The sequence below is a fragment of the Dermacentor albipictus genome, chromosome 9 (genome assembly GCF_038994185.2).
Source record: "Dermacentor albipictus isolate Rhodes 1998 colony chromosome 9, USDA_Dalb.pri_finalv2, whole genome shotgun sequence".
NCBI lineage: Eukaryota > Metazoa > Arthropoda > Arachnida > Ixodida > Ixodidae > Dermacentor > Dermacentor albipictus.
In genome coordinates this window covers 99,352,467-99,496,645 of record NC_091829.1, presented here as the reverse complement: position 1 = coordinate 99,496,645, position 144,179 = coordinate 99,352,467, and the positions used below count along the sequence as shown (strand labels likewise).

The following is a 144,179-nucleotide window of genomic DNA, read 5'->3' as shown; positions in this document are numbered from 1 at the left end:
GAGAAGTCTTTGCCCTGCAGTGGGCGTAGCCAGGCTGATGATGATGATGAACAGGGATGAAATAGTGGCAATATTTTTAGATTTTGCCAGCGCTGTTGATTAAATGCTTGAACATAAAGCTCCATATAAGTTTATAAAGTCCGAATGGACACCAAATCTGTATTTAATCAGATCCTTTCTCGAAAACCATGTTGAGTACGTCAAAGTCGGCAGTCGTATTTGAGGCGTTTCTTTTCATATAAGGTTTACCACCCGGGTGATTCTTGCGACCTTTCCTGTTCCTAATTGTCAATGACAAAGTAAATATAGTTGATTCTCATTTGAAATAGAGCTTTATGTGGATCTATTGCATACAACAGTTAAATCATAAGCCGATGAAACTAAGTTCAGCAATAGCCATAAGATTTGACACTTGAACATTACTGAGCTGGAACATAAATAGCTGATGTGTTATGAAGATAAGCTGCAAGGAGACAACTTTCACTTTCGCTGTTTCATTGGGAACAATACCTAAGGATGTTTCTACCTATTAGAACCTCGGGGTAATTCTAACAGAATACATGAGGTGTGCCGATCATTTTGAAAGCATTTGCATGAGCGCTCTCAGAAATTTGTGGACCTTTGACGCAATTTCACAGGAGTCCAAATACAGGTAAATGTATAGGGTCGTTTACTACGTCGTCAGGCCTCGCCTTCAATGTGCATAAGCTTTGCGGGATCCAGATGCCAAAAAATATTGTTAAATTAAAATTAGAACACTAAATAGCAGTTAGGTTCATTTGGAATTTGTACGTTGTGTGTGTTGTTTGTACGTTATGTGTGTTGCTGATCCTGAGTATTCTCCGTCTTGAAAAGCTGCAGCGGAGATGCGCTAGACAGGCTACAACTCCTGCATTTAGTATACAACAAAGTCCAACATTAGGAAATAATTTTACCTGTGTGCTGCTTCTTGGGTTAACATTCGTCAGTACCACAGTAGAATGTTACAGGACCTACGTGCCGCGAATAATAATTATAGATAGTATTTTTTGTAAGACAAAGAATGGAATGAATTGCCTAAGACCATTGTTGAAAGTAGCGGGTTACGCCCACACGCAAACAGACACATATACTTGATACAGATTGTTTATAGCTAACGTTGTATACAGGTGCTTATGCATGCAATGAATGTCATGATATAATGAAACTGCCAAGGGCAACAATCACACACTCCACTTGCTGCCGAAACAGACCGCAGGCTGTGATGAGGTGTGTCTTCGGAACATTTGTCATTGCATCAACAGTAGCGCCCCTGAGAGTCTCAAGCGTATTGTGTAGGTGTCTATTGGACTCCCTTTTACCTACGCCTCATACGTAGTAGTCCATGGGGTTGAGATCTGGGGAGCGGGGAGGCCATATGTTTGGAGTAACGTGGTCGTGGAGGTTTTCGACCATCCATTCTTGTGTTGTATGGGCTGTGTGGCATGGTGCAGAGCCTAGCTGGAAAACATACTGCCTCTCACGGGCTGCAGCAGTAATCCAGGGCTTCACAACCATGTTCAATACATCAGTAAAAGCAAGAGCGTTAGCTCTGGCACCTTGGAGAAAAAAGATGTGGTGGCATCAAGTCTCCTTCACTGCTCAAGACATCTTCAAATCACTGATGATGTAAATTTTGTGCGCAGGACAGCTGAAAAATCCTCGAGGCCTTTGCACAGCCACCGATTATTTTTGAGGTTCGCTTTATGGTCCTAGATGAAGTTTTTCTCATCGGAGAAAAACCAGAACATTCCAGGCTCCTTTGGGTGTTTGAGTTTGATCAGGAGACGCTTAGGTCTGGTCAGGCAATCCTCCTAGGTTTTCACAGGCAAGAACTGTCCTCTCTGCATAGGATAAGGCTTTTAGTGAAAGTCAAGAAGAATCACACCTCCGACAGCGGTCTCGTCAACCTCCAGCTACTTTGCGTGCGCCCTTATCGTCTTTCCACGGTCTTCATCAGTGATACCTTGTACGTTACAAACGAATTACGGTGTCCTAAATGTGTCATAAGGCTGACAATTGCGTTTAGTTTGTGAGACAGCGCCACATCATCCTTGGCAGCTTCGAGTTCTTTTTGAACTTTGAACACGAATGATCGGGCAACCTTCAAGAATGTTGTGATCGCTCAAGTTCTGTCATGGTTACCTGCAGCAGAAAAGTATTTGCAGCTATTATGTACCTAGAGAATGGGGGTCTCGAGATTTGTGTTCTCAAGTACCTGGCGCACCCTGCAAATATATAGTCATATTTCTGATTTGTATTGTTGGGCTATAATAATATTTTTCAATGTTTGTATTTTTGTCCCTTTATTACATTTTCTGTATATTCATTCTTCCTTGGATTCGAGTGAGTGGCAGCATTTATGAATAAATTTCGGAAATGTATTTATCTACCACAACAGGTAATACCGTGAAACCTAGTTCCAGGCGAACTGCTGTTCCTAATTGGGTCATCATGCCCATGGTGGTATTACTGAATGTTCGGGCTGGTCCCACTTGGCTGCAACAATAGTTTGCACTGATACCATGCTCCTAGTCTTCTCACTATTTATTGCAGGTAAAAAATTTTTTAAGCAAGAATTTGTGCAAAGCCTTAAATGTGGTCATGAGCTATCATGACGATATATTTTCAATATCAAAATTGTTGACCTGCTGTGGTCTGACTTAATCAGAAATCACCGCCAACACACTGAAATAAGAAAAGGCTGATCCTTAGCGCTAGTATCTATGTAATCTAATTTCTTCGGCATTTTGTAATTACAGTTTATTTTTAAGGGAAAAACATTACTCGGGTAACTTGTCTTCTTTTCTTCGTGCAGAATTGAGGCATTACAGCTGTCCAGCAAATGCAGATGCACTTACATGGAAGATACCACCACCACCGCTGTAACTCTTGTACCTATCAGGTGAATAAATTGTGACCTACATTTCTCATCAGGATCCATGCAGGCCAGCGTGTGTACGAATTTAATTTGCGCCCTCGGAGCTTCTTGCGAACGTTGAAGCTGAAGCAACACCTGCACACACACGCAGGCGAAAAGCAATTTTAGTTCCCTTAATGCCCTCAGAAGTTCTCACAAGAACTTTATCTAAAGCAACACCTGTGCATCCAAAGAGGTGAGCTGCCACTTCATTGCCAGTTCTGTCCTATGCTCAGGTTCACGGTGATATCTACCCTGAAGAAGCACCTGCACATCCACACAGGTGAGAAGCCATTTCAGTGCCCTTCGTACCCTCAGAGAGTCTCACAAAAGAGTCATCTGAACCAGCACCTGCGGTACCACACAGGTGAGAGGCCGTTTCAGTGCGCTTCGTGCCTACAGAGCTTCCCACGAAAGTCATGAACGGACACCTGTTCACGCACGCACGCAAGAGACCACTTCACTGCCTTGATTTCCTTCAAAGCATCTCACGGAAGGTTTATCTCAACGTACACCTGCGTACCACACAGGCGAGAGCCATTTCAGTGCCCTTCGTGCCCTCAAAGCTTCTCACAAAAATGTACTCTGAACAAACACATGCGCACCCGCACAGGGGAGAGGCCATTTCAGTGCCCTTCGTGCCTTCAAAGCTTAAGTCTCACCCAAATGTACTCTGAACAAACACCTGCGCACGACACAGGTAAGAGGCCATTTCATTGCCTTTCGCGCCCTCAGAGCTTTTCACGAAGAAGTACTCTAAATCAACACTTGCGTACCCAGACAGGCAAGACGCCATTTCAGTGAACACTTGTGCCATCAAAGCTTCCCACAAAAGTCGGCATAAAAGGTTCACCTAAGCCTCCACTGAAGTGAGAAGCTGTTTCAGAGCCGTTCATGTCCTGAGAACTTCTTGCGGGAGTCTGCATTAAACGAACAGCCATGCATCCTGATAGGCGGGATGCCATTTCAGTGCACTGCATGCCCGAAGCAATCCTCAAAAGTCCTTATTGAAGGATCACCTGTGCATCCACTCAGTGAGAGGCCGTGTTAGTGCTCTTCATCTCCTCGAAGGTACTTGGGAGAGTTCACATTGATTTTCACTTCCACTAATGTGAGAGGCTGTTTTAGTGCCTTTCATGTCCTGAGAACTCGTCGTGGAAGTCTGCACTGAACCGACATCGGCTCGTCCACACAACGTCCGGAGTGAAGAACCACCTGTGCATTCAGTCGGCGAGAGGCCGTGTCAGTGCTCTTCATCTCGTCAGAGTAACTTGTGGAAGTACGCACTGAACTGAAGCATTCACAACCCACTTAAGCAAGAGGCTGTTTCAGTGCCACTTATAGTGTCAAACCGTGGGACGTAAAAGCGCTACATTAATTGAGGCCTTGCGACGACAAGTGCACCCGACACGTGTTGTGCATCAATACTCATTTGTTTTGCACTTCTCATTGTTCCTACTTGCTTTTCACGTTTTTCTTATTCTTTTTTTATGGAAGCTCAGCTGTTTGTACGCCTTTAGTTCTGTATGTATGAATCATAGGAAGTCGTTTCACTTTTCATTATTACGATATTTAAGCTGTTTCCCTTGCAGACAAGCACTTGTTTGTTGCGTTGAAGCGTTTAACTGATTATTACTAAATCAGTTGTGTGAGTTTGTTTCAGTGCGCTAAATAAAATTACAATTGGCGTTTGCTCTTTTTTGATGTTTCAATACTTGCAGTAATAGCATGTAACGTTTCAATTCATATGCATTTTATTATGCCCAATGCTTCAAAAGAGTTTAGTGGCTATTTACTACTGTCATGTAATGCAATTAAAACAACCTTTTTCCAGGAATTGAAATTATAAGGCAATTATGTGCTTTTTCGATTCCTACTATGTTTCAACTGGTTTCAATGAAACCAGTTGCACTAGTATGAAATTTTCTTGCAGGTAAAGGTCCCTGCAGACCTTTGAAAACCCTCACAATTGCTTCATAATAAAACATTGTTCTCATAAATTGAATAACCTTTAGTTTTTATACATCCTTAACCGCTTGAGTGTCGTATTTCCCCCAGAGAATATTGAAGAAACAGAATGACTAGTTCCGGTTATTTTTAGTGGAAGAAATGGCATTGGTAATGCACACGCGCTCTTAGTATGGTTCAAACACTCCTGTTTTGGTATTCTATAACCTACTTAAAATATTTGTTAATTGAGAAAGAGGGTCATTCTAGGTGCGCTGCTTGATCAAGTGATCACTGCAGTTGGGTGCATAACACTAAAAAAGGCAAGCAACATAGATAAACACAACCATGCAGTCCTTACCTTAAGTGAATGTGTGTGCATGAGAGTCGCCTTAGGTTTCGTCAGCTGGTCAGTTGGGCCATTCATTCTGCGTCAACTAGGTGCTTCAAAACCCAGCGATATGAGCATAGCTAACATTTCTACCGTGGGAAACTCAATGTGCAAAGTGCTGATAATGTCAATATAAATTGGACAACTGTGTGAATGCATTCACGAAGTGCCATGACGGTCCGCATGCCGCCTACTTTGGATCATGCGTAGTATTAAAATAAACGACAAGGTAAATAGGTGGAACTTAACGAAACACGTATTTCCTCACAGTGCATACGAACATGCATAGTTTTCAGGTTTAAACTAGGCCAATGCAATTCACTGGTGCTGATATGCGCTATCACGAGTCCATGGGAGATGTCAGTACGGCCTTGCTGACCTGACCGTGTCCTCCACCCCCTAGAGCCCTGCTGTAAATGCATGGCTTGGAACAAGGAATATTTCACGAAAACTGTGCTGGAAAGACAGCCACCTTCTTTTCTGGCTCCTGACTGCTCCAGTGCTCCACCCGAGCCCATGAAGTTAGCCCATGAAGTTAGACTTTCTTGACTGTGGAAGCAGTGCCCGCTTAATCACAAGGCATTTCCGATAGAGGTGAAGTGAGGATAAGCTAGCATAAGTTGAAACTGGTCTTGAAGGAATCATCCTCTTGTAAACCAATCTGCCAGCCCCTCCAGTTCTGCTTGACTTTATGGAGGTAGTGGCTAGCCGATCAGCCTTAGTGCCGAGATCGCAGCTTGCCGCTAGGCATGCGAAATAGTCGGTCTGTGTGTAACTGCCCCACACAAGCCTGCAGGTTCCTTAGACTTAACTTACACCCAGACTTAACAGCTTACCAGTCGCCACCCAGACTTAACAGTTGCTTTTTCCTTCTATTTCTCTAGGGCAAGCTAAAATAGCAAAATCTGATGCTTCATGCCACTTACAAAATTTGACACCATGCAGAAGGTTTGATTCCATTTTAAGCAAATGGTACTCTGTCTTCAAATGGCTCACCTCTTTCTGAAACATAAATTTCTCGAAGAAATATGTAATTTTTTGCAAATGATTGCATCAGGCCTGCCTATGCCTCAACTAGAGTGGAAGCTGCAGAAAGGTGCATTGCAAGTTAACATGTGAACCTCCATGTGCCACTTCAAGCTAGCGGTATTAGCCAGCAAGATAATAGTACTCTATGCATAGAACCAGACGAGTAACTTGGAGGGTTCTAATTTCAAAATATAGTCCGTCAGCTCTTTTCCAGGTAAATTTTATCGGTGACCCAAACTCTCACTATTCGTAGGGTGGTTCCAAATGCAATAGTGGAGGCTAACTTAATTAGAATCTTCTGATATCTTATAAAGCATGTCTGCCTAATAGAAAGGAGCGTACTTATTACAGCTAAGCACACTACACCTATTCCTAAATACATAGAACTTGTCGTAGGCTCTACGTTCTTACACCCATACCGGCACTGCCGAGTGACTAAGGATTCAAATGGAAGCCATCCTTTGCTACATAATGCTGAATGGTATATGTGCCCCATGTTCGATGTGAGGTTGACTATAAATTGCAAACTGGATTGAATTGAAGGGGCATTCCACGGTGACACCTGTGTCAATGCATCTCTACATAAACGAATTGACAGATATACCTAAGCGTTAAATATTTTATAATGGAATAAAAACTTTATGTATGAAGAGGCACACAAATCATCATCGGCTGGAATGCGTGTGGTGTGGCACATGGACACCAGAGCAGCAAATACACTTGAGCTCGACAGGAACACAGTCATGCTGGTGGTGTGGCATCATCTTATAGGGGCGCCGATAAACCTGCTCAGCATTGCTTCTTGCTTAATCAATTCAGGTTTTGTATATCTCAGAGCTTGTTCTATGCCTCACAGTCTGGGGTAGCACCACCATATGGTTGTCAGCGACGGAACTAGGCGCGACGATCGGTTGTCTGCGTTCATGGTGCCGATGTGCAGGCATAGAGTTTCTCACTATATTATCTAGAGGGAAATCTGGCGCTGCTGCACCGTGGTATGCATCGTCATGGCAGTATATTGCGACTTCAGATTGGCATCGTTCTGGGAGAGCCAGGACAAGTTGAAGACGTGCCTGGCAAGCACCGTTCCGTCTGTCACAAGGATTCATTTTAGCTTTATAATTTGTTTGTTTTAGCTTTGTTTTAGCTTTATTATTACACAAAAGCATGTTATGTTTAACTGTTCGAAATTTTTATTCCACCTACAATTATATTAAATGTAATAAGTGTCAGCAGGCCGCCAAAGTTGCCAAGATTCGCGCTCGCGTTAGAATAATTTGTCCTCTGTTCTTGCATTTCTTCACTTCGTTATGCATTGTACGTGAGTAAATTTTCCTGGGAAATGGAATATGCGTGGATGTAAACATTTCATGAACATGTTGCTTTAGGAACGCGTTATTTGTGTAGCCGTATTCACGTTTTAGATGATAGCCTCTTACAAAACCAGCCAGCACATGCCTCGCAGACACATATGCCGTCGTTCCCATGACGCCACAGCGCCGCTTAGGAAACTCCCACAGACGGTGGCGGCAGATTTCCCTCTAGGTGTTATTAGCGGAGAGAATTGGGAGCGGCGTCCTCTAGCGAGTTACGTCACGGCCAGGACGCCACTTGCTCCGGCTCGCTCGGCTGCCGGGCACGCTCGTTTCTTGGTGCGTGCTTGGGGTATTGGCGGCTTCAGCCATAGTTACAGAACTTTATTTCGGATAATTTCTGTTGCCATGCGTGGACCGCAGTTTCTCCTTTAAAAGCTTGTGAGTCATGAAAATTTGCGACTTGGATATCGCAAGCTATGCAGCGGTGATGGCGTCTACTGGTCTGGCAATGCGTATATGCACCCTGTCTATAAACAAATTTTTTAAAAATATAACGTCTGCAAGTTCAAAACGCGAACTTATTTATGATGCTCCTATAATGACTTAACATTCCTTTATACCTTAAGTATGAGATACATAGCATTTTGCATGGACGAAATACGTTGATATTTGGTGTCAAAATTATGAATACGTGTTAGAAGGACGCTGCCCAGCGAAGCTTTCATCGTAGTTCTTATCACTCTGCTGAGTGGTTTTAATCAAATGTTGTAACTGTATTAAGGCCTAAATGGAAGAGATAGGCGCGCATTTTGTGTGAGAATGTTTGGCACTACATTCACGATTCTCTGAAATAGGCACCCAGAAATCGACTGGCTGTTAACACGATGGCGCATCCTGTATAGTATATATATATATTTCACGAATACCATAACATCAATCACACGAAAGAAAATTTCGTATTTAAGAGACAGAAGAAACCAAATGCAAGCGATGAAGTGGGTCATAGGGACCCTCAGTAGCTTTTATCGACGATATGGCACACCCCTCCCGCAACGCAAGAACCGTCTGTCGTCATGGCGAGGCGCGAATTGTTCGCGAAACGAAGCAGTTCAGTACAACTTCGAATTGAAACCATGAAGCAGCTATTTGCAGCTCCAATTACAATGCCTATAGTATACTCGAGGCACTACAGCGCAGCTTAGGCTGCGTTGAAATGGAAAATGCAAACACATTTTGCCTCAACATGTCTCTATCCGGCGTTGTTTAATTACGAAGACAGAAAACTATTTGCTTCGTCAGTGCATAAAAGAAAACGTCGCGTACCCACCTCATAAAGAAGACACCACAAGTTTCACATGAACACTTTACCTCCACTGGGGAACAATGATATCTTAAATATTTGCAGCACTACTCATGAATGGGCCTTTGGCTTCTTGCTGGCTGCAGCGAACCGGTCCAAAAGGCATATTTCACTCAAACATTTGACCGGAGCAGCCTGCGTGAGTTCTCCAAACAGATTTCTCATGTCTGTTTCTCAAGCAAGAAGCACCAGTAAATTGCTCGAGTGTGTTGAACGTGTAGCAGGGAAAGGGGAATAAATATTGCTACATTCCTTTCTGTGTGCTGCAAAGAGTTGTAAACATCAATCAGCTTTGCTTCAAGTTAGCGCAACTTAAATTTAACCGGTGAAGAATGGCCGAATTTTGAGAACCAGTTAAAAACGCAAGTGGTGCTGGCCGAATCTAAACTGCAGGGGTAGTTAAGTGCTCGTCTTAGTGCCGAGGGTTTCTGTGAAGAAATAGAACAATTGGACGTTATACCTTGAACTATTTGTCCTGAGCAAACATTTTTTAGTGGGTTAAAATCAAGATAAATGTTGTAGAAATCATATATTGTCAGCGTTTATTTGTGACACGCATATTGCACCATGGTGGGTATGGAATCTTAATTAAATTCTTAAGTGCAAAGCATTTGCGTCTGTGCATTTATAATTCACGTGACATTCCACTGGAAAATGTAGATCCGCGCATGAAAACCCCGTAATGGGCTGGTGTGAGCTCCCTCGCGTGGCACTATAGCGTTGCCTTCGAGAAATGTACTGTCGTCAAGGAAATAATCTCCTTGATCACATTTTCTCGAAGGAAGTCATCGTAAAATATATATTTGCGAGGCCCGTCATAAGTATACAAGCATTGGGAACGAGAGCGAAAAAACGGAAACACTGCAGAAGGCGTCCGGACACTGCCCGAACCACAGCAGACGACAGGCACAAGTCCGTGCACTGACGTCAGGCGAGCGTAAAGCCCCTTAAACATCGTAAAGTACTGCCACGCTTTGGAGAATGCCGCTTCCTCTTTGCACGCTCTGGCCGAGGCCAACGGCACGTCACGTTTGGCCTAATAGCATCACGTGGGCCCTCGCGCCGTGCATCAGCGCCATTTTTGCTCGAGAAGCATCTACAGAGTGGCGAAGAGCTCATGTTAGCGCCGTTGCTACGCTCGAGCTGTGTAGGCGGTGCCACGGTCGAGGAGGGAGCGTGAAAAAGAGGAGAAAACGAGGAGGAGTGAAGGCGGAGGAGGAGAGTCACTGCAATACGAAATGTAAGGGGTTTAAACGCGAGCGGCGCTCACAGCACCCCTATAGGTGGTTCTCGGCGATAATAGTGAGAAACTCTATGTCGGCGGGTATAAATATATAGGAGGGTATGGCAGCAAAAACAGGCTGAATGAAGGGATGCTGTGAGCGTCCCCTTTTGAACAGGGTGGTGGGTGGCGCCACCAACAGGTCGCACGGTGCGAGCTTCATCTATGGACTCTTGTGGCTACTTTGGCCTCCATGATGGCTAAGGCATTAACCATAAATGAATAGATGTTTAATGGCGCAAGAACCAAATATTACCAAAGAGCGCCATGTCTGTGATAATGAGTTTGCAGTGTAATAATGATTTCTATGAAGTTGGTGTGACGTGGATGTAAAGTGGCCTTAAAGATACTTGCTCTAAAGCGCGTAAAATCTGTCTAATAATATAAGCGATGACGTTTGACGTACTATGAAGATTCAGATGTATTTCAAAAGAATGATACGATGTATAAAATATATATGATTCTAAAATATTTACTAGAGCACAACTGCCTCTTTAGAACCCTTGAAACACAAGGGCCTGGAGGTATGTGCTATAAGAAACAGCTATCACAGCGGCATCCTCTGAAGAGAGGAGCCGCTACGAACAGAGGAAGCGCTACGAATGCATGGGACTAATAATATGTAATACCACATCTCTGAGGAAACCTAGGAGTGTATATGTATTAAAAAGCGGTTCTGGACCAAGGAACATTACAGGATGAAGAGGAATGTGCTGCGTGTATGCTAAGAAAATATGTCTCATTCTCTCAGACTTAGCTTCACACTCCAGGAGAACGTGGAGCAAGGTCAGCCTCTCCCCACATGTACCACAGGTTGGAGGATCATTTCCGGTAAGTTAAAAGGTGCCAAATGTGTGTCCTATTCTGAGACGACAGAATAGGACATCTGTTCGGCGTGATTTTGTTGCAGAGGGCCAAAATCCTAACTGTGGCTTTATCAGGTGTTGCTTATTACTCGTTTCCGTGTCCCACATGTGTTTCCAGTGGGCTCGCAGCTTCCTTCGCAAGAAAGGCCTCAGATCTGTGACACGCACCTGAGCGGTAGGGTTAGCGGCTCGCGATGCGATCGACGTGGCCATCTCGTCCGCCAGAACGTTACCTTCGATTCCCCTATGGCCAAGTACCCAGCATATTATGATATGCTGATTAGATGAGTACGCTTTACACAAGACGGAATAGAGTTCATTAAATACGGGATTTTATGATTTTAGATCACTGCTTTTGGAAGTTTTGATTTTCTTATATACTATACAGAAGACAGTAATACGTACGCCTCGGACTTAAAGATACTTGTATCCAGATGCAGTACAGCGGATTCTGATAAGGATGGACCGACAGCAGCATGGGACACCCCCGGCATTTGACTTCTAAGCGTCTGTGTAGAACACTGGGCAGGAGTGCTTGTGCTGTAGTTCTAGAAAATACATTCGGATTTCGATCTCTGGTGCGTGTTTTGTTACTTCTAAAAAGGATATCTCACATTCTACGACCTGCCATTCCCAAGGTGGTAACGACTTGGTTGGATGCATTATGTGAAGCTCGAGGAGTGGGCCATGTATTTCATGACTAAGCTCCCTCACACGAAGCGAGAAAGGCTGTCTTATCGAGGGCCGAATATGGGAAAAGTGTAGTACACGTCATATCGGTAACAGTGTTAAAGCATGGATGTTAATGATTGGAGTGGATTTTCAGGAAATACGTAAGGCTGATGTAAGTTCTCTGTCGATGGAGAGACCATTCATTTGATTTCGCATTTAAGCTTTCAATGGGGCTTGATCTGAAAGCGCCAGTGCCTAACCGGATGCCTAGATGCTGAACAGGATCTAGCATCTTTAGCGTGCTCGGGGCAGCAGAGGTATATACTACAGCACTATAATCCAATCGAGACTGAATAAGGCTCTTGTATAGGTACATTAAACACTTCCTGTCACTACCCCATGTAGTCTGGGATAGAAGTTTCATTAAGTTCATTGTTTTTAGACATTTCTCTTTCAGATATTTTATGAGTGGAATGAAAGTGAGTCTGTAGTCAAGTATATTACCTAGGAATTTGTGCTCTTTGTTGATAGGTATTCGTTGTCCTCGCAGTTCTAAGGAAGGTTCGAGAACTCGGCCTCTCTTTCTTGTAAAAAGCACACAAGAGCTTTTGTGAGGGTTGATTTTTAATCCGTTTTTGTCTGCCCACTTGGAAATCTTGTTCAAGCCCTGCTGCACTTGTCTCTCGCATACTGCGAGGTTACAGGATTTGAAGCCGATTTGAATGTCGTCCACGCAGAGAGAACAAAGAACGGCAGGTGGTAGCGAAGCACGAAGCGTGTTCATCTTCACGATGAAGAGCGTACAGCTCAGTACGCCTCCCTGTAGTACACCTGTTTCTTGGCTGAAAGGTCGCGATAATACGTTGCCAATTTTCACGCGGAAGATGCGATTCAAAAATAGCTTTCTATTATTTTCAGCATATTGCCAGAGATGCCCATTTCCAACAAGTCTCGCAAGATGCCGTAGCGCCATGTTGTGTCATATGCCTTCTCCATGTAAAGGATTATTGATAAGAAAATCTGCTTATGTAGAAATGCGTCCCGAATATATCATTCAATGCGTACAAGGTGATCTGCTTTCGACCGGAATTCTCTGAAGCCACACTGATAGGGATCAAGTATATTGTTGAGTTCAAAGAAATGTATGAGTCTGCGATTATTAATTTTTTCAAAAAGCTTACACAGGCAGCTTGTAAGAGCTATCGGGCGATAGCTTGTCGCCATGGATGGGTCTGTCCCCTGCTTCAAAACAGGGACCACAATTGCTTTTTTCCATGCAGTTGGAAAGTATCCTGCAGCCCAAATGGTGTGGAAAATTGTGAGTAATGTACCTGTGGTGTCATTGTGTAGGTTTTTGATCATTTCATACATGATTCTGTCAGAACCTGGTGCGGAGCTCTTGCATGAGCTCAAGGCATCTCGGAGCTCGGCAATACTAAAAGGACAGTTGTATGGTTCATTCTGTCGACATTTTCTGATGAAAGGCTTACATTCTTCTATTTGTTTGTATTTGAGAAAGGATTGTCAATAATTTGTTGGACTTGACACCCTCTCAAAGTGCTCCCCATGTGAGTCTGCCTGATCTTGCAGTGTATCGCCCTGTGTATTTACCAGAGGGAGTGATTATGTTTGTCACCCTCTAATTCTATTTACCCTGTTCAAGACTTTCGTCTCATCTTTAAACGAGTTAATACTCAATAAAAACTGCTGCCAACTTTCTCTTCTGGCCTGTCGGCGGGTTCTCCTGCTTTGAGATTTTACTTTGTTATAGTTGACAAGATTCTCTGCAGTGGGCGAAGCGCAAATCAACCCCCACGCTTTGTTCTGATTCATACGTGCGATTCTACATTCATCGTTCCACCACGGGACTCGCCGTTTGCATGCCGAGCTACTTACTTCACGTATGCATTTAGATGCGGGATCTATTATGAAGGCTGTAAAATACTCCACAGCAGCATCAATTGTAAACGAGGACATGTCATCCCATGATATACTAGTAAGGGTTCGGAATTTCTCCCAGTCAGCTGTGCCGATCTTCCACCTAGAAGCCTGTGGTGGATATTCGTTCTCTTTAAGTGTTCTTAATAGTATGGGCAAGTGGTCGTTTCTGTTAGGATTGTTCGTAACTTTCCAGTCGAGTTCAGGAAGTATAGACGGGGAGCTATGCTGAGATCAATTGAAGAAAACGTTGTATTTGCAAGAGAGTAATATGTGGGTTTCTTCTTATTCAGAAGGCATGCATCAGAAGAAAAAAGGAACTGTTCAACAAGACGGCCTCGCGCATCTATACGAGAGTCGCCCCACAGGGAGCTGTGCGCATTGAAATCGCCAAGAACAACATAAGGTTCAGGCAATTCATCTATAAAGGACTAAAATTCAAGTTTGTTTTATTTGTAATGTGGGGGGCATGTAAAGCGAGCAAATGGTGACGGGTTTATTTAGAAGAACAGCTCGAACTGCCAGAGCTTCAAGGGGCGTTTGTAGCTGTAAGCGCTGACACTAAATGCTTTTATGGATAAAAATGGCAACACCGCGTGATGATACAACAGCATCTTCGCGATCTTTGCGAAACGTGACATGCGGTCGGACAAAGTTTGTATGTTGTGGTTTTAGGTGCGTTTCCTGTAAACGCAGCACTTTTGGATTGTGTTTTTGTGTGAGCTCCCGCACATCATCAAGGTTTCCAAGAAGACGTCTGACGTTCTATTGTATTTTTTGTGTATCCATATTGGAAGTCAATAGGTGCTGTGTGTACAGAAACAGGTGTGTTAATTAGAGATTTCAGAGATTAGCTTACAGAGCTCTTTCGAGGCCCTGTAATCGGGGTTTTGCCCTTTCTGGAGCGTTCGATGAAGCTTTGCCGCTCCTTAGGCGCTTGGCGTGCCATGGGGATAGGTGTAGTGTCAATTGCCTCTTGTGAGGCACTGGACGCGTGCTCTTGCGAGCGAGAAGTTACCAGGGAGAGCCTTGCCTTAGAGGGCAAGACCCCTGCACCATCAGCCCGGAGGTCGATGGGGCTACCTGGGGGATTTGGCTGCGCGGGCTGTTGCCAGCGCTGGAAGGGGCCGGGGAGGTTGGGGCAGCATCGGCTGCGCCCACCTTCGGGGTCGATGGCCCCATTTGTTGAGTTGGCGGAGCAGCGCTAGCTGCAACCACCGTGGGGGCAGACGGCGTAACTGCCGACTCACTGCTTTTGGGTCGGACAGCCACCGGAGGCCGTTGTGACGCTGCCCCCGGACAATGCGCCACTTCGGCAAAGCTTTCCTTTGGCAGGTATGGTACCCGCCTTTGTGCCTCTTTGAACGATATGTTTTCCGTAACTTTGATTGTGACTCTTTCTTTTTCTTTTTTCCAGGACGGGCACAACCGCGAGTATGCGACGTGGTCCCTTTCACAGTTTCCACAATGGAGAGTGTTCATGCAAGCTTCAGAAGTATGTTCGTGGGCACTACACGTCGCACAGGTTTGACGGCCTCGGCAGCTTTGCGAACTGTGGCCGAAAGGTTGACAGTTGAAACATCTGAGGGGATTTGGCACATATGGCCTAACACGGAGCTTGATGTATCCGTCCTATACAGACTCGGACAGAATACATGAGCCGAAAGTCAATATAAGGTGTTTGGTCTTGATTTTTTTGCTCTCACGCCTGATCTTAATTCTTTTAACATTGATAACATTTTGGTCACTGAAGCTCGGCAAGCGTTCATCCTCGGTGAGCTCCAGCAAGTCATCGTCCGAGACAACACCACGGCTTGTGTTCATCGTAGGGTGCGGGGTTACAATTACTTGGGTTTCCCCAAATGATACTAGTTTTGTTAACTTCTCATAATTTTTCTGATGGCAGAGTTCCTAGAGGAGATCGAGGATTGCCATCCTCGACGCCTTATAACCTGGACCGAAGACTTCAGTCAATGTCTTCGAAACAAGGAATGGTGAGATTCTTCGAACTGGTTTAGCTGGTTTTTCGGAGAGGATCACGTGAAAACAAGGGAAAGATTCTTTTTGCCGACCAAAAAAGTGGAATACGTCATCGGTGTGCCCTCTTTTCTCAAGGCGATCAGGACGCGGAGGGAAAGAGGTTGCCACAAATGGATTCAGTTTTCGGCAATAACGCCAGCCACCCACCGTGCAGTCCGACAAGGGGACGCTACACGGAGTGTAAGAACAGGTCCTGCAAACGCCAGCTGTATGTTATCACTATAACCAAATATGAGATAACCTAGGTTGGTTATTCACACAAGGTTAACCCTTGCTGCCTGGAAAATTTGAAGGGAGCGGAAGCTAGGAGAAGACGGGAAAGATGGAAAGTAAAGATGGAAAGTAAGACGAAGGCTGGAGGGAGAGCGAGAGAGAGGAAAAGGCAACTACCGATTTACCCCGAGTGGGTAAGTCCGGGGGTGCCGTCTACGTGAAGCAGAGGCCAAATAGGTGCGTTGCCTCCGCCTGGGAGCCTTAAAGGTCCAAACACCCGGCATCGGCTCAACCTCCAGTATCCCGATTTCCCCGGACACAACTGAGCCGCGCATGGCTACACGCGGGAGGGACCAACCCTCGTGTCCTCGGGTACGTGGTGTCGCAACACACCAAGCGCCTGCTTACGCAGATGCCCCTGCGGGGAAAGCGTTAACCAGTACTATCATTATTTGCCGTATTGCGCCACACTACGTATAAACGTTGCGACACAAAAAGAACCGCTGATCCACTAGCCGGGATTTCATGCAATGACCTCGTTCAGCAGCGTAACACCTTCGCTGCAAAGCCACCACAGCGGCTAAGTAATAAAATTGGTCAAACTTCATTAAAAATACAGGCTCAATGAGGAGTTGAAGCGACAATGTGCAGGTAGAACTCTGCTCCGTTCAAGACATCCTCAGCGTTTGAGATCTGTGCGTGTGTACGATGATACGGGCATGGGTGGACGTTCCGAATGCTGTGGCGGAGCGGTAGCGATGGCGAGCCGGGGAGAGCCTGCGTTCACTCCCCCACCCTGTGTTTGTGAGAGAACTTGCCACTTGGTTTGTCTGCCCATTCAGGGATGGCATGGACTTCAATGACAACATATGCCATATCATCAGCAATTTGACATCCATCATAGTGCTAATCGCAGGAACCTCACCATCATCTCAAAAAGGTGGATTCACCACCATTATACTTAAAGGTGTTTGAGGTAACAACGCAAGTCTATTGACTCGCGTTGCGTGACTAAGCTGCGGCTCTTTCGGGTCTCGCAGGAAACGCGTAGTCGAGATTACACGACTATGTAATTATATTCCAATGGGCAGCGGTGTGGAATACTCATGTGCCAAAGAGCAAACACATACACAACAACAAACATACATATAAACACATTACACAACAAACACACATACAAACACATACATAACAAACAAACACATACATATAAACATGTTACATAACAAACACACATACATAACACATACACATGCTCAATAGACACATAGATGCCAGAACATTATGCCACATAGACTCCTTCCTCTACCGCAGTTGATTGAGAACCAGCAGAAAATCAGCAAACTGCACTGGCTCCTAGGCTTACCACTACAGTTTAGCGAACTTCAACTACGCGTTAAAATCAAACTATACGTAGCTTTCAAGCAGCAGGTTTCAGCTGCAGATCGGTGCCAGCAACCACTGTCAAGATTGATGTGCCCCCTCCTGTCCGTCTGAAAACGGTACGCGTGCCCTGATTGGCCCAGTGTGTCTTGACATCTGAGCCAACTCGGGCCATAATGCCCATCGGCTGTGAGCTGGATCCCAAACGCACGCCCACCGCCTCCCACGACCGCAGCAAGAACATATCGTACATGCTTCGCCACGAGAATGGTGAATGCCTTGGGCGTCGAGGCGGTAATATACCGGGTGTTTCTTTTGATTTGGAACAATTCACAATACCCATTTTAGTGTAATTGCCAGTCTCTTATATTGTGACGCGCTGACGAAGATGATGTTGTCAGCTTAGTCGGAAGACGACTCCCTGGACTTCGCGCGCTGTCTACCATCTTGTCAGCCGCTATGATTATTATAAACATCAATTGAATATACATCTAATTGTTTTTAACCCGGTAACGGTTTTGGTGGAGGTTGCGGGATCATTATCAAGACAGATTTATGCAGAGGGCGCTCCCTGGCTACATTTACAATAAAGCACAAGGAGAGGATGCTAAGGGCCCGTCGGCACCCACGCCCACCGTCATTCTAGCACAACCCCGCGACCCAGGAACCTTTCCTGGCACCGACGACACTGATGTTGAAGACTGGCTTCAGCTATATGAGTGGGTGAACTCCAGCAACCACTCGGATCAGACCATCAGGCTCGCTCAGATCATCATGCTCGACCATCTCGCTCGCTAACGGCGCCTCCAGACTGACCCACCTGGAGGAAATCGGCAGTAGCCTTTTCCTCTCCTCCTCTCCAACCTTCGTCTTTCTCTCCCACTTTTCCCTTTGTCCTTTCTTTTGCTCATTTCTTTTAACTTCCTATTTCCTGGCGGCAAGGGTTAACCTTGTGTAATATATTGCCGCCAGCATTGCGAGAAGACAAAGACGACCGACATATCCCAACTGCGTAGCCGCCACACCGCGAGCGTCAAGCAAAGCACCGCAAGGCAACGCTCGGCCGGTGCTGACAGGCCGGCGGCTCGTGCGCGAGAATCGGACGATTGGCACGCGACAGCAGGCGAGAAAGAGAAGGACGACGTTCGAAGGAGCGAAGCTCGAGGGACGTTTTGCTTGTTGTTGAGTGCTCAGTCGGTTTTTGTTGACGGGCACAGGTTCGCCCAACATAAATCAGCTTTCGCAGAAACGGCTGTTGTAACTGTTGGTTACATATCTGGTGGAGGTGCTGGGTATGATTCCAAGCCCCACACACGCAAGGGAAGGTAGCCCGGATCCCCGAAGTTTGGAACCAACAGAATTAACGCCTGTCCACCAACGCACGAGTCGCCGCATACGAGGTGAGGCCCCCGAGTTTGGTCCTCTCACCGATTCACCAATGGCAGCGGCGGCAGCCAGCCGAGGTACTAGTGCGATGGCTACTCAAATAGCCCCTTCTCACGTCGTCGTTGACTCACCCCGGACGCCAGAATCCTTCCCCGGAGACACATTTGAGGATGCCGAGGACTGGCTCGAAAACTTCGAGCGTGTCGCCAGGTGTAACGGTTGGGACGAGTCAAAGAAACTCCGGTATGTGTACTGCGTGCTGGAGGAATCTGCACGCACGTGGTTTCAGAACCACGAAGCGTCGCTATCATCGTGGAACGACTTCCGACGAGAGCTGCTAGCTACATACCCGAGCACGGACCGCCGAGAGAGGGCAGAAGCCGCTCTTCAGGCGAGGAACCAGCGGAACAACGAAAGTGTGACCATGTACATTGAAGACATGACCCACCTCTTCCGCCGAGCCGACCCAAACATGGCTGAGGACAAGAAATTGCGGCACCTAATGCGCGGTGTGAAACAGGAACTCTTTGCCGGCCTGGTGCGTAATCCGCCCCGCTCTGTAGCCGAATTTCGATCAGAGGCGACGACGATGGAGAAGACGCTGCAGCAGCGCGCGTGGCAGTACAACAGAGATGTATGCGTCGCATCATTTGACGTTGGGTCAGGAGCCCTCCCCAACAACATGGACATCCTACGCGAAATGGTTAGGTCCGTCGTACGAGAAGAGCTGCAGAAACTGCAGCTGGCCCAAAGCCCTCCTACGGTGTCCTCACTTGCTGATGTTATACGTGAAGAAGTCCGGCAAGTAATTTGTGAGCCAGAGCCTCAGGTACGGCCCCACGCACAGCCAGAGCGTCAGCCGCGGATGTCGTACGCCCAAGCTTTACGTCAGGACCTAGGACGCGCCGACGTTGGACGAACGGCCACAATACCCCAGGTATTTCCTCGCAATGTGCAGCCCATGCCAGAAGGAAGCCCACGTAAAAGCGATGTGTGGCGCACTGCAGACCGGCGTCCCCTCTGCTATCACTGTGGATAGGCTGGTCACCTCTACCGGGAATGCCAGTATCGCCGAGTAGGACTGCGTGGCTTTTCTGTGAATGCACCTTGCCCCCGAAACGGTGAGTGCCCTTATGAGATTGAGGCATTTTTATCGACGCGCCAAACTGTTCGGAACACCCAGCAACATGAACCTCGATCAGCAGCGCCTATGCGTTATAGGTCGCCCAGTCCGCGTCCCGCTTCCATTTCACCGAGGCGACGCTCCCAAAGTCCGCGACGGGAAAACTAGAGCCAGCGACCTGTGGAGGCAAGGCCGCTGACGCCCGGAACACCGAAGGCCCACCATCGCCAATCCGACAAGACGACGGCAGTGACGAAACGACGGACAAGTGCAGTGATGACACCGTTACTTCCGAGTTGCGCGTCATCATCGACGACTTCGAAGTGACTGCATTGATAGACACTGGTGCGGACTATTCAGTTATTAATAGTGTACTCACCAGAAAATTGAAAAAGGTATTGACCCATTGGACCGGATCTCCAATACGTACAGCGGGGGGACACTTAGTCGACCCCGTAGGAATGTGCACAGCAAGAATCGGAATTAGAGGCTTTACATACGTCAGCAGCTTTATTGTTCTCCCTGAGTGTTCCCGTGATCTGATACTGGGCATGGACTTTTTGCTAACGAATGGCGCAATTATCGACTTGCAAGAATCACGCGTGTTGTTTTCCACAGAACATGCTGTTACCATTTCTGATACAGAAGAGCCACATATTTCCTCTCTCCGTATTGTGGATGAAGACGTGACGGTGCCGGCACGGTGCAGTATGACTGTCGTTGTAAGGAGTGACATATTTCGTGACTATGAGGGACTTGCCGACGGAAATATCGGGCTGCTACTGGAAAAGCAAATATGCGTGGCAAGAGGCCTAGTTCACCTGCGTAACAAATATGCGGACGTCCTTTTGACTAACTTTGGCAATGAGCCACAACAAGTGGCGAAGGGAACAGCCATAGCGTCTCTTCATGACTATGCACAATTTGCAGATGTGTCAATCCTCGATGCAGCATCACCAGCTTCTGCCACCTTAGACAGTGTCCTTACCTCTATCGACATTGACCGAGAGCTGTCATCACTACAAAGAGATGAGATTGTGAACTTGGTCACAGAGTTTGCGGAATGCTTTTCGACTTCATCGAAAGTCCGTCGTACTCCCGTCGCAAAACACCGGATTGTGGTCGAAGAACCTGCAAGACCAGTTCGCCAACACCCGTACCGAGTAGCTCCAAAGGAAAGAGAAGCGATAAGAAGTCAAGTACAGGAAATGCTCAAGGACGATGTAATACAACCGTCCAATAGTCCATGGGCATCTCCGGTAGTCCTAGTCAAAAAGAAGGATAACACCCTACGATTTTGTGTTGACTACAGGAAACTCAACCTCGTCACGAAGCGGGATGTTTATCCACTCCCCCGCATCGACGACACCTTGGACAAACTACGCAATGCTTACTTCTTCTCTTCTCTGGATCTCAAAAGCGGATACTGGCAGATAGAAGTGGACGAGCGAGATCGCGAAAAAACGGCATTTGTGACACCGGATGGTTTATGCGAGTTTAAGGTGCTTCCATTAGGTCTGTGTTCTGCGCCAGCCACATTCCAACGGATGATGGACACTGTTCTCTCCGGACTGAAATGGCAGTCATGACTCGTCTACCTTGATGATGTGGTGGTCTTCTCCACTACATTCGAGCAGCACGTGCAGCGACTGAGAGCAGTTCCGGATGCTATTCGCACGGCGGGATTGACCATAAAACCTGAAAAATGCCACTTCGGCTTTCGCGAGCTCCGCTTCCTCGGACACATTGTCAGTGCTGAAGGCGTCCGTCCCGATCCTGAGAAGATCACTGCAGTAGAAATGTTTCCGAAGCCAAGAGAAAAAAAAGCTATTAGACGTTTCCTGGGACTGTGTGCCTACTACAGGCGTTTCGTAGAAAATTTTTCTAAAATTGCCGAACCACTCACGCGACTGACAAAAGATGTCCCTTTTTCGTGGGAGAAAGAACAAGAAGACGCCTTCTCTGCACTACGACAGCGTTTGCAGAGTCCTCCTATACTTGCCCATTTTGATGAAAATGCCGAAACGGACATCCACACCGACGCGAGTAACGTTGGTCTCGGTGCCATACTTATTCAGTGGCAGAATGGAGAAGAAAAAGTCATTGCGTACGCAAGCCGTACCTTATCGAAAGCCGAGACAAATTACTCAGCTACAGAAAAGGAATGCCTGGTGGTTATATGGGCCATCAGTAAGTTCCGGCCTTACTTATATGGCAGACCGTTTCGAGCCATAAGCGACCATCACTCATTGTGCTGGCTGGCCAACCTCAAGGACCCTTTTGGAAGACTCGCTAGATGGAGTTTGCTTCTCCAGGAGTATGACATCACGGTCGTTTACAAGTCCGGTCTCAAGCACAATGATGCTGACTGCTTATCACGCGCACCAATCGAAACTACGTCACCTGAATACGAGCAAGATTTCCCATTTCTTGGGGCTGTGAACACGACGGACATGGCTCATCATCAGCGTATTGATCCGGAATTACTCCTGCTCATCGAGTACCTGGAGGGTCGACAAGTGAAAGTGCCTCGAGTTTTCGTTCGCGGATTGTGTTCGTATGTCCTCCGGAACAACGTCCTCTACAAACGAAACTTCGAGCACATTGGTGAGACGTTTCTACTTCTCGTACCATCATCGCTGCGAGCTGAAATCTTAGAAGCTTGCCATGATGACCCTGCAGCTGGCCACTTAGGCGTTAGTAGGACTCTGGCGAGAATCCGCCAGAAATATTACTGGCCGAAGTTGATGAATTCAGTGCAGCACTATGTCAAATCATGCCGAGATTGTCAAAGACGCAAAACACCGCCACTCAAACCAGCAGGTTTTCTGCAACCGATACAGCCACCAACAGCGCCATTTGAACAAATAGGAGTGGATTTACTTGGACCATTTCCAGTTTCAACCTCAGGAAAGCGGTGGATTGTGGTAGCAATCGATTATTTGACCCGGTATGCTGAGACCTGTTCTCTTACAAAAGGAACCGCCGTTGAAGTGGCTCAGTTTTTTGTCACACACATAGTATTACGACATGGCGCACCTAAGGTACTCATAACACACAAAGGAACAGCTTTTGTGGCCCGTTTGATGCAGTCTGTTATGCAACTAACACATACTGCTCATCGAAAAACCACAGCGTACCATCCACAAACAAACGGCCTGACTGAACGGTTCAATAGAACGCTCGCTGACATCCTCTCAATGTACGTGGACGTCGAGCATCGGACATGGGACAGTATTCTACCATATGCCACCTTTGCGTATAATACTGCAGTACAAGAAACGACACATTTCACGCCATTTGAACTTGTTTACGGCCGGACAGTAACAACGACACTGGACGCGATGTTACCTGTAGACAACAGCACCGAAGACGACCCTGACGTTAGCGAGTGTATAGAAAGGGCAGAAGAAGCACGGCAGTTGGCAAGGCACCGTATCATACAACAGCAACACGTGGACGCAAACCGGTACAACCTAGGGCGAAGAGAGGTACAGTACAACCCCGGAGACAAAGTGTGGGTATGGACGCCTATACGTACACCCGGTCTTTCGGAGAAGTTACTGCGCCGTTACTTTGGCCCCTACAAAGTACTTCGCCGGTTAAGTCCCTTAAACTACGAGGGAACTCCTGACGGCCAAGTCTGCTCCACACGCCGCAGGACTCGCCCAGAGGTCGTACACGTAGTACGAATGAAGCCATACTACGAAAGACATTGATTAACAGAAGTTGCGCATACGATCAAGCCTAGCACCGGCCATCCTCTGACCACTGTCCTTCCAAAGCAGCTGGCCTCTCTAGGCCTTTCCTACGCATCGGGACGATGCTTCTTCGGAGGGAGCTAATGCCGCCAGCATTGCGAGAAGACAAAGACGACCGACATATCCCAACTGCGTAGCCGCCACACCGCGAGCGTCAAGCAAAGCACCGCAAGGCAACGCTCGGCCGGTGCTGACAGGCCGGCGGCTCGTGCGCGAGAATCGGACGATTGGCACGTGACAGCAGGCGAGAAAGAGGAGGACGACGTTCGAAGGAGCGAAGCTCGAGGGACGTTTTGGTTGTTGTTGAGTGCTCAGTCGGTTTTTGTTGACGGGCACAGGTTCGCCCAACATAAATCAGCTTTCGCAGAAACGGCTGTTGTAACTGTTGGTTACAATATACAGTTTTGGGTATATGTAAGGTTATATTGGGAACGTACCGCTGGCGAACGCATACAAAAATTTTGCTTATCCTGTGACGTCCCCAGGCTGGGCTCCGAAGAGGGCGGCGGGCAGTCCTGCCGATACAGTAATCCTACATATGGCTTCAAATTCCCCCACACTCCCTGATGGCTCCCTGAGGAGGGGGCGCACCGATGAAACCTTCAACTTTCTGATGAAACGAAAAGAAATATTTCCCAAATACCACGTAATACATAGTCAACATGGAACCAATACAGTCCGTACAATATCCCTATTTGTGGTTGCAAAATGTCTGACAGAAGCAATCGGCTCTGGGTACAAAGCAACTAAGATGGGAATCGGCGACCTTCTTCTGGAAGTGTGTGACAAGCTTCTATGCAGTAAACTGACTAAACTTGTTGCGTTTGGTGAAATTCCTGTCTCTGTGGGCCCCCACCAGTCAATGGACACTGTGCGTGGTGCTATTTCTGATGACGACCTCCTTGAACTCATTGAAAGCGAACTGTTGGGTGGATGGCAAGACCAAAACGCTGTAAAGGTGCAACTAATTAAGTTAAGACGTGGGCGCATTATAGTCTGCACGGCTGCTGCGAAATGAAAATCCCAAATCCCCCCCCCCCCCGAATTGAAGACGTGATGACAAGAAAATGCCAGCAAAGCATGTAATAGTAACGTTCGGAACAAGTGAGCTGCCTGATTCGATAGAGACCGGATATTGTAAACTTCGCGTACGGCCATACATCCCCAATCCGCACCGATGTTTTAAGTGTCAGCGTTTTGGGCATGGATCTCAGAGCTGCCGAGAGCGTGCTACTTGTGCACAATGTGCATCTAATGACCACACATAAGATAACTGTTCTTCCGCAACCCACTGCACTAACTCTGAGGGAGACCACCCCGCCTATTCGCGATCGTGCCCGTCATGGAAGAAAAGAAAAATAATCGAACTGAAGGCCAAACTAAACATTTCTTTTCCAGAAGCGCGCAAGCGTTTTAGTGTCCACAACCAATGGAATCCGTCCTACAGTGATGCGACGCGCCGGTTGGCAGCGCCACATCTTCTGGCGGCCGCGCAAGTCACACGGAGTGTGATGGCGGTTACGCCATCAGCCCCCGTGGCGGGAGCAGCCACGCTCTTCCGCCATCTACCACGAAGGGCCAGCATAACTCCGAGCCTGCCGGCGCCAGGGCCACTGCTCGTGCAGACAGGCCCGAAAAACTCTCGAGAGTGCCCGCTGAACGGGCGTCATCCAGCGCCTCTGAAGAGGCGATGGCTGTAACAGACTACTCAGGCGTCTCAGACGCCGAAGGAACGGCGTTGCTCTCTGGAGCGCGCCAACAAAAAGGAAATACCCCACCTTAAGGGGCCTTCAAAGGTCTCTCGAACCAACCTAATTGATCTCTTGACACACACTAAAAAACACTTCCAATACGGACACACAGATAATGCATTGGAATGTGAGAGGTTTAATACACAATCTTGATGATATTAAGGAACTCCTTCGCTAGTTTAATCCAAGGGTGCTGTGTGTGCAAGAGACATACCTCAATCCTTCACATACTAACTTTCTCAAACAACATGCCATTTAACGAAAAGACTGCAGTGACACTCTCGCCTCGTCAGACGGTGTTGCTATTGTAGTTGATAAAGTTATCGCCTGCCAACATTCACATCTGCAAACAGCCCTTGAGGCAGTGGCAATCAGATCCTTGCTATTTGATATGTTAGTAACAGTTAGCTCTCTGTACATCCCTCCATGCCATCAACTTTCCACGACAGATCCCAGAGCTTTATCGCAGTACTCCCGGAACCTTACATTGTAGTAGGTGATTTAAACGGACATAGCAACCTCTGGAGAAATTCTCATCGTGATACGAGAGGGCACTTATACGAGAGGGCCCCACAAGCCCATTGTTGGCTTGGGCAGGCTCGTATTTGTATGTAATTTTCGAAATAAATAAATCATTTATATATATATATATATTAGAAAAGTTCCTTTTAGCCTCCAATGCATGCTTACTATACAAGAAAGAACCCACATTCTACAGCATGGTAAACGAAACGTTCTCATTCGTTGACTTAAGTATAACTTTAAGTACACTAGTTCCATACCTGGAGTGGGACGTGATCAAAAATCTATATGGGAGTGACCATTTCCCAATTGTCTTAAAATTAGCAAAAGGCAATAAGTGTTCCCCACAACTGCCACGTCGGATGGTCGACTGTGCTGACTGCAAACGATGCAGAGAGCTGACACATTGGACCTGGGAAGACATCTGTACTCTCTCAATCGATGATAGAGTATCATATTTGACGGCATTTATAACTGATGCTGCATCAATGTGCATCCCTCAAACGAATGGATCACCCTCTAAACGGCATATTCCTTGGTGAAATGAGCAGTGTAAGGAAGCCCACAAAAATCAACATAAGGCTTGGAGTCACCTTCGCGACTACCCAACTACCGAGAACTTGATCAGCTTCAAGAAAATAAAATCAGAAGGTAGAAGAACACGCCGCCTTGCCAACAGGGAAAGCTAGCAAAAATACATCTCTAGTATTAATTCTTATACAGGCGAAAGAAAAGCCTGGACCACGGTAAATAAAATAAAAGGCCGCGAAACTCATCCTCTACCATTAGTGAATACACAAGGAGACACACTCATTGACCAAGCCGACTCTCCAGGGGTACATTTTGAAAGGATTTCTAGCTCATCTCACTATTCAGGTACATTTCTGAGATACCGGTGGTGATGATGATATGTGGTTTTTAATGGTGCAAGGGCCAGTTACGAGCAAAGAGCGCCATGACTAATGGTAATTTAAAGGATTTGTTCTCAATGGCATGGACAGTGAATTTATTATGGTAGGTGTGACATGGCTGTATAAGGGCCTAAAAACTTTCGCTGTAAATGACGTAAATATATGGCTAGTAAAATAATGACACTGATTAGTTATGGACGTGAGCGATGGCAGTTGTGTTTTGATAAAAAAACATACGAAATGAGACAACTGTTACACAAAGCGTCAAGACGTCCCTCGAATACAAGGGCTGGTAATCACGTGTTAAAATTTCCTGGCCAAATTATTTTCAGAATGTCGGTTTCGGCTAAGAAATCTAAGACTACTTACAGTTTAAAAAGCGTTTCATCACTGAGAAAAAAATCCAGGTTGAAGTGGTATATGTTGTCGATATGCAGAAGGGAAATACTTTTTCCTCTCTTTTTCTATTGCAGAGCACTGGATAATAACATGAAGGACTGTCAGGCTATCGCTGCACCTACTACAAGTAGGAGGATCCCCGCCAGTCAAGAGGTAGGAGTGAGTACTGTAAGTGTGTCCCATTTTTAATCTGCAAAGAAGCACTTCCTTGTAGCGTGCTGTTTTCTCACTTATCCAATTCCGTAGTTTTGGTTTTATGATGTGTAACTTCTTCAATATTTGTGTATCCCACTCTGCTTGCCAATGTTTCCTCAATTTACGGCGCAGAAAGGGCTTTAGATCTGTGGCAGGAATAGGGATATTTCCATCTGTGTCACTAAAACTCACTGACGTAGCGTTTTCGTGAGCAGCTACGTTGCCTTTTATACCTTTATGGCCAGGTACCCAGCATAGGATAATCGTTTGGTTGGACATATATGCGGAGCACAACAATCTATACAGCTCATTCAAAACGGGATTCTTATGCTTTCGTAAGCTAATTAGGGCTCTCACGACACTTAATGAGTCTGCAATGACAACAGCCTTAGCGACATTTCTGCGCCTTATGTTTTTAATAGCCGAAAGTATAGCGTATGCTTCTGCCGTAAAGGTGCTGGTGCGTGGGTTTAGTGGCCCAGATGTTGAAAATGAGGGTCCGAGAGTTGCGTCAGCAACACCAGCAGGAGACTTCGAAGCATCTGTGTAATATTCGTAAAAGGAGTACTTCTCTTTAAGTTCAAGAAAATGTGATGGTATGAGAGCCTCAGGTGCTTGTTTGGATATTTCTAAGAATGAAATGTCACATTTGATAGTCTGCCACTCCCAAGGCGGTGGAAGCCACGTAGGAACATTAGGATATTGTGTAAAAGAGGGACCCCTGTATTTTCTGACAGTGCTTCCAGCCGGAGCGACAGAGGAGGCCTAGGGGCCGGGCGGTTACGAAACAGCCTAGCAGTGGACAAGTCGCATATAGTAGAATGACAAGGATGTTTAACATCTAAGCTAACTTTCAGGGCGTAGGAGAAAGTTAAATATGTCCTTCGGTAGTGCAATGACCATTCGTTTGATTCGACGGGGAGGCTTTGCACAGGGCTAGTCCTAAAGGCGCCTGTAGCAAGGCGGATAACTAAGTGGTGAATAGGACCTAACATTTTCAAAGCACTAGGTGCACTATTGCTCCGTAGTCAAGCCGTGTTAATATTGGACTTTTGTAAAGTTTTAAAAGGCACCGTCTGTCACTTCCCGAAGCTGTACGTGACAAGAGCTCCAGGAGATTCATAGTCTTGAGGCACTTTGATTTCAGATACTTCAGGTGTGGTACAAAAGTCAGCTTACTGTCTAAAAGGATTCCTAGAAATTTGTGTTCATGGCTCACAGACAGCCGTTCTCCATTTAGATCTATTGCGGGGTCCGCAAGTATACCTCTCTTGTTAGAAAATAGGACGCATGTACTTTTTGTAGGTTTAGTTTGAAACCGTTTTGGTCCGTCCACTTAAATAATTTATTCATGCAAAGCTGTACTTGTCGCTCGCACATACTTAGGTTAAATGATTTGAAAGCTATCTGGATGTCATCCACATATACGGAATAAAACATGGTATGTGGTATGGCAGTCTGGATCGCGTTCATTTTGACAATAAAAAGAGTGCAGCTCAGCACACCACCTTGTGGAACACCCGCCTCTTGCGTAAATGGACGAGACAGAACGTTACCAACTCTAACACGGAACGTCCGATTGCAGAAGTAACTCTGAATGACTTTCAGTAAGTTGCTTCGAACTCCCATATCAGACAGGTCACGGAGGATTCCGAAGCGCCAGGTTGTGTCGTATGCCTTTTCCATATCTAAAAATACTGACAGGAAAAACTGTTTGTGGACAAAGGCATCACGTATATTTGTCTCGATGCGGACAAGGTGACCTGTTGTGGATCTACCCTCCCTAAATCCGCACTGAAAGGGATCGACTATCTCGTTGCTTTCAAGAAAATGGATGAGGTGACGGTTAATCATCTTCTCAAATAATTTGCATCAACTTGTCAGCGCTATAGGCCTATAACTGTCGCGTGAGGAAGGGGCCTTGCCCTCTTTGAGAATGGGGATTACGATTGCTTCTTTCCGGGCAAACGGAATGTAGACTGCGGAGAACATAGAATTGAAGAGTGACAGTAGTGTTTCTTCCGTTTCAGGGTGTAGGTATCTGATCATCTCATACATTATTCTGTCACTTGCTGGGGCGAACTTGTTGCAACAGTTCAGTGAGGTCTGGAACTCAGCCATTCCAAATGGACTACTGTATACTTCATTGGATGAGCTGTTACGGCCCAAATTCATCTCTTCTGCTAGTCGCTGGTATTTTAGAAATGTATCTGTGTAATGAGATGTACTGGAAATGTGCTCAAAATGTGATCCTATACAATCTGCCTGATCCTCAAGTACTTCTGTATTTAATAAAGGTAAGGGATGAGTTTCACGGCCTTTTGTTTTGTTCACCCCGTTCCAGGCTTTTTGGTCGTCTGTATATAAATTCATGCTTAGTATGCAGTTTTTCCAACTTTCGCGTTTAGCGCGGCGGCGCGTTCTTCTACCTTGCGACTCGATCGTCTTGAAATTCATCAGATTCTCCGCGGTTGGAGAGTTATGGAGGAGGTTCCAAGCCTTGTTTTGCTTTTTCCTGGCTTCCTTACACTCCTCATTCCACCATGGAATACGTCGTTTCGAGGGCGACCCATTTATTTGGGGAATGCATAGTTACGCAGCATCAATAATGAGCGCTCTTATATATGCTACTGCATCGTCTAAGCTCAGTTCAGAGATATCATTCTAGCGCAGCTGTGTTAGTTCGCGAAACTTTGTCCAGTCGGCTGAGTCAACTTTCCATCGAGGAAGATGTGCATGACACTCACTTTGTTTTTTAAGGTTTAGAACGATGGGGAAGTTATCACTTCCATAAGGGTTATTAATGACATCCCACTCCAGATATGGCACAATTGTACTAGACGCTATGCTTAGATCTATTGAAGAAAATATTTTGTGTGTAGAGATGTAAAATGTTGGCTTTTCCTTGTTCAGCGAGTAGGAACTTGAAGAGAATAGGATGTTTTCTACAAGCCGTCCTCTCGCATCACAGCGAGAGTCGCCCCAGAGTGGGCTATGCGCGTTTAGATCACCGACGACTATGTGAGGGTTAGGCAGCTCATCAATAAAGCTTTGAAATGTTGTGCTTGAGAGTTGATAACTTAGGGGGATGTATACGGACGTGATAGTAGCTTGCTTAGTGAATAGCACTGCTTGGATAGCAACTGACTCAAGAGGAGTTCGGAGTTGCAGTTGCCGACAAGCAATGCCTCTGTCTACTATTATTGCTACCCCGCCGGACGATGCAACAGCATCATCTTGGTCCTGCCGGAAAATAGCGTATTGCCTAAGAAAGTTTGTTTGCCTATATTTAAGATGTGTCTCCTGAACACACAGCACCTTTGGAGTGTATTTGTGTAAAAGTTCTTTGATATCTCCGAGTTTCTGGGTCAGACCTCTCACATTCCAGTGTAATATTTGTGTATCCATGTTGTTTGTGTTTATGTGCTGTGTGTCAAGAGGAGTCAAGTTAGAGAAATGAATTATGGAGCCATTTCAGGCCCCGTGATTATGGCACGGGTTTTGCCTTGTTTGGATCGGTCGCGAGACTCGCGCCGCTCCCGAGGCACTGGATGCGCCTTCTGGCTCGGGGTTGTGTCCATCGACTCTTGGGAGCCGCCGCACTTCCGCTCACACAAGCGGGGTGTTTTCACCTTAGGCCATGCCTCGAAAAGCAGGGCCTTGGAGGCCACCAACCCAGAGGTCGATGCACCCTCCTTCAGAAATAGAGAAGCAGAGCCGGCTGCTGTCGCCTGGGGGGCTGGTGGCTCGGCCGCGGCCACATTCTTTGTGGTCCGGGCCGAAGCCGGAGTCTGTTGCGTCGTTGCCCCCTCACGCGCCGCAGCAGCATACCCTGCGGTATGAAGAAAGGAAATGCGCTTTCGCGCTTCCAGGAAGGAAATGTTTTCTTTTACTTTGAGGGTACTTATTTCGTTTTCTTTTTGCCATGTAGGGCAAGCTCTAGAGAAAGCTGCATGTCCACTGCCACATTTGGGACAGTGGAGCGCGCCATTACAATTATCTGAAAGGTGATCTAGGACACCGCACGTTGCGCAGGTTTTTCGGCCGGGGCAACCTTGTGAGCCGTGGCCATACCTCTGGCACTTGAAACATCTCCGAGGTTTCGGGATGTATGGTCGGACTCGAACTTTAGTATAGCCTGTTTCTAATGTTTCTTGCAGCACACTGGACGCAAATGTAACGATCAGATATTTTGTTGGAATTTCTTTGTTTTCTCGTTTGATTAAAGTTATCTTTACTATGGTGACGTTCTATTCCTTCCGATCTTCTAGAAGTTCTTCCTCGCTGAGATATAGCAGGGCGTCGTCGGAAATTACTCCTTTGCTTGTAATTATGGATCCATGTGGTGTCACTGTTACGTTTATATTACCGAAGGAGACCAGATTTGGGAGCTTGTCATGCTGTTGTTTATCATGGACCTCAAGCAGGAGCTCACCGCTAGCCATTTTTGACTTTGTAGCCTGGGCCAACAGAGTCAGTGAGACATTTCGCAACCGTGAATGGCGAAATCATTCTAACTGTCTTTTCAGGATTTTCACTATGAATAACGTGAAATCGTGCGAGCGATTGCTTAGGTTGACATTAAAACAGCAACTTTTCTTCGGTGCGTCCTCTTTTATTAAGAGGCTGATCGGACAGACGGGGGAAGGATGATAAATCCATACATGTTTATTTAATTTCAGCAGCCATGCGAGCCGCCCACCATCGAGCCCAACAAGGGGATGGTGCAAGACCCGAAGGAAACGCAGACGCCAGCTGTACATAGCCGCTATAACCTAATATATAAGACCCAAGGTTGGATAAACTACACCAGGGTAACCCTTGCTACCAGGAAATACGGAAGTAATAAGAAGTGAAAAGAAGACAGAAAAGATAAAAAAGCTGAGAGAGAAAGACGAAGATGGAGAGAAGGACAGGAAAAGGCGACTGCAGATTTCCCCCGGGTGGGTAAGTCCGGGGGTGCCGTCTACGTGAAGCAGAGGCCAAAGAGGTGTGTCGCCTCCGCCGGGGTGCCTTAAATGTCTGAACACATGGCATCGGCTCCACCCCCAGGACACTCTTTTCCCCGGACACGGCTAAGCCGCGCGTGGCTACACGCGGGAGGGTCCAACACTCGTGTGCTCGGGTACGTGGTGTCGCAACACACCAAACGCCTGCTGATGCAGACGCCCCTGCGGGGTCTGAGATACCGGCAACATGCGGAACGACGGTCTCTGGGTCGGAAAGGAAATAGCAACCAACCTTACAACCGCCCATTCAGCGTGGCGGAATTTCAGGCTGCTCTCAATGGCTGTAACAAATCCGCTTCAGGAAGTGACAGAATATTGTATATAATGACCAAACACCTACACCCTGAAACCCACAAAACACTACTGTCACTCTTTAACTCTGTGTTCTCTGCCGGCTACATTCCATCCACCTGGTAGGAAGCAATAATTGTTCCAATACTAAAATACGGCAAGGACCCAACTTCAGTCAACAGCTATAGGCCTATAGCGTTGACAAGTTTCTTATGTAAACTCTTTGAAAAAATGGTTAACCGGCGTCTCCTTCATTTTCTTGAAAGTAACAAGCTATTAGATCCCCTAAAGTGTGTATTCAGGGAAGGTAGATCCACAACTGATCACCTTGTCCGCATCGTGGCGAATATTCGCGATGCTTTTGTGCATAAGCAGTTCTTTTTGTCAGTATTTGTTGACATGGAGAAGGCTTACGACATCACGTGGCGGTTCCGAATTCTCCGTGACCTGGCCGAAATGGTAGTCCGAAGTAATTTGCTGAATGTCATCCAAAGTTACCTGTCTAACCGCACGTTCCGCGTCAAAGTTGGTAATGTGCTATCGCGCCTATTTACACAGTAAAGAGGTGTAACACAAGGTGGCGTGCTTAGCTGCACTCTATTCGTTATAAAAATGAACTCACTTTATACTATAATACCACGTACAATGTTTTATTCTGTGTATGTAGAGGACGTACAAATAGGTTTTAAATCATGTAGTCTTTCCATCTGCGAGCGACATGTACAGCTTGGGCTAAACAAATTTTCAATGTGGGCTGACAAGAACGGGTTTAAATTAAACCCGCAAAAGAGCACGTGTGTTCTCTTCTCGAGCAAGACAGGTATATTACCTGAACCAGCTATTTACCTTAATCGACACCGGCTGCCTGTGAGCCATGAACATAAATTTTTGGGCCTCATATTAGACACTAAATTAACATTTATCCCCCACCTAAAATAGCTGAAGGCGAAGTGCATGAAGACAATGAAGCTTCTGAATCTCTTGTCCCGTACATCCTGGGGAAGTGATAGAAGATGCCTTTTGAGCCTGTATAAAAGTCTGATAAGGTCACGCCTTGACTATGGTGCTATAGTGTATAGCTCTGCTACGCCTACTGCCTTGAAGATGTTAGATTCGATTCACCACTTGGGTATCCGTCTTGCTACAGGTGCCTTCAGGACGAGTCCTGTAGAGGGCCTGTGCGTTGAATGCAACGAATGGTCTCTTCATCTACAAAGTGCATATCTATCTTTCTCTTACGCCTTGAAAGTTAAATCAGATATTCAGCATCCATGTCATTTTGCAATTAGGGACTTGTCCACTGCCAGGCTATTCCGTAACCGCCCAGCCATCAGGCCTCCTCTGTCCCTCCGAGTGGAAGCACTGTCAGAAGAAACAGACGTCCCTTTTCTAGAAAATATCCCAATCACTCCTACTCGGTTCCCACCGCCTTGGGAGTGGCAAACTATCCAATGTGACATATCTTTCTTAGAAATATCGAAACGAGTGGCTGAGGCTCACATACATTCACATTTTCGTGAACTAAAAGAGAAGTATTCTTGTGCTGAATTTTACACGGATGCTTTGAAGTCTGCTGATGGTGTTGCTTACGTAGCTCTTGGACCATCATTTTCAATATCTGGGACACTAAACGCATACACCAGCATATTTACAGCGGAAGCATACGCTATAGGCACGATGTGAGTGCTAGGCGGCGCCCTGTCTTTCCAACCCCTAGCGCCATCTGACGAATAGTTGCGCGAATGCGGTAGGATTACTCATGGCGTCAGCAGCTCGCGCTGCGTGTTTGACGCCCTGTCAAACGTTAGCAATAGCGCGAAACAGCGTGCCGATATTACTTTTAACGGGGTTTCGGGAATTACAAGATCTTGACAGGTTTTTTCGCGAAAAGAATTTAAAGAACGGAAGTCGTCTGTCTATTCGAAGTGGGGCACGTCTACGACGTGAGGAAAGTGTTGAACTCGCACTGATCGGAAGGGAGTGCTAGGTGTATTCCGCAAACGAAAAATAACGCACCAGCGAGATGCGTGAAGCTCAGCGTAAGTTACTTCGTTATCTACGGTGCGGACGCATGAAATTATAGGTGACATTGATTCTTGAAGATCGGCGACAGCAGAAAAATCCTAGCGGGGAGCTGCGATTGCCTAGCTGGCATCCCAGGGAAGTGCAAGGACGCCGCGGTAGTTTCCCTGTACATACAGGACGGCAAATGCTAATCCAAAACATCTCATCCAAGAACGTGGGGCGTACGAACGACTCGTAAGACCTACCCGAGGTATTCTAACGTTGCTCTCCCCAAACACAAACAAAGGTGAGGAACTTACCAGTTGTGTTAGGCTACGTTGGGAAAATATTTTCGCCCAATTTACTGAAAGTGCGGTACTTTTATGTTGCGATTTTTCAGTGCGTGCAAAGGAGGTTCTAATAAACCATGTCGTCAAAAATTTTGGTGATCTCAATTGCCTCTTAGTTGATATGCTGGGCGCAGAAGGGTGTACGCCAGCTGAGCCAGCTGCAGCACCTCCTCAAATCTCTCAGCAAGCCCTAGCGCTGTTTGAATGGGAGAGGATTCGGAAAGAGTTCCACAGCTTTACTGCGGTACAGTGTGGAAACAAACTACTTTGTTTGCTGCATATCCTGGTACGCATTGCAGGTGTTCCGTTGCTGCCATCATTGCTGTAAAAGCAAAGAATTCAGCGTTTACGCACTTGGCATAACGCCAGAACATAAAACAGCTTATGCCATTGGACGAGCGCTATCTAGTGTTGGCGCCGTTCTGCTTCATACGGTCGGCTTGGAAACCTGTAAAACTTTGTTCCTCGTGAGTTGGTGTACGTGCTGTTGCAGCCCACGACGCAACAGCTCGGGTTGCACTTCAGCATTGTTCAGAAAAGGCAACACATGCGCGCAAAACAGTCCACAGACAGGCTTTCGGAACGCACGTGGGCCGGTCGTATACTGCCGGTTCCGCGCTCGCCGCCGCGAGGGGCGCCCTAGGAGGCGCGGGAACTACGTTGGCAACCTGCCTATACTCTCGGCTATTAAACACATCAGGCTCACAAACACAAGGGCCTGGAGGCATGTGCTATATGAAACAGCTATCACAGTGGTATCCTCTGAAGAGAGGAGCCGCTACGAACAGAGGAAGCGCTACGAATGCATGGGACTAATAATATGTAAGACCACATCTCTGAGGAAACCTAGGACTATGTCTGTATTAAAAAGTTGTTCTGGACCGAGGAACATTACAGGATGAAGAGGAATTTGCTGCCTGTATGCTAAGAAAAAAATGTCTCATTCTCTCAGATTTAGCTTCCCGACACTCCAGGAGAACGTGGAGCAAGGTCAGCCTCTCCCCACATGTACCACAGATTGGAGGATCATTTCCGGTAAGTAAAAAGGTGCCAAATGAGTGTCCTACTCTGAGACGACAGAATAGGACATCTGCTCGGCGTGATTTTGTTGCAGAGGGCAACAATCCTAACTGTGGCTTTACCAGGTGGAGCTTATTATTCGTTTCCGTGTCCCACATGTGTTCCAGTGGGCTCGCAGCTTCCTTCGCAAGAAAGGCCTCAGATCTGTGACACGCACCTCAGCGGTAGGGTTAGCGGCTCGCGATGCGATCGACGTGGCCATCTCGTCCGCCAGAACGTTACCTTCGATTCCCCTATGGCCAGGTACCCGGCATATTATGATATGCTGGTTAGATGAGTACGCTTTACACAAGACGGAATAGAGTTCATTAAATACGGGATTTTATGATTTTAGATCACTGCTTTTGCAAGTTTTGATTTTCTTATATACTATACTATACAGAAGACAGTAATACGTACGCCTCGGCATTAAAGATACTTGTTTCCAGATGCAGTACACCGGATTCTGATAAGGATGGACCGACAGCAGCATGGGACACCCCCGGCATTTGACGTCTAAGCGTCTGTGTAGAACTCTGGGCAGGAGTACTTGTGCTGTAGTTCTAGAAAATGCATTCGGATTTGTTTTGTTACTTCTAAAAAGGATATGTCACACTCTACGACCTGCGATTCCCAAAGTGGTAACGACTTGGTTGGATGCATTATGTGAAGCTCGAGGAGTGGGACATGTATTTCATGACTAAGCTCCCTAACACGAAGCGAGAAAGGCTGTCTTATAGGGGGTCGATTATGGAAAAGTGTAGTACACGTCATATCGTTAACAGTGTTAAAGGTTGGATGTTGATGATTGGAGTGGATTTTCAGGAAATATGTAAGGCTGATGTAGGTTCTCTGTAGATGGAGAGACCATTCATTTGATTCCGCATATAAGCTTTCAATTGGGCTAGCTCTGAAAGCGCCAGTGGCTAACCGGATGCCTAGATGGTGAACAGGATCTAGCATCTTTAGCGCGCTCGGGGCGCCAGAGTTATATACTACAGGACCACAGTCCAATCGAGACTGAATTAGGCTCTTGCATAGGTTCATTAAACACTTCCTGTCCCTACCCCATGTAGTCTGGGATAGAAGTTTCATTAGGTTCATTGTTTTTAGACATTTCTCTTTCAGATGTCTTATGTGTGGAATGCAAGTGAGTCTGTAGTCAAGTATATTACCTAGGAATTTGTGCTCTTTGTTGATAGGTATTCGTTGTCCACACAGATCTAAGGAAGGATCGAGAACCAGGCCTCTCTTTCTTGTAAAAAGAACAGAAGAGCTTTTGTGGGGGTTGATTTTAAACTCAGTTTTGTCTGCCCACTTGGAAATCTTGTTCAAGCCCTGCTGCACCTGTCTCTCGCATACTGCGAGATTACAGGATTTGAAGCCAATTTGAATGTCGTCCACGCAGACAGAATAAAAAATGGCAGGTGGTAGCGAAGCACGAAGTGCGTTCATCTTCACGATGAAGAGCGTACAGCTCAGCACGCCTTCCTGTGGTACGCCTGTTTCGTGGGTGAACGGTCACGATAATACGTTGCCGATTTTCACGTGGAAGATGCGGTTCAAAAATAGCTTTCAAATATTTTCAGCATATTGCCAGAGATGCCCATTTCCAACAAGTCTCGCAAGATGCCGTAGCGCCATGTTGTGTCATATGCCTTCTCCATGTAAAGGAATATTGATAAGAAAAACTGCTTATGTACAAATGCGTCCCGAATATATCCTTCAATGCGTACAAGGTGATCTCTTGTCGACCGGACTTCTCTGAAGAAACAGTGATAGGGATCAAGTATATTGTTGAGTTCAAAGAAATGTATGAGTCTGCGATTAATCATTTTTTTCAAAAAGCTTACACAGGCAGCTTGTAAGAGCTATCAGGCGATAGCTTGCCGCCATGGATGGGTCTGTCCCCTGCTTCAAAACAGGGACCACAATTGCTTCTTTCCATGGAGTTGGAAAGTATCCTGCAGCCCAAACGATGTTGAAAAGTGTGAGTAGTGTAACTTGGGTGTCATTGTGTAGGTTTTTTATCATTTCATACATGATTCTGGCAGAACCCGGTGCGGAGCTCTTGGATGAGCTCAAGGCATCACTGAACTCGGCAATACTAAAAGGACAGTTGTATGGTTCATTCTGTCGACATATTCTGATGAAAGGCTTACATTATTCTATTTGTTTGTATTTGAGAAAGGATTGTGAATAATTTGTTGGACTTGACACGCTCTCAAAGGGCTCCCCATGTGAGTCTGCCTGATCTTGCAGTGTATCGCCCTGTGTATTTACCAGAGGGAGTGAATATGTTTGTCGCCCTCTAATTCTATTTACCCTGTTCCAGACTTTCGCCTCATCTTTAAACGAGTTAATACTCAATAAAAAACTCCTGCCAACTTTCTCTTCTCGCCTGCCGGCGGGTTCTCCTGCCTTGAGATTTTACTATGTTAAAGTTGACAAAATTCTCTGCAGTGGGCGAAGCGCGATGCAACCCCCACGCTTTGTTCTGATTCATACGTGCGATTCTACATTCTTCGTTCCACCACGGGACACGCCGTTTGCCTGCCGAGCTACTTCACGTATGCATTTGAGAGCGGCATCTATTATGAAGGCTGTAAAATACTCCACAGCAGCATCAGTTGTTAACGAGGACATGTCATCCCATGATATACTAGTTAGGGTTCGGAATTTCTCCAAGTCAGCTGTGTCGATCTTCCACCTAGAAGGCTTTGGTGAATATTCGTTTTCTTTAAGTGTTCTTAATAGTATGGGGTAGTGGTCGCTTCTGAAAGGATTCTTCGTAACTTCCCAGTCGAGTTCACGCAGTATAGACGGGGAAGCTATGCTGAGATCAATTGAAGAAAAGGTTTTGTTTGCAAGAGAGTAATATGTGGGTTTCTTCTTATTTAGAAGGCATGTAGCAGAAGAAAAAAGGAACTCTTCAACCAGACGGCTTCGCGCATCTATACAAGAGTCGCCCCACAGGGAGCTGTGCGCATTGAAATCGCCAAGAACAACATAAGGTTCAGGCAATTCATCTATAAAGGACTGAAATTCAAGTTTGTTTAATTTGTAATGTATGGGGTATGTAAAGCGAGCAAATGAGGATGAGTATATTTAGAAGAACAGCTCGAACTGCCACAGCTTCAAGGTGCGTTTGTAGCTGTAAGCGCTGACACGAAATGCTTTTATGGATAATAATGGCAACACCGCCTGATGATACAACAGCATCATGGTGATCTTTGCGAAACGTGACATACGGTCGGAGAAAGTTTGTATGTTGTGGTTTTAGGTGCGTTTACTGTAAACGCAGGACTTTTGGATTGTGTTTTTGGATGAGCTCCCGCACATCATCAAGGTTTCCAAGAAGACGTCTGACGTTCCATTGTATTATTTGTGTATCCATATTGGAAGTCAATAGGTGCTGTGTGTACAGAAACAGATGTGTTAATAGAGATTTCAGAGATTAGATTACAGAGCTCTTTCGAGGCCCTGTAATCGGGGTTTTGCCCTTTCTGGAGCGTTCGATGAAGTTTTGCCGCTCCTTAGGCGCTTGGCGCGCCATGGGGATAGGTGTAGTGTCCATTGCCTCTTGTGAGGCGCCGGACACGTGCTCTTGCGAGCGAGAAGTTACCAGGGAGAGTCCTGCCTTAGAGGGCAAGACCCCTGCACCATCAGCCCGGAGGTCGATGGGGCTACCTGGGGGATTTGGCTGCGCGGGCTGTTGCCAGCGCTGGAAGGGGCCGGGGAGGTTGGGGCAGCATCGGCTGCGCCCACCTTCGGGGTCGATGGCCCCATTTGTTGAGTTGGCGGAGCAGCGCTAGCTGCAACCACCGTGGGGGCAGACGGCGTAACTGCCGACTCACTGCTTTTGGGTCGGACAGCCACCGGAGGCCGTTGTGACGCTGCCCCCTAACAACGCGCCACTTCGGCAAAGCTTTTCTTTGGCAGGTATGGTACCCGCCTGCGTGCCTCCTTGAACGATATGTTTTCCTTAACTTTGATTCTGCCGATTTCTTTCTTTTTTTCCAGGACGGGCATGACCGCGAGTATACGACGTGTTCCCTTTCACAGTTTACACAATGGAGAGTGTTCACGCAGGCTTCAGAAGTATGTTCGTGGGCACTACACGTCGCACAGGTTTGACGGCGTCGGCAGCTTTGCGAACTGTGGCCGAAAGGTTGACATTACAGACATCTGAGGGGATTTGGCACATATAACCTAACACGGAGCTTGATGTGCGCGGCCTCTACAGACTGGGGCAGATTACATGAACCGAAAGTCAATATAAGGTCTTTGGTCTTGATTTCTTTGCTGTCACGTCTGATCTTAATTTTTTTAACATTGATAACATTCTGGTCACTGAAGCCCGGCAAGAGTTCATCCTCAGTGAGCTCCAGCAAGTCATCGTCCGAGACAACACCGCGGCTTGTGTTCATCGTATGGTGCGGGGTTACGATTACTTGGGTTTCCCCAAATGATACTAGTTTTCTTAATTTCTCATAATGTTTATGATCGCGGAGTTCTTAGAGGAGATCACCGCTTGCCATCCTCGACGCCTTATAACCTGGACCAAAGACTTCAGTCAATGTCTTAGAAACAAGGAATAGTCAGATTGTTCGAACTGGTTTAGCTGGTTTTTCGGAGAGGATCACGTGAAAACGAGGGAACGATTCTTTTTGCCGACCAAAAAAGTGGAATACGTCATCCGTTTGCCCTCTTTTCCCAGGGCTATCAGGAAGCGGAGGGAAAGAGGTTGCCACAAAGGGATTCAATTTTCGGCAATAACGCCAGCCACCCACCGTGCAGTCCTACAAGGGGACGCTATCACTATAACCAAATATGAGATAACCTAGGTTGGTTATTCACACAAGGTTAACCCTTGCTGCCTGGAAAACTTGAAGGGAGCGGGAGCTAGGAGAAGACAGGAAAGATGGAAAGTAAGAGAAAGGCGAAGGTTGGAGGGAGAGCGAGAGAGAGGAATAGGCAACTACCGATTTACCCCGGGTGGGTCAGTCCGGGGGCGCCGTCTACGTGATGCAGAGGCCAAATAGGTGTGTTGCCTCCGCCTGGGGGCTTAAAGGTCCGAACACCCGGCATCGGCTCAACCTCTAGGATCCCGGTTTCCCCGGACAAGACTGAGCCGCGCATGGCTACACGCGGGAGGGGCCAACCCTCGTGTGCTCGGGTACGTGGTGTCGCAACACACCAAACGCCTGCTTACGCAGATGCCCCTACGGGGAAAGCATTAACCAGTACTATCATTATTTGCCGTATTGAGCCACACTACGTATAAACGTTGCGGCACAAAAAGAACCACTGATCCACTAGCCGGAATTTCATGCAATGACCTCGCGTTCAGCAGCGTAACACCTTCGCTGCTAAGCCACCGCGGCGGCTAAGTAATAAAATTGGTCAAACTTCATTAAAAATACAGGCTCAATGAGGAGTTGAAGATAAAGAATTAGCGACAATGTGCAGGTAGAACTCTGCTCTGTTCAAGACATCCTCAGCATTTGAGATTTGTGTGTGTCTACGATGATACGGGCCTGGCTGGACGTTCCCAATGCTGTGGCGGAGCGGTAGCGATGGCGAGCCGGGGAGAGCCTGCGTTCACTCCCCTCGCCCTGTGTTTGTGAGCGAGCTTGCCACTTGGTTTGTCTGCCGATTCACGGATGGCATGGACTTCAATGACAACATATGACATATCATCAACAATTTGACATCCGTCATAATAAGGACTGCTAATCGCAGGAACCTCACCATCATCTCAAAAAGGTGGATGCACCCCAATTATACTTAAAGCTGTTTGAGGTAACAACGCAGGTCAGTAGCAATAAAACTAAGCTGCTGCTCTTTCGGGTCTCGCAGGAAACGCGTAGTCGAGATTACACGACTATGTAATTCTATTCCAATGGGCAGCGTTGTGGAATACTCATGTGCCAAAGAGCAAACACATACAAACACATACATAACAACAAACATACATATAAACACATTACATAACAAACACACATACAAACACATACATAACAAACAAACACATACATATAAACACATTACATAACAAACACACATACATAACAAACAAACAAACACATTAACCTACTCAACAGACACAGATGCCAGAACAATATGCCGCATAGATGCCACATATGCCACAACTGCCACCGCAGTTGGTTGAGAACCGGCTGAAAATCAGCAAACTGTACTGGCTCCTAGGCTTACCACTACAGTATAGCGAACTTCAACTACGCGTTAAAATCAAACTATACGTAGCTTTCAAGCAACAGGTTTCTACGTTGGGTGATCGGCGCCAGCAACCACTGTCAAGATTGATGTGCCCCCTCCTGTCCGTCTGAAAACGGTACGCGTACCCTGATTGGCCCAGTGTGTCGTGACAGCTGAGCCAACTCGGGCCATAATGCCCATCGGCTGTGAGCTGAATCGCAAGCGCACGCCCACCGCCTCCCACGACCGCAGCAAGAACATATTGTACATGCTTCGCCACGAGAATGGTGAATGCTGTGGGCGTCGAGGCGGTAATATACCGGGTGTTTCTTTTGATTTGGAACAATTCACAATACCCATTTTAGTGTAATTGCCAGTCTCTTATATTGTGACACGCTGACGAAGATGATGTTGTCAGCTTAGTCGGAAGACGACTCTGTGGACTTCGCGCGCTGTCTACCATCTTGTCAGCCACTATGATTATTATAAACATCAATTAAATATACGTCTAATTGTTTTTAACCCCGTAACGTTTTTGGTGGAGGTTGCGGGATCATTATCAAGAGAGATTTACGCAGAGGGCGCTGCTTGGCTGCATTTGCAATGAAGCACAAAGCGAGGATGCTAAGGGCCCGTCGGCACCCACGCCCACTGTCATTCTAGCACAACCCCACGACCCAGGAACCTTTTCTGGCGCCGACGACACTGATGTTGAAGACTGGCTTCAGCTATATGAGCGGGTGAACTCCAGCAGCCACTCGGATCAGACCATCATGATCGCAAATTTGATATTTGACCTCACGGGCACGGCACGCGTCTGGTTTCAGACCCACGAGGAGGAACTTACCAGCTGAGCCATTTGTAAACAGAAGCTGAAAGATTTGTTTGGCAAGCCTGTTGGCCGTCAGCGGGCCGCCCAAAAAGACCTCGCTTTGCATGTCCAGACGTGCACTGAATCTTACCTCACGTACATACAGGACGTGCTCGCTCTGTGCCGTCAAGTGGATCCGAAGATGTCGGAACCTGATAAAGTTGCGCACGTCATGAAGGGCATAGCAGATGATGCCTTCCACTTCCTTGTTTTCAAGAATTCTTCCGCTGTGCGAGCCATTATTACCGAATGCCGGCGGTTTGAAGAAGCCAAGAGTCGCCGCATTGCCCAACTATTTCCCCGCCTTCTCAACACGGCTGCTACGTCTACCTGCGAAGGCCTCCGCAGTCCGCCCACGCCCGATCGCTCTGATGACGTCCTACATATCATCCGCCGTGAAATAGAAGCCACATCTCCTAACACAACCCGCCGCAGGGGCGTCTGCGTAAGCAGGCGTTTGGTGCGTTGCGACACCACGTACCCGAGCACACGAGGGTTGGACCCTTCCGCGTGTAGCCGTGCGCAGCTTAGCCGTGTCTGGGGAAATGGGGATCCTGGGGGTTGAGCCGATAATGGGCGTTTGGACCATTAAGGGCCGCCGGCCGAGGCAACACCTCTTCGGCCCCAGCTTCACATAGACGGCACCATGCAGACTGACCCACCTGGAGGAAATCAGCAGTCGCCTTTTCCTTTCCTCCTCTCCAACATTCGTCTTTCTCTCCCACTTTTCCCTTTTGCTTTCTTTTGCTTATTTCTTTTACCTTCCTATTTCCTGGCGGCAAGGGTTAACCTTGTGTAATATATCCAGTTTTGGGTACATATATACTAGGCTATAGTGGAAACGTACCACTGGCGTACGCAGAATAGAATTTTTCTTATCCTGTGACGTCCCCAGGCTGGGCTCCGAGGGGGGCGGCGGGCAGTCCTGCCGAACACAGTAATCCTACATATGGCTTCAAATTTCCCCATACTCCCTGATCGCTCCCCGAGGAGGGGGTGCACCGATGAAGCCTTCATTTTTCTGATGAAACCACAAGAAATATTTCCCAGATACCACGTAATACATAGTCAACATGAAACCCAAGACAGTCCGTACAATATCCCCATTCGTGGTTGCAAAGTGTCTGACAGAAGCAACCGGCTCTGGTTACAAAGTAACTAGCATGGGAATTGGCGACCTTCTTCTGGAAGCGCGTGGCAAGCTTCAATACAGAACACTGACTAAACTTGTTGCGCTTGGTGAAATTTCTGTCTCTGTGGGCCCCCACCGGTCAATGAACACTGTGTGTGGTGTCATTTCTGATGCCGACCTCCTTGAACTCATTGAAAACGATCTGTTGGATGGATGGCAAGACCAAAACGCTGTAAAGGTGCAACGAATTAAGTTAAGACGTGATGACAAGGAAATCCCAACAAAGCATGTAATAATAACGTTCGGGACAAGTGAACTGCCTGATTCGATAGAGAGCGGATATTGTAAACTTCGCGTGCGACCATACATCCCCAATGCGCGCTGATGCTTCAAGTGTCAGCGTTTTGAGCATGGATCTCAGAGCTGCCGAGGGCGTGCTACTTGTGTACAATGTGCATCTAAAGACCACACATCAGATAACTGTTCTTCCGCAACCCACTGCACTAACTGTGATGGAGACCACCCCGCCTATTCGAGATCGTGCCCGTCAGGGAAGAAAGAAGAAGAAATAATCGAACTGAAGGCCAAACTAAACATTTCTTTTCCAGAAGCGCGCAAGCGTTTTTCTGTCCACCACCAGTCGAATCCGTCGTTCGGTGATGTGACGTGCCGTGGGGCAGTGCCACATCTTCTGGCGGCCGCGCACGTCATACGGAGTGCGACGGCGGTTACGCCGTCAGCCCCCTGGCGGGAGCAGCCACTGCTCTTCCGCCCACTACCACGATGGGCCAGCAGGCCTCCGAGCCTGCTGGTTCCAGGGCTACTGCTCGTGCAGACAGGTCCGAAAAACCCCTGCGCGTGCCCGCTGGGCGGGCGTCGTTCCAGCGCCTCTGACGAGGCGATGGATGTAACAATGGCTTCTCAGGCGTCAGACGCCGAAGGAACGGCGTTGCTCCCTGGAGCGCGCCAAGAAAAAATAAATACCCCGCATGCAGGGGCCTTCAAAGGTCTCTGGACTGCGTTAGTTCGCGAAACTTCGTCCAGTCGGCTGAATAAACTTTCCATCGAGGAACACGTGCTGGACACTCACTTTGTTTTTTAAGGTTTAGGACGATGGGGAAGTGATCACTGCCATGAGCGTTATCAATGACATCCCACTGGAGATATGGCACAATTGTACTAGACGCTATGCTTAGGTCTATCGAAGAAAATGTTTTATGTGTAGAGCTGTAAAATGTTGGCTTTTTCTTGATAAGCAAGCAGTAACTTGAAGTGAATAGGATGTTTTCTATAAGCCGTCCTCTCGCATCACAGCGTGGGTAGCCCCACATTGTGCTATGCCCGTTTAGATCACCGACGACTATGTAAGGGTGACGCAGCTCATCAATAAAGCTTTGAAATGTTGTGCTAGAGAGTTGATAACTTGGGGGGATGTATACGGACGTGATAGTAACTAGTTTATCGAATAGTACTGCTTGGATAGCAAGTGGCTCAAGGGCAGTTCGGAGTTGCAGTTGCCGACAAGCAACGCCTCTGTCTACAATTATTGCTACGCCGCCGGACGATGCAACAGCATCATCTCGGTCCTTCCGGAAAAGCTTGCGTTTATGTGCTGTGTGTCAAGAGATATGAATTAGGTTGGCTTAAGGGACCTTTCGAGGCCCCTTGATGCGGGGTATTTCTTTTTTCTTGGCGCGCTCCAAGGGGCAACGCCGTTCCTTCGGCGTCTGAGACGCCGGAGAGGTTTTTGTTACATCCATCGCCTCGTCAGAGGCGCTGGATGACGCCCGCTCAGCGGGCACGCGCGGGAGTTTTTCGGGCCTGTCTGCACGAGCAATGGCCCTGGGACCGGCAGGCTCGGAGGTCTGCTGGCCGTTCGTGGTAGGGGGTGGTAGAGCCGTGGCTGCTCCCGCCAGGGGAGCTGATGGCGTAACCGCCGTCACACTCCGTGTGACTTGCGCGGCCGCCTGAACATGTAGCGCTGCCCCCCGGCGCGCCACATCGGTGTAGGGAGGACTGGACTGATTTTGGAGTGAGAAACGCTTACGTGCCTCTGGAAATGTTAGGTTGAGTTTTACTTTCAGTTCTATGATTTGTTTTTCTTTTTTCCACGAGGGGCACGATCGCGAGTAGGCGGGGCGATCTCCTTCACAGTTGGCGCAGTGGTTTGGTGAAGTTCAGATGTCAGAAGCGTGTTGAGAAGAGCCACACTTAGCACAAGTAGCACGTCCTCTGCAGGTTTGCGACCCATGCCCAAAACGCTGACACTTAAAGTATCGACGCGGATTTGGGATGTAGGGTCTAACACGTAGCTTGCAATAGCCGGTTTCTATTGTTTCAGGCAGGTTGCTGCTTCCGAAAGTAATGATTATGTGTTTGGTTGGTATTTGTTTGTCATCTCGCCTTAATGTTATTCTTTGTACTTTTACTACGTTCTGGTCTTGCCATCCTTCTAGTAGTTCGCTTTCACTCAGTTCGAGAAGGTCATCTTCTGAGACGACCCCGCGCACTGTGTTCATGGATCTGTGTGGGCCCACTGAGACTGCAATTTCCCCAAATGCTACAAGTTTCGAGAGTTTGTCATATTGCGCTTTGTCGCGAAGTTCGAGAAGAAGATCACCACTTCCCATCTTCGTTACTTTATAGCCTGGGCCAATTGCTTCAATGGGAGATTTCGCTACAACAAATGGTGAGATCATTCTGACTGGTTTCTTATCGTGCTGACTATGTACAACGTGGTAATTTGGAAAAGATTGTTTTGGCTGCATGAAGAAAGTGAATGTTTCATCGGTGCGCGCCCTCTTCGGGGAGCGATCAGGTAGCGGAGGAAAGTTATTTGCCATATAGAGCAGGCAAATTTGGCGGCGATGGTGGGCACCCACCACCGAGCCCAACAAGGGGACACTACAAGGTTGGAAGAATACCTGCAGACGCCAGCCATGCATCGCCGCTATAACCTAATATATATATTGACACGTGTACTTGTCTTTATCGGGCGACAAGTTTTGCCACCGAACAAATGTTATCGCACAGCGCGGGACGCGCCTGCATGTATCCGAAGTTTCTGGAAAGTTATCGATGCTTCTACCCGCTGTCTGTTGTCGCCGAACGTTGTGTTATCTGATTTCATCGCTTGACACGAATGGTGTAGAACATTTTAGAAGGCATGCGGGTCCCAACGTTTAATCTGGAACATTCGATAATTGCTGTATAAAAGCCGACGCGCTTGACCCGCTGAGCAGATTTTCGACGATCGCCGACTGTGTTCGCCGCTTTCGTTGTGCTATAAGTGTAGCCTGTTTTGTGGGCACAGGTTCGCCCAATAAAAGCTAGTTTTGTATTCCACCGTACTGCTTCTTTCTTCGCCGTCACTACCCCGTGACATCTGGTGGAGGTGCTTTACGTCCATTTACCGGACGCCCCCGACAACCCGTAATACAAGCCCGGACCCCCAAGACAACACCAGCGCCGTCCCGGAACACCGAGCAAGCCGCCGTCTTCAACAGCTGCCCCCGGAGCACGGACTTCTACCTGAGAAGACCAAGAAGATTGTGGACAAGGCAACCCCAATGGCAGCCCCAGCATCCCCCATCGTGCTGCAGCAGCCCAGGGAACCTCCGACGTTCCGCGGATCAACATTCGAGGACCCGGAAACCTGGCTCGAAACGTATGAGAGGGTCGCTAAGTTTAACAGTTGGGACAGCGACGACAAGCTGCGGCATGTCTATTTCGCATTGGAAGACGCCGCCAGGACGTGGTTCGAGAATCGGGAAGCCACCGTAACGACGTGGGACCTTTTCCGAAGCGGCTTCTTGCACACGTTTACAAGCGTCGTGCGAAAAGAGCGAGCCCAAGCTCTACTAGAAACCAGAGTGCAGCTGCCAAACGAGACGATCGCAATCTTCACGGAGGAGATGGCCCGTCTTTTCCGGCACGCCGACCCGGAAATGTCGGAGGAGAAAAAAGTTCGCTTCCTGATGCGCGGCGTCAAGCAAGACCTTTTCGCCGGACTTATTCGTAACCCACCGAAGACTGTGGCTGAGTTTTCTGCAGAGGCATCGACGATCGAGAAAACTCTGGAGATGCGCACCCGGCAATATAACCGCCAGGGGCACACGCCGCAGTATGCCGTCCAAGGACTAGGTTCGGACGACCTTCAAGAGACCATCAGGGCCATTTTGCGCGAAGAACTGCGCAAGGTCCGGCCTTCATCGCAGCCTCAAGTGGCCTCTATCGCCGACATCGTGAAGGAAGAGGTGCACCGATCCCTTGGAGTTCCTGAGGTGCAACCAGAACCACCGCAGCCGGAAGCAATGACCTACGCCGCCGCCGTCGCCCGCCGTCAAGGCCCCCCTGCGCGACCGCGCCAAGGTCCTGCAACACCGCAATTCCGTCGTCCACCGCCGCCGCCACCAGCGCGCTCACCCGTCGCCCAGCGCACCTATACGAGGAAGACGGACATTTGGCGAGCCCCCGACCACCGCCCGCTCTGCTATCACTGCGGAGAAGCTAGACATGACAGAGAAAAGATGGACATGAACCCGTGATAGCTTACGCTAGTTGGTCGTTGTCAAAAGCGGAAGGCAATTATTCTACAACCGAAAAGGAATGCCTCGCCATCGTTTGGGCTACAGCGAAATTTCGCCCTTACCTATATGGCAGGTCATTCAAAGTCGTCAGCGACCATCACGCCTTGTGTTGGCTAGCGAATTTAAAGGATCCCTCAGGACGGCTGGCACGGTGGAGCCTCAGACTACAAGAATACGACATCACCGTAACATACAAGTCGGGACGAAAACACTCAGACGCCGATTGCCTATCCCGCGCCCCCATTGACCCGCCGCCGCAAGATGACGAGGATGACGACGCCTTCCTTGGAATAATAAGCGCGGAAGACTTCGCCGAACAACAACGAGCGGACCCGGAACTTAAAGGCCTCGTGGATTATTTGGAAGGGCACACCGACGTTGTCCCCAGGGCATTTAAGCGCGGATTGTCTTCCTTCACGCTTCAAGACGGTCTACTCGTGAAGAAGAACTTCTCGCCAGTACGCGCCAATTACCTTCTTTTGTCCCGTCAGGACTTCGTCCAGAAGTATTGCATGCCCTACATGACGATCCGACCGCTGGACACCTCGGATTTTCCCGGATACAAGAAAAGTATTATTGGCCGCGCCTGACAGCCGACGTCGCCCGTTATGTCAGAACATGCCGAGACTGTCAGCGACGCAAGACACCGCCGACAAGGCCAGCCGGATTACTACAGCCAATCGCGCCTCCTTGCCGACCATTCCAGCAGATCGGGATGGACTTGCTGGGACCCTTTCCGACGTCAATAACCGGAAATAAGTGGATCGTCGTGGCGACGGACTACCTCACCCGCTTCGCTGACACAAAAGCACTGCCGAAAGGTAGCGCAGCCGCAGTGGCGAAATTCTTTGTCGAAAACATCCTGCTTCGACATGGCGCCCCAGAAGTCCTCATCACCGACCGAGGAACGGCCTTTACAGCGGAGCTCACCCAAGCCATTCTGAAATACAGTCAGACAAGGCACAGGAGGACAACGGCTTACCACCCGCAGACGAATGGTCTTACGGAGCGACTGAATAAGACCCTCGCCGACATGCTAGCGATGTACGTCGACGTCGAACACAAGACCTGGGATGCCGTCCTGCCGTACGTAATATTCGCTTATAACATGGCGGTGCAAGAAACAACACAGATCACGCCGTTCAAGTTGGTTTACGGCAGGAACCCGACGACGACGCTCGACGCTATGCTGCCGCACGTAACGGACGAAGAGAATCTTGACGTCGCTACCTATTTCCAGCGCGCCGAAGAAGCCCGACAGCTCGCCCGCCTGCGAATCAAGAACCAGCAGAAGACCGACAGCCGACACTACAATCTCCGACGACGCTTCGTCGAGTACCAGCCCGGCGACCGTGTTTGGGTATGGACCCCGATACGCCGACGGGGACTGAGTGAGAAACTATTGCGACGCTATTTTGGACCCTACAAGGTCATCCGACGTATTGGCGCACTGGACTATGAGGTCGTGCCAGACGGCATTTCGCATTCACAGCGATGTCGCGCACGACCTGAAGTGGTCCACGTGGTGCGTCTGAAACCATTTTACAGACGCTAACGAACTTCCCTTATTTTGCTTTTTTCTTTGCTATGAGTGCTTACTTATTACTTTGATTTGTTTGCAGCATCGGGTCGATGCTTTTTAAGAGGGGGGTATTGACACGTGTACTTGTCTTTATCGGGCGACAAGTTTTGCCGCCGAACAAATGTTATCGCACAGCGCGGGACGCGCCTGCATGTATCCGAAGTTTCTGGAAAGTTATCGATGCTTCTACCCGCTGTCTGTTGTCGCCGAACGTTGTGTTATCTGATTTCATCGCTTGACACGAATGGTGTAGAACATTTTAGAAGGCATGCGGGTCCCAACTTTTAATCTGGAACATTCGATGATTGCTGTATAAAAGCCGACGCGCTTGACCCGCTGAGCAGATTTTCGACGATCGCCGACTGTGTTCGCCGCATTCGTTTTGCTATACGTGTAGCCTGTTTTGTGGGCACAGGTTCGCCCAATAAAAGCTAGTTTTGTATTCCACCGTACTGCTTCTTTCTTCGCCGTCACTACCACGTGACAATATACCCAAGGCAGGATATATAATACACGGTTAACCCTTGCCGCCAGGAAATACGGAAGTAATAAGAAGTGAACAGAAGACAGGAAAGATAGAAAAGTGCGAGAGAAAGACGAAGATCGGAGAGGAGGACAAGAAAAGGCGACTGCCGATTTCCTCCAGGTAGGTCAGGCTGAAGGTGCCGTCTATGTGAAGCCGAGGCCGCAGAGGTGTGTTGCCTCCGCCGGGGGGCCTTAAAGGTCCAAACACCCAGCATCGGCTCTACCCCCAGGATCCCCTTTTCCCCAGACACGGCTAACACGCGCACGGCTACACGCGGGAGGGTCCGGCCCTCGTGTGCTCGGGTACGTGGTGTCGCAACACACCAAACGCCTGTTTACGCAGACGCCCCTGCGGGGGTTACCTACATAGGTGTCTCCCCCTTTCCACCTATACCAGACGGTGACTACACCGTATCCCCCAATCCGGATGTCTTGCCCTCGCATAACGTCACTTTTACTCACAGCGTCATTACCATTTCGGACAACGTGTCCTGCCTTCCACTTGTGAACTTTGGACTTACTACACTACACTACTCCCACGCGGAATATCCCTTGCGCAAATAACGCCGGCCAGAGACCACAACATTTCGGCTTTAACTTGTAACAGCACCTCGTGTTCAACTCTTCCTTAACCCCCTGTCCCTTCAGACTTGAATGCCCTCACAAAAATGATTGCTCCCGACCTTCCGCCCCACCGTGCTAAGGAACTGCATTGCCTCCATGCCTCATACTGGGACATATTCGACCTTGGAGAGTGCCCTCTAGGACAAACATCTGTCGTAAAACATCGAACACCGGTGATGCGAGCCTGATCCATCGGCGACCCTACCGCGTCTCACCTACTGAGCGAGAAGTCATCCAACATGAAGTTGACAGGATGCTTTCTCGAGACATCATCGAACCTTCTTGCAGCCCATGGGCATCCACTGTTGTACTAGTTAAAAAGGACAACAGTTGGCGATATTGTGTGGATTATCGACACCTCAACAAGGTAACCAAAAGGGATGTCTGTCCGCTGCCACACATTCACGATGTCCTGGATTGTCTGCATAGAGCACAATATTTTTCGTACATCGACCTTCGCTCCGCCTACTGGCAAATTGCCGTCGACGACATGGATCGCGAGAAGACAGCATTTATTACTACCGATGGCCTGTATCACTTCAAAGTGATGCCTTTCGGTTTATGTAGGGCCCCGGCCACATTTGAACGAATGATGGACGCCCTCCTACATGGTTTCAAGTGGTCCATCTGCCTCTGTTACCTGGACGACATGATCGTTTTTTCTCCGACTTTAGCGACATACCTCGAACGCCTGTCGACGATCCTATCAGTTTTCCGTCAGGCGGGGCTACAATTAAATTCGTCCGAGTTCCACTTCGGTCGTCGGAAAATCTCTGTGCTCGGGCAGCTCGTCGATTCTTCTTGTGTACGCCCTGATCCCGATAAAATACGGGCAGTGAAAGACTTTCCCGAGCCAACATGGGCCAAGGATGTTCGCAGCTTCTTGGGCCTTTGCTCCTACTTCCGTTGGTTTGTCCGAAATTTTGCGAACGTTGCGCGCCCTCTCAGTCAGCTCCTCAAGAAAGACGCCGCATTGATTTGGGGCCCTGAGCTAGCTGGTGCTTTCACTGAGCTGATTGGGCTGCTTACGTCCCCGCCCATTCTCGCTCACTTTGATGCGTCAGCTCCAACAGAAGTCCGTCCCGACGCCAGTGGCCATGGTATTGGCGCTATCTTGGCACAGAAACAAGGGCGAGAACGTGTTATTGCCTACGCCAGCCGCCTTCTTTCCTCTGCTGAGCGCAATTATTCCATCACCGAACGCGAGTGTGTGGTTCTCGTTTGGACAGTGGGTAAATTCCGCCCCTATTTGTCCAGCCGCCAATTCACAGTCATCACTGATCACCACGCTCTGTGTTGGCTTTCGTCCTTCAAAGACCCTTCAGGGCGCCTTGGCCGCTGGGCTCTGCGCCTTCAAGAATACAACTATTCAGTAGTATACAAGACCGGCCGGTTACATCAAGATGCGGACTGCTTGTCGCGCCATCCTGTCGACCCTCCTGACGTTTCTGCGGCCGGCATACCTGTCACCGTTCTCTCTCTGGCTGCTCTTCGCGATATTGAAGCCGAACAACGTCGGGACGCCTCCTTACAGGACCTTATTCAACGGCTCACTTTAATGACGCCCGATCCTTCCCTTCGCTTGTTTGAACTCCAATATGGTATATTATACCGCTCTAACATGCGCCCGAACTGCCCTGCCCGACTCTTTGTTGTGCCTGAGCATCTGCGTCAGACTGTTCTCGCCCAGCTTCATGATGTCCCGACTGCCGGTCACCTTGGCGTGTCACGGACCTATGACCGCGTGCGTCGGCGCTTCTAATGGCCTGGTCTGTACTGTGACGTCTGCCGTTACGTCGCTGCGTGTGACCTTTGTCAACGACGCAAAAAGTCCACCACACTCTCTGCTGGTCGCCTTCAACCACTTGACGTACCATCAGAACCATTCTTCCGTGTAGGTGTTGATCTTGTAGGCCCTTTTCCTACGTCTGATTCGGGAAACAAGTTGATTGCTGGAGCAACAGACTACGCCACCCGATGTGCAATCACACGGGTTCTTCAGAGAAGCTGTGTAACCGATCTCGCCGACTTCCTCCTAGAGAACGTCATCCTTTACCACGGCGCCTCTCGACAGCTCCTCACTGACCGCAGCCGCTACTTTCTTTCTAAAGTTGTCAACGACATTCTGCACTCGTGAGCGACTAAACACAAACTTGCTACTGCCTGCCATCCACAAACGAACGGTCTAACCAAGCGCCTTAACCGCACCCTTACTGACATGCTGTCCATGTATGTCTCCGCTGACCACGACGACTGGGAAGTTGGGCTGCCGTTCGTTACTTTCGCCTATAATTCGTCTCGCCATGATGCAGCCGGCTTCTCTTTTTGGCCGCGAGCCTACGCTACCTTTCGACACCATTCTGCCTGCTAGTCTGAATTCCACGTCCGAGTACGCCCGTGAAGGCATACTCAAAGCTCAAGAAACACGCCATATTGCCCGACGTCGACTTGTGGAGTCACAGGACAATCAGCGGCGCTTATATGACACCCACCATCGCGACGTCCATTACACCCTAGTTCTCCTTTGGTCGCCGTCGCGACGCGTTGGAGTCTCGGAGAAGTTACTTTCACGCTACTCTGGCCCTTACCGTTTCTTGCGTAAAGTAGCTGACGTCACGTACGGAATCACCCCTCTTGAGCCAACCGTGGCTCAGCATCGCTCCAACGTGGTCCATGTCCCGCGTTAAGTTGTATCACGCGCCCACCTCCTAACCAGCGCCGAGCCGGTGCTTCCGCCGCCGGGGGTCGTGTAACACGCTGACGAAGATGTTGTCAGCTTGGTCGGACGAAGACAACGCTCTGGACTTCACGCGATGTCTACCACCTTGTCAGCCGCTGCGGTTATTGTAAATATCCTGTAAATATACATCTTACTGTGTTCAACCCCGTAACAATATAATTCACCTGCTTTGAGGACTATAAGAGGTGTGCTGCCAACATGAGTCTCTGTCCATGGTTTATTGGGCCGCTTTGTATGTGGCACAACATATGATGATACTCGTTTTCTGCGTTCTGGGCCAACACCCCGCAATATACGCCGATGATATATGTTCCAGATGTATGTGCTAGGATAACACAGGGATTATGCGGCTCTAAAAACATTGCCGGTGACGGCGCCACACCCGGAAGACACCTCCTCCTCGAGCACGATCATTTGATAGACAGACATGTCAACGAAGTTGCAGCCAGAGTGCTAGGGATATTACGGAGTTTGCACTGGCGTGCTGTGTTTGCAGCATGTTTACTGTGTCGTAGTTGGCAGCGAGATTGCCATTTCGTGCGTCTGCGGTGGCCAGCACGGTGTATCTCTAAATTGTTCGAATGCTAATCGCATCAACTTTGTGATTCATCTTGAGATTGTTTCTGCTGGCAGTTTCTCTACTCACCTCTAGTGGTATTTTGTCTTTGGCTAAATGCACGTCAGTTTTTTATAGCTGAACTTTTCGCTATTGTTTTGGGCTCGAATGAACTGTTTCCATAGCATATGTTAATGCATTCACTTTGACTGACTCCTTCACCGTTTGTTCATGCGTCAATTCGATAAGTTCTTCTACGCCTGAGCTCTTAGTCTTCACTTGTAATGAATAAGCTGCGTCAGGTGGGCTTCGGATGGGTTGTTATCTAAACAATACTCACTATAACAACCAAAGTGGTTATACCAATGTGACCAACGTCGATGACCTTGTCTTCTTTTGCCACCGTAACAATATTGACGTATAGACCGCGCACTAATATGCAAAGGATTTCTGAATATGACGTTTCCAAACTGTCCTAAAATTTAAAATATTCCACGTAAATCATCATCACATTTGTCCGCTTTATAGGTGTAAATTATCCAATATAGACAAATACGATGTCATTTGTTGGTATTCGGTTTGTAATCCTTCTATTAATTTTTTTACACATATTTCCCGCAAACTTGGTAAAAGAATTGGGGCGATAAATTGAACATCTGCTCCCAGCGGTCTATAGCATTATTATTTTTTAACTCTGGTTCAATTTTTCCATGCGTCTTTTTTGGTATTTTTCACAACTTGTGTTACATTTCGTCATCCATTACTTCCCTAGACCACTTCAAGCCGCGCAAGAGAGAGTCCATCATGCGCTCGAATGTAGCTGGCGCATTGCATAATCCAAAGGGCATGACTTTAAATTGGTACAGACCGTCCGGTGCGACAAAGGCGGTTTTCTCGCGGTCCATCTCATCGACGCTAATCTGCCAATAGCCGGAGCGGAGGTCAATTGATGAAAAGTATTGGGATCCGTGAAGGCAGTCAAGAGCGTCATCAATGCGAGGCAAGGGATAAACATCCTTCTTTGTTATCCGGTTGAGGTGACGGTAGTCAACGCAGAAGCGCCACGAGTTGTCTTTTTTCTTTACTAAGACAACCGGTGAAGCCCACGGGCTACTGGAGGGTTCAATGATGTCCTTGTCCATCATCCTGTCTACTTCCTTCTGTATGATGGCCCTTTCTGTTGCCGAGACACGATATGGCCGCCTATGAATGGGGCTGGCGTCACCGGTGTTGATGCGATGCGTGACAACAGATGTCTGGCCAAGTGGACGGTCGTCCAAATCAAAGATGTCCCGATAAGATGACAGGAGATGACGAAGAGCTGTTGTTTGCTCGGAAGGAAGGTCGGGGGCGATCATCTTAGAAACATCGTCCGCAGGCGTCGAGTACGAAGGAGTGGATGACAAAGGTCCGTTCGTACTGAGGAAGGATTCAGAGGTCAAAAAAGAAATCTGAAATTCTTCCAAAGGAGTGATATGCGCTATGGCGATACCGTGTGGCAAAACATGTGACGAGAACCCAAAATTGAGGATGGGCACGCGAGCGCAGTTTTCGCGGATCCGAATTAAGGTGCTCGGTAGGGCAATATTACGCGACAAAACCACGTCAGTAAGCGGCGACAGGACGTACTCGCCATCAGGTACGGGGGGACAGGGCGTCAGCAGGACATTTGTAGCAGCCTGTGGAGACAGCCTTGCATATTCAGCAGCACATAAGCGGTGTGGAGCACAAGTGGTTGCGTCGGCAGGAAGCGGCAGGTCCAACTGTACAACACCTGCAGAGCAGTCAATTTGGGCAGAGTGTTTCGAAAGGAAGTCGAGGCCGAGAATTAGGTCGTGTGGGCAGTGTTCAAGGACGATAAATAGAACAACGGTATAATGGCCCCCAATGGTCACACGTGCTGTGCACATTCCAAGGACAGGTGACGTACTCCCATCGGCGACTCGCACGGTGCACGGTACGGCGGGGGTCAGAACCTTTTTGAGCCTGCTGCGGAGAGCAGCGCTCATAACTGAAAGCTGCGCTCCTGTATCAACGAGAGATCTAACAGGAACGCCATCGACTTCAATGTCCAGCAGGTTTCCACATGTAGGCAGGGTCAATAGAGGATTTGTGGGCCGGGTCGGAGTTGCAGCTTCACCTCCGGGAGCTGCACCGCCTAGTTTCCCGAAGCGAAGCGACCGGTTGCAGAAGGGGACGAAGAGCGGTGAACGAGAGGCGAACGGGACCTACGACCTTGCGGAGACGGGGAGCGGCTGGATCTTGGTGGAGCACTGTCGGCGTTGATGTTCCTAGTCGGCGTATAGGGCGAGAAAGTGCGATTGTCGGGTACTTGGCTGTAGTGACTCGGAGACGACCACCGAGGAGGCGACGACCAGTGGTTGCGGCAATGACGGGCGATGTGTCCAATACCGGAACAATTAAAACAGATGGGTTTATCATCCGCTGTGCGCCATTCAGCTGGGTTGCGACGGAGTGGTGGAAAGCTTTGCGTCCGGGAGCGAGCGGTCGGAGAAATTTGGTAGGTGTTGGTATGGCGGACCGAGCAGAGAGATGGAATGCCCAAACTTGCTATTTCCTCCCGAACGACCGCTTGTATAAGGGAGATAGCGGGTACGCTTTCCCGACAGTCTGAACGAACAGGAGCCGGGGCCATGGCCTCAAGCTCACGGCGAACGATGCGCGTTATTTCTTCCGGTCCTGCGGGCTGAACGAACCGCGGCGGGTCTTCGCAAGAAGATGTCGCGGCAGTATTGGGCAACCGGTCGAATGTTTGAGTGACGCGGCGGCCCTTCGCTTGTTCGAAGCGCCGGCACTCCTTAATAATTGCATCCACAGTGGCACAATCCTTACACATCAAGAGATTGAAGGCATCGTCTGCAATACCTTTCAATATATGGCCAATCTTGTCTGCCTCGGTCATGTTGTCATCAGCCTTGCGACAGAGGGCCAGCACATCCTGTATGTACACGACATAGGATTCTGTGGACGTCTGAGCGCGGCACGCAAGTTCTTTTTTAGCTGCCAGCTGACGACCGACAGGTCTGCCAAACAGGTCTCGCATTTTTTCTTTGCAAACATCCCAGCTCGTTAGGTCAGCTTCATGTGTGTCATACCATTGCTTCGCAGTTCCCTTCAGATAAAATATTACGTTTGCAAGCATCATTGTAGGATCCCACCTGTTGTTGTCGCACACTCGCTCGTACATCGTAAGCCAGTCCTCAACGTCGACTTTGTCCGTGCCACAAAATGTTCCCGGGTCCCGTGGGTGAGTGAGGATGACCGTGGGCACGGACTGCCGAGGCGTTGTCGCTTGTGTCGGTTGATTTGCCATTGTGGCAGCAGGCAGATGACGTCCGCTGCGAAGTTCCGTGGTTGTACCCCGCACCTCCACCAAAATGTTGCGGGAAGAAAGCAGGCCCACGAGTGTAAAATAACTTATATTTACAAATGATGGATATGGCGTTCAGGCAACCGCCAGACTTCGTCTTTCTCTCGTCCAATTCAACGTCTTCCTTCACTTCACCGTAACAATATTTTTGTTCGAAATTTAGTTATTTACATCTACTCAGCTCTTTGTAGCTTGGGCGCCCAGGTTCGGCGTGGTCATGACCGCGTTATTGCGTACGCCTGCCGCCTTTGGTCTCCTCTGGAGCGAAACTATCCCATTACCCAGAGAGAGTGTCTTGCTCTTGTCTGGGTGGTTGCGAATTTCCGTCCCCTCTTATATGCCGGCCTTTTTCTGTTGTCACCGACCATTAAACTCTCTGTTGGCTTTCGTCCTAACTTTCGTCCTTTTTCATCTATCCACTCATTCTCACGGCCATTCTCATATTTCTCATCGAGTTAACTATCCAGTACTACGTGAGTGCCTTTGCTTTTAACTATAGATACGCAGAAAAATGGAAATCAGCAATTTGACAGTTTCAGCAAAGCGTTGTGTGATACATTAGCGTAATCGTCAAGCACCTTAATAAAAAGATATTTTCGCACTCATATCTGTCCTTGGATGGCGAAAGGACTGCTAAAATTATTGAAAGATAAAGACTTTTGGCACACTAAAGTAAAGTCACCTAGGGGTAACAAATATTATGAACAAAAATTTCGTATGGCTCGAAATATAGTAATTAGCGCTATACGTATTCGTAAAAAAGAGTATTACACAAACCTAATAGTCCGTAATTCTGGTAATTCAAAGGCTACAGGCTCATTATCAACTCGGTAATTAAGCCATCGGTTGGAGAACATACAACATGAGATTTGAAAACCTTAGGAATATTAATGGAATCCTTAGTATCGTCCTTTATCACGTACTCCTGTATGATTCGTCGCGCAGTATCTAATAATGTACTTCTTCTTTTGTCTATTACCTGGAAAGGACGACAAACTCATTAGGTTTTGTGGACACTACAGCGGAGGAGATATTGTCCGTACTTAACGGCATGCCATTCAAACATTCTACTGGTCACGATGGAATATCCACAATGGCCCCAAAGAATTGAATTGATATACTGTGCAAGTCATTAGAAAAAAATATTCAATCTGTTTCTATACTGCTACCTGTCCAGGTTTATTAAAGATCGCTAAGGTTATTCCAATTTGCAGAAGTGTGGACCATAATTCACTAGAACACTGCCATCCTATATTTTTCTTAAATTGCTTAAACACCGTCTTTGAAAAGCTTATCGTCCAACTTGTCACTTCATTTCTTGAACTTGAATCCATTTTGGCTTAATGCCAGCATGGTTTTCGAGCTAGAAGATTGAAAAACACAGCAGTATTAGCTTTGCCTGACTACAGAAATTCTCACATGAACAACAACAAAAGTATCCTAGGCAAATTTCTAGATGTGCGAAGAGCGTTTTACTCTGTAGATCATGACATACTGCTAAATAAGTTAGAATGCTATGGTTTTCGAGCTCTAACTGTTCAACTTTTTTCGCAGATATCTCAATAACAGAAAACAACTAGTTGCCATTGCAGATACGAAGTCCGACGTTCCTTACGTTTCTGAAATCACAAGGCTCAGCAGTGGGGGAGTCATCATCATCATCATCATCATCATCATCATCATCAGCCTGGTTACGCCCACTGCAGGACAAAGGCCTCTCCCATACTTCTCCAACAACCCCGGTCATGTACTCAATGTGGCCATGTCGTCCCTGCAAACATCTTAATCTCATCCGCCCACCTAACTTTCTGCCGCCCCCTGTTACTGGGGGAGTACGGTAGCGCGATTAGATGACGGGTCAAAAAAAGACACGTAGGGACACACACGGCGCTAACTTCCAACAATGTTTATTATGTAAAACCACGACGAACTTGCACACTCAGCCAAACTTGACGCACTGCCAACCGGTCAAACCGGGCGTACTATAAGTAAGCATACTAGAAGTAAAGCGTAAGTAGGTCCTGGTTTTCGATATAAAACATTGTTGGAAGTTAGCGCTGTGTGTGTCCCTACGTGCCTTCTTTTGTCCCGTCTTTTAATCGCGCTACCGTACTCCCCTTGGAGATGCATTACCAACAAGCCCACATTGCAACCCTCGTCAGTACTGGGGCCAATATTTTTTTTCTTGGTTTGTAAACAATCTTTCTGGTGCCATAGAAAACTGCTTTGCTGTAATGTATGCAGACGACACTGTTTTACTTTGTGCGCTAGACTCCCTGGGCAAAACATTTCAGGTCTGAGAGCAATTCTGAGAGCAACTCTGCGAGCAATTTAGCATATGCTATAGCCATCCATCCTGTTGTATTGCATCTTGGGGTAACACATACGTTTGATATGTAGAACCTATTGTACTTCTTCAGAAAAGGGACTTGCGATTTATGACTTTTTCGGATTACCAAGCTGAATTCGTGCCACTGTTTCAAAGTTTAAATATAACGCTTTTTAATTTATTACTGAATTTTAGCATTACATTGCATAATCATAATAGTGTATCCACTAACTCCCCTTCGAATTTATCAATTTTTTTACCTTCCAGAAGCAATACGCGCAGCGCACTTAAGGGAAATGTTCTCTTGCCAAAAATGCTTAATATATATGGAATGAGAAGGTTAAACAGCGCCGGAGCACTTCTATGAAACAGCTTACCATAGGGAGTAAAACAAGCAAAATTTTTTCACTATCACTGAAATCACTTTATCACTCACTACTATTATATGCATAGGGTTTCCATCTCGCTGGTGTACATATCTGTTTTTTTTCACTTGCAGTGTATAGTTACCACATACAAATTCCTTTCTTTAGGTTCGTCGTAGCTATTACACGTACCCTGCCTGTGTTCATAAACTAATATTTATGTACATAGGATTTATTTATACTTTGTTCTATTGCCGCTATGATTCTGAACAATAACTAGCATGGATCCCAACTACACTTGAGCTAGGGATTCAGATGCCCTGTACAATATTTCCTGTATACTTTCCCTATTTTTAATACACTTCACGCTCAACTTCAACACCACAGGGAAGCTTGGACAAAGGGCTTTGCAAATAGAGTTTTCCTATTCGATGGCCTACAAATCGGGGCACCAGCACACCAACGCCGACTGCTTGTCGCATTACCCCGCAGTCACGCCCAACGTCGACGACCCGGACGCCTTCACCTGCGGTCTCTCCGTCTCCCAACAATTGGACATGGTCAGTGAGAAACGCCGTGACCGCACTTTGGGGACCCTCATTGAGCGACATGAATCTGCGCCTAATGACCGATCCTTACTGCGCTTCGTCTTACAGAACGGCGTTTCGTACTGCCACAATTTTCGCGTCGACGATCCTTCCTTCTCTGTGTTGCCCCTCGACGCCTTCGCTCAGCCGTTCTCCATGAGCTTCTGACGCACGTACCACCGTGTCCGCCGTCGCTTCTACTGGCGTCGCTTTGCTCGCTCTGTACGGCGATACGTTGCGGCGCACGAGCCCTGTCAGCATCAAAAAAAAAAAAGACAAGCGACGCTTCCGGCCGGGTATCTTCAACCGCAACTGCTGGCACAAAAATCCACGAGGTACAAGACATAGGGATTGCCCACGAGCGGCAAGGAACAGGGAGGACACTGAAACTTGACGACCCAATGCCCAATTTGGAAGTAAGCATGGGTTAGGTGCACTGGAAGGTGGTGAGGTTCTTGTGAGCTGTTTCTGGAATTTAGTTCGTGATAAGGTTGGCATTTTCTTATATTTTAAACCGTGAACTCATGGCATTTCTGGTGCCTATGTTGCAGGTAAAGGCCATTTCACTTCAGAGACTATACGCAAATAATGAAAGCCAAGAAATGCACCTTCCGAGCGTCATCACTGCCAAAACGGCATGTAGGTTTTGTCAAGAGCAAAAACCGTGATCTTGTCTAAGAACGACAGTAAATTGAGCTCTTTGACAGAGGCTGATCGTAGAAGGAGTTAGGCATGCAGACACGAGCAAAAGAGAAGGGAAGAAGACACACACACTATCAATTACTTTACAGCAAACGTTTTTGTTTGCTTCCCCTTCCCCTTTCGTAGTGTCTGCATGCCTAACGTTTTCTCGGAAGGATCTGTTCTTGTTACTCATGCCACCAGGTCGTTATGATCCTCATCGTGAACCTTTATACATGTTTTATATCACTATCATGTCGTTTACAGATTATCTGTACAACTGGCTGTCCAGCCATTGATCTTATTCCTAGTCTCAGCCGTTTAGCCTGGCCCATTCGCTTGCATTCTCTTTGCTATGGACCAAACGCACTAGTACTTCTCATAATATAATAACTATTTTTTCTATAATTTCCCTGCATTCTCCATGCAATATAAATGGATTTTTTCGTTTGCGCCGTGCTTCAATTATTTGATTCAGAAGCGCTGTATATATATATATATATATATATATATATATATATATATATATATATATATATATATATTTATATATATATATATATATATATATATATATATATATATATATATATATATCTAGTCATATAATGAGAAGCCAACAAACACTGACACCAAGTACAACATAGGGGAAATTGCATGTGCTTAATAAATGAAATAAAGTAATGATAAATTAATGGAAATTAAAGTGGATGAAAAAACAACTTGCCGCAGGTGGGAACCGAACCCACAACCTTCGGATGTCGCGTGCGATGCTCTACCAATTGAGCTACCGCGGCGGCGTTTCCCCATCCACTTTCTTGGGTATTTATGTGTACTAGTAGAACCCTGGGAGTGTTAGGCAGCGCCCCCACTCACAGACCTTGGCGGCGGACGTGGAACGTCTTTTTTGCCGCAGGCGTCACGAGAACGGGATCTTTTCGGGTGAAGCCAACTGGTCAATAAACCCACATCCCATCCACTTTCTTGGGTATTTATGTGTACTAGTAGAACCCTGGGAGTGTTAGCCAGCGCCCCCACTCACAGACCTTGGCGGCGGACGTGGAACGTCTTTTTTGCCGCAGGCGTCACGAGAACGGGATCTTTTCGGGTGAAGGCAACTGGTCAATAAACCCACATATCCTACCTGAAGGCATCAATGTTGCCGGATTCAGACCCTCGTTATGTGATAAACGAGAAGAAAGGGGGTTAACCGAGGGACCCGATAATTATTAGTCATATAATGAGAAGCCAACGAACACTGACACCAAGTACAACATAGGGGAAATTGCATGTGCTTAATAAATGAAATAAAGTAATGATAAATTAATGGAAATTAAAGTGGATGAAAAAACAACTATGCTACCTGATGCCTTCAGGTAGCATATGTGGGTTTATTGACCAGTTGCCTTCACCCGAAAAGATCACGTTCTCGTGACGCCTGCGGCAAAAAAGACGTTCCACGTCCGCCGCCAAGGTCTGTGAGTGGGGGCGGTGGCTAACACTCCCAGGGTTCTACTAGTACACATAAATAGCCAAGAAAGTGGATGGGGAAACGCCGCCGCGGTAGCTCAATTGGTAGAGCATCGCACGCGACATGCGAAGGTTGTGGGTTCGGTTCCCACCTGCGGCAAGTTGTTTTTTCATCCACTTTAATTTCCATTAATTTATCATTACTTTATTTCATTTATTAAACACATGCAATTTCCCCTATGTTGTACTTGGTGTCAGTGTTTGTTGGCTTCTCATTATATGACTAATAATTATCGGGTCCCTCGGTTAACCCCCTTTCTATATATATATATATATATATATATATATATATGTAGTGCCAGCAGCGAAATGCATCCATCCTGTATTTATGAGCAATCATGCGCATCCGTCTAGTCTATTCATGAGCCATTGAACAGTTTACCATTGTGTAAACTGGAAACATTGTCAGAAACCGCTGTACCATTCTTTATTTTCTATGTTTATCTGTGGGAATGTACAGTTATTGCATTTACTTGCAAAAAGAAGAGAACTGACAGTGCTCTAGCACTGGAAATATTTTCTTTTGTATAAACTCTCTTAAAAGCTTTCAGCAACCTGGAATATACGAAGATGCAACTGGCAACACAGTCAGCATTTCGGATCAGAATAGACCACGTAATTAATAATGTTGTCACGCCTATTGACGAGCCCATCAAGCCGCCAGAGATGCCGATATATCTGGTTAAGACTAATGTTGCGGCTAGGGTTCGTTAGGGCACGTAATCCACGAAATCCAACGACCACTACATCAGGTTGGGAATATGAAGGAGAAAGGGTTTACTAGCCGAGGTACACGGCTCCAGTACGGAAGCCCACTTCATGCAGGTGGAAGGTAAACATCTCGGTTAACATCAGGACGCTCCTACCCACTCTATGAAAGTCACTTGTTTTAATACCATTGTCTTCCCTAGGCGAGTCGACTAGGGAATCTGACGACTGTCCAGTAGCAAATCACCATCGTCTGCTGTGTTGCGATACCACGCCCATGCTCGCAATAACCCGCTTTAATACCGCCTCCGAAGAAACCGGTTTGGAATGTGTGGAAAGAAATCATCCAGCGGCACCTAGTTTGTTTGTCGTCGCCCCCCCCCCCCCCCTATTTTATTCGCTCAGGCTGCCATGTAAACGGCAGGGTGAGGGCCTTTGGTGGAACCCTGCAACAGCCGATATACACGCTGTCTTGACAGCTGCATAAGTGCCGATGCATGGGTGGTGATTTGACTCGTCGCAAACGTCTGATTACTGCGTTTCACAATACGTTGTTGTGGTTCCTTCGTTTTCATCCTTTGCTCAGGTTTACAAGTAATGGTGGGGTGAGCGCCCTTCAAACGTCAGTGTGCACGCTGCGTTGTCGTCTCGATATGGGGTGCGGTAGTTTGACACGTGGCAGACGTTCGATTTACACCTTTGTGGTGTTGAGACGTAACACTAACGAAAAGCTTGAGAAACTGGAGGCAAGCCTCGGAACAACAGCATATTTGCAGCACTAGTAATGCTTTCTGTTCAGTGCAGGTGTTTTTTGCCGAAGTAGATATATACTCTGAATTATATTACTTATAATGAATGTCATCGCTCTGGGACATAAAAGCTCCTGTGTTAATCTGTTCTCAATATTGCCACGTAGTAGTGACAGTGAAAACTATGCCCAACAGAACTGTCACTAGCTTAACTAACTTGTTATTTGGCGAACCGGTGCCCGAAAAATCAAGTTACGCTCAAAGCGCAACGATAGCGGCGAACACAGTCGGTCATCATCGAAAATCTAATCTGCCGGTCAAGTACGTCTGCTTTTATACATTAGTCATCGAAGTTTCCAGAGTAATCGCTGCTGCGCGCTCGTCTTCCAGAAAATACTACACAATTCCTGTCACGAGTAGAATCAGATTACTAATTGTTCGGTGAAAGTAGACAACGGAAAGGACCATCGATAACATCCCAGTTACTTCCAATCATGCAGACGCATCTTGCGCTGAGCGATAACCAGAAAAGGGTAACTATTAAATACAAGTGTCTATGCCCCTCACTTAAAAGCACCATCCAGATGCTGCAAACACGAGCGCTACAGACTAAATTACACGCACGAAATGAAATAACAAACAACCAAAGTCGCAGAGTTGGCGTTGGTAAAAGGGCTTAAGGCGCACAATATGGACTACTTCAGGCCGTGGACGGCACCACTGTAATTCCGAAACGCCATCTGGCACAACCTCATAGTCCAAGGCGCCAATACATCAAACGATCCTGTGGCGTCCAAAATAGGGTCGCAAAAGCTCATCTTATTTTGTTATAGCGCAAGCTAAAGAAGGACAACAGAAAGGTACATCTGACACACACAGCTCTAACTTTCAACAACAAATTTATTGTCCGTTCTCGTCGGTATATATGCACCTTGAAAACGTCATATAGCACGTGTAAATGTGGTAAAAATCAACAACAAATAAAGTGGGAACCACATGCAAGCAGTTTTTTTCCTCACATGTCCACAAACATGTGCGCGTTCAGCGCTAACGGAGGCAATTGAGCTCTTTGAGGATAATGAAATGGAAGGTGTACTGACGCGTGCGTCGCCGAATGCTGATATGTGTCTAACTTCTATTATCAAGCGCTTCATCTCACACCTGCTTCTACTCATGATGACTGTTTCTTTAAATCCAGGCTTGCATTTGCATCTCTGGCAATCGATGGAAAGAAAGCGGTCAGCGGCCAAGTTGTTTACTTTGTTATTGTGTTCTCGTAGCCTGTTCTCGTAGCCAACGGAATAAGATATGCCGTACCAACAAGCCACTATAGCTATCATCATCGCAAAAGCGCCTCGCATAGTGTTCGTCGGCATATTGGTAGTGCCCGTAGACTCCAAACGCAGTCGCCGGGCTCGTACTGCACTTAACGTCGTTGAACATTGTAATGTCAGCTGCCTGTTTTCTGCTGGTTTGTGCGTGGCCGGACGAGCTGTCGGGCTTCTTCGGCGCCCTGGTAATGCTGACGACCGAAAGATTCTATCTGTCGGTGATGTGCGGCAGCAATGTGTCGAGAGTCGTCGTCGGGTTCCTGCTGTAAACCAGTTAGAACGGCGTGATCTGCGCTTTCTTGTAGCGCCATGTTGGAAGCGAAGTTTACGTACCGCAGGACAGCATCCAAAATCTTTTGTTGGACTTCGACGCACATCGCTAACACGCTCTCAAGCGTCTTATTCAGACGTCCCGTTAGGCCACTCGCATGTGGTTGGTAGGCAGTGCTCCTACGGTGGCTTCTCTCGGAATACTGCGGTGCGGCTTCAATAAGCTCAGCTGTGAAAGTCGTTCCTCTGTCAGTAATGAGGGCTTCTGTCGCACCATGCCGTGACAGGACGTTCTCAACGAAATATTTCGCTACTTCTGCTGCACTACCGTTGGGCAGAGCTTTCGTTTCAGTGTAGCAGGCAAGGTAGTCGGTGGCCACAACGGCCCACTCATCATTTTGTGGCCCTTAAATACCCCTGGAAGGGGCATTACATAAGGGGAGGCCGGAACATCGAACACAACAACGTAGGTCACTGTCAAACATTGTCACAATCAGTGATCAGCAGAATTTATACAAAAAAGTGCAAAGAACCCGTTTCCAAATATGTCGGAGACTGTCCGAGCAACTCTTTCATGATCTCATGAACCGATCGGCAAAGGTGGCTCTATCGGATACAGGAATTCCGCTGACCTTGCCGGAGTTGTGTTGTAACATTGGCAGTCACGGCATGTCTTGATGTAGCGGGCGACGTTGGCGGTCACGCGCTACCGATACACTCCTCTTGTATTCTTTTTAGCGTTCGGGAAAAGCCAAGTTGCCCGGCTGTCTGATCGTCATGCCGGACATGCAAGACTTCGAGCCCGAGTGCTGCTGGTACAACGAGAAGGTTGTTTTCACGGACAGGGGACAAGTTCTTTTTTACGAAGATGTCGTTGTGCAAGCAATACGAGAACAGTATCCACCGAAATACCCTAAGGTCAACGCCGGTCTTGCCTTCTAGGTGCTCCAAAAGCCTTCGTAATTCCGGGTGTACTCGTTGCTCTTCGCTGAAGTCGTCTGCAGTTATTGTTCCTAGGAAGGCGCATCGTCCACATTGTCTTCGGATGGCTGGTCAATAGGGAGGCGTGACAGGCAGCCGGCATCATATTGGTTTCACTTGGTATACACATTGGTGATGTCGAATTTCTGGAGTCTGAGACTCCACCGATCTAGGCGATCTCAAGGATCCTTGGAGTTTGCCTGCCAAAATAAGGCCTGGTCGTCGCTTACCACTTTGAAATGCCTGCCGTATATGTTTAAGGCGGCAAATTCGCCGCAGCCCAAATGATACCCAGGCAATGTTTTTCCATCGTAGAATAAATCACTTCAGTTTTGAGAGGTTCCAACTAGTCTAAGCTATTACGCTTTCAACTCCGTCTTTTCTCTGAACTAGCATTACACGGAAGCCAACGTTTCTCGCGTCGGTTTGGATGGCGGTCTCGACATCTTCGTAGAAATGTGAAAGCACCAGTGGTGACTGCAGCCATCGTTTCAGCTCCTCGAATGCATCGGCCTACCGTGTCTTCCATTTAAAGTCGACGTGAGCATTCGTAAGATGAGTTACCCGCCGTGGTTGCTCTGTGTATTGGGCTGCTGAGCATGAGGTCGCGGGATCGTATGCCGGCCACGGCGGCCGCATTTCGATGGGGGCGAAATGCGAAAACACCCGTGTACTTAGATTTAGGTGCACGGTAAAGAACTCCAGGAGGTCGAAATTTGCGGAGTCCACCACTACGGCGTGCCTCATAATCAGAAAGTGGTTTTGGCACGTAAAACCCCATAATTTTTTAAAGATGAGTTAAGGGTTCTGTAATTTTGAAAACCTCCATCACAAATCACCTGCAATAGGCACACATGTCAAGGAACCTGCGCACTACCTTGTCCAAACTTACTGGTGACGTCACCTAGGAAAAGAAGTCCTTCGTAAGCAAAACGGCACTTTTCCGACTTCAGGGCGAGCCCAGAGGACTTGATAGCCTCCAGTACTATCTAGCTTACATATGCCTATCTACCGTATAGGGGGAGGGGCAGTGGGGGCCTCGTCTCCCTCCACCACCATTAGTGGGTGGAGGGCAAAGCTGGCCATATGCCCCCCCCCCCCCCCCCCCCCACCCGCTGTTTCGAAAGCTGGCGCGGTTGGCTGCATTACTCATGTAAATATGTTTACAAGGTATCACCTGCTTAGGCAGCGAAGCTGGTCTTCTGGGCCTCCTCACCACGTGCTGTAGCAGATGACGCTGAAAAGGCAGCGCAGAGCAGAAAGGTACGGTTCTTCGTGGTGCAAGCCACCTGCAGGACGCCCCTCACTGGCCTGCATTGTCGACAACATTGTCGCCGTGCGATCCTAAACAAGTTTCACCTTCCACCCTTTGCGTCACCCTTCCACCCCTTGCGTTTGTTCGGGCCGTCTAAACGAAACATCTTTAATCGGCGACATTCTTGTCTGTTTAGCCACAATGTATTCTAATCAGCAACCGGTGTTTTAGCGGCAACTTGAGCAACATTTCAATCATATGGAAGTTAGGAACGTTGCTTAATAATAGCCTTCTAGAACGTCCTGTAATATCGAAATTTATTTGTATTGGCCAAAACTCACTTTACGACGCAACAACTCCGTGCTCATGATGAACAATGGTAGTCTGCAAATTCGTAGTCATCCCATTATATTTATGCTTCACAGCATACTGGTCAATATAGGTAGCACATTGTGCTAATAAATTTGGTATCTTCTTCGTCCGTTACAAAATCAGTTTGAATGCGTTTAAACGCTGCGCTTCCTTCAAGCTCACTAATTGCATTCGACTGGTGGATGTCCCCATGTGTAGCACTAAATTAATTTACCAGTAGCAATTGCAATTAATTTTTCTTCGGCCTTAGAAAACAGCAGGACAATAAAATAGATCGACTGTACAGACAAGGGTAATGTTCGGAGCGGCTGAGGTCGTTCACATGAATTGGAACAAATCACTTTACTGCAGTCAGACCAAGCAATCTGAGGGCGAATTTGAGGTAGAACAACGACAGAAAGCGTGCGCATTTATTCTGTAAGAAAGGTCGCGCAAGTGTTATCGTTATATTAAGAACATACGTCGAAGAATAGAATTTAGTCCTCGTGTAACGAAGGTCGACAAGAAAAAATGTGGTGCAATGTACACTGACCGTCATTTCGTTATAGGAAGAACTCGTGATTTGTTTTTTTTCTCTCTTTTGAATCGTGCCGCATATCTAATCTTACAGTGTGAAAACAAACGCAGCATTTCAGCTGTCATTAGCCGTCATGAAAATATATCACTAAGATACCAGCGCCGGTTTTAAGAAGGCTATTTTACGTATTTGAGCTAATGGAATCCGTCCGTAATTTCGCAGTAACAAGTTATGACAACCAATGTGACGCCATTTTTTATGGATTTCATCCAGGAATTCGACAATATTTCCCACAGAAGTTACTTTAGAAATTGAATGAATGCCTCAAATATCCATGATTGATAAAGTTCTTGTAAGCACACCTGAGGAAGCGGCAACAGCACGTCTAATACAGAGACCACTCTTTAGAATGACTCTCATTAGACTCCGGCCATGTGCGGCTGTTTTTATTTCCCGTAGTCATGATTGGCGTAGCAGGAAATATTTCAGTTGAAATTGTCGCTGATGATCGTGCTTCTGTCCAACACGAGGTGAATCGGGACGTTCAGAAGATTACTGAATGGTGTCATTTTTTTGCAAATGAAAATCAATATTTAAAATTATGTTTTTACATTTACGGTAATATTCGGCTTTTTGCTGAAACCATTCACTTGAAGTTTTTTGGACATTTCATCAATAATAGTGCTACGGCACAATATGTGCGATCACGAAAGGCCAGCAGTGTGAAGACGACGACGACGATTTAGAAGCTAGCGCGGGCTGTTGCCTCTTGGCCAAGCGCAGCGTATTTCCCTTGCAAATATATTTGTACATAGCTTGTCGTCTGCGTCTTCCTACGTAACATATTTGGTGGAGGTGGACGTTCCCTGTACCTCGTCACGGAGCTTCGCAGTGGACGGTACGTCGAGCCTACCTTCATGGCTCCCGGCGACGCCAACCCGACTCCACCGGCTCCGACACCTGCTGCCACTTCGACGACTTACATCACCCTCTCCGCTCCCCGTGATCCTGGCGTATTCTCGGCAAAAGATGGGGAAGACGTCGAGGACTGGATCAGCCTTTACGAACACGTCAGCCGCAATAACCGGTGGGACCGAACTATCATGCTCGCCAACGTCGTCTTTTACCTCGGTGGCACACCTCGAGTTTGGTATCGGACGCACGAAGATGAGCTGACCAGTTGGGTCCAGTTGATCAGTTGGACCAGTTGGACCAGTTGAGCTGACCAGTTGATCATTCAATTGTGAAAGTGTGTTGACCACATTGCAGTTGACCCAAACCGCAAACTGTTCTCTCTCAAAAGAGCTTCAAATTATGAACCCTTGTTGTTCAATTGCTAGTCTATGAAACTGTCGTCTCACTAGTAGTAAAGACCGCTTATACATAATCGGACCGTTTTACGAGGAAATGATATTCATAAAACAGAGAAAATATAAAAAAGGCCTTCAGATTTACATATAGTTTTGGACGACTTTCAACCATAGCTTTTTCGATCAAGGGCAACTTGACCACCTTGTCCCAGAGGAATTGCTGTTCCCGTTTTAATTTTACTGGGCAACTAATTATTGAGCATTACAACAGAGGTGCATGAAAAGTAATACCTTCGTCATCGGGCTATCCTACCAGGCAAAGCAATAGATGAACAGCACCTCTTCCGCACACGCGTTAACTGCTTCACGTACTCCGTCTTTTCGAGAGCTGCTAACAAATGGAAGAGTTTAAAATGAACCGCGAACCTGTGGTCGATGTGGTGAGAGGCTGACCGTCCTCCACACCCTCTTGGAGTGTCGCAAAGCCGAATCTGAAAGAAAGAAACATTTTCCTCTTGCATATCGTTATTGCATACCTCTTCACCCAGCTATGTTTCTTGGTTAGGAACCATTTTTAAACACCAAAGTAGTCCTCAATTTTTTAAATGAGGTTGTTCTACATGTTATGAGCCGAATAAATTCGTAGCGCAAGGGCTCTAACGAGGCCATGGTGCTCTAGTGAATTTTAGAAATTTATGCATTTTTTATATCGTATCATTATGTTGCAATGCACCTTAATGCTCATAGTACACGTCATTTGTCATCGCCATAATATTATTACACGTACATTTTACGCACTTTACAGTGACTATATTTTAGGCCCCTTTAGAGCCACGTCACATCAACTTCATAGAGCCCATCACTCCATTGCGAAATCACTAACACTTGCATGGCGCTATTTGGCCATACCTGGCCCTTGCGCCAATAAAAACCACACATTCATTCATCCACACGGGTGCTGCCGCCGGGCGATGAGTGCTTCTTCCTTCGAATATGGGAGGTGGTGGGTTCAAACACCTTGCGGTGTGCACTGTGAACCCACTACCGGTGAAGCTGTGATTACGTGCAGGTGTACGTGGCGTCCCTGCGTGGAGCGCGTAATTAGCCGCACGGCGAGCAAGCCCTGGAAGACCCCGGCGGTGCCATCCGGGGCGAGCGGCTGCAAAGCCGAACTTGTAGTCTGTCCCATCATGAGCAATAACTCCTTTCATGGCGCTTAGGCAATTTCATGATCCTTGAATCTCAGCGGCGCTTTGCCTTCACGGCAGTCAATGAGCAAGGCATCAGGAAACAGCGGCCCAAGAGTATCCATGCCTTTGTCATTAGGAAACCCTCGCACATACAGCAGGTGGTCCGACTTGTATGCTAAACTGCTCCGGGGTCTGCTAAGCTACACCTGCGCTGGCTGCCTTTTGAGCTACATGCTGCGCAGGAGCTCCAGCTGTGCAGTAGTCACCTTTGGGCTCTCAGACTAGGAATGCACTGCGCCTGTTTACAAAGCAAACACTGCGGATGGTATGTGACAGGGCACGAACTTCATCCTTGGTCACCTGGCTGGACATGTTCCCAATGTACAATCAACGCTTGCATATGTCGTCAGCCCAGACGTAACGATGTGACGAGGGGTTGCTTTCGTTGATATTCACACCTGGCGTTATGTCTAAACGGTCCCGAGGGACATGTGGCTGATAAAGACGGGGCCCACCCCGAGATGGAGTTCCTTCTTGCCTTTCAATGCCTTCGGGCTCACCTTGGCTGTAGCTCTCCCCCTCCTTTCTGGGCTTGCGCCACTTGGGACGGCGACCGAGACTGCCTTCACTCACACGCTCATTGGCCCGGTTGACACTCGTCTCCTGCCCTCCTGGCCTTCTCCAACTTTTTCAGCAGCACCTTCATCCTTTGCTTCAGTAGACGGTTCCGTCTCCTGCTTGGTTGCCTCAGTCAATGCAGATGGAGGGGTTGACGCAGCACTCAATGTAGCTCTTTTTTGGGACGCGCTTTGGTATCGAACAGGCTCCTCTGCAGGTGCCGATTCTTTGTGCAGTTTTGTAGCCATATTTGCAAGTCTGAAGTCCCTGAAAGCATGGTTATATTACCTCTAGCCAGTATGACTTCACTCTCAAGGTTCCCGCGTGAAGTCTATTGCGTAATACACGTTGTACGCTCTCTGGTACGCACTCGCACAATCACACAGACGTTGGCACCCGTAAGGTTACAGCGGCCATGACGCGTTTTTGGTAGTTACAGTGGTTTCTGACGCCAATAACCACAGCCTTCTAGTTTCACTATAAAGGGAGCTATCGCTGGGGCCACTACCGCTGGGACACCAATATTCCTTCCATCTTTCGAAGAATGCAAGAGCATTGCTTTTAAAATTGGTTATTTCCTGTTACACAGAGGGAGCTGCTTCGGTTTCTTCAGTTATCCATCCATGACAGTACCGTACTGCCAGAGGCGTTGATTTCAGCCTACGAGCGTTGTATTTGAAGCATCTCGAAAGTCCTGGACTGCCCTACATCACAAGTCTAAGAGGGCAACTGACCATGTGGTGGCTATGATATATTTTCAGCTCCTCAATTTGCTTCTGGAGCTTGCAAGAGAAAAGCGTGGCGTTGAAGATTTGTCTTTGGGCGCTGTTGCTTCGAGGGGGCTGTCGGGGTAGTGTGATTCGATCAATAACTATTGCAATTACCCTGCCAGAAGTAGCCAGAAAGTAGCGAAGTCGCCAAGCACAATTTTTGATCGCCAGGATCCTCTAATATACAAGTTTGGTGGGAAATCGCCAAATATGGCAACCCTGAATACTTTCTGTGCCCGCGCAACCACTCCGGGGGAGCCGTTCAACCACTTTGTTTGACCTCCTTGCGGGTCGCCCACTAGGGGCACCGGTGCCCGAGAATAGTTCGGTAGCCGCGGTGCACACTCAAAGGAGCGAAAAATACGAGACTTTCCCGTGAGGGATCGTCAGCCGTTTGTGCGCAGGCGCGAGTAAGGGCAGGCGTGAGAGATAAAATGTAGGGACTTTTGCTGCTTGAATACACCATTCTGCCGTGGTAGTACGGAGGTGGTTTCTTAGTGCGTGTTGGACTATCTAACTTCGTGGGGGTCGCAACAATAGCAGCAGGGGGCTGGGCATCAGGCTCTGTTAAGACGGAAACAAGACAGTCGGAGGCTGGAGCTAGGGTTGCAAGAGAGATACCCTGGGGTATCACTTAAGGGAATAGCCTAAATTTACAATAAGGGGACATGCGGCACTGCCCTTTATACTGATGACCAGTCAGGGAACATGATATTCTGCGAACAGAAGATGGTAGCGTGGGCGACACGGTGTAATCGCCGTCGTCCACAGGGGGATCAGGAGAGACGTCGACGTAAGTCACGAATAGATGTGGTAGATGAATGTAAACGACGGAATGCAGCCGAATCGGCTCGGGATCAGATGGCTCAGACGCATGAGGTAACGCCAGCTGGATTTCCCCTGCAGAGCAACATCGCCTGACCGCTGCCGCAGGCCGAGTCGAAGCCCAAGTCATAAGAACCAAATGCGCCGAAAGAAAGTGAAGTCCTAAAATTATGGCATGTGGGCACTGATCCCAGACGTAAAACAACACTGAAGTGTGGTGTCCGGCAACAGTAGCACGGGCGGTACACAACCCAGCAAAAGCCGGAGTCGCGCCATCGGCTACGCGGACTGCAGCAATCGCAGCAGTGGTAAAAAATTTCTTCACATGTATACGAAGGTTTGATGTTCATGACCGATATGCAGGTGCCGGTGTTAATGAGTGCAATGACAGGCATACCGTTCACGTGTAGGTTGATGAGGTTGTGATGTCCAGGTAATGTGAGGAAGGTAATTTTGGGTCGGGTCGTCGCGGCAAGCTCACATATGGGAGCTATGCCCGTAATTTTCCGTTAAGCGGCGGAAGTATGAGAGAGAGGGAGAGCGACGACACATAGGTCTGCTAGGCAGTTGTCGGGTCTGCCAAGGGGACCGGCTTGATCGTGCTGGTGATGATGGGGGAGCGCTGTCGTAGTCAATTTGTACTGGCACTCGGAAAATACCACCTGGACGTCGGTCGTATCGATTGCTCAGGCAAGGCTTTGAATTCCAAGCACTGCAAAAATGACGGAAAATATGTCCAACGCGTCCACAACAGAAGTAGACGGGCCTGTCTTCGGAAGTGCGCCACTCTACCGAATTATCATCACCAGGACGAACGTTTGCGCGTCTGTATAACGCACGTATGGTGGGCGGGCGTTAGTCGGATCCGTTGACTAGGCAAAGCGTCTGAAATCCTGCGTTTGCTAGTTCTTGACGCACAACAGTTAGGATAGGGAAAATGGTTGCATGACATTCGTGGGCGTGACACACCTGAAGGGAACTGGTGAAAAAGCTCAATCTCGCGGAGGATGATCCACACGATATCGTCGCATCAGCAGGAACGGGTAGAACGGGTGGGAGACTGAGGTCCTCGCAGGTAGACGTCGCATCCGTGTTCAGAAAACGTGTGAAGTTCGGAGTAACGCGGCGACATTTTACTTCTTCATAGCGTTGACATTCATTGAGGATGTCTTGCATAGTGCAGTAGTTCACGAAAACCAGAAGTGTAAACGCATCATCCGCGATACCTTTGAGGATATGCGCAACCTTTTCCGCTTCCGGCATCGCGTCATCGACTTTGCCAAATAGCTCGAGCACATCCTGTATGCACGTCACGTAGAACTCGGCGCAGTTCTCAGCTCGGCATGTAAGTACTTCCTGCGCAGCGTGACGGCGTCCGGTGGGCTTGCCGAACAGCTCGATGAGCTGTTGCCTACATACTTCTCAGCTGGTAAGTTCCTGTTCGTGGTTCAGAAACCACACTTACGTCACCCACCAGGTAAAATATGGTTTTCGCTAGCATCACAGTCCGGTCTCAGTCGTTGCTAGAGCTCACCCGTTCATACAGTTTAAGCCAATGTTCAATGTTGGTGTTGTCACAGCCGGAAAAGGTACGTTGGTTGAGGGTGAATGGTTCAGGCACGGTTGGCGACCTGCTGGAAGTATTCTCGACCCCGCCATGCGCTGGAATTGTAGATCTCGCCAAGGAGCGTCTGCTGCGTAGATTCACCTGGAGACTTGCAAAACCCGCACTCTGCACCAAAATGTTACGGGGAGAAAAGACGCTCGACAATATGTCTATAAGGTATATACTAGGGGCGATCGGCGATCGTCGTCTTCGTCAGTCCTCTCAGCACCGTTCCCGCCTGCAGCGCATACGAGCAATAGGTTGTACATTACAACGACATGACGTTTAGTCGATTCTGAGAAAGTCAGCTACACTTCGTAGTAATTTTTCACTTGTCCTAAATGTATTGATGCACCAAGGTCATTTTTGTCAGCCTTTCTGGAGGCTTCTAATAGTGCGCTGACGTTAGTATTCCTTCAGCACCTCAAGTACTTTTTTGTACTTTTTCCCAGGCTTTTTTATTCTGAGTATCCGCGATTTGAGGACACGTTCCCTTCGTCTGGATTCCTGACGCTCAGTGACTGAGCCTGATGTTCGTTAGGGCAATTGTGCTCGCAATGCTCGACGCACATTAATTTTGCATGTTGTGGCACTCACACACGAGCTGTTTTCGGAAAGATATTGCGCTTCAGCTGCTTACGCAATTCGCTCTTCATCGTTATTTGAAAGCGCATTGTCGGAATACAATTCTTCTGACACCTGCTAAAAATTTGCGCGTTTTCCTGCAGAGCACAATGCAAAGCATCGCCCTCGCGTCTTTTCAATGCTGCGTCACTCCTACTGGGTTTATTTACGCTGGGACACTGGCTGCCGACGCGGTAAAACAGGTGCTGTTGAACGCAAGTGGCTCAACGGCCGAAGGTGCTATTTTGACTAGTGTTGCAGAATTCGCTGTGCACGGTAGTGCTGAAGTTACCGTTGTTACGAACGGCCGGCTGAGGTTCAAGTTTTGCCAGCCAGTTGCGACAGCGGCGTCAACTGTTCTTGGACAGCAACCGCCACCTTTGAACAGCAACGCTGACGTGTTGCTCTTCAAAGGTGACTTTCGTCAAGCGCGTCGGCTTTTATAGATCAGTCATCGAATGTTCCAGAGTAATCGCTGGGACCCGCATGCCTTCCACAAAGTTCTACGCCATTCGCGTCGCGCATACATGCAATCAGATTGCACAAGGTTCGGCGACAACAGACAGCGGATGGAACTATCGATAACGTTCCAGAAACTTCCGACACATGCAAGCGCGTCCTGCGCTGTGTGATAACATTTTTAGGCGGTGAAACGGGTCGCCCGAAAAAGACAAGTACGCTTGTCAGTATGTATGTATGTATGTATGTATGTATGTATGTATGTATGTATGTATGTATGTATGTATGTATGTATGTATGTATGTATGTATGTATGTATGTATGTATGTGTTTATGCATGCATGCATGCATGTATGTATGTGTACGTCTGTCCGTACATATATTGAAATGCATAAATAGAATATGTAAAATGATCTGTAGTCGCATTTGAATAGAAGAGCACAGAAGCCCGATATTGTAACGAATCTGCCACAGACGCTTTTCCCTTCCTAACCGACAGAACGGCAACGGTAGGGCTGGGGGAGTTGAGGAGCGACACCTTCTCCACACCGTGTAAAGGCACACCCCAAGGCTCCGTGATATCGCCCGTGCTATTTAATGTGGCGATGATCGGCCTGGCAAAACGACTCGGCGAGATTCAGGGCATCCAACATGCGATGTACGCGGACGACGTCACGGTTTGGGTCACGCAAGGTTCACTGGGAGAAAAACAAGAGAAGCTACAAGAGGCTGCGCACTGTGTCGAAAAGTACACCAGAGAAAGGGGACTGGTATGCTCCACAGAAAAATCCGAATTACTGAGAGTAGGTAGACACCCCACCCAAGCAACGCTGGAAGTAACGCTTGATGGTCAAAACATCCCGGAAAAGAATATGATCAAAATCCTGGGCATGTGGCTACAGGGCAGCAGAAAATGCAGCCACACCATCAGCCTGCTGAGCAAAGTGACGGAGCAGGTGGGCCGGATGATCAACAGGGTCTCCCAAAAAAGATACGGCATGAAAGAGGAAGACACACTCAAACTCGTCGGCAGCCTGGTCGTCAGCCGAGTCATCTACTTGCTACCATACCACGCGATGACCAAAGGAGAGAGGGAACAGGCGGACACGATAATCAGGAAAGCATACAAGACGGCTCTCCATCTGCCAAAAAACACTTCAAACGAAAAACTGCTCCAACTGGGCATCAACAACACTTTCAGCGAACTGGCGGAAGCCCTGCTTGAAACGCAAAAAGCCAGACTCAAAAGCACCCCTGCAGGGAGAGCGCTCCTGACTAGGCTGGGACGGGACACGAGTGGACACGTAGATAGATACGCAGACATGCCCGACTGCTTAAGAAAAACAATAAGTGTTAGGCCAGTACCTAAGAACATGGACCCCAACCTCCACGAGAGCAGAAGGCAGGCGCGAGCCGAATACGTGGAAAAGACACTCGCGCTACTAGAGAACACGGTGTACACGGATGCTGCCACGTATCCGCGAGAAGGGAAGCGCGCGGCCACGGCGGTGGTGGTGGACGGCGACGGGAATCTGATCACATGTGCGACGGCAAAGGCAGTCGACACAGCGGAGGCCGAAGAAATTGCCGTGGCGCTGGCGGCAGTAGAAGGATATAGGACAGGCAGGCCTCTAAACATCTTAACAGACTCGAAGGAAGCGTGCAGAAATTACACGAGGGGCAGGATTAGCAAAGCCGCCCTCAGAATTCTTGGCGGAGCCAACTTCGCCGAGAGAAACGTTACGCACAAGTTAATCTGGATTCCGGCCCACGCAGGCATAGAGGGTAACGAAAGGGCAGACAGCCTAGCTCGAGAGACCACGTTCCGAGCAGAGCAGTCGCGCGCCCCGGAGTATCACCCACACGCTTGTGAGGGAGGATACACAGAAATCTTAAACTTATACAGAGGGACGAGAGCCAAATATCCCCCACCGCACAAAGCTCTAACGCAGGAGGAAGCAACGAGTTGGCGCAGATTGCAGACAAACTCCTTCCCAAATTTATACATCCTAAACAAAATGTACCCAACACAATACAGAGACACCTGCCCATGGTGCGGGGCCACACCCACACTATACCATGTCACATGGGAATGTAAACACAATAAATCATTCCACCAACACAATAACCCGAGTGCGGAGCAATGGGAGAGTCGGCTTACCAGCTGCGAGCTCACGGCCCAAGGGGCCTTAGTGCAGCACGCTAGTGAGGTAGCTAGGCTCAGTGGAGCCCTGGAATAGGGGCCCACCCTTGCTGGAAGAGGCTCCAAGTCGCCGGCGCCCAAGACGACCGAGACCTCGAGACGCTAAATCCTTGAAGGAACCAAAATAAAGTTTCTCTCTCTCTCTCTCTCCCCCACTAGAGCGTGCCCGATATGCAGCGCGCCGTTCTGTTATCTAAAAGCCCGAAAAATGCTTTAAATTTGTTTGCCACGTCATCATAGGTGAATATGTGGTCACTTGTGAAAAAGCGTAGTGAAAACAAATCGCTCGAACGATTCCCTTACGACGAATCGCTTTCCGATCCCTAATCACTCAGGAGGACATTGTCCCTAATTGACTTCCCTTGGTTCAATCACCTTCAAAACTTTTGTTTTCATAGGAAAACTAGGCTGAGCGATTGGGATACTTACAAAACATAGTGGGGAAATTTCGGGATGCATAGGGAAGTCTTCTTTCTTCTGTATTACGAACGCACCATTACTTTATCACGCCTGCTGCACACGGTCGTCGGCATGCGCTTTCCCTCCTCTCTACATTGACGCTGGTAGTGATGGCGGTGGTGGTGAATTGTAGAAGGAGGCAGGTTTAGCCTGGGAATTAAGGCCGGAAATCGCTCCGCCGGAGCGTTTTTTATAGCATCACTGCGGTGTTTCACCACATGTGCATCAGACTAGTCTCTCTTAAGAATGCAGTAAGGAAATGTGAAGTTTCTGTGCGGGCTATAACCTACCCTTCGGGAAACACAAGCTGTTGTGGGCACACATGCGAAAGGTCCTTGCAGGTTTTTCAAGAGAGTGCCCCTTTCATGTGGGAATTTCGAGCACTACCGCAGAAAATGTCCAATGTTTCCTGCCTCGTCGCATGTCGTACAGTTCACAGAAATAATATGACCCGTCCTAAATAACCATGCTGGTGTACTGGCAGATGCTGTCCTTATTCAATATGGAAGTGAAGCGTCCTCTCGACAACATATTTTGGTTACAAAGGGCATATGTGGTGGAATCCAAAGTGACCGAAAGTGATTTCGAATTTCGGGCTTTTTAACCTAATTACTCTTTGTGGCCTTGATTTTGGGAGAATGTTGGAGTGCTGTTTACGCAAGAGAATCAGCTTTTCAGTTGCCAGCAATACCAATGTGGGAGGAAATTCTACCGAAACTTTACTGTGAAGGCTTTGTTGCAGAGCTCTTTCACGCGGACTAGCGATTAGCACGGAGCGTCGATGTCGACTGTGTAGCTTCATCGACATCGACGCTCCAAACACTGCAAATCACCAACTTTAGGGACCTAACTGAGGATGACTCCCATTGATTCCTTTTCCCTGTCATAACCTCCGGCTGCATGACAGTATACTGCTTGACCGAAATGCAGGCCAGATAGTTCAAGTACTTTGAAAAGTGCGCCAAAGGTTCATGTGAATAATGACGATAATGAGCATATTTTTATTTTATTATGAGCATTCACTTGGTCAAGCTTGACCGAAAGTGTAGTTACTAAACAAGAGGGATTCTACTACGAGGAAGAATAAGGGCAAACTGCAGAACCTCTTGCGGTAATTGCCACAGAGGATTAAATATTAAATTCAATTCAATGTGTTTTTGATGAATACGTCTGCGCGGTTAGAAGGAAGTCACATCTTTAAGAAACTAGTACAACCAAAGAAGTTCAATGGAGGCGAGAAGAGCAAGCACCAGGCCATAATTCTTCTCTCACTGTGGGAATTTATATCAACTTTTTTAAAACCAGCAGCAATAGAAACAACATTTTACATTCGGGTAGACCTCATCCCGAGAAACATGAACCCGGAGTTTAACAAGGAGAGAAGAGCGGCGAGGGCCAAGGCCCTCATCGACTTTCACGCTAAGATCGAGCACGCAAGGTTCGTGGATGCAGCAGAATACCAGGAAGACTGCGCGGCGTTCGTAGCTACCGTCATCGAGGTATCGTCCGGCGCGACGAGGGCCGCGGCGAGCTTACGGGTCCGCGAGGCGCGTCAGGCGGAGGAGGTGGCCATTGCCCTGGCCATTGCCGACCCCGGGTGCCAGACGGTGTTGTGCGATTCGCGAAGTGCAGTGCGGAATTATGCAAAGGGTAAAGTGTGTGGTGAGACTGCGCGTTCTGTGCTCGGCTGACCTGCAACGAGAGAATCGGTATGTTAGAATAAAGTAGTTCCCGGCGCACGCGGGCGACAATGCGTCGGAGAAGCAGGATGACCACAACGAGACTGCACACGCAGTGTCGCGAGCGCTAACCAACCGCGCAGCTGCAACCGACCGTCCAACGTGGTGTAGTGCTAAGGAGCGCATGACGACGTTCAACGAGCTTACACAGTTCCACCACCTGGCTCGAAGGACTTTCCCACCCCCGCACTCGGGGCTGAGCCGATCGTAGGCGGTGCTGTTCAGACAATTGCAAACTGGTTCCTTACCCACCCCCGTGTTAATGACTCATCTATACCCGAAATTATATGTGAGTGATGTGTGCCGCGTGTGCCAGCGCGAGAGGGCCACCCTGACGCACATACTATGGGATTGCGCCAAGTCCTCCGACGAAGCTTCGACAAGTACAACGATTCCGCCGCGAATCATGGCTGCGGCGGAATGCTACGACCACGAAAGCCAAACCTGGGCCATCCAGCAGGTCTCGGCGGCTCTTGAAAAACAAAGGCCGAGAGCCGAGAAAACACGAGCGCCGACTATCAACTGAAGGGAGCACTAAGGCGAAAAAGGAAAGAAGGCACAAAACTCATCTGCGAAAGCTCAGGAATAGTATTACCACGTGTAAGACGGGTACATATGCCGGTCTACGTGAGAGATAACTGTTAAGGCACTTCATCTCTTCCTTATGTAAAGTAATCGAAGGCTGACTCACGCACGCACTTCCACCATTATAGACATGTCATGCCTCTAGCATGAGACGCGTATCTTCATTCTTATGCCTGTACAATATCGCGCATTCATTTAACTCTGGGGTGCAGTTACAATCTTGGCAATGTAGGGAAACATTAGAAGGCGATCCACCAGTTAAGGACCTTTTATGTTCCATTAGCCTCTGACTGATACACCGTGAAGTTCGCCCTACGTAGAACTGGCCACAGCTAAGGGGAATATTATAAACCACACCCATACGACAGTCAGTAAAGCTGTTGTTCTTATTGTGCTTCACTGGACAAATATCTGTACTTTTTTGCCTTTTACCTGCTCCTTTTTCCTCTGTACGGCAGCGCATATCTTACCTAGCCCATTGGGAGCAGTGAAAGCACAGCGTCCAGCATCACCTGAACTTGGCGGCAGTAAAGGAGACGAAATGGTGTAAAGTGCGTTGTTTCTTCTACGGCGCTATTATACGCGAAGGTCACGTAAGGCAGGATGTGATCCCATGTTTTGTGCTGGACGTTGATGTACGTAGAGATGATGTCGGCGATGGTCTTGTTTAATCTCTCCGTAAGTTTGTTGGACTGCGCATGGTAAGCAGTCGTCTTTCGATGCCTGGTGTTGCTAAATTGAAAAATGCCATTCATGAGCTGTGCTTCGAACGGCGTTTCTCTGTGTGTGATTACAGTGGGTGGGGCACCATGGCGCAATACAATGTGGCTCTTGAAGAACTGCGCTACCTCGGAAGCCGCGGCTCGTGGGAGCGCCTCTGTCTCGGCGTAGCGAGTGAAATAGCCGGTCGCGACAATAACCGACCTTCGGTTGACACAGGAAAAGGCTGAAGAATGTCCAAGCCGACTTGGTCGAATGGCTAATGAGGTGGTTCGATGGGTTGCAATAACCCGGCGGGCTTCATCGGCGATGATTTTCGCCACTGACATTCGCGGCAGCCTTAAACGTACTTTTTGACGATTGTCGAAAGACGTGCCAGTCATACATCTCACGCACTCTGGCAAGCGTTCGTGAGGAGCCTAAGTGACCAGATGTGGGCTCGTTGTGGCAAGCGAACAGAATATCGTGCCGCAAGTCTTTTGGAACCACCAGGAGGTAGGCGCGGTCATTCGAACAGGCATTTTTCTTGTAAAGCACGTTGTCGCACAGACAGAAGGACATCAACAAGTGACACAGAGGGCGTGGTATGGTTGTTGGGCGGCCCTCTAAGTGGTCGATCATAGATAGAACTTCAGCGTTGACATGCCATCGTCTGATCCAGTCCGATACAGTAATGGCGTCCATGAGGCGGTCATGGTTCTCTGACCCAACTGACAGATTCGGCGGGTGCAGTTGATGTCGAATCGCAGGTGCAGCTGCAGTTGATGTCGAACCGGCTCCCATCCTCGTTCGCGTTGATTCGAGGAGGTCTTCAGAGCGTCGACTGGCAGCGGCCTTGCCTCCAAAGGTCGCTGTAAGTTTCCCGGAGAGCACTTGGTGATCATGTTCCGTGTATCACTGGGAGGGTGGTGAAAATAGCTTTGTCGATGGCGACCGTGACTGCGCCCGGTAGGTGCTGCTATGTGTTGTTGAGCCAGATAATGTTAAATATCCCATGGTTGTTGGTCAGGTTTGGGTGGCGGCGAGTAGGCAGAAAAGCCTCGCAACCCGAGACATCGGTGTGGGCACTGGCTGTACAAGTGATCTGCCTCATCGCAGTGGAAGCGCAGAGGTCGGTGGTCCGGTGTTCACCAAGCATCCTACTTCCGAGGGGCATTGCGTCGAACGTCTGCGTAATGCAATGGCTGCTCCGGCTGAAGCACAATAGGGGGAAACGCTGGTGGCATGCGTCGTTCTTCGATGTATCGTACCGGTTGGGCTGGAGAAAGTGCAGCAGGATGAGCGGCGTGAGCAAACAGGGGGGGTGATGGAGCAGGGAGTCTGAGGGCTTCCGCGTAGGTCGTGTGGCGGTGTTCAATTGGTGCAGGCACGATGTTAATAAGAGGAAAGGTGCATGTAGCACTTGGCGAATTTCATCTTTTTACAACACTCGCAATCAAGCTCACCGTAGCTCGTGGCGCGCCGCAAACCTGCTGCCTTTCTTCGCGCTTGTTTTTCGGTGCGGATGAGTTCTCTGAGGTTGTCATCATTGCTTCTGGTGGCCGTGAAAATATGGGAAGGGGATGTCGCGTTCACTTGCCACTCGTAGAAGTTTGATCGCTGCGGAAGCACCTTCTACGTACTTGCAGCCTCAGCAAGCGCGATTCTCCCTTCTTGTCCTTCCTGCCTCTTCTCTTGGATTTTGCCAATACAGCAGGTGGTAAAATGATGAGAAACGGGATGTGCAAAACGCACTCGTCCAGTGGCACTGTGCCGTCGTTGGCTGCACCAACAACTAGTGAGAGGACGCAGTTCATGCAAAAACTCATGCAATGGAGAGACGACGAGAACATATTTCTGTAGTGTGCGTACGCCGCCCGAACTTTCCGTGGCGCCTGAAAAGCAACATTCGGTATTGGCTTTACACAGAAAAGAATTTGTGCCCACCATGTTCGCTTGGGTGGGTACACCTTTTGTTGACGCAAACTACAGGCTAACGGGGCGTCCTATCTTGCTACTTTGTGGTCTTGGAATAACAACGCCGTTTACGGCCTTTCGGCCTCTTTATTTTGGGTCTGCTCAGTTCAGTTTCTCCTTGGAAAGCCCACGGAGGCCATGTAGGTTTTGGATACGAAAGCAAAGTGTGCAGAAAGCTGTCGGGTGCCCCAGTTGACTTCGTAACGTGTGCACCGATAGTTATGTTACTGCAAATGTAACAAGACTCCAAGGAAGTAGACGTTTTTTTGTGTCCTGTGTTTTTTAGTGCACATCAATCAGCCACACTTCATTACTCATAACCGAGAACAGAAAAAGTAGCACATGACTAGGGCGCACAGAAATGGGATTGAACATGAGTCATTGCCCCACTTTATTTTGCACGCGAAGTGTTGGAGTGTTTGAACTGTTATAATTGCGTCATGATCACACTCCGCTACGGGCTCTCAGAATTGTCACAAAGAAAGAGATTAAGAACCATGTCATATACTGGTTCCCGGCACGCTTAGGACCAAAGATCGGCGACGTCCCCAACCTTAGCGAGGCGGCACACGAGGCTGCGCGCACGCTTACAGACCGCGGGGCTTCACCCGACTACTCGGAGAACAAGGACGCCCCCACTACATACAATGGAATCACTAAACACTACTACCTACAACGTAGAGCGTATAGCACGCCACACCGCACGCTCGCTAGAGCTCAAGCGGTTACACTCAGAATGGTACAAACAGGCACATACCCCGCGCAAAACAGACTGCACCATAACATGCCTGAGCTCTACAAGTCTTATTGCACCAATTGCAATACATCCCTTAACGTATATCATTTACTCCCGCCGTGCTCGCAAGCTCACATAAACGCCGAACCGGAAAAGCACAAGTATGAAAAATCAATCCGGAGCGATGAACTCGCTCCCCAACTCTGGGCCGTCCAGCAGGTGCACGACGCCGCCAGGAAACTCAACCTCCCGGTTCCGTCGTGGTGACGCCCACCCCATGAGAGCCCAAAACTCTCGTGGTCTGCAGGACCTCGAATAAAGTTGATTTCCTTCCTTCCTACGGAGGAAGCATGGTGAGTTGTTACCAAGAGCTGGTGCCCCAGTGCTCAGTGATATCGTACTTGGATAAGCAAATTCTTGTATGTACTCTATTGATTGCCAGGAAAAAAAATTGCCTTAGACTGGCAGTAAGCGGTCATATCAAATGCAAAGCTTCTATCCCGGACACGCTGCACTAGCCGACTGATTGGCTACAGTGCTGTATGTATGGGTTGTCAGTGTGAACACAGCCTTATACATCATGATTCTCAAACAAGTTTTGTGTCCTAAGTCTGGCCTAAATGCAGGCGATGGAGCCCTCCCTGCGAGAGCTCGCAGTGTGCAAAAGCATAGAAAATCGCCTGACTGTACCCATCCCACTTGTGGCATTCTTTTGGCATACAACGACCAAGATTAGAGAAACTGGGTAAAAGTGCAACGCAAGGTGCAGCGCTTAATGCACGTGACACACAATGTTATTGATCTTCTTTAAAAAAGGAATACAGGATACATTGCTTTTTTCCAATACTTTAGCATCTGTCTATACAGAACGTGTATTAATACGCAGATGTCGCAGAAAAACAGATTTGCCCCACTGCAAGACGTCGCAACTACCCCGAAGCAGGCAACGCCGCCGGGTGCTTTTGCAAAATTATCTCTGTCGTATAATTTTGCCATCTGCTGTGGAGGAAGACAACTTGCCGCAGGTGGGAACCGAACCAACAACCTTCGCATTTCGCTAACATTCGCAGGGTTCTACTAGGACACATAAATACCGAAGAAATTAAATGGGCAAGCGGAGCTGCGGTAGCTCAATTGGTATTGCTTCGCAGATAAAATGCGAAGGTTGTGGGTTCGGTTCCCACCTGTGGCAAGTTGTTTTTTCATACACTTTAATTTCCATTAATTTATCGTTTCTTTATCTCATTTATGCAGCACAAGTAATTTCCCGTATGTTGCCCTTGGTGTCAGTCTTTCTTGGCTTGTTTTGATATGACTAATACAAATCGGGCCCCTCAGTGAAGCCCCTTTCTTCTCGTTTCTCTCTCTCTCTCTCTCTCTCTCTCTCTCTCTATATATATATATATATATATATATATATATATATATATATATATATATATATATATATATATATATATATATAACGCTCAAGGTAAATCCATCAACTTTCTGAGACCAAAACGCAATATTAGGAGTCATGACGGCAGGAACGATCATGAATCTGCCGTCTGAAGAACTTGCAAAAAGATAACTATTGCCTCAAGTCAATCGGAAGAACACTGTTGAGAGTCAGTGTCCAGAATCAACGGCAGTCTCTGCTTGCTCATTTGAATGAAGTTGCTGAGCGTGGGCTTCTATTCTGTCGCCTTGGAAGACGTCAAATTCAGGACGTGCACGCCGGCGTTTTCCCCACGATGCGCAGCCTACGAAGCTGTACTCGGTCGCATAGAGAAGTCCTAAGGCCACCAGAGAGCAGCATCTGTGGAGGCTAGTAAAGGTGCAGCAGCTTAGCCAGGGTAGAGAGTATCATGGAGAAATTATGTATAAATCTAACAGCAATGAACGTTATGATTAGGGCCACCACTGCTGTTTGCGAAGCACTTGTATTTCGGTTTACTGACATCGTGCGCAGCTTTTTTCAGGAAAGACTGATTGGCGGACGTCAGAGTCCACGTAGCAAGTGTTGAGTGCGAACGACCTTATCAGTACATGTCATTGGTATGGTAGAGTTCTTATGCCGAAAATACGAAGGAATCGAACTGGAATGAACGTTATTAATAACGGGACCACTATTGGCGGCGAAGCGTTTGTGTTTTTATTTATGGACAGCGTGCGCGCCTTTATTCAGAAAAGATTGATGGGTGGTCGTCAGAACCGACGTAGCAAGTGTTGACTTCGAACGAAGATCGAATCTCTGCTACAGCGGCCACATTTCGGTGGTGGCGAAATGCGAAAACACCCGTGGTACTTAGATTTAGGTGCACGTCAAAGAACCCCAGGTGGTCGAAATTTCCCGAGTCCTGCACTACGGCGTGTCTTATAATAAGACACTGGTGTTGGCACGTAAAATCCCATAAATTGAGTGCGAACAAAAAAAAGGCTCTTATGCAGAAAATATGATTGAATAGAACTGCAATGAACGCTATGACTAGCTCCACCACTGCTGTCGGTAATGCGCTTGTATTTCAGTTTATTTACATCGTGCGCACCTTTCTTCAGGAAAGACTGATTGGCGGACGTCAGAGCCCACGTAAAAAGCGTTGAGTGCGAATGAAAAAAAAAGGTTCTTATGCAGAAAATACGAAGGAATCGAACTGGAATGAACGTCATGGATAGCGGCACCTCTATTGGCGGCGAAGCGCTCGTGTTTTTATTTATGGACAGCGTGCGCGCCTTTATTCAGAAAAGATTGATGGGTGGTCGTCAGAACCGACGTAGCAAGTGTTGACTTCGAACGAAGATCGAATCTCTGCTACAGCGGCCACATTTCGGTGGTGGCGAAATGCGAAAACACCCGTGGTACTTAGATTTAGGTGCACGTCAAAGAACCCCAGGTGGTCGAAATTTCCCGAGTCCTGCACTACGGCGTGTCTTATAATAAGACAGTGGTGTTGGCACGTAAAATCCCATAAATTGAGTGCGAACAAAAAAAAAGGCTCTTATGCAGAAAATATGATTGAATAGAACTGCAATGAACGCTATGACTAGCTCCACCACTGCTGTCGGTAATGCGCTTGTATTTCAGTTTATTTACATCGTGCGCACCTTTCTTCAGGAAAGACTGATTGGCGGACGTCAGAGCCCACGTAAAAAGCGTTGAGTGCGAATGAAAAAAAAAGGTTCTTATGCAGAAAATACGAAGGAATCGAACTGGAATGAACGTCATGGATAGCGGCACCTCTATTGGCGGCGAAGCGGTCGTGTTTTTATTTAGGGACAGCGTGCGCGCCTTTATTCAGAAAAGATTGATGGGTGGTCGTCAGAACCGACGTAGCAAGTGTTGACTTCGAACGAAGATCGAATCTCTGCTACAGCGGCCACATTTCGGTGGTGGCGAAATGCGAAAACACCCGTGGTACTTAGATTTAGGTGCACGTTAACGAACCCCAGGTGGTCGAAATTTCCCGAGTCCTCCACTACGGCGTGCCTTATTATTAGGCAGTGGTTTTGGCCCATAAAATCCCATAAATTTAGTGCTAACAAAAAAATGTTCTGATGCCGAAAATGTGAATCAACCGAACTGGAATGAACGCTACGACTAGCTTCACCACTGCTGTTGGTCATGCGCTTGTATTTCAGTGTATCGACATCGTGTGCACTTTTTCAGGAAAGATCGATTGGCGAACGTCAGATCCCACGTAAGAAGCGTTGAGCGCGAACGACTTTATCATTACTTGTCAGTGGTAAGGTGGAGCTTGAACTGTAAGCACCGTTGGTTTTTTAGCAAACTGTATTTGCATATTAAATTTGGAAAATAAAGGATAATAATAATCTAAATTCATATTTATGCATATATAGGCATCCAAAAAGGATGTAATTAAATAGGGAGGCTGTTCCCATTTACCGACCGTGGGCAAACAAGGAACGTTGCCGTGGCCGACGGTTGTCATCATCATCATCATCAGCCTGGTTACGCCCACTGCAGGGCAAAGGCCTCTCCCATACCTCTCCAACAACCCCGGTCATGTACTAATTGTGGTCATGCCGTCCCTGCAAACTTCTTAATCGCCTCTGCCCACCTAACTTTCTGCCGCCCCCTGCTACGCTTCCCTTCCTTTGGAATCCAGTCCGTAACCCTTAATGACCATCGGTTATCTTCCCTCCTCATTAGATATCCTGCCCATGCACATTTCTTTTTCTTGGTTTCAACTGAGATGTCATTAACACGCGTTTGTTCCCTCACCCAATCTGCTCTTTTCTTATCCCTTAACGTTACACCTACCATTCTTCTTTCCATAGATCGTTGCGTCGTCCTCAATTTAAGTAGAACCCTTTTCGTAAGCCTCCAGGTTTCTGCCCTGTAGGTGAGCACTGGTAAGACACAGCTATTATAAACTTTTCTCTTGAGGGATAATGGCAACATGCTGTTCATGATCTGAGAATGCCTGCCAAACGCACCCGAGCCCATTTTTATTCTTCTGATTATTTCCGTCTCATGATGCGGATCCGCCGTCAATACCTGTCCTATGTAGATGTATTCCCTTACGACTTGCAGTGCCTTGCTGCCTATTGTAAATTGCTGTTCTCTTCCGAGACTGTTAAACATTAGTTTAGCTTTCTGCAGATTAAGTTTTATACCCACTCTTCTGCTTTGCCTCTCCAGGTCAATGAGCATGCATATCAATTGGTCCCCTGAGTTACTAAGGAAGGCAATATCATCAGCAAATCGCAAGTTACTAAGGTATTCTCCATTACCTTTTATCCCCAATTCTTCCCAATCCAGGTCTCTGAATACCTCATGTAAACACGCTGTGAATAGCATTGGAGAGATCGTATCTCCCTGCCGGTCGCCTTTCTTTATTGGTATTTTGTTGCTTTCTTTATGGAGGACTACGGTGGCTGTGGAGCCGCTATAGATATCTTTGAGTAATTTTACATGCGGCTTGTCTACACCCTGATTCCGCAACGCCTCCATGACTGCTGAGGTTTCGACAGAATCAAACGCTTTCTCGTAATCAATGAAAGCTATATATAAGGGTTGGTTATATTCCGCACATTTCTCTATCACCTGATTGATAGTGTGAATACGTTCTATTCTTGAGTAGCCTTTACGGAATGCTGCCTGATCCTTTGCTTGACAGAAGTCTAAGGTGTTCTTGATTCTATTTGCGATTACCTCAGTAAATAGTTTGTAGGCAACGGAGAGTAAGCTGATCGGTCTATAATTTTTCAAGTGTTTGGCGTCCCCTTTCTTATGGATTAGGATTATGTTATCGTTCTTCCAAGATTCCGGTACGCTCGAGGTCATGAGGCATTGCGTATACAGGGTGGCCAGTTTCTCTAGAACAATCTGTCCCCCATCCTTCAATAAATCTGCTGTTACCTGATCCTCCCCCGCTACCTTCCCCCTTTGCATATCTCCCTAGGCTTTCTTTACTTCTTCCGGCGCTCCCTGTGGGATGTCGAATTCCTCTAGACTCATTTCTCATCCATTATCGTCGTGGGTGGCACTAGTACTGCATAAATCTCTACAGAACTCCTCAGCCACTTGAACTATCTTATCCATATTAGTAATGATATTGCCGGCTCTGTCTCTTACCGCATACATCTGATTCTTGCCAATTCATAGTTTCTTCTTCACTGTCTTTACGATTCATCCGTTCCTCAGAGCTTGTTTACTTCTATCTATACTATATTTCCTTATGTCAGGTGTCTTACGCTTGTTCATTAAATTCGAAAGTTTTGCCAGTTCTATTCTAGCTGTAGGGTTAGAGGCTTTCATGCATTGGAATTTTTTATCAGATCTTTCGTCTCCTGCGATAGTTTACTGGTATCCTGCCTAACGGAGTTGCCACCGACTTCCTTTGCACACTCCTTAATGATGCCCACAAGATTGTCGTTCATTGCTTCAACAGTAAGGCCCTCTTCCTGAGTTAAAGCCGGTTGTACTTGAACAAATTTTCTTCGTTGGTAGAGCAGTTTCATTCTTAGGTAGCGTTGATTTACGCCAAGGTCATTTTCCCCTGCTATGATTGGAGGAGGAGAATAAGGTGATGTTTAAACAATGGTGAACGAACTCGGAATGTTAAAAGTGGTGCGTTTCGTGAGTTGGGATAGCGAGGAGGTTGGTATCGGTACTGCTGTCACTTTTCTGAACGAACAGGACATAATTGCAAAAGAAATGTACATGTGTAATCAGGCGTTATAAATGTATTGAGCCATGCTTTTGCAGAAAGCAATAAAGAAACTATACTGCTTGAATTTCTAAGAGGAACAATAAGAAAAGACCAAGACATAGAAATAGAAAAAAGGAATGAGGTATATATATATATATATATATATATATATATATATATATATATATATATATATATATATTTACGCTGGGCTAGGGTAAGAGGCTTTATGGAAAACGATTATTATGGTCCTTCTTTATTGTATCGCCTAATTAGACCATTAATTCATTTTCTAACGTATTGGGGAAAGATATGTTTTGTGTTTTAGTTGTTTATTCAAGAATATATAGCAATATTTGTTCCCCAACCAGTGTGTCACCAACAGAAACTGAACGTACTGGTTTCATATGTAACACATCTCGAATCTGGTAGTATTTACTTGCTTTTTTTTCACTGGTAATTATAGGTTCAAGGAAATTACAAGGGTTCACAAGCGTCGAGCGTGAAACGCTAAAAAATGGGTATTTTGCAATTCCTTGCATCAGATCAGGGTTCGTATACCTTAAGATGCCAGACACACATCGCAACATCTGCAAAGATGGCTTGAGTCCCTGAAGACAAGCACATGGCGGCAAATAATGGCAATATAAAATGAAAACATTTTTCATGTTAAATACTGAAATAAATCTGTATAAATGTGCACGCTTATGCGCAATGGATCACACTGTGCCACCCGGGAACACCGAACGTTTCAAATTTAAGAAATGGGAAGCACCAGCTCGTCTCTCTTAATTTAAAAGTACTTTGCCGTCCTAGTAGATTAGACGTACAAAGTGCGAGAGAGGAGCAACAAAGGTAATTTAATGTTCATTGTTCTATCGTGCAGTGTATAATGAATCAGTTGAAAACACGAGTAATAATGAATAATATTCACTGCGGAGATTTTCGAATTGCTAACGTAAGGGCGTATGTTGCAAAATCAGAATTGGTCAGCAGCACTTTGACAGGGAACGTTGTGCGTACAAAGAATATAGAAAAATGGAGACTGATGCTCTATCATTAAATTCACTTTTGTTGAAATCACCTTTTAATTGCTACATTTTGCACAGTGTGGAAACATTTTTATACAAAATATATTGTCGCAGATATTGATTATGGATCCCTGGAATCTAAATAACTGCACGCACCCGCGTAATGGAACTCTAAGGGGGTGAGACGTGAAGCATGGTAATTCTACGCACAACATTGTAGACCCAAAATTAGGCATCACTGATTCTGTCTACAAGAACTTGGCTAGTTGGTGTATTGGCGAAAGAGGCTTCACCAGAGTATTTCTCGGGAAAAAAATAGGTGACGTAAGAGCTCTATAATGTTTTCGCGACGAAGCAAAAGTATGCTGAAGGTAAAGTTTTAAACTAAGTGTAAAACTAGGTGCACTGGGAAATCTTATGTCGGGACCCTCTACTGGCGTCGTTCTTTTACGTGACGTCATATGTGCGCACACTTATGCATTTCGCGCGTGTATTTGACTCAGTAAAAAGCAAAATATTGCGCGTTTCCAGAAGCTTTTTGCATACATATTTGTAAAGTTGGAGCAACATTATCTTTATAATATTTTTCTCGGTGCCTTAAGTTACGCCGAAACTATTGGTCGACTATGACATGAAGTAAATTTTCAGAAGATGGATTCCGAATTTGGCGAAAACTCGCGTTTTAAAAAATTTCATTCACAAATTCAGCATCAAGAAACTGCAGATAAAAGAATACGCGAAATAAGCATGTGTAGACACCAAGATTTTATAGTGTCTTGAAGAAATCTTAATTCGAGTGAGTTTTTGTTGGAGGCGAGAAAAAAGTTTTGAAGTCGACAAGTACTCTCAGAGTTTTTCACTCTGCTTGCACTGCAAAGCATGTTCTGGCGACAAATGAGTTCTCGTCCTGCTTATGAACTCATTAGGCATAAAATATGGGTGCATGCTTTTGGAACACAGTGAATGGCTCCAAAGTATAGGTGTACACAGTGGCGTAGCAACAGGGGGGGCCGGGGGGCCGTGGGCCCCGGGTGCAAGGGGCCAGTGAGGGGGGGGGGGGTTCATATACGTCTGAAGACACCCCTCTTTCCGCCGGCTACACCCGGGGAGGGGGGGTGACAGAAGACGTATGGGCCCCGGGTGCCAGACGACCTAGCTACGCCACTGGGTGTACACTGTCGAAATGTTGATGCACTCGTACCTACGTCTTACGATAACACATTGTGTGCTGAAAGTAAACCGTGACTGCTTCGTGGTTGTCTTCATGAGAAGATAGTGATCTCACATCATATATTGGGCACAGCGCTGATTCATTGTTTTGTAAGTAACACAGAGTAGCAGACTACCAGTTATTCAATAGCCCGAATCATCGACATTACACGCCAGCGGGGAATATGATGCTAACATGAAGAAATTTTAATTTCCCTGTGATTTTCCGTGTGCCCTATCAAGCGCCGTTTTCATTCTGGTGTTAAGCGACAGAGAAGAAAAGATCACCATGCGATTATTTTAGTTTTTATCCTGTTTATTGCATCAGAGAACACAATTAGGGGCCCTATAACGTAAAACTATTCCAATATGTTTCTATTCCAATTTCCTGACGTCAAATTTGCGTAACCACCGACGCAAGCACCGGGCAGTCACCCACAGGGTTGTCTGAACAGACCAATTAAACGCTCTCCTCGTTCGTTGGAGGTCACTTTTGTTTGCCCGAAAAACGAATAACATTGCCTACACTGAGCGGCTTGTCGTATCTATGTGGCTGCCAAGAGGCGAGGAGAACGCTCAAGTGGAGAGGAATTCCCTGGGGCAGAGCCAGTGCACTGAAAACCGATAATCAGATGAAGAGGGTGGTGCCGGCGTCTTCGATTGGTCGGCTTTCCCTTACTTAGCTTCTGGTGGCTGGTCGAAAATCGCGGCGGCATGCAACGGAAGCTTAAGAATAACGCTAAAACTGACCCTCAGCAAAGAAGAGTTGGCAGAATGAGGTAGTAAACGTGCCGAAAGTGCTCGAAAACGTTACACAATCACGCAAGAAGTTTTATTAATACGCAAATACACCCATGCTCTCCGGCAGGTGCGAGTAGCCAGCCTCTCAGCGATCGGCGGCAGCCATCTTTTATTCCTTTCGGAACGGGGCAGCCTGCGGCTATTCCGAAAAAAATTCAGTTTTGTTCGGCATATTAATGCATCTTTATCGCTTACACGTCACTTTGACGCGGTTAGTTCGTGCGGTTTTGTGACGTCGCGTGACAGGCAGGTGAAGTGGGTGCAGCCCGAAAACTTTTTACCAATAGCCGAGGGCTAATGGCGAAAAGGGGTCGAATCAGAAATAACCGTTTTTCTTTTTTCTGTCAAATCATGTATAATCAGTGTGTACACATCATATCAGATGGGGAGGTATTGCGGTTTTCGTAACGTCGCGTGACAGACAGGTGAAGTGGGGGGTGGTCGAAAAAAGTTTTTGACCAATCGCAGAGGGCTGATAGCAGAATTGGAATAGAAAAGTTTGGAATAGTTTTACGTTATAGCGCCCTAGGCTAAGTAAGTCACTATCAGCCACGGCGAAATTGATTCCATCTATGCAGCGTTCGCCTACCTGACCGGCCGAAGCCCACCAAATAAGAAGGGGTCAACTGAGAAACATGCGGCGTTTACGATGTACTTATGCGGCCATCAAGTGAAACCACCAGCGTTCACCTGGCATGAAGACAGGAAGCCATGTCATCGTAATGATTCTCATGTAACATTCATTGTTAACCGCCGTTCTTGCGCCCACCCCTCATGTAATGGCCCGCCAGGGACCCTTTAGGTTCAAATAAATAAATAAATAAATAAATAAATAGATAAATAAATAAATATACCCACAGGGGAAATGTGTGTCAGTAAGAAACTGGCGAGTAATGCGTGTTTTACATTGAAGACAGATTTCGGCAGTGCTCGCCGACAAGATTGGTTGCGGACTCCAATTTCTTTTGTCCCACGATCTACTCGAACTGAAGTTTCTTGATCACAAACTGAAAGGCTGGTGTGTATAATGAGTTGTCTCATGTATCCCTTTCCACAGGCCATTAAAGCTTAATTTATGCATGATCATCATCAAATGATGGCTACATGCGAAATTCGGAAGAGATTATCTTGAAAGTTGCGTGATTGCACAGTGTAAAATATATTGAGCTTAAACCATACGAAATGGAAAATGCACTATAGAAATGTTGTGGCTGATAACCTAAGGGAGTTTATCGGGAATGTCTGTCGTTGTTCTCTCGAGAGAGAGCACAGGAAAAGCCGCCTACACGTGGAGCAATAAATGGTGGAGCCAACTATCCATGATACTTATGAGTATATGCTTAACGTGCACAGTGTGTACACGCCACATGACAGGGTGCGAAAGCCAAAGTCACACACAGACAGACTCCACAATAGATAGTTGAGATGGGAAGTTAGGTTAGAAAGAAAATTTCATAGAACTGCATTGAACAGCACACAGTGAGATAAAAAAAAAAACAGAAGCACTATTATAATTCAAAGCGCTGATTACTCCTCTTCGAAGTCAGATCTGGGTTTCCGATTTTGAAAACTTGGTGTAACTGCATAAAAGTCTGATGGCAGACTATCTAAACGTAGCGTGTACAAAGTGCGCAAAGAACAGTATGAATGCTTTGTTCAAATGTCGAAGTGTGCATTCACTGAGGTAACTACTATGAAAAGGTGTTTGTCTTAAGGAAAGCAGAGTAAAGGGGATTGAACTTGGTGGTAGACAGAACAGAAAGGTGGCCTAAATGATCTAGATAATATAGAAACAGTGTTGCAAAGGAAGGCTCCACGTTCCCTTATAACACTCTCGCTCTGCTGCCTACTCGTGATGGCAGCCCTGTTGGTTAGGCTTATGACAACCATTTCATTCCAGAAGGTAAACTGCTGGACAAAGTTAGTGTGTTTGTGATGAGCTATTTTGACCCGAAGTTTCTTTTAGGCAACGTGAATTTACACAGGATGCAATGCACACGGATTTAGAGAGCGCTGATGATCGCTGTACATCATGTAACGTATGGCTGATCGACGTAGCCTGCTCCACTACGCCATTTCTCATGTTTTATGCCCGTATGGGTGAAAAGTGAGTGTAGTTTTGCTCCAACCTTTATGTTTATTCGGGCGCAAATGAGGCTCTGAGATATTCCAAAAGTATTCGAAAAATATTGGCAGTTATGGATCGTGGCAATGGGATTCGAAGACCAAATCGAATAGGACAGTATTCCATTAAATTATTCGAAAGTTTCGAATATTCGCTCACCCCTAGTCAGCCCTAAACATTTGCCTGTTACATGTGCTGTAGGGGCGGTAACAATTCCTGAAACCAAGCTCATGTTTATTGTTACACGCTCGTCATACCATGCGGCTGAGTTTATTTTTATTTCTTCCTCGTTTTTCTGATGATTTTAACGTGTACAAAGAGCATTTTAAACCCAGGTTTTCCCCACGTGCAGTAATTTCAATTTTATTATCATTTACCATAGCGTAGGAGGCCCCCGAGAGTTCCTAAGCATTGCGGTCTCCAACTGCATAAATAGGAGTAATACTGCAATCTATGATTTATTCGGTAACTCAAGAAAATTTAAATTTCAAATCAGTTGACGCTGTGTGATATTACAATAATCTGTATGCTAGGTAATGTAATATAGATACCGTGTTACGTTATATAGTAGCTATGTTGGCATGCATGATTCTGCATTGCCTGTGTGGAAGGAAGGCAGGAGAGAGAATTTACTTATTTAGTACTTTGCCCGGGCGAGTGATGGGAACTTCCCACATGCTACTACAATTATACACGTGATGGCTTCCATGGCCTCTGAACAGTCAGACGCTGCCGATTGGACGCAGCAAGTCGAATTCAAAGCCGGGATGTATGTAGTGGAAAATGAAAAAAGATAGCGCTTGCCGTTGAGCGCCCTTGCAAACACAGCATAAATAAAATTCCACATTGTTACCGTCGGTAAATGTCATTTGGGGTTGCATTGAACTTCACTTACACCATATCTGACAGCTAAACCAACGCTGCTGCGCGAATGTTCACGCTCGAAACTAATGCACAGTAAAGGTGCAGCTGTTATCCGGTTATTTCTTCGCCGCTACACAGATGTACAGGGAACCCAGGTCAACGAAAGAGGCAAACAAGCTACGTCAACAGGCTATAATGTGGCGGCTGTAATGCGATGGCGCTATCTAAAGCAGCCGGCTCTCACGTTTGATTGAACTCTTTTACGATTGGTTCGTGCTTAGAAACCACAGCTAATTTTGCAATGATTTTACAAGTCAAATCCTTTCTCAGCGAGTAGCCACTATTTTTACCTATCGGATATGTTTGTAGCCTTCTTTGTTTAATAATCCTGATGACAGTGCAATCTATAAATTTGAACCTATATGAGCCCCTTGGATCATTGGTCGCAGTCATATCCCGGTATACAGGATATACCAACTAACTTTAGCCATGCATTAAAATTATGCGAATGCCACGTAGCTGGGCACACTCAAGGTTATATTGTTTGGTGTCGCTTGCAGATACTCAGATTATGTTTTTCATTCCGCCTCATTAGATAATCAGTCTCAATTATATATTCAACTACGGAAATATTATAATGAGATGACAAGTATCAATTAGGAAATTGCAGAGTGACATGAAAAGCTCCCGATACAGCTTGCTGTTGCTCAATACGTGCTATAAAAATGCTTTTCCGTATATATATATATATATATATATATATATATATATATATATATATATATATATATATATATATATATATATATATATGCCGCGACGCCATCTGTGACTTACAATGTGGCCCAAGAACTGTAGTTCTTGATAGCCAAAGTGGCACTTTTCAGGTTTTAAGGTAAGCCCAGCGGACCGTATGGCTTGAAGAACTGACCGTAGCCGACTGAGATGTTCATCAAATGTGGCAGAATAAGCAATCACATCGTCTAGGTACACTAAGCAAGTCTTCCACTTAAGGTCTGAGAGAACAGTATCCATTAGTCTTTGGAACGTGGCTGGGGCGGAGCACAAACCAAAAGGAAGAACTTTGAATTCATAGAGCCCATCAGGCGTCACAAACGCAGTCTTTTCGCGATCCCGCTCATCGACCTCTATTTGCCAGTATCCACTTTTTAAGTCCATCGATGAGAAGTAACGTGCATGCCGTAGCCTGTCGAGGGAATCGTCGATGCGTGGTAAGGGATACACATCTTTTTTCGTGACCCGATTGAGCTTGCGATAGTCGATACAAAACCTCAGGCTGCCATCCTTCTTCTTAACGAGTACCACGGGCGATGCCCAAGGGCTTTTCGACGGCTGGATAACATCATCGTCCGGCATTTGCTTGACATGTTGCTGTATTGCTTCACGCTCTTTCTCAGCCACGCGATACGGATGCTGTCGGATGGGTATTGCTGTTTCCTCCGTAATGATGCGGTGTTTCGTCAGTGGTGTTTGACGCACTCGGGACGTTGTAGAGAAGCAGTCTTTAAAATGGTCAATCAGTTCTCTGAGCCCTTGTTTCTGTTGCGGCGCTAAACCTCGGTCAACGTCGACGACGGGCATAGATGGCATCGTATCGGTGGTTGATTCCTGCTGTACAGCAAAGCAGTGTTGGACGTGGTCCATTTCGTCAAAGTACGCCACAGCGGTGCCTTTCCTGATGTGCCGGCGTTCATTGGTAAAATTTGTCAGTAGTACCTCTGTGCGACCACCGATTAGGCTGACGATACCCCGAGCGATGGCAATACCTTGATGGAACAGAAGTGCAGTTAGTTGTTCGGCTACACCGTCCTTGTCAAACTGTTCTCCGCAACTTACGGAGACAAGACTGCATGATAGAGGTGGTATGCAGACGTCGTCGTCGGCGACACGTAACGATGTACGTCGGCGCTCTTCGTCTTGGCTCGTGTCTGTACTAGTTGACAAGGTTATCTCGCCGTCCCGTATGTTAACCACGGCGCCGTACTCCCGCAAGAAGTCCATTCCAAGGATGAGTGATCTGCAGTACTCTTTTAAAATCATAAAAGTGGCGACAAAAGCTGTATTTCCTATCTGGAGCCGTGCAGTACATTTTCCTGTAGGCACCATTACCTGGCCCCCGGCATTTCGAATATAAGGGCCCGTCCATTGCATTCTGACTTTCTTAAGCCGGTCTGCCAACTGCTCACTCATTATCGAAAAGTCTGCACCAGTATCAACTAAAGCTGTCACGTCGTGCCCATCAATTGTTAAGAGTAGGTCGGCACTTACAAATTCGTCGGCGGCCCTTTTCTCCGGGTTGCTGTGCTCGTTTCTCAGTAATAATGGGGGATTTTCGGCGGTTCGACGACTTGCAACCTTCCCCCCTGAGGTCGCTGATTTCAGTTTCCCCGCCGTGGGCTTGGAGAGCGGCCTCGTACCACGTCGGCGAAGCTGCGATGGCTCGGCGAAGAATAACGTAATGGAGACGGCGAGCGCGACCGCAGATTAGCTGAGCTGCCTTGTTCCTGACTGACACTGTCGTCGAAGCGTGGATGTCTCTCTGGAAACTGGCGCGGAGTGGCAGGTGACATTTCCTGGATGCCACGCTGGCGATGAGGGCAAAAACGATAAATGTGCCCTGGTTCGCCACAGTGAAAACACAATGGTCGGCGGTCAGCAGTGCGCCATACGTCGGTCCTGCGAGGCTGGGGTCGCCTGAAATGCTCCCTCTGTGTCCAGGCAGCAATAGGTGGCCGCTGGTGGTACTGCTGTACCGGCATGGTAGAAAGCGGGCGACGGACAGCGTCTGCGTAGCTATATGCGCGTGGCTCAAAGCGCGGCTCGGGACTCAGTTCAGGGAGCGGCTCAGGAGGTGCTAATGCTTGCCGAATTTCTTGGCGAACAACTTCAGCGACCGAAGCAACAGTAAACTCCTTCGGTGTCACAGTTTGCTTCGCAATCTCCTCGCGCACAATGTCTCTTATCAGTTGACGCAGCGAGGTCTCGTCTGTCACTGTGAGTACTGCGGCTCCTGCAGGCGCATCGTTAGTCAGGCGTTCGTATTGCCGACAACGCTGCTGGAGCGCCCGCTCGATTGCTGTGGCTTCCTTAATGAATTCTTCCACCGTTGTAGGTGGGTTACGCACGAGACCAGCGAATAGCTGTTCTTTGACGCCGCGCATGAGATGGCTCAGCTTCTTCGAATCCGGCATGTTGGGATCCGCGCGACGAAACAAACGAGACATGTCCTCGGCAAACATGGAGACACTTTCATTGGGCTTCTGAATGCGCAACTCGAGAAGTCGTTGTGCATTATCTCGGCGATCAGTGCTTCCGAAGGTGTCAAGTAGCCGACGGCAAAATTCGTCCCACGTTGCCAAATGTGCCTCGCGGTTTTGGAACCACGTCCTTGCGCTACCTTCAAGAGCGAAGTACACATTAGAAAGCTTCTGGTCCGGACGCCACTGATTGACCTTAGCTACGCGTTCGTACTGGTCCAGCCAGTCTTCGGCGTCTTCGTACGTGTCACCGTGGAAGCTTGAGGGGACTAGATTGTTTTGGATAGTCACCTGTGTTGGACTTAGAATCGCCATTTCCTGAGTCATTGAGGTCGCTGACGAAGTTCGTTGCAAGAGACCGAATTCCGGGCACAGACCTTGCAGGCGGCGGCTTGCACGGTGCACAGGTGTCTCGACGCGGGGATGATGTCTTGAAGGGCTGGACGCAGGGCTACTCGCAGGAGTCGTGCCTATCATGAGGCGATGATGCGATACCCAGCACCTCCACCAGTGTCACGGCTCACTTGAGACAAGAGCGGAGAGCGTTATTTTAACCTTGGCAATTAGAACAAGCGTTCAGTGTTCGCTTCTTCTTCTCTAGCACGCTCGCTTGCACACACGAGGTCGTCGTCCTCGTCGTCAGCGTGGTTGGGCACAGATGGCGTCGCGGCAATATATATATATATATATATATATATATATATATATATATATATATATATATATATATATATATATATATATATATATATATATATATATATATATATATATATATATATATATATATGTATATATATATATATATATATATGTATATCCATCCTGAGTTCTATACTGAAGTGTATGGACAAAATATGCAAAATCATACGACATTCGAACACAAGACCTCTAACGCAGAAGCCCGATATTTTAACTAATGCGTCACGGACATTTTTCGCCCCCTGTACCGCGCCTGATTTTGAGCACGTAGTATTGGCATCTAAAAGCCAATAAATTATACGAATGTAGTTTCCATGTCATCATAGGTAAAAATGTGACCACATTGGAAAAAAAGTATAGTAAAAAAATGAACCACTCCACCACAATCCCTTCGACGAACAATTTTCTCATCCCTAATGCCTTAGGAGGACATTGTCCTTGGCCGACTTCCATTGAAGGTTGAACCTGCTTCAAAATTTTTGTTTCCACAGGAAACCTAGGCTGAGCAACTGGGAAGTTTACAATCCAACGTCGGGAGACGTCGGGAGGGATGGGGAAGTTTTCCGCCGTCTATGTTATGGACGCATCAGTGTTTTGTCGCTCTGTGTTCGAACATGGCATTCGGCATGCGATTAGTTTCCCTTCGACATCAACGTTCCATACATTGCTTGTCGCCAATTTTAGGGACGTCACTGAGGATGACATACTTTGATCACTTTTCTCTGCGGTGATCACGAGCTGCATGACAATAAACTGCGTGGCGAAAATGCGGGCGCGTTTGTTCAAATACTTTGCAATATGCGTAAGAGGTTCTAGTTGTTATCGAAGATAATGGATAGATTTTTATTTTATTATGAGGAGTGAATGGGTCAAATGTGACCAAAAGTGGAGTCCTAAAGATGAGGAATCTGACTATGTGGAGGGATAAGTGCAAACTTCAGGGCGTCTTGCGGTAATTTCCAGAGTGGGCTAAATATTCAAATTCAATTCAGACAGATGCGCACATAGGTGATATATTGATCATGATGCGTTTTTAGTGTTAAACCATATGGTTAGCCATAACATGACCATAGGGGCTGTGTCTGTACTTACTTTGATATGCTTTCGCGGCAAGTAGTTATTTGTGGTTAACTGTACGTCACGTCTTCAAGAAACAAAACGGGCAGAGTGAAGTTTAAAAGGGGTGTGAAAAGCAAAAACATGGCTATATTTTTCACAGTGAGGGAATATATATGAGCCTTTCTAAGACCAGTAGGAATACAAACCGTTTCTTACACCCTTTAATTAAAATGAAGGCTACAATAAAGTATAGTATCAAAGTACGCATCAGAGATTAGCGTTCCTAAGACACATACAGTTCCCTACCCGAACAAATGTGATAAAACCATTCTTAGTTATTTACCTGCAATACCGAATATTCAATATGTCAAGCACCATCTATCGTTCTGTCGCAATATACAATCGGCCATTTTGTTGAAGGTTCAGCATAGCAAAACGGCGTAGAGGCTGTTTTCACTTTTCTTAGGTGGTGACCTCACTCTATTACTGCCTGCTAAAGATGAGCTTGAGTGTCAGATCGAGTTTACAGGACCCTATTGTGAGTGTCACCCGCGCCTCTGCTCTGGACACAAGGTGCTGTATTCGAGCGTGGACTGCGGCAGAGACGATAAAATGCCTTTATTTGCGGTGCGTCTTTGTTAATGTAGTACTTGAGACGTATTCTTACCAGACCTGCATAGCTGTTTGCTTGCTACATATTCGTCTGGTGGCACTGTGGCTTCGTTGGCTCCACCAACAACCAGTGAGGGGACACAGCTCATGCAAAAACTCGTGCAACGGAGAGACGAGAAGACTGTATTTCAGTGGTGGCTATACACGCTGCACGAAGTTTCCGTGGTGCCTGGAAAGCACCATTCAATGTTGGCTTTACACAGGAAAGAATTTGTGCCCACCCTGCTCGCTTGGGTGTGTGCAGGTTTGATGGCGCAAACTGCACGATAACGGGGCGTCATAACTTGCTACTTTGCTGGCTTGTGACAACAACGCCATTTACGGCCCTTTGGCGCCTTTATTTCGGCGTGCTCGGTTCCCTTTCTGCTTGGAAAACCCACGAAGGCCATGTATGTTTTGGACACGAGAGCAAAGCGCGCAGAAGGCTATCAGGTGCAACTGTTGATTTCGTAAATTGCGCACCGATTGTTATCTTGCGGTAAGCGTAACAACACTGAAAGGAACTGGACAATTCTTGTGTCCGGTGTTTTCGAATCAATCGCACTTCATTAATCATTACCACGAACTGAAAAAGTAGCATATAAGTAGAGCGCACAGAAACGGGCCTGAACAAACGTCTGTGTTTTATTTTATTTTGCGCGTGCAATACTGGTGTGCTTGAACTTTTAGAATTGTGTCATGATCATACTCTGCTACGGGAGAAGCATGGTCACTTGTTGCTAAGAGCTGGTGCCCCCTTCATCGATATGCTATTTGGGTACGCCGGATACTCGTGCATTCTTTATTGACTGCCAGGAAAAAAAGCGCCTGTAACTGGCAGAAAACGGCCATATCAAGCGCAAAGCTTCTATTTCGTGCATAGTGCATTGGCCCAGGGATTGGTTGTGTTGCTGTTTGTATGGTTTGTAAGTGTTTATGCAGCCTCACACATGGCGATTCCATAACTGTTTTGTGTCCTAAGTCTTGCGTTATTGCGTACGGGATAGAGTTTTTCCCGTTAGAGGCTGGCACGTGCAAAAAGACAGAAAATCACTGGACTGTACCCATCGCGATTGTGGTATTATTTTTGGATACCGCGTCCCATATGACAAAAGTTGGGTAAAAATCTAGCGCAATGTAACCCAATAGCACGTGGCCGAAAATGTTACTGAGCTTTTTAAAGGAAAAGAGTCTACCGTACTTTGTTTTTTCTGTTCTTTCAGAGGCTGATTTGAATCAACATTTATTATTTCTCAGGTGCAGCAAAAAGTTAGCTTGTCCCACGGCGCGATGTTGCAACCACGCTGAAGCAGACAACGCCGCAAGTTGTTTTCAGTAAACTATCTCAGTGATATAATTTTGTCATTAGAATTGAAATCGAGTTAGATATGTCCCCTGTACCAGCCTCCACATAAAAAAATAGCGATTTCGGAATACGTCATCCTCTAACGTGATGTGGTCCGTTGTCGCCCACGCAGTCCCCGCAGGCCCCAGCCAGAGCTTACACTATCCTCCTCATTAGTACAAATAGGATGACGAAAGCTTACAGGCACAGGAAATTATGGCCTATATACGAAGAATACACCGGTGGCAACTCCGGAAAAATTCTCAGCTCTCCTGCTTTAGCTTTTTTTTTGCGATGGCTAAACAGAATGAGCGGATGAAGTCAATAGGGTGTTCTAAACCGTGACCGACACTGATCAATATCCGGATAGGCTGCCCCTTGGCTGGCGATAGCATGACATTTAATTTACAACGCGGTTCCTCACGCCCTTGCTGATATATTGTTCAATAACCTCCCATCCCCTTCTACCTTAAGAAGAAAAGTGAAAAAGAATTTTTGGTTGATTTTGCTACACCTACGCTGCGTTTAAATTTGTGTTCAAAGGCAAGGCTAGGTTCAATACAAAACATTTTATGAAGCGTTTGTGTAGCTTTCCACCACGACTACTTTATAGTAAAGGACTACTCTGTTGCAGCAGCACGCTTCCACATTTTTCTCTATTTTGGCCACTTTCCACTGTGGGAAGCGAAAACTTAATTGGTTGTTGCTCCACACATTGCCCTTTAGAGATCTTGCAAACATAGTAAAAATGAAAAAAAAAACTTCTCAAAAGATAGGGCGATGTTCATGAAAATTGTATTTCATTTATTACAAAATAAATGTAAGGTAATTACAATACTCCCAAATGTGAAATTAGAGCGGAACTCGATACGTGTTTTCATTTCGCGATATATTGAGGCAAGGAATTTGAGGCGGAGATCACTGCACCGACTTGCAGTGGGCCCATGACGTCAGTGTCTTCGCAGAGAGAGGGGCGGTATGGGAACGCTGTCATGGTGAGCTGCATCGGAGACAGCTGTGGCACGAACGCGTTCGCGAGGTTTCTGCGAGGAACGCCGACGTTTAACCCAGGACCCCACTTTCATCCGAGCTGCGCTCAAATAAAAGCGATTTGGCATATTCGTATAATCAAGCTGATCGCCGGGGCTACTTCCGTCCTCATTCTCTCCGCTCAATAAAAATAAGCATTTTTTCATTTTATCCTTGGCGAGTACCCCAGCCCCATCACGCAAAAAGTAGCTGCACAAAAATGTTTAATTTGCGGAGTATAAACCGTGTAGTGCAAATGGTTTGGGTGCAGTTGATTGGTAGCTTTATAAGTGACGACGACAAATTAAAAAAAAGAAGAATACCCACAGGGATACATAGGGTTCCACAAAAAAGTGCGTGGTGAAGCTTACGGTAGGGGTGGGCCAACTGAAGTTTGGGGGTAGGCCAACTGAAACTTGGGGGTATGCTCGCGTATACTTAGACAAGTCCAGTGGGGTTTCATCATTGCTTTGTTGTTACTCATTCATTTTAAAATAAAGATCGCTCAGCCAAGCTCATCGGAGCATGTTTACGCAAATGGGGCAACAAAAGAGAAGAGCGGTTACGGCGTTGTAGTAAATAGTTGCCCTGCGCTTATTGACAGCCATGCACCAACGTTATAGACATTTAAGGCCCATACGCTCTATTATGTAGCTGTCACTGCATCATTACGCCTCAAGTGGTTGAGTTGTTTTTGCGCGTTCGTTATTCATGCTTTGGCATTTATTCAGCCTAATTTACCTTCTTTCTTCTGCTTTTGTATAATGGCACTGTGCTTGTGGAAAAGCCAAGGCCTTGCAGGGTCGTTGAAAGGCCTAGCCATCCACTTGCAGATTGTTATTACGCTTTGCTAGCAGCCAGAGCCTGTGCGAACGCTGAAGCCCTCAACTTAAAACCCAAAAGTGTAGCACATGATGCGAGCCACCGAAAGGAAACGCAATGACTTATCATGCCAAAACGTTAGTTAGGTATAATCTAACCAACACACTGGAGCAATGGGAGGCACAACTCGCCAGCTCATACCCGAAGGTGCAGAAGGCCCTTCTTGGTCATGTTCGGCTAGCGGCAGAAGCCAGTGGAGCCCTGGACTTGGGGAACCACCCATTAAGCTCCTAATCCCCTGTCCCCATTTCCCCAATTCAATAAAGTTATTCTCTCTCTCTCTCGTAGGCACTGCGTTGATCGAATCGCACGGTAGCAAGTCCTGACATTGAACGTGATGACAAAGCCTGTCATTCGTTTTTGCAGGGCACGTGGTTCCAACAAGAATTGCATGATTTGAATTCGCACACACGAAGCGAGGATCCACCACAAACTGGGACACTGCAGTTCTCATTAGCGGCCTGCACGGTGCTTTACGATCAGCTTCCAGGAGGAGGGCTGTAACCGGATCTTCAATTTTTCGCATGTGTGTTCTTGGGCAGCCATGAATTATGGGTCGTTGTAGTGCAACAGAACATCAATTTAGAGGCTTGAGACGAAAACTTGAGGGCTTATGTTGAGTTTTGAGGGCACATATCACAAGTTCGCAAGCCACGTCATCACAAAAAGGAACAATAAGGGGCGAAAGAAAGAAGAGGTGGCGAAGGATATGGCTTCCGCGCTTTGTGCCTCTAATCGAGCAAGTGTGCAAGAACCATTGGTTTTCCTTCAATAAGCCCAAGCGGAAGCTCTGGCTAGGAATCGTTCTACTAGAGGAATTGTTGAGCCACCACTGGAATGATGAACATTACATGTATTTGTCTTCTTTTTGTGCTTGTGGCTTTAGAAAAGTTGAGGCTTCGATTATTGCGATCAACATACGCTCATTTTCTTAAACTTCAAGGCAATCGATATTTTTCTAAATGCAGAAAACTCTGCGGATATGCATATTTGCTACCTATTTAAGCGGTCCAGACTGTAGAAATGACAAAATTTAAAAAGCGCCAAGCATGCGAACGCAAGCTCTTCTTCACGAGAAATTCATAAAGGTGTTCTATTGTGCCAAATAGGCGCTTGGCTGTTCAATAGGCGCTGTTCTATAGGCGCTTGTCGTTGCATGCGTCTATTGGGCTATGACTACATTATAGGTCTTCCGGGCTAGTTGCCTGTGTTCGCCTAATGACGTCAAACAATTTCATTGATGTCGATCTAATTATTTAAAACACAGTACTTTGCTGGAAATTATGGGCTTGCGAAGTCATGATACGGTTCAAAGGAAGGACGAATTTTTGGCTATAGTGCCTTCCCTTGTACGGCGACGAAAATCCGTACAGCACGCGCCCGCACGAGAAGAAAATAATGGCGGTACCTGGCGATGGCACGTGCTGCGAAGGCTCGTGGTTCTATTCTGGCATCAACTCGGGCGAGCTGTATCTTTCCTTCGCTTCTAATCCACCCGTATACTTCATGGAACAAGGAGCACGTCCGCAAGACGTCTATGAGCTGCAGCTTCGCCTCCCACCCTTCTAATTCCAGTACCCGGATGTTTGGTTTCACAGGATGAAGGCGCCATTCCGCCTCTACCACATCACCTAGCGCATCACCTAGCACACTAACACATCACGCGCTACTACCACGTCGCCTCAGTCCTTCCTCCTGATGTTGCCAGCGAGCTCTCGGACGCTGTGTCCACCCCCCTCGGGCACTACACTATATCAGCACCTCAAGACCAGGATACTGGAGAGATTGATGGCGCCGGAATGCACCTACCTCCAGCAGCTCCTTACCGAGAAGGACCTTGGCGACCACTGCCCCTCGGAACTGCTGCGCTGCATGCGACAGCTTCTCGGTGAGCGTGACGTCTCCACCCACTTAGCATTGCTTCGAGAGCTTTCCTCCAACGCCTTTCCCAGTCCATCCGCCTCGTTGTCGCGGAGGCGAGCGACAACACCCTCGACCGCCTGAGGGATCTCACCGATCAGGTTCACAACACGACGTCCGTCATTGCTGTCTTACCACCTATAAACCCGGCGATTTCGTTCCTTGAGGCTGGCATCGTTGAGCTCGCCACCTCAATCGCCGCAAGGTGCGTGGTTCTACTGACTAAGGTTGATTCCTCCAGGTCACCAGGGCAGCTGCTTCGCGCCACAAACGCCTCGTCTCTCCCCCTCCATTTCCGCCTACGCCGCAGTCTTCCATGGGTCTTCGTCATCGCAGATGTGGTTCACCCGATCATCGGCTTGGTTTTCCATTTATAGTACAACTTGGACGTCAGCGTGCGTCGTCGTCGCCTAACCGACGGTGTGACTCGTCTATACATCACTGAAGTCCTGTCCAACATTGCTACCTCGAGCATCCGCGCGATGATACCTTCCTCTCCGTTCTAAAAAATCGCTGTGGCTTAGCTAATGTTAAGCCCAGGATGCGAAGCATACTAGCCTTTATTTTAGTTGTTGAACCACTGTTTAGCCTGGTGAACTGCTGTTGCTTGGCTATATTTGGTTCGGCTAGACGAAGAAACAACTCATGCGTTACTCTGCTTCGCCTTCAAGAGTGGAACGCGACAGCGTTCCCGTCGACCCGCCAAGGGGTGTAAGACAATGTGCTACGACGCAGCGACTACGCGCCCCGCTTTGGACGCGGTGAGCGTCGAGCAACGCAGCGTTCGGCGCGGGAACGAAATGTGCGCCTGAGCAAGCGACGCACGCCTGAGCCTTAGAAACAGCTCATTTCTAAGGCAACACCGCATTCACTAGAGGGGCTTTTGTACCGCTTTGAAGCATCGTACTCGTGGCTCAGTGGTAGCGTCTCCGTCTCACACTCCGGAGACCCTGGTTCGATTCCCACCCAGCCCATCTTGCAAGAGTTGAGCCAAAGCCACCTAGAAAATCAGTCTCTGTAGCAAGCCGCAACCTTCGCTTCTCATTCCAACGAGCAGCTCTGTCTCCAGGAGGCATCTCACCTCGTGAGTGTCTAGCAGGGGCAAGCGCAGCTGGTTATATACCGCCGCGACGCCACGAGCGACGGCGCGAGTTGGAGCCCCGTTTCTCCTCTGTCGTGACGTCACGGTGTCACGTGTTATTGAAGGCGACACCGCCGCGCCTGAGGAGCTGGGTTGAGCTCTCGTAATATGCTTCGCATAAAAATCTTGGAGGATCTTACGGAGGTAATAAAGCCATGTAGTCTCACTGAGCCGCCTAAGCATACGATGACGCACCACATAATCACCCGTGGTCCACCAGCAGCCGCTTGACAAGGCCTTTCGTTTGGGGACCGTCTAGCTATCACCAAACTGGATTTCAATCACATGCTATAGCTCGACCTTATACGCTCGTCGTCCCGCGCGTGGGCCTCTGCTCTGCATCTAGTTGGTAAGCGTGATCCTGGTGACTAGCGTCCCTGTGGAGATTAACGAGCGTTGAACAGCAAAAGTCTCCACGACAGCTATGCGTTGTCTCACATCCAAGACATTACTTTGCGTCTGGACGGCTGCGTCATATTTAGCAAAGCGTACCTTATTAAGGCGTACCACCAAATTCCCATCAAGCCTGCTGGCATACCTAAGACCGCCATCACCACGGCCTTTGATTTGTTTCAGTATGTGTGGATGCGTTTTGGACGCCGAAATTTGGCTAAAGCTTTCGTATGGTTCATCGCTGAGGCACGCGGAGTCTCCCTACTGTGTTCGCGCACCTTGATGATGTCCTCATCTAAGCCCTACGCCTGAAGATCACGAGTACCATCTAGGTGCTTTGTCCTAACGTCTACAGCAGTATGGCCTGGTTGCGAACGTATCCAAGTGTGTTTTTGGCGCATCTGAGCTCGAGTTTTCGCGCCATCTGACATTGCCACCTGCTGCAGAAGACGCTGACAGACTGTCGCGTACACCCGCGGAACACTTTTAAAAAAAAAACAGAACGGTAGACGTCAGAGCGTGCATAGTAAGTGTTGAGTGCGAAAGACCTGGTCATTACTTGTCATTGGTGGAATTCCTTGTCAGCTGGAATTCCAAGCTGCGTTGTACATTCAGCACAGCATACTAAGAGAAGAAACAGGGAGATTGGTGAAAAAATGTTATGGGAATTCATATTTAACCATCTATGTGCTTGATAGGGAGATGTACTTAAATATGGAAGTGGTCCCAATTTATCAACCATGGCCGAACAAGGAATTGCGCTGTGGCGAGCAGTTCGACTTAACTACCGGGTCTTTGTCGGTGCAGCCGTTCCTTTCTTTGGTAGTGTTTACGTACGCATAGCTTATTTTACCTCGGTAATAATGGTAGAATACCTTAGGAGGGTGCATAGGCCTCTGTGAGGGAAGTCGGAATGTTAAAGGTGGCGTGTGCTTGTAAATTGGGATAGTGAGGTAGTTGGTATGCGCACTGCTGTTGGTATTTCTATGAGGGGTGATACAACTGAAAAAAGCCCACATGTGTAACGAGCTGTTGCTTATACAATGAGCTTCGCTTTTCCAGAAAGCAATTCGGAAGATATATTACTTGAATTTTTGACAGACGACCAGTAAGAAAACATAAAGAAATAAAAATATAGAAAATGAGTAAAAGAAATAAATATAGATAAACGCGCGCGTTAAGTTAAGGTTCCTAACAAAAACACTTTGAAAACTCTCCCTTTCTACCTCACCTTATCAGGTCTGTAATTCATCGCCTAACATATTCAGGAAAAGATATGTCCCTCTGTTATAGTTGCTTTTTTCCTCAGGAGATATAACAACATTTGTTCCACATCCATTGTCGATAGGAAAAACAAAACGTGCAGGTTTCATAAGAAACGAGATATCGCGATGTGGTGGCATTGCTTTGTGCATTTTTTTTAGTTGATGGTAAGGGATAAAGAAATTAGAATGATTAATAAGGGTCAAGCTCGAAAAGCGACGAAAAATTATACTTTGTACTTTAATGGTAAAATATTCCAGCGTCCTTGGCACATTATTTCCCTTAGGGGACCACCTCGGATGAGCGCTAAAAGCATGGCAGGGCAGTATCAAATATGCCCGGTTTGTACCCTCTTTGTTTTAGGATATTCCTTCGGTATCTTGTGTCTACATCATATTTTTAACAATTGAATCGCGTCTGTATTGTCGCTACATCAGTACAAGTATTGTGCACCTCAGCATACGAGACAGGTATCGCAACACTAGCCTAGGTGGCCAGAGTCCCTGAAGACAAACAAAAGAGATCAAATAGGGCCTTTCTATACAGACAAGAATTTTCATTTAAGTACTGAAACAAAAATATATATCTCTCACTATATATATCCTAATAGAGGTGTTTGAGTGCTTGACCATACATTGCCCTCTGGAAAATCCGCAGGTTTGAAACATAACAAATGGCAAGCGCAAGCCAGTCCCTAATAAAGAAAAAGTATTTTGCGGCGCTAGTAGTTTACAGCCGAAACGTGTGAAGCCGGGCAACCAAAGTAAAGCCAATCGTGATTCTTCTATTGTGGAGTGTTTAATCAATAATTTCAAATATTTATAGCAGCACGTGATCAACACGAGTAATAAGTAATATTCTTAACTGCATACATGTATGAGCTATTATCGTAAGTGTGCTTACAGCAGATTGGGAATTGATCAGTCAGCGCTTTCGCTGGCAACTTCGTGCGCACAACGAATATAAAAAAATAAGGCCAAATATTCTACCAGAAAATTCAATATTTTTGAAGCAATGTTTTTAATGCTACATTTTGCATACCGTGGAAACATCTTTATGGAAAGTTTCTTGCCGCAGGCATTGAATACGAATTCCTTGAGTGTAAATCATGACATACACTGTGCGTAAAAGAATTTTCATGGGAAAAACTCGAAGCAGGCTAATTCCCCGTGATACGTCTCAGACCTAAATAGTGACTTTCACCGATTCCCTTGGAAAAAATTGGATTGATTGGTAAATGGGTGAATGAGGTGTGGGCCAAAGGATTTTTCAGGAGAAACCATTGTTTGTGGCGTAAGGAGTTCTTTAAACTTTCCGTGACAAAGCAAAAGTAGGTTTTAGGTAATTTTTTCAATCAAACCTGAAACAAGAACAAAAGTTTTGAAGTCGACAACCAATGTCACCAGTTCATTTTGTGCCTTAACTGTAAAACTCGTGGTAGCGAAAACTGAATTGTTGGTATGCTTATGATCTCTATAGGCATAAATTATGGGCGTACGCTTCTTAAACGCAGGAAATTTCGGTAAGGTTTCTGTTTACACCGTTTGGATGTTGGTGCCGTCGTATCTATGTTTTAAGATGATTGATTTGTGTTATGAAAGTGAACAGTGAGTGCTTCGAGCTCATCGTTGATGACCAGATGGAAGAAGAAACCGTGACACCAGTGGAACACGCTTCAAATCGCCTCCGCAGTTTTTCGATGATTGTGTTGGATTATCACCTTGTGCTCCAAAAATTATTGTAGCAAGTGTTCCATGAAGTCGCCAGGAATACGAGGATACCTGCTCTTGAGGTTGGTGAGAGTTTTTTTTTACATTAGCCAAATTTTGTGCGCACCTGAGCCGAGTCGTCGCTAAGCCTAGGCCTGCTCCGCCGACCGCTTGGCCTAGCCGCCGCGGCCGCCGCCTATGGGCAGACGCTGCTGGAACGAACATTATTTGGCATTCTAGCTGCATCATGGCCACTTCATGGCAATGAGGAAATACATTGGGACCCTGCGCTGGCGCAGCGCCGGTGAACTCAAGTCCCGGCCACATCAGCGAAACCTACGCGTACCCAACCTACTTCAATCAAAACTCTCCGGTGTCATTTGTGTACCCGGGAACACCAAAGGCAAGGTAATCAATGGAGCGCGCACGCCTGACTTGCCACAAGACGGTACCAAGATCGTCGTGAGACCACGTGGGGACTTCAACTTCAGCAGGGTCGGCCATATAGAAGTTGGTCGGGCCATTTATGCTGCGGCGAGAGTCACGAAAGAAGAATGAATACGGGACACAATATGCCCGAATTACCAGCAAATCATCGTTATCAGTAGTACTTTGAAGAGACAGAATCCTAACCGGTATATCAGAGCCACCCAGATTGTCGTCCAAAGCAAGCAGCACGAGGTCAGCGCCAACGAAACACTCCCCCCACCCTGGCATGGCCAAGGGAGTCGTACGAGGCCTCCCCCTCGGAGACACGGTTTAAGAAGTGAACGATAACATCGGAAAGAAATATAATACCATTGCTGTGGAGGCCAACCGCATAGCCAACACGACGCCCGGCATGATCACCCACAATGTACCCAAAGTGGCCAACTACGGTCGTTATGCGAGCCTGCTCACCAAAAGCTCGTTATACAAAAAACAGATCCATATCTACTATCAGCGCATTACCTGGGTCACCGCATGGACATTTGCCCTGATCCGACAGACCGGATCTGCGCAGGATGCTGTGCTCCTATTCCCGTGTACAGCACAAATTTAGCTCTAAGTGTGACTTCTTTGTAGGTGAACATTTTACCGCCGACAATGTGTGCTTCAAGATCCCGTAAGTGGTACGGAAAGACCAGTGGGACCGGAGAAACGACAATGACAGGTCAGCGGAAGCCTCCAAACCGGCACGTCGGCAGGGAGCAGCCACGTCATGGAGCCGGAACCGTCTCACTCCCATGACGGCAGCACAGGGCGGAGGAGCAGCTGCGCCTCAAGGCCGGGCTAGAGAGCTTCGTCGGTGGGTGACGTGGCCGGGAGCAGCTGCTTCGGGTGACGCCGGGAGTCGCGCTCAAGGTCGAAGACCTGAAGCCAAACGTTTGGGTTGAACGCCGCTAAACAGGTGGGTGGGCCAGATCATGCAGTTTTCTACAAAAATTACTAGAGGGAACTCTGGCGCTAGTGTCTACGGCAGCTGCAATGGGAGTGGTTGTCCCAGCATGGTAATTATGGGAAGTACATGGATTTGCCTAAACTTCATTCTTTTGGCTTCAAACGGCTTTGTGACTTTGTAAACTCGTCATTTTCAACAGTATATTGCGCAATAAGTAATTAAATAAACATCTATAAAATTGCCCGATGGCAGGATTCGAACACAGGCACTCTAGCACAGAAGCCTGATCTTGAAACCATTAGGCTACGGGCGCATGTATCGACAAGCGAAAGAAACGCCCTTACAGATTTATCGCGGGCATGCCAGTACCTTGAGACGCTTGGCGCGTTTCGATTTGGCCACCTGGCCAAGCTCAATCGTTGCAATTAATAGCGATTGTACGCATTCCTGGCGTCTTCTGCACTTCAAAGAATATAGATTGCGCTGAAATATACAATCAGATTTATATAGCGTTATATACAAAGCCACAAAAACGTCTGAGTCCACAAGCATGAAGATCAGACAAATCCATGTACTTCGCATCATTCCCATGGTAGGACAACGACTGCAGCATCAGAGTTCCCTCTAGTAATTTTTGTAGGAAACTCTATGGTTCAGATAGATCACCTATCGCTCTTAGCAACAAAGATTTCTCTCCCCTTCCGAATACCCCTAAGAAAAATTGTGAGGAATGCATGCAACTCACAATCTCAGAAAAAAAATGCACGACAAAGCCCTAACAAAACATGGTTGACGAAAAACGCAAAGTTTTCAAGAGGGATGCTCAGCCGGAGCCCCCGCTAACCGCTATGAAGGCAAAAAAAATTGAATCAAGTCCGTCTGAGGAGCCGGCGTGGACAAAGCCCATTGAAGCCTTCACCGAGATTGTCACACAGCTTTCCAGCCCGATCGGCTTGGTAACTTTCAGGATGGCCAAGTTCGAGAAAGTAGAGGCTAATGTCAACTAGCTTATACTAGCCACTCAGAAAGCCACAACGGGAGCACCCTATGGGAAACTGTGTATGGGAAGTAGTCTCACGACCACGAACCTGAGCCAAGATGGGGGATATGCGTAAAAAATTGGAAGGCTGATACAATGAATTTAGCCCAATGGAACTGCCAATGAATCATGTAAATAATACGGAAATTACAGCAACACATAGATAATGTGGAACACAAGCCTGATATTCTTGCAATACAACAAAAGAACTCGTTACCCAAACTCCCGAGGTATGTCACACACACTGATCCCAGTGAGAAAGCACAGCAATCCTAGTCCGAAGGGACATAGCTGCGACACTGCACATGACAATCCAGAGAGGGTGTGAACACGTTCTCTTGGAAATTAACAGAAAAAGCATAGAAAGCAAGGACAGCATCTTTAAACTCAACGCATACTACCGGCACTCCAAGAAGGACCTGGACATAGAGGGCACATTACTCGACAACAAGGGAGGGGTGGGCAGCCAACCCCTATATATATTAGGAGATTTGAATGCATCTCTCACTCAACATGATGCTACAAATTTTGCTCAAAGAGCGGCAGGATGCTGGCGAAAATCGTGGATCCGCAAAACCTAGCCTTGCTCAACCAGCCTCACCCGATACCTTTGTCACCCTTGACACTCACCCACATGGGCACAAGTACGTCGCGGGACACCACTCCAGACCTTTCCCTGCTGAGTGAAACCTTGGAGGTGTCATGGCAGAACACGGGGGTGAACCTGAGTTCGGACATCCGATGTACACAATATCCCAATCAGGGGGCCTGCTTCAAGGCTCGAATGAGAACAGCAAAGATAGCAGACTGGAAAAAGCTTCGAAGAAGGCAAGAAGGCGATGGAGACGAGGACATCAACAGCACCAGACCGGATGGGGAATAGCCCAAAGAACAACTCGAGCTGGTAGAGAAATACACACAGAAAATTGCGATTACACTCCAGACACCCTGTGTGGACACAAGGCTTGTCCATCTCTGGAAAGCACGGTAGAGCCTCACCAGTTGTTGGAAGAAACAATGACACAAGAAACTTCATGAACGCATTCATGAACTCAAGAAGCAAACCACTGAATACGTGTCCAAGCAGTTCAGAAAGAACTGTCTGACCGTGTGTCACGGACTTCAGGAAATCCTGTCCAGCAGGAAGACGTGGTACCTCCTCCGTCAGCTGATCGACTCTTTCGGCAGCAATAGCCCCACTGATCGAAGCCGCACACGTACGCTAAGCAAACTATACTGTGCGTACTGCGAACTCATCAAAGACCTGAAGGCCAAGTACCGGTTCATTGAGAAGGGCGACACAGCACCTCCCGACTATGCAGGACCTACCAATGAAGCAATAGACATGCCATTCACCGACACCGAATTGGTCTTGCCAATCTCTGAGAGCAATCGGGGCAGCGCGCCAGGACCCGATACCATTGCCTACAAGTTACTGAACAACCTCGATGTCAAGGCCCGCACAGAGCTGCTCGAGTCTATCAACCGGGTCTCGAGTCTATCAAACTTCCACTGGAATGGAAAGAGGCAGAAGACCGCTTCATACCCAAGCTGAGGAATACACCTCACATCGACATGGGACCGATATTCCTCACGTGCTGCGTGGGGAAGGTTATGGAACATATGGTACTCAAAAGGTTGCGGCGACATTTGGATGCCACTGAGCAGTTGCCCAAAGCAATATATTGCATCAGGCAACACCTGGGCACCCAGGATGGTCTCGTACAAATCAACCATCTGGTAATCAAGCGGGCAACGAAGCAGGCACCACGAGCGCTACTAGCGCTCGACCTCAAACGTCACCCATGAGAGTGTCCTCGGCAACCTACGCAACACGGTTTGCGGAGCGAGAACGTACAACTACATCTGAGACTTTCTTGGGGAACAGAACGGCCAGGATAAGAATAGGGGGGGGGAAGCAAATCTGCCGATCTCCCTGGGGGATAAATGAATGCCGCAAGGTTCGGTCTTCTCATCCTTCCTGTTTGACATGGTCGTCCAACCGTTGCCCAAGCTTCTAAAATAAATAGATGGCCTGGTGCATGCATTTTATGCGGACGACATCACGCTCTGGATTGCGAGGGCAAAGTTTGATGGCTGGATGGAAGGCACGCTCCAAAAAGCGGCTGACGCGGTCAACAGCGATGCGAGCACCTCTGGCCTTTGCTGTTTGGCTCAAAAGTAGGAGCTGATCATTGTCAGACCACGTGCTTTAAGGAAACAAGCAGAAAACAAAGGAATATCTCTGGAAGGGATCCGGATCATGCCGGTACCTCAGCTCGGGATTCCTCAAGCTTCCTCAATCCTGGTCGGCCTGATCCAGGCAGACGTTAAGGCAACGGCCATGATCAGAAAAGTCAAGCTCACGTCAGATCAGATCTTGAACGAGATCAAACGAGTGGCCAACAGGCGGAGGGGTCTGAAGGAACGGATACCTTGCGCCTCATTCAGGCGTTTTTTATCTCACCAATCCTCTACGCAGCGCCGTGCATGCAACTCCTCAAGAAGGACGTCATACAACTTGAGGCAATACTCACGAAAGGGGCGAAGCAGGCCCTAGGTATTCCCATAAATTCAGCCAATTTACCCAACCAAAGTGTCCGCCATAGTCAGACCATGGCGGGCAGAATGCGTCTTCCAAATGACTGGATAGCAAGAATCACACTACAGCCGCTATGGTTAATTACCTGAAAAGAGGACTAAGAAACTGAAATGCAAACCACTACCGCGAAACATGAACCCCCCAAGACACGCCGGATGACGCGACGCCCGTGCAAGAACCACCTCCAGGACCCTGGAGGAAGACGATGCTGTCCTATACACAGACGCCTCCCTACCCAAACGCTCCATGAGGGCAACGGTCGTGGTCACTGGGCTGGACAAGGTGGTCACCTGCGCATCAATCAACACTCCGTCTTCGGAGGAAGCAGAAGAAGTGGCGAAAGCCCTCGAATACCTGAAACCTAGCGTTGCCAAGATCGTCACGGACTCAGAAGCTGCGCACACGAACTAGAGATCTGGCTGGGTGTCCCTTGCGGCACTAAAAAGCTTGGGAAAAGCTATACCTCCTAAAAAACAATCGAACTAGTTTGGGTCCCGGCCCTCTCCTCTTTTGAGGGCAACGGATCTGCCTATTAAAGACCCGAGCGCTCAACTCGTGGGTCTTCGGGAAGGAAGCAAAGAGATGGCATCCCATCATCAGCTACGCAGATGTAGGCAAGTATTACACGCAGGGCAGGAAGACATTGGCACTCCCCCAGCACTCTTTGATCAGCGCCGAATAAGCGATATACAGGCAAACCTAGGCAGGATCCCTTTCCCAATGCTGTCCCCAGATTAGAATATGCCCAGAAAGATACGAGAACACATGTCCTTAGTACAATGCACTAGGCCCCCTCCGTCACGTCATAGGAGAATGCAGTTTCTCCACAGACCCCCCCCCCCTATATCTATAACTAACCCCCTACTATCCCCACCATTTACAAGCGATGGGAGATCTTGCTAACGAGCCCAGCCATGGAAGACTAGCTCCGACTGATCCACAGAGGCCAGGTGGACCAGGAAGCATATGAAACCGTGCAGAGGCAGCCAAGCCATCAGGCGCTTAACGCGCTTCGTTTCACAGTCACACAGTCACAAGTGTCGTTCGCAGAGAACGAGCCCAAGCTCTACTAGAAACCCGAGTGCAGCTACCTAACAAGACCGTCGCCATCTTTACGGAAGAAATGAGTCGTCAGTTCCACCACGCTGACCTGGAAATGCCCGAGGAGAGGAAAGTCCACCTACTCGAGTCTGCGTGGTGTGAAGAAAGGACTTTTGGGCGGAATGATACGATGCCCGATGAAGAGTTTCTTCGCGAAGCAACCAACATCAAGAAACACAGCAAATGCGGAACTAACAATTCAACCGTCGCACGAACTCAACAAACTACGTCGGAGTTCCGCCACTGGCCACAGACGACCTGCGTGAGACGATCAGAGTGGCTGTGTGGGAGGAACTTCGGAACCTGTTCGCTTCATCACAGCCTCAAGTGGCTTCGATTGCCAATGTTATACGTGAGGAGCTCCAACAATTACTCGCAGTCCCTGTATCGTCGCAGCCTAAGCCGCAAGCGATGACGTATGCCGCCGTAGCCTGCCGTCACGTCCCCCCTTCGCGCCCGCGCCAGGGCCCTGTGACGACACAATTCCGTCCTCCACCACCACCGCCGCCAGCACGCCAACCCATCGCCCGGCGCAGCATTCCAAGGAGACTGACGTTTGGCGTGCCCTCGACCACCGTCCACTTTGCTATCAGTCAAATCCTTTCTCAGCGACTTCCCACTACTTTTTCGTATTGGATTTGTTTGGAGCCTTTTTTGTGGAACAATCCCCATGACAGGGGTCCTGTGGCCACTGGTCGCAGACCTAGTCTGATGTGTATGTATGTATGTATGTATGTATGTATGTATGTATGTATGTATGTATGTATGTATGTATGTATGTATGTATGTATGTATGTATGTATGTATGTATGTATGTATGTATGTATGTATGTATGTATGTATGTATGTATGTATGTACATCTATCGAAATATATAGATAGCACAGGTAAAATTTGCTGCAGTCGCATTTGATTAGAAGAGCACAGAAGCCCGATATAGTAACTAATATGCCATCCGCCGTGGTTGCTGAGTAGCTATTGTGTTGGGCTGCTGAGCACGAGGTCGGGGGATCGCATTCCGGCAACGGCGGCCGCATTTCGATGGGAGCGAAATACGAAAACGCCCGTGTGCTCAGATGTAGGTGCACGCAAAAGAACTCCAGGTGGTGGAAATTTCCGGAGTTCTCCACTACGGCGTGCCTACCAACTTCCAAAAGTGTAGTTACTAAACAAGAGGAATTGGACTACGAGGACGAATAAGGGCAAACTCTTGCGCTAATTGCCACAGAGGGTCAAATATTAAATTCAATTCAATGTGCTTTTGATGAATACGTCTGTGCGGCTAGCAGGAATTCAGGTCTTTAAGAAACTAGTACGCCGAAAGAAGTTTGAAAGAGGCGAGAAGGGCGAACACCGGGCCGTATTTTTTCCCACTGTGGGAATTTATATGAACTTTTTTAAAACCAGCTACAATACAAACAACTTTTTACTTAGTTCCTCTAAATTGAAGGCCAAAATGAAATATAGCATTAGCATACGCACGTCAGATTCGTGATCCAACACAGCTACCGTTTCGTATCTGAACAAGCCTGGTGGACCTGGCTCCTCTGAGTTCATTCAACATTAATAGTGAATATCCACATGTCAAGCGCCATCTATCTTGCATTCGGAAAGCACAATCCGCCGTCTTGTTGAAGGCGTGGCAGAATAAAACTGCATACAGATTGCTTTACCTCTTGTTATGTGGTGACCTCTCTCTATTACTCGCTGCTAAAGACCAGCTTGAGTGTCATATTGAGTTTAAAGACCATAACGTGAGTGTGAGCCGTGCCACTACTATCGATACTAGGTGCTGCCGTCTGGCGTGGACGGCGGGAGACAGGATAAAATGACTGTACTTACAGTGCGTCTTTGCTTGATGTGGTGTTTGAGGCCTACTCCTACCGCACTTGCTGAGCTGTTTGTTTGCTGCATATTGTCACGTGTCTTCAAATGGCGACGTTTAATGACGACAACTGGCTCCCGAAAAGTAGGGCGGTTGGTCCTGGCTATCGAGCGGGTGGGAGTAGCATGCATGGTTCTTCCTTCTTGTTCTTGCTGCGTCTTCTCTCGTGCGTTGCCCACTACTGCAGGTGGCACTTTCCCCCTACCTAGAAAGCATAATCGGCTCGATGTTGAAGAAGCGGTGTAAGAAAAAGAGAAAAGATAATAAGGTAAAATCAGATGCTCGCGCGAAGGCAGAGTCACACCAACAGGAAAGACACAAGTACAGCTTAGAACGACAGAAAGCTGAGCTAGTTGGTAAGGATGCGTTATGCAAAAAAGAGGTGAGGCGTGCAGACATGATACATGAGTAGAGATACAGTGCTCCTTTCACTATTAAGTGAAAGGAGCACTGAGGCGAAAAAAGAAAGACGACACAAAACTCATGTGCGCAAGCTCGGGAATGGTATCACGACGTGTCAGTCTGGTACATGTGCCGGTTTACGTGAGAGATAACTGTTGAGGTGCTTCATCTCTTCCTCATGTAAAGTTATCGAAGGCTGACCCACGCACGCACCTCCACCATTGTAGATATGCCATGCCTCTACCATAAGACGCGTATCTTCATTCTTATGCCTGTACAATATCACGCATTCATCTTTCTCTGGCGTGCAGCTACAGTCTTGGCAATGTAGGGAAATATTGGAAGGCGATCCACCGGTTAACGACGTTTTATGTTCCATTAGCCTCTGATGGATGCACCGTCCCGTTCGCCCTACGCAGAACAGACCACAGCTAAGGGGAATGTTATAAACCCCACCCATACGACCGTAGGTAAAACTGTTGTTCTTATTGTGCTTCACTGGACAAATAGCTGTTCGTCCTTTGCCTTTTACCTGCTCCTTTTTCCTCTCTACGGCAGCGCATATCTTACCTAGTTTATTGGAAGCAGTGAAAGCAACATTAACATGATATCCACTTGCAACTTTTTTAAGCCTGTGTGACACTGAATGAATATACGGGATAGCCAACACTCTTTTTTTTGTTTTGCTATTACTGCTTTCCGTAATCACGTACGTCCCCCTCGAAACCGACTTCTTATGCGCTCAGCCACAGTGGCCACTGCTACACTAAGATAACTTGCTTCTTATAGGCGCCGGACCTGCGCTTTAAAATTGGCGCTCATTTTGTACATGCAGGATATGATGAGAGAAGACTTAAGGCATGACATTGCAATTCCGTTTTTTACTACTTTGGAATGCTTGGATTGAATGGTTAGCAACGGCTTCGAAGAACTTGGGGAGTACTGCTAACAAATGTGATTTTGTTCGAAGACGTAGGAAATGTCAAGAAACTGAATTACAGCAGTGAGTATTACTGAATTTATTTATAATTATTACAATTACAGAATTACAGCAGTGAGTACAGCAGTGGTGAAACGAGGCGTGCAGAGTCCCAAGAAACAAAGAGGCAACGGCATTAGCTGCAAACGTAGAATAAAATAATCACGAACGTGCAACACATCGTTTGATGCGTACGACGGGAACAATGTCAGGGCTAGGTGTTTGTCTACACGGAACTGTCCGTAACGACTTGGTAGTTCCCGTCACTAACGCGGCACCGCGCTTTGTATGGGCCAATATACCAGCAGAGCGAGTTTTGACTAAGGCCACGGCGGCGAACGGGAGTCCACCACCCGCACTTGGTCGCCGGGTCTGTAGTATACTTGTCTGTGGCAGATGTTATAACGCCGCGCTTCTGCGTGCTCCTGCTGACCGATGTGCAGCCGCGGAAGCTGGTGAGCTTCCTCAGCGCACTGAGCAAATTCTTCGGCATCCGTAGTTAGAATCTTGTCGTCTTGACACGGCATGCAGCGCAGCATCCAGCATCACCTGAATTTGGTGGCCGTAAAGGAGACGAAATGGTGTAAAATGTGTTGTTTCTTCTACGGCGCTATTATACGCGAAGGTCACGTAAGGCAAGATATGACACTCTGTTGTGTACTGGACGTCAGATTACGCAGAGATCATGTCGGTGATGGTCTTGTTTTATCGCTCCGTAAGTCCGTTGGACTGCGGATGGTAAGCAGTCGTCTTTCGATGCGTGGTGTTGCTAAATTGAAACATTTCATCCATGAGCCGTGCTTTGAACGGCATTCCTCTATCTGTGATTACAGTGGGAGGGGCACCATGGTGCAATACAATGTGGCTCTTGAAGAACTGCGCCACCTCAGAAGCCGTAGCTCGTGGGAGCGCCTGTGTCTCAGCATAGCGAGTGAAATAGCCAGTCACGACAATAACCGATTTGTTACCTTCCGTTGACACAGGAAAAAGCCCAAGAATGTTGAAGCCGACTTGGTCGAATGGCTTATGAGGTGGTTCGATGGGTTGCAATAACCCGGCCTGCTTCATGGGCGATGGCTTTCGCCACTGCCATTCGCGGCAGCCTTCAACGTACTTTTTGACGATTGCCTAAATACCAGACCATTCGTACATCTCGCGCAATCTTGCAAGCGTTCGTGAGGAGCCTAAGTGACCAGATGGGGGCTCGTCGTGGCAAACGAACAGAATATCGTCCCGCAAGTCTTTTGGAATCACCAGGAGGTAGGCTCGATTAATTCACTGATTGAAAACGTTATTGTTCGACCGAGCAGGAGTGCCCGCCTCTTAACCTACACGTAGGTAGGCGGGGAGGATGAAGCAGTCCCCGCGCGTTGAGGACGGTGAGTCTTGACGGCCTCAACGGCGAGGTGGATTGCTCGACGCTGGTCGTCTTCAGCTTCGCTCTGGAGCAAGGCCTCCCAGGCTTCTGTACTGTCAATGCTTTGCTTGGCCCCTGGGGAGCCAGCACACTCCCATACTATATGGTCTAGCATACCTTTTTGCTTACAAATTTTGCAGAGGGCGTCGTTATAGTCGCTCGTCTGTGTTAAGTAGACCCAATGTGGTGACGTATAATTGTTTCCCTGGAGGCGCCGCCAAATGCTAGCGCCCTCTAGAGAGAGAGACTGATGCGGAGGCGGAAATATTCTTCTTTCGGCTTTGTAATGAGCTATAATTTCCCTGTACTGATGATGTTATCTTTCATCCCTTGAACTGACTGCTCTAGAGTTGCCCGGTGGTAGAGCTCTCGGGCGAGTTCATGAGCGGCTTCGTTGCCTGGGACTTCTTCATGGGCCGGTACCCAAATAAATGTTATTTCCCTCCTGGGAGGGTTTTTGATTAGAATGTGGAGGGCTTCTTCCGAGATTCTCCCTTTGTTAAAATTTCGGATAGCTAATTTGTTATCGCATAATATTACTCCAGCTTTTGTACCCGCACAAGCCAGCGCTACTGCAACCACCTCGGCTGCACAGGCGTCGCTCATGCACGTGGAGCACGCTATCTTAACGCACCCATCGCCATCAACCACCGTCGATACGGCAGCCCCGTCTCTGCCGCAAGCGGTGTCCACGTACGCTACTTTATTTGGCGGTGTGATTTTAAGTTTTTTTACTAGACCCTTAGCCCTGTGAGCTCTCCTCTCTTTGTTGTGGATAGGATGCATATTATTAGGTAGGGGGGCAATTCAGAAGCGTTTACGCACGTCCAACGGAATGTATTTGTTGTCAGTCTGGGCAGCCCTGTCGCATTGCATTCCTACCCATTCCATGATTTTTCTCCCTGTTTTAGACTGGCCGAATGTTTACAACTGAGACACTCGTACTGCCTCAGTGAGCTCAACTAGCATGCTGTGAACCCCCATTTTGAGGAGGAGGCCCGGTCATTTGAACTGGCATTTTTCTTGTAACGGATGTTGTCGCACAGACAGAAGGACGTCAACAAGCGACAAAGATGGCGTGGTATGGTTCTCGGGCGGCCCTCTAAGTGGTCGATGATAGATCGAACTTCAGCGTCGTCACGCTATTGTCTGATAAAGTCCGATGCAGTAATGGCGCCCATGTGGTGGTCATCGTTCTGTTGCCCAACTGACAGATTCGGTGGGTGCACGCGACAATGTGTCAGCGTCTTCGTGCTTGTGGCCAGACTTGCAAACGATAGCGATGTCGGATTTCTGTAGGCGCAACCTTTACCGTACCAGTCATCCTGAAGGATCGGGTATGTTTGTCAACCAACATAGGGCATGGTGGTGTGCTGAAGGATCGCATGTGTTTGTCAACCAACATAGGGCTTGGGGGTGTGTCACCACTTTGGAGGGATGGCCGTAGAAATAAGGGTGAACTTCGTGATCGCGACACAACCACGAGACACTCTTTTTGTGTGGTAGAATAGTTCGGCTAGCATGGGACAGCGAGCAGCTAGCATAAGCTATTACTCTTTCAATGCCGTCTTGACGTTGGACGAGCACTGCGCCAAGAGCGGTCCTACTGGCGTCAGTATGCACCTCGGTGTCAGCGTTGTCGTCAAAATGTGCTAGGACGGTGCTGACTGCATGCGTTGTCATTGTTCAATAAAGACAGTCTGTTGCTCATTCGTCCAGCAGCAGTTGATGTCGAATCGGCGCCCGTCCTTGTTCGCGTCGATCGGAGGAGACACGTATCTTCATTCCTATGCCTGTATGAATGAAGATACACGTCTTAAAGTGGAGGCATGGCATATCTATAACGGTGGAAGTGCGTGCGTGAGTCAGCCTTCGATTGCTTTACATAAGGAAGAGATTAATTGCCTTAACAGTTATCTTTCACGTAGACCGACACGTCACGTGGTGATACCAGCGTGAGCTTGCGCAGATGAGTTTTGTTTCTTCTTCCTTTTTTCGCCTCAATGCTACCTTCAGTTGGTAGTCGGCGTTGGTGTTGTCCACTTCTCTACTCTTGTGTCCTGTCTGCACGCCTCACCTCTTTTTTGCATAATGAATCCTTACCAACTAGCTCAGCTTTCTGTCGTTCTTGTGCACCGATAGTTATATTACGGCAGGTGTAACAAGAATGCAAGGAAGTTGACGGATTTTGTGTCCTGTGTTTTTCGTGCACATGAATCAGCCGCACTTCATTACTCATAACAGAGAACAGAACAAGTAGCACATGACTAGAGCGCACAGAAATGGAACTGAACATGCATCAATGCCCCACTTTATTTTGCGCGTGCAATGTTGGAGTGTTTGAACTGCTATAATTGCGTCATGATCACACTCAGCTACGGGCTCTCAGAATTGTGACAAAGAAAGAGATTTATAACCTTTTCATATACTGGTTCCCGGCACATTTAAAACCAAAGATCGGTGGCATCCCCAACCTTAACGAGGCGGCACACGAGGCTGCGCGCATGCTTACAGACCGGGAGGCTTCACCCGACCACTCGGACAACAAGGACGCCCCCACTACGTACAATGAAATCTCTAAACACTACTGCCTACAACGTAGAGCGTGTAGCACGCCACACCGCAGCTCAAGCGGTGACACTCAGAATGCTAGAAACAGACACATACCCCGCGCAAAACAAACTACATCATTACATGCCATATCTCTACGACAAGTCTTATTGCACAAATTGCAATAGATCCCTTAACGTCTCTGGCCATGCTCGCAAGCTCACTTAAAATCGGAACAGGACAAGCGCTAGTTTGAAAAATGAACCCAGAGCGAAGAACTCGGTCCCCAGCTCTGTACCGTCCAGCAGGTCCACGATGACGCCAGAAAACTCAACCTCCCGGTTCCGTCATGGTGACGCCCACTCCATGAGAGCCCAAAGCTCTCGTGGCCTGCAGCACTTAGAATAAAGTTGATTTCCTTCCTTCCTACGGGAGAAGCATGGTCAGTTGTTACTAAGACCTGGTACCCCAGTGCCCAGTGATATCGTACTTGGATACGCAAATTCTTGTATTTACTCTATTGATGGCCAGGAAAAAGAATCGCCTTAGACTGGCAGTAAACGGTCATATCAAATGCAAAGCTTCGATGTCGGACATGCTACACTGGCTGACTGATTGGTTACAGTGCTGTATGCATGGGTGTTCAGTGTGAACACAGCCTGATAAATCACGACTCTCATACCTGTTTTGTGTCCTAAGTTTTTCCTAAATGCAGGTGATGGAGCCTTCCCTGCGAGAGCCTGGCGCCTGCAAAAGCATAGAAAATCGCTTGACTGTACTCATAGCGCTTGTGGTATTCTTTTGGCATACAACGACGGAGATTACAGAAACTGGGTAAAAATGCAACGCAAAGTGCAGCGCTTAATGCAAGTGACCCAAAATGTTGTTGAGCTTCTTAAAAAAAAAGGTATACAGCATTCATAGCTTTTTTTTCCAATCCTTTCTGCAGCTGTCTTGACAGAACGTGTATTAGTACGCAGATGTCGCAGAAATACAAATTTGCCCACTGCAAGACGTCGCAACTACCCTGAAGCAGGCAGCGCCACCGGGTTATTTTGCAAAATTACCTCTGTCGTATAATTTTGCCATCTCCTGTGAAGGAAGACAACTTGCCGCAGGTGGGAACTGAACCCACAGCCTTCGCATTTCGCTAGCACTCACAGGGTTCTATTAGGACACACAAATACCCAAGAAATTGGATGTGGAAGCGGCGCTGCGGTAGCTCAATTGGTAGAGCTTCGCACATGAAATTCCATGGTTGTGTGTTCGGTTCCGACCTGCAGCAAGTTGTTTTTTCATCCACCTTAATTTCCATTAATTTATCGTTTCTTTATTTCATCTAGAAGGCACAAGTAATGCCCCTTATGTTGTCCTTGGTGTCAGTGTTTGTTGGCTTCATATGATATGATATGATATGAATCGGGCTAACACTCCCAGGGTTCTACTAGTACACATAAATACCCAAGAAAGTGGATGGGGAAACGCCGCCGAGGTAGCTCAATTGGTAGAGCATCGCACGCGACATGCGAAGGTTGTGGGTTCGGTTCCCACCTGCGGCAAGTTGTTTTTTCATCCACTTTAATTTCCATTAATTTATCATTACTTTATTTCATTTATTAAGCACATGCAATTTCCCCTATGTTGTACTTGGTGTCAGTGTTTGTTGGCTTCTCGTTTATTACATAACGAGGGTCTCGAATCCGGCAACATTGATGCCTTCAGGTAGCATATGTGGGTTTATTGACCAGTTGCCTTCACCCGAAAAGATCACGGCCTCGTGACGCCTGCGGCAAAAAAGACGTTCCACGTCCGCCGCCAAGTTCTGTGAGTGGGGGCGCTGGCTAACACTCCCAGGGTTCTACTAGTACACATAAATACCCAAGAAAGTGGATGGGGAAACGCCGCCGCGGTAGCTCAATTGGTAGAGCATCGCACGCGACATGCGAAGGTTGTGGGTTCGGTTCCCACCTGCGGCAAGTTGTTTTTTCATCCTCTTTAATTTCCATTAATTTATCATTACTTTATTTCATTTATTAAGCACATGCAATTTCCCCTATGTTGTACTTGGTGTCAGTGTTTGTTGGCTTCTCGTTATATGACTATATATATATATATATATATATATATATATATATATATATATATATATATATATATATATATATATATATATATATAACGCCCAAGTTAAATCCATCAAATTTTTGAGATAGAAACGCAATATTAGCAGCCATGACGGCAGGAACGATCATGAAGCTGCCGGCTGAAGAAATTGCAGAAAGATAACTATTGCTTCAAGTCAATCGGAAGTCCACTGTTCAGAGTCAGTGAACAGAATCAATGGCAGTCTGTGCTTGCTCATTTGAATGGAGCTGCTTAGCGTGGGCTTCAATTCTGTATTCTTGGAAGACATCAGATTCAGGACGTTCAAGCCGGCGTTTTCGCCAGGATGCGCAGCCTACGAAAATTTACTCCGTCGCATAGAGAAGTCCTAAGGCCGCCAGACAGCAGGATCTGTGAAGGCTAGTAAAGATGCAGCAGCTTAGACAGGCTACAGAGAATCATAGAGAAAAATGTATGAATCTAACTGGAATGAACGTTATGAATAGGGCCACCACTGCTGTTTGCGAAGCGCCTGTATTTCGGTTTACTGACATCGTGCGCACCTTTATTCAGGAAAGACTGATTGGAGGACGTCAGAGTCCACGTAGCAAGTGTTGAGTGCGAACGACCTCATCAGTACATGTCGTTGGCAAGGTCGAGTTCTTGTGCCGGAAATGTGTATGAATCAAACTGGAATGAGCACTATGACTAGCGTGACTACTGTTGTCGGTGAAGAACTCTTATTTTGGTTTATGGACATCGTGCGCACCTTTACTGAGAAAAGATTGATTGGCAGACGTCAGAGCCCACGTAGCAAGTGTTGAGTGCGAACGAAGATCGAATCTCTGCCACAGCGGCTGCGTTTCGATGGGGGCGAAATGCGAAAACACCCATGTACTTAGATTTAGGTGCACGTCAAGGAACCCCAGGTGGTCGAAATTTCCCGAGTCCTCCACTGCGGCGTGCCGTAGAGTCAGGCAGTGGTTTTAACGATGACGATTTGGGATTTTCATGGCGCAGCAGCCGTGCAGACTTTAATGCGCCAAGCACATGTTTTTTGTATTAGCCTATTTGTTTAAATGCTGTAAAATGGTGTTAATGGCCACGTAAATGCATAAGACATGAAATGTGCTATAGTTCTTGTAGGATTCCTGTGGCTTTTAAAAAGTTAAAGGTATCTTCATATGGGACCATTGGTTCGTCGCTCAATAAGAACATAGGATAGATAGGGATTCTTTTTTTGGAAAAAATCTTAAAATATCTTTCCCTCCATTTTTCTACGCCAGGACATGTTATTAAAATGTGTAGTACGTTTAAACTTTCACCTCAGTGTTGGCATGTTGGTTGTGGGTTCTTATTGAGTAACTATGTGTCAGCCTTGTATGACGAATTCTTAAGCGACGTAAAATAACCTCGTAAAATCTTTGTGTGTGGCGACAAATCTGCCATTCTCGTAAATTAGGTTTTATGCAATGAAGCTGGTTAAATGTTTCCTGATCCCACGCTTTCTGCCAGTGTTTCCCAACTGCTATTCTTAAAGTTGCTTTATAGTCTTGCCAAGGTAGGCCAACATCATGTAGCTCCAAATCTTTGGTATGGGTTGCCATAAGATCTCCTCTTTCATTCCCGGGATTTCCTACATGACTAGGAATCCAGCAGAAAGTGACATTTAACGCTCTCTTGTGACGTATTGTGTATTGATTTTTTATTTTCTTCAGTAGATTATTTCTAGATGGTAACCTTGATGCGAGATCTTTAAGAGAGCTCAAGGAGTCGGTAAATATAAGAGATTGATTATTTCCTGTTTCTTTTTTTTAAATTTGGGGTTTTACGTGCCAAAACCACTTTCTGATTATGAGGCACGCCGTAGTGGAGGACTCCGGAAATTTTGACCACCTGGGGTTCTTTAACGTGCACCTAAATCTAAGTACACGGGTGTTTTCGCATTTCGCCCCCGTCGAAATGCGGCCGCCGTGGCCGGGATTCGATCCCGCGACCTCGTGCTCAGCAGCCCAAATTTCCTGTTTTCAAGTTGTCTTCCAGAGCTAACGAAATGGCATGAAGTTCTGCAGTAAAGGCAGAAGCCTGACTTGAAAATCCTATTTGTTTTTCAAATTGATTTGATGTCACTGCAGCGCCTACATCGCCATTGCTTTTTGATCCATCTGTAAAGTGTTTCAGGCAAATATATTCTGATTCGATTTCTAAATATTCACTTAGTAACGCCTCTGTTAGTGAAAATTGTTTTCTGTTTATTGTTAACCTAAAGTCGCATTGCGCATGTTTCATCTCCGAAGGAGCAAGAGAAGGTTCATCTTGCAAGAATTTATTTCTTACATCGTAACATAAGTCCGCATTCAACTTTTGGCACCTGATAAAAAAGTAAGGAATGAGTGCCGGTTTGTTTCTAAAATGTATTTCAAAACGCGGCCTTGTAAATAGTCTACAAGGATGCGTTGAACAGGACAGTACTCTCATTATATACATGTTTCCGAGAAATAGCCTTCTGTGTTCCAAAGACACCTGGTTGGTTCCTGCATACAAGCTTTGTATATTTGTATGGGAGACGTACGAAACGCGCCGGAACACAGACGTAGTCCAAGGTGATGCACAGGATCAAGAACATCTAATGCCGACTTTCGAGCTGAGCCGTACACAAAACATTTGCAGTCTAATTTTCACCGGACAACTGCATTGTATATGCGAAGCAGGCATATTCTATAAGAGCCCAATGATCGGTGGGATAAAAGCTTTATTAAATTTATGGATTTCAGAGATTTCTGTTTTGCATGAGTGATGTGCGCTTTGAAGTTGAGTTTCTTGTCAAAGATCATACCAATAAATTTGTGTTTGTTCTTTACTGTGATTTGCTGTCCTTTGATATGTAGTGTTGGGTCCGGTGTAAGCCTTCGGTATTGACTGAAAGGTACGCATATTGTTTTTTATGCGCAAAATTTAAAACCATTTTCTTTTGCCCATCGCACTATAGAGTTTACGCCCAACTGGAGTTGGCATTTGCAAGTAGCCATATTACAAGACGAGAAACAAAGTTGTATGTCATCGACAAATAAAGAATACATTAAGGAAGAAGGAATAACTGTAGTTATCAAATTGAGCTTCACTAAAAATAGTGTAACGCTCAATACTCCCCCTTGCGGCACTCCATTCTTCTGCATAAAACAGTTGGAGAAGGTTGGTCCAAGCATCACCTGAAAAGTTCGGTTCTCCAGATAGCTTTTGATTATACCAAGCATGTGCCCTTTGATTCCGTATCTGTGCAAGTCCATTAAAATGCCATGTCTCCACGTCGTATCATACGCTTTTGATAAGTCAAAGAAAATGGAGACGCAATGCTGCCTTTGGACGAAAGATTCACGGATTTTTGTTTCTAACCGGATTAATTGGTCGATTGTGCTGCGATTGGCTCTAAAGCCACACTTGTACTGTTCAAGTAACCTGTTACTTTCCAAAAGATGTACAAGCCGTTTGTTAACCATTCTTTCGAATGTTTTTCCTAAACAACTAGTTAAGGCAATGGGGCGATAACTGTTAGGGTCAGAGTGTTCCTTTCCGGGTTTTAGAAGTGGTAGAACTATCGCCTTCTTCCATGCTTTCGGAAAATAGCCTTCCACCCACAACCTGTTGAAGAGGTGAAGGATTGTGTCGTACGTGTTCATGTGTAGGTGTCGCAGCATTTCGTAGTGTATGTTGTCCGGACCTGCTGAATGGCTCTTTCCTAAATATATCGCATCGAAGAGTTAAGTTTTTGTAAAAGGACGGTTATATAGCTCAGTACTATTCAGGGATATCCGAAGATCTTTCTTTTCTGCAGTGGTCTTTATCTTAAGAAACTCGGTAGTGTAATGAGCGTCACTCGAAATTCCAGCAAAGAGCTCGCCAAGTAGATTTGCTTGCCCTGTAAGATTCGTTTCATCGTCAAATATAGGGAGTGTGTATTTTGTATGAACACCATCAATTTTTCTCACGTTCTCTCAGACTAATTTACTTTTTGTGTGACTGTTTATCCAGCTCACATATTTCACCCATGATGTTCTTTTTGCTATCAGTGTTTCCCTTCAAGCCTCACTGCGCGTTTGTTTAAAAAACAATAAATTATCGACAGTTGGGTACCTGTTTAGACGAGACCATGCACAGTTTTGTTTCCTACGAGCTTTATCACATGCATCATTCCACCACGGTTTTGGTCTACGTGGAAGCTTCCCTCGTGAAAGTGGTATGGAGTTTTCAGCTGCTTCTAAAATTTGTTTCGTTATCGCATCACATAAGTCGTCAATATTGAGTCATCATCATCATCATCATCATCATCATCATCATCATCAGCCTAGTTACGCCCACTGCAGGGCGAAGGCCTCTCCCATACTTCTCCAACTACCCCAGTCATGTACTAATTGTGGCCATGTTGTCCCTGCAAACGTCTTAATGTCATCCGCCCACCTAACTTTCTGCCGCCCCCTGCTACGCTTCCCTTCCCTTGGAATCCAGTCTCTAACCCTTAATGACCATCGGTTATCTTCTCTCCTCATTACATGTCCGGCCCATGCCCATTTCTTTTTCTTGTTTTCAATAAGGTGTAATTTATCCGCGTTTGTTGCCTCACCCAATCTGCTCTTTTCTTATCCCTTAACGTTACACCGATCATTCTTCTTTCCATAGCTCGTTGCGTCGTCCTCAATTTCAGCAGAACCGTTTTCGTAAGCCTCCAGGTTTCTGCCCCATATGTGAGTACTGGTAACACACAGCTGTTATACACTTTCCTTTTGAGGGATAGTGGCAACCTGCTGTTCATGATTTGAGAATGCCTGCCAAACGCACCTCAGCCCATTCTTATTCTTCTGGTTATTTCAGTCTCATGATCCGGATCCGTGGTCACTACCTGCCCTAAGCAGATGTATTCCCTTAACACTTCCAGTGCCTCGCTACCTATCGTAAACTGCTGTTCTCTTCCGAGACTGTTAAACATTACTTTAGTTTTCTGCAGATTAATTTTCAGACCCACCCTTCTGCTTTGCCCCTCCAGGTCAGTGAGCATGCATTGCAATTGATCTCCTGAGTTACTAAGCAAGGCAATATCATCTGCGAATCGCAAGTTGCTAAGGTATTCTCCATCAACTTTTATCCCCCATTCTTCCCACTCCAGGTCTCTGAATACCTCCTGAAAATATGCTGTGAATAGCATTGGAGAGATCGTATCTCCTGTCTTACGCCTTTCTTTATTGGGATTGTGCTGCTTGCTTTGTGGAGGACTACGGTGGCTGTGGAGCCGCTATAGATATCTTCCAGTATTTTTACATATGGCTCATCTACACCCTGATTATGTAATGCCTCCATGACTGCTGAGGTTTCGACTGAATCAAACGCTTTCTCGTAATCAATGAAAGCTATATATAAGGGTCTGCAATATTGAGTGCGATGACATTATCAATCCTTATTTCAGAACTTTCCAAAAAAAGAGACCAGTCTGCTTTACCCAGCTTCCATCTCTGTCTTCGTGCTGGCATTGTTGGAGGCGCGTCGATCGGCTTGAGTATTATAGGGTAGTGGTCGCTGCCATGTGGGTTTTTCCTCACGTCCCAAGTAAAGAACCTAGGAATTGATGGCGTGCCACAGGAGAGGTCAATGCTTGATGTAGATTGTGATTTTGCTATAAAATATGTTGGCTTTCCATCATTAAAAAGGTACACATTGCAGTTGTCTAAAAATTCTTCTATTATTTTCCCTCTGACTTTTGTGTGGCTACTGCCCCGGATGTTGTTATGAGCATTAAAAATCACCTAATAAAAGGAAAGGTTCTGGAAGTTCTTTTCACGAGATTTTCTAATTCTTTTCTTGTGATATCCTTACCTGGTGGTATGTACAGGGAGCATACTGTTATTGTTTTTTCTATCTGAACCTTTACTGCAACAGCTTCTAAGTTGGTGTTAAGCTTCACTTCCCGTACTGGGACTCCTTGGGCAACCACTATAGCGACTCCTCCGTATTCGACTGACGACTGTTCCCCTATCTTTGCGAAAGATGCTATATCGACGTAGAGGTTCTTTATGGCAACCTTTCAAATGAGTTTCTTGCAAACACATAACAGAAGCCTCGGCATCCTCGAAAAGATCGTAAATGTAGTCAGTATTAGTTCTTAAACCACTGCAGTTCCACTGCACAATAGTAGCCATATTTGATGATGTATATTATCAAGTATTTCACGAAGAAATTCCATGTAAAAGGTCACAAAGATGACATACGTCAATGAGCAAGAGACTTGCCAAAATGCTTTTTAGGTTACGTCTTCTTGGCAGAGAGAATGACCGGAAGTTTACCCCCTTTGTGTTTACCAGAGGGAATACCCGACTTTTTGGTTTCCCTACCAGATTTAGGCTTTTTTGTTTGATTCGTGTCCGGCGGACACACTTCCATCATATCATCGCCCCTTGGGCGTTCATTGTTGATGGTGCTTGATGAAGGTGCCGACTTCTTGGAAAGAAAGCGGTCCTTCGGCACCGATGTTGAGACCTTCTTGGCCTCTACCGCGTGCTGACCGATGTCAGCCCCAGCAGAAGCCTCTGGGCCTCTTGGGAGAGGTTTGCTACGAGCGTCTGTTTTTTCGCTGGGTGAAGAGGGCTGTAGTGCTGACACTTTGTCCAGCAGCTCCACCTGTGTTCCAACTGACACCATCGGCGGCGCACGCCCCCTATGCACAGCCTGTGCTTAAGTACCTCTATCGGCAAACGCGACTCTCTTTTTGGCTTCAATGTATGGTATGTTCTCCCGTACCTTCAATACAATCACTTCTTTTTTCTTTTTTCCACTCATGACAAGACCTGGAAAACGCCGCGTGTTGACCCACGCAGTTTGCACAGCACAGCTCGCTTGTGCACGTTTCATCACCATGGTCTGGTTGACCGCATTTAGCACAGGCTGGTCTTCCGCGGCATGCCTGGGATCCGTGCCCATATTTCTGACACCGAAAGCTCCGGCGGGGATTGGGCAAATATGGTCTTACTCTAAGTTACAGGTAAGCGGCTTTAACGGCACTTGGAAGCGTTAAGGAGTTGAAGGTCAGCACAATGAGTTTGGTCAGAGTTCCAATGTTATATTTTCTAAATTTATATTCGTCTTGCAGATAGAGCACCCTGATCCCTCAAGGCTTCTTCGATGTCCTCGTCTGTGCCCTTTAGGAGTTCTGTTTGTGAAATCACTCCCTTCGCGTAGTTCAGTGTAGGATGTGGTGAGATAGACACACTGTTATCACCGATCTTGTCAAGTTTCTTAATCTGCCTGCTATGCTGAGCCGTCATAACTTCGAGCAAGAGGTCTCTAGAATTCATTTTCTTTGCTTTGTATGTCTTACCAATACACTCGTTAAATGCCTTGGCGATGAGAAAAGGGGACGTCTTTAATTTTGCGTTCAGTTTCAGACATGATGACAAAAAAGTTTGTAAAGCTATCACTAGGTTTACTGAAGTTCATTACCTCGGTCCGGTGCCTTTTCGGCCTACGATCAGGTTTTGCTGAAGAGGGGGTTGTATCCATGAAATTACTTATACGTTCGGCAGCTAAGCTGGCCGCCCACCATGGAGCCCAACATGGGAGTGTTTTAAAAACCACTAGCCATACATAACTGCTACAACCATATAACTATGACCAAGGAACGCCACGCCCACATGGTTAACCCTTGCCGCCTCGAAATTCGGAAGTGAGGAGAAGTGATAAGAACACCGGAAAGAAGAGGCAGCGAGAGGGAAAGTAAAAAATTGAATGGAGGGACAAGAAAAGGCGACTGCCGATTTCCTCCAGGTGGGTCAGTCTGGAGGTGCCGTCTATGTGAAGCTGAGGCCGAAGAGGTGTGTTGCCTCCGCCGGGGGGCCCTAAAGGTGCAAACACCCAGCATCAGCTCAACCTCCAGGATCCCCCTTTCCCCAGACACGGCTAAGCCGCGCACGGCTACACGCGGGAGGGTCCAACCCTCGTGTGCTCGGGTACGTGGTGTCGCAACACACAAAACGCCTGCTGACGCAGACGCCCCTGCGGGGACAGTGGTTTTGGCACGTAAAATCCAATAAATTAAGTGGGGACAAAAAAAAGGTTCTTATGCAGAAAATATGTATGAACCTAACTGGAATTAACGTTATGAATAGGGCCACCACTGATGTTTGCGAAGCGCCTGTATTTCGGTTTACTGAAATCGTGCGCACCTTTATTCAGGAAAGACTGATTGGAGGACGTCAGAGTCCACGTAGCAAGTGTTGAGTGCGAACGACCTCATCAGTACATGTCGTTGGCAAGGTCGAGTTCTTGTGGCGGAAATGTGTATGAATCAAACTGGAATGAGCACTATGACTAGCTTGACTACTGTTGTCGGTGAAGAACTCTTGTTTTGGTTTATGGACATCGTGCGCACCTTTACTGAGAAAAGATTGATTGGCAGACGTCAGAGCCCACGTAGCAAGTGTCGAGTGTGAACGAAGATCGAATCTCTGCCACAGCGGCTGCGTTTCGATGGGGGCGAAATGCGAAAACACCCATGTACTTAGATTTATGTGCACGTCAAAGAACCCCACGTGGTCGAAATTTCCCGAGTCCACCACTGCGGCGTGCCGTAGAATGAGACAGTGGTTTTGGCACGTAAAATCCCATAACTTTAGTGGGGAGAAAATAAAGGTTCTTATGCATAAAATATCTGTGAATCTAACTGGAATGAACGTTATGAATAGGGCCACCACTGCTGCATGCGAAGCGCCTGTATTTCGGTTTACTGACATCGTGTGCACCTTTTCTCAGGAAAAACCAATTGGCGGACGTCAGAGCTCACGTAGGAAGCGTTGGGCAGGAACGACCTTATCATTACTTGTTATTGGTAAGGTGGAGCTTGAACTGTAAGCCGCGTTGTTCTTTTAGCAAAATGTATTTGCGTAGTAAATTTGGAAAGTAAAGAATAATTATAATCTAAATTCATTTTATTCATACATACGCATCCAAAAAGGATGTAATTAATTATGTTGACGGTTCCCATTTACCGACCATGGGAAAACAAGGACCGTTGCCGTGGCCAACAGTTGCACTTGACTAACTTGTCTTCGTTGGTAGAGCGGTTGCATTCTTTGGTAGCGTTTATGTACGCCGAGCTCATTTTCCCCTGCTATGATTGGAGGAGTAGAATAAGGTGATGTTTAAACAATAGTGAAGGAAGTCGGAATGTTAAGAGTGGTGCGTTTCGTGAGTTGGGATAGTGAGGAGGTTGGTATCCGCACTGCTGTCACTTTTCTGAACAGAGATGACAAAATTGCAAAAAAAGTCTGCATGTGTAAGCAGGCGTTATAAACATACTGAGCCTTGCTTTTGCAGAAAGCAATAAAGAAACTACACTGATTGGATTCCTAAAGAGGAACAATAAGAAAAACGAAGAAATATAAATATAACAAATGAATAAGATCTCTCTCTCTCTCTCTCTATATATATATATATATATATATATATATATAGATATATATATATATATATATATACTGGCTAAAGTACGAGGTGTCATGGAACACGCTTATTATGGCCCTTACTTATTTTATCGCCTTACCAGACCTGTTATTCATTTTCTAACGTATTGGGGGAAATATGTTGATATGTTTTAGTAGTTTATTTGAAAAGATATAACAATATTTGTTCCCCAACCAGTGTCAATATGAACTTGGTTAAAACACGCTGGCGGGCTAGTTGGTTAGAATCCATGGTAGAGTGTATAAGCGCGACTGGACGCGGACGAAGAAAGGAGATACGATTCGGAAAAGGAGATACGATTCCTTGGTTTGTCTTCGTGACAATTGTAGTAGATATTTTTTCTCTTTTTTTCCCTTGCCTTGCACACGTGTCCGGTTCAACGAAATGTACCACTCAATGTTCTTTTTTTGCTGTCACGTTTGTTTCCGCTCGCACGGTATATATTTATCGATGCGTGCGAAAATAAAATATATAGTTGAAAGTGAAGCGCTGTGTCTGTGTATCTGTTTCTTTCTTCGTCCGCGTCCAGTCGCGCTTATACACTCTACCAGTGTCAATAACAGACACTAAACGTACCGGTTTCATATGTAAAACAACATCCCGAATCTGGTAATGTCTCCTTCTTTATTTTTTCTCAGCTAATTTTAGGTTCAAGGAAATTAGAAGGGTTAACAAGCGTCAAGCGCGAAAAGCGATAAAATGGGTATTTTGTAATTCCGTTGCATCAGATCAGGGATCGTATACCTTAAGATACAAGACACACACCGCAACATCTGCAAAGATGGCTGGAGTTCCTGAAGAGAAGCAAATGGCGGCAAATAATGGCGATAGAAAATTACAACATTTTTTATGTTAAGTACTTAATCAAATCTGTAAACATGTGCACGCTTATGCGCAATGAATCACATTGTGCCGCTCGGGAACACTGTACGTTCCAAATTTAAGAAATGGGAAGCGCCAGCCGGGCTCTATAAATTAAAAAGTTTTTGCCGTCTAGTAGTTTATACCACATGCGAGAGAGGAGCAACAAATGTAAATTGAATCTTCATTCTTCTATCGTGCAGTGTATAATGAATCAGTTGAAAACACGAGTATTAAGGAGTAATATTCACTATGGAGATTTTCGAAGTAATAACGTAGGGGCATATGTTGCTGAATCAGAATTGGTCAGCGAGCACTTTGACAGGGAACGTTGTGCGTACAAAGAATATGGAAAAACGCAAATGGATACTGTATCACTGCATCCGCTGTCGTTGAAATGACGTTTTAATTGCAACACTTTGCACAGTGTGGAAACATTTTTATACAAAATATATTGTTGCAGATATTGAATATGGATGCCTGGAAGGTAAATACCTGCACGCACACCGCGTAAAGGAACTCTAAGCGGCAAGACTTGAAGCAGGGTAATTCTACGCACAACATGGCAGACCCCAGAAGTCACCATCACTGATTCTCTTTGCCAAGATTGGGCTAGTTGGTGGATTGGCGGATGAGGCTTCACCAAAGTATTTTTCACGAAAAGAATTGGCGACGTAAGAGCTCTATGATGTTTTCGCGACGAAGCAAAAGTAGGTTGAAGGTAAAGTGTTAAATTGTGTAAAATTAGATACACTGGCAAATCTTATTTCAGGACACTCTGCTGGCGTCGTTCTTTCATGTCACGTCAAAGGTTGACACACATATGAATTTTGCGCGTTTATTTGACTCAGTAAAAAGCAAAATATTGTGCATTTCTAGAATATTTTTGCATACAAATTTGTAATGTTGGAGCTACGTTATTTTTATAACATTTTCCACGGAGTCTTAAGTTATGCCAAAACTATTGTTCGACTATGACATGAAGTTTTTTTAAGACCATTGCTTCCTACTTTTGCGGGAACTCACTTTTTGAAAATATTCATTCTCGAATTCAGGGTAAAAAGCTCTAGATAGAAATTACGCGAAATAATTATGTACAAGCACCACTATTTTATATTGTCATGTAGAAATCTCAATTCGAATAAATTTTGTTGCGGGCGAGAAAAACGTTTTGAAGTCGACAAGCACTTTGAGAGTTTGACATTGTGCATGCACTGGAAAGCACGTGCAGGCGACAATTGAGTTTTGGCCCTGCTTATGAACTATTTAGGCATAAAATATGAGCGCATGCTTTTCAAACGAAGCAAATGGCACTAAAGTAGAAGTTTACGCTGTTGAAATGTTGATACGCTCGTACCTGCGTTTCACGATAATACATTGGGTGCTGAAAGTAAACCATGACAGCTTCGAGGTCATCTTCGTGAGAAGATAGTTATCTGACAACATGTATTGTGCATAGCGCTGATGCATTGTTTTGTAAGTAATACAGCGTGGCAGACTACGAGTTATTCAATAGCCCGAAGCATCGACATTAGACGCCAAGCGGGGAAGAGGATGCAACTATCAAGAAATTTCAAGTTTGCTGTGGTTGTCCGTGGGCCTCATCAAGCACCGTTTTAATTCTGATGTTAAGCAGCAGAGGAAAAAAAGATCACCATGCGATTATTCTGCCTATTATCTTAAGTATTTTGCCAGACGACACAATTAGGCTAAGTGAGTCACTACCAGCCACGGTGAATTACTTCCATCGATGCCGCGTTCGCCTGCCTGACCGGGTAGAGCCCCCCCTCCCCCCCCCGAATAACAAGGGGTCAACTGAGAAACATGAGCCTTTTACGATGCATTTATACGGCCGTCAAGTGAAACAGGCAGCGTTCACCTGGCATATAACCACAGGGGAAATGTGTGTCAGTAAGAAACTGGCGGGTCATGCGCGTTCTATATTGAAGACAGCTTTCGGCAGTGCCCGTCGACAAGATTGGTTGTGGACTGCAATTTCTTTTCTCCCACGATCTACTCAAAATGAAGTTTCTTGATCACAAATTGAAAGCCTGGTGTGTATACTTAGCTGTCTCACGTATCTTTTTCTACAGGCCTCTGAAGCTTAATTTAGGTATGACCATCGTGAAACGGTGACTCTATGGGAAATTCGGAAGTGATTTCCTTGATTTCCTTCAAGTCCTTGATTGTAAAGTCGAAACTATATTTAGCCTAAACTCTACGAAATGGAAAATGTAGAGTAGAGATGTTGTGCCTGATACAGTAAGGGCGTTTATCCAAAAAAGGCTTACCTTGTTTTCCCAAGACTGCATAGTTTCTCACTATAACACTTAGAGGGAAATCTGGCGCCACCGTCTATGGGAAATTCTTAAGGGTTGGTGCGCCATCATGGGAAGTACGGTATATTGTCACGTGGTAGTGACGGTGAAGAAAGAACACAGTAGCAGTACTGTGAAAGACAAAACTAGCTTTTATTGGGCGAACCTGTGCCCACAAAACAGGCTACACTTAAAGCACAACGATAGCGGCGAACACAGTCGGCGATGGTCGAAAATCTGATCAGCGGGTCAAGCGCGTCGGCTTTTATAGAGCAGTCGTCGAATGTTCCAGACTAATCGTTTGGACCCGCGTAGATTCAACAAAGTTCTACGCCATTCGCGTCAGGTGATGAAATCAGATAACATAACGTTCGGCGACAACAGACAGCGGATAGAAGCATCGATAACGTTCCAGAAACTTCGGATACATACAGGCGCGTCCCACGCTGTGCGATTACATTTGTTAGGCTGCGAAACGTGGTTGCCCGATAAAGATAAGTATACGTGTCAATACCCCCCTCTTAAAAAGCATCGACCCGATGCTGCAAACAAACGAAGGTAATAAACAAAAGCACTTGTAGCAAAGAAAAGAACAAAAATGACGAAGTTCGTCAGCGTCCGTAAAAGGGTTTAAGGCGCACCACGTGGACCACTTCAGATCGTGCGCGGCGCCGCTGTGAATGCGAAATGCCGTCTGGCACGACCTCATAGTCCACAGCGCCAATACGTCGGATGACCTTGTAGGGTCCGAAATAGCGTCGGAGTAGTTTGTCACTGAGTCCTCGTCGGCGTATCGGGGTCCAGACCCAAACACGGTCTCCAGGTTGGTACTAGTCGAAGCGTCGTCGCAGGTTGTAGTGTCGGCTGTCGGTCCTCTGCTGGCTCTTGATTCGCAGGCGGGCGAGCTGTCGGGCTTCTTCGGCGCGCTGGAGATAGCTAGCGACGTCAACATTCTCTTCGTCAGTTACGTGCGGCAGCATGGCGTCAAGCGTCGTCGTCGGGTTCCTGCCGTAAACCAGCTTAAACGGCGTGATCTGTGTTGTTTCTTGCACCGCCGTGTTGTACGCAAAGGTTACGTACGGCAGGACCGCGTCCCACGTCTTGTGTTCGACGTCGACGTACATTGCTAGCATGTCGGCAAGCGTCTTGTTCAGGCACTCCGTGAGACCATTCGTCTGCGCATGGTAGGCAGTTGTCCTCCTGTGGCTTGTCTGGCTGTAATGCAGAATGGCTTGGGTGAGCTCTGCTGTAAAAGCCGTTCCTCTGTCGGTGATGAGGACTGCTGGGGCACCATGTCGCAACAGGATGGTCTCGACGAAAAATTTCGCCACTTCGGCTGCGCTGCCTTTTGGTAGAGCTTTAGTTTCAGCAAAACGGGTGAGATAGTCCGTCGCCACGACGATCCACTTATTCCCGGATGTTGATATCAGAAACGGCCCCAACAAATCCATCCCAATCTGCTGGAATGGTCGGCGAGGAGGTTCGATTGGCTGTAGTAATCCTGCTGGCCTTGTCGGTGGTGTCTTGCGTCGTTGACAGTCTCGGCATGTCTTGACGTAACGGGCGACGTCGGCGGTCAGACGCGGCCAGTAATACCTTTCCTGTATGCTCGACAGCGTCCGGGAGAATCCGAGGTGCCCAGCGGTTGGATCGTCGTGTAGGGCGTGCAGTATTTCTGGACGCAGCGCTGACGGTACAACAAGAAGGTAGCTGGCGCGGAATGGTGAGAAGTTGTTCTTCACGAGCAGGTTCTTTTGTAGCGTGAACGAAGACAACGCGCGCTTAAATGCCCTAGGGACAACGTTGGTGTTCCCTTCCAAATACTCGACGAGGCCTTTTAGCTCCGGGTCGGCTCGTTGCTGTTTAGTGAAGTCTTCCGCGTTTATTATCCCAAGGAAGGCGTCGCCGTCCTCGTCATCTTGCGGCGGGGGATCGATGGGGGCGCGCGATAAGCAGTCAGCGTCGGAGTGTTTTCTCCCGGACTTGTATATTACCGTGACGTCATATTCTTGTAGTCTGAGGCTCCACCGCGCCAGCCGTCCTGAAGGGTCCTTTAAGTTAGCTAGCCAACACAATGCGTGATGGTTACTGACGACTTTGAATGGCCTGCCATAGAGGTAAGGGCGGAATTTAGCTGTAGCCCAAATGATGGCGAGGCATTCCTTTTCAGTCGTAGAATAGTTGCTTTCCGCTTTTGACAGCGACCGGCTAGCATACGATATCACCCTTTCAAGTCCTTCTTTCCTCTGCACTAGGACGGCACCGAGGCCTAGGCCACTGGCGTCAGTGTGGATTTCGGTATCGGCGTCCTCATCGAAGTGTGCAAGTACCGGCGGCGACTGCACGCGTCGTTTGAGTTCTTGAAACGCCTTGGCCTGCGGCGTTTCCCACTTGAACGCGACATCACATTTGGTTAGATGTGTTAGCGGCTCCGCGATGCGTGAAAAGTCCTTGACAAAGCGCCTATAGTAGTCACACATGCCGAGGAATCTGCGCACTGCCTTTTTGTCGGTTGGCTGCGGGAACTTTGCGATGTCAGCTGTCTTCTGTGGGTCTGGGCGTACTCCTGATTTGCTGATCACGTGGCCTAGGAACAAAAGCTCACCGTAAGCGAAACGGCACTTTTCCGGCTTTAGAG

General features: G+C 47.1%; 1 pseudogene; it reads right to left on the bottom strand.

Annotated features, from left to right (window-relative positions):
* Positions 1-30,884: 30,884 nt before the first annotated feature.
* On the bottom strand, positions 30,885-101,243 carry LOC139050172 (uncharacterized; annotated as a pseudogene).
* Between the last annotated feature and the right edge of the window lie 42,936 nt (positions 101,244-144,179).